Source organism: Pipistrellus hanaki, assembly GCF_964339955.1.
Source record: "Pipistrellus hanaki genome assembly, chromosome: X".
NCBI lineage: Eukaryota > Metazoa > Chordata > Mammalia > Chiroptera > Vespertilionidae > Pipistrellus > Pipistrellus hanaki.
The window spans coordinates 10637465-10749184 of record NC_140524.1 but is presented as its reverse complement, the minus strand read 5'-3'; the positions used below and the strand labels follow the sequence as shown (position 1 = coordinate 10749184).

The 111720-nt window shown below is 52.9% G+C and overlaps 6 protein-coding genes and 1 pseudogene across 15 annotated transcripts; 3 read left to right on the top strand and 4 right to left on the bottom strand.

The window, feature by feature from the left end:
- The first annotated feature begins 16025 nt into the window (after positions 1 to 16025).
- On the top strand, positions 16026 to 17092 carry LOC311615545 (mitotic spindle assembly checkpoint protein MAD2A-like; annotated as a pseudogene). Its single transcript has 3 exons — positions 16026 to 16247; positions 16492 to 16541; positions 16771 to 17092. The product of its transcript is annotated as a mitotic spindle assembly checkpoint protein MAD2A-like (transcript).
- Positions 17093 to 28264: 11172 nt separating this feature from the next.
- AVPR2 (arginine vasopressin receptor 2) lies at positions 28265 to 30772 on the top strand. Of its 2 annotated transcripts, none has more exons than XM_084869353.1 (4): positions 28265 to 28460; positions 28989 to 29032; positions 29234 to 30065; positions 30304 to 30772. In XM_084869353.1, the coding sequence occupies exons 1-4, from the start codon at positions 28369 to 28371 to the stop codon at positions 30692 to 30694; spliced, it is 1359 nt and encodes a 452-aa protein (XP_084725479.1). In that variant the 5' UTR covers positions 28265 to 28368; the 3' UTR covers positions 30695 to 30772. The 2 variants fall into 2 exon arrangements, with proteins under 2 accessions (XP_084725479.1, XP_084725480.1); XM_084869354.1 differs by having other exon boundaries at positions 29234 to 30139.
- A 280-nt stretch (positions 30773 to 31052) lies between these two features.
- ARHGAP4 (Rho GTPase activating protein 4) lies at positions 31053 to 59330 on the bottom strand. Of its 3 annotated transcripts, XM_084871049.1 has the most exons (23): positions 57749 to 57831; positions 57240 to 57687; positions 51671 to 51878; positions 51433 to 51595; positions 50687 to 50749; positions 50230 to 50415; positions 49459 to 49587; positions 49155 to 49376; positions 40193 to 40294; positions 39135 to 39326; positions 38959 to 39043; positions 38665 to 38692; positions 38323 to 38425; positions 36368 to 36428; positions 36209 to 36286; positions 35988 to 36122; positions 35334 to 35439; positions 35006 to 35239; positions 34838 to 34911; positions 34567 to 34750; positions 33592 to 33681; positions 33183 to 33276; positions 31053 to 31648 (listed from the first exon to the last, which is right to left on the bottom strand). In XM_084871049.1, exons 2-23 carry the CDS (start codon positions 57304 to 57306, stop codon positions 31415 to 31417), a joined length of 2838 nt encoding a protein of 945 aa, XP_084727175.1. In that variant the 5' UTR covers positions 57307 to 57687; positions 57749 to 57831; the 3' UTR covers positions 31053 to 31414. The 3 variants fall into 3 exon arrangements, with proteins under 3 accessions (XP_084727175.1, XP_084727176.1, XP_084727177.1); XM_084871050.1 differs by lacking the exons at positions 57240 to 57687; positions 57749 to 57831 and adding an exon at positions 58706 to 59330 and having other exon boundaries at positions 31054 to 31648; XM_084871051.1 differs by lacking the exons at positions 51433 to 51595; positions 51671 to 51878; positions 57749 to 57831 and having other exon boundaries at positions 31054 to 31648; positions 57240 to 57264.
- Positions 59331 to 60883: 1553 nt separating this feature from the next.
- NAA10 (N-alpha-acetyltransferase 10, NatA catalytic subunit) lies at positions 60884 to 67398 on the bottom strand. The gene is made up of 8 exons (XM_084871158.1): positions 67240 to 67398; positions 66676 to 66774; positions 66285 to 66343; positions 64657 to 64702; positions 64455 to 64570; positions 64210 to 64254; positions 61832 to 61916; positions 60884 to 61198 (listed from the first exon to the last, which is right to left on the bottom strand). The coding sequence occupies exons 1-8, from the start codon at positions 67258 to 67260 to the stop codon at positions 60962 to 60964; spliced, it is 708 nt and encodes a 235-aa protein (XP_084727284.1). The 5' UTR covers positions 67261 to 67398; the 3' UTR covers positions 60884 to 60961.
- A 239-nt stretch (positions 67399 to 67637) lies between these two features.
- Positions 67638 to 76122, bottom strand: RENBP (renin binding protein). The gene is made up of 11 exons (XM_084871109.1): positions 76015 to 76122; positions 75598 to 75707; positions 75381 to 75456; positions 75113 to 75188; positions 74776 to 74948; positions 73468 to 73692; positions 72363 to 72444; positions 71673 to 71848; positions 69959 to 70090; positions 67880 to 67967; positions 67638 to 67791 (listed from the first exon to the last, which is right to left on the bottom strand). Exons 2-11 carry the CDS (start codon positions 75702 to 75704, stop codon positions 67724 to 67726), a joined length of 1203 nt encoding a protein of 400 aa, XP_084727235.1. The 5' UTR covers positions 75705 to 75707; positions 76015 to 76122; the 3' UTR covers positions 67638 to 67723.
- Positions 76123 to 79021: 2899 nt separating this feature from the next.
- Positions 79022 to 105879, bottom strand: HCFC1 (host cell factor C1). 6 transcript variants are annotated; one of them, XM_084870990.1, is made up of 26 exons: positions 104386 to 105879; positions 96945 to 97093; positions 96610 to 96770; positions 95651 to 95859; positions 94403 to 94487; positions 93810 to 93916; positions 92562 to 92741; positions 92072 to 92431; positions 91623 to 91783; positions 90928 to 91125; positions 90397 to 90621; positions 90169 to 90273; positions 89729 to 89948; positions 88545 to 88687; positions 88278 to 88416; positions 87853 to 88073; positions 85753 to 87238; positions 85326 to 85489; positions 84260 to 84833; positions 83521 to 83847; positions 83212 to 83330; positions 82987 to 83124; positions 82353 to 82538; positions 81776 to 82076; positions 81231 to 81294; positions 79022 to 81083 (listed from the first exon to the last, which is right to left on the bottom strand). In XM_084870990.1, exons 1-26 carry the CDS (start codon positions 104576 to 104578, stop codon positions 81044 to 81046), a joined length of 6255 nt encoding a protein of 2084 aa, XP_084727116.1. In that variant the 5' UTR covers positions 104579 to 105879; the 3' UTR covers positions 79022 to 81043. The 6 variants fall into 6 exon arrangements, with proteins under 6 accessions (XP_084727116.1, XP_084727119.1, XP_084727117.1 ...); XM_084870993.1 differs by having other exon boundaries at positions 83521 to 83844; positions 84260 to 84704; XM_084870991.1 differs by having other exon boundaries at positions 83242 to 83330; positions 84260 to 84836; positions 104386 to 105878.
- A 578-nt stretch (positions 105880 to 106457) lies between these two features.
- On the top strand, positions 106458 to 110901 carry TMEM187 (transmembrane protein 187). The gene is made up of 2 exons (XM_084871151.1): positions 106458 to 106588; positions 109372 to 110901. The coding sequence occupies exon 2, from the start codon at positions 109628 to 109630 to the stop codon at positions 110426 to 110428; it is 801 nt and encodes a 266-aa protein (XP_084727277.1). The 5' UTR covers positions 106458 to 106588; positions 109372 to 109627; the 3' UTR covers positions 110429 to 110901.
- The last annotated feature ends 819 nt before the right edge of the window (positions 110902 to 111720 follow it).

Here is a 111720-nt window from a genome sequence, read left to right as displayed (position 1 = left end):
CCTAACTGGTTTGGCTTAGTGGATTGAGCATCAGCCTGTGGACTGAGGGATCCCAGGTTCAATTCTGGTCAAGGGCATGCACCTTGGTTGCGGGCACATCCCCAGCAGGGGGTTTGCAGAAGGCAGCTGATTGATGTTTCTCTCTCATCAATGTTTCTAACTCTCTATCCCTCTCCCTTCCTCACTGTAAAAATCAATAAAATATTTTTTTTTAAAAAAGGAGTGGGAGAAAGCCTGAACCCAAGCAACCATCCCATTCGTTCCCTCCATTCTTAGTCATCTTTTAGATGGGTCGAACTTGTTTTTCTTTCATTTTGCCTTCTATTTATTTAGAAGCACTATATGAATTTTTTAGTAGTTACCCTAGCTATTTTAACATGCATTCTTAACAAAGTCTAAAGTTAATCAATATCTCTGCTCTGGTGGTTTTAATCTATGGCCACAATTTTTTTTTAAATATTTTTTTATTGATTTCAGAGAGGAAGGGAGAGGGAGAGAGAGAGGAACATCAATGATGAGAGAGAATCACTGATTGGCTGCCTTCTGCATGCCCCACACTGGGGATTGAGACTACAACTCGGGTATGTGCCTTTGACCAGAATTGAGCCCGGGACTCTTCAGTCTGCGGGCTGATGCTCCATCCACTGAGCCAAACTGGCTAGAGCCACAATTTTTTTTTTTTTTAATGTTCCTTTAAGAGGTTGTAGCTACTTCCCTTCCTCTTGAGTGAGGGCTGGACTTGGTGACTCAATTTTAAATAAATTTTTATTGATTGATTTGAGAAAGAAGAAGGGGGAGAGAGAAAGAGAAACATTGATTTGTTGTTCCACTTAGTTGTGCATTCATTGGTTGCTTCTTGTATGTAGTCTGACCAGAGATCAAACCCGCAATCTTGGCATATTGAGATGATGCTCTAACCCAGTGGTCGGCAAACTCATTAGTCAACAGAGCCAAATATCAACAGTACAAAGATTGAAATTTCTTTTGAGAGCCAAATTTGTTAAACTTAAACTTCTTCTAATGCTGCTTCTTGAAAATAGATTCGCCCAGGCCGTGGTATTTTGTGGAAGAGCCACATTCAAGGGGACAAAGAGCTGCATGTGGCTCGAGAGCCGCAGTTTGCCGACCATGGCTCTAAGCAACTAAACTACCCTGGCAAGGTGGCAAATATTTTTTTAAGGTATTATATGTGTACATATCTTACCTTTGGCCCCTCCCTCACTCCCATACATGCTCTCCCCCCCCCCGAGTTTTTCGTCCATTGGTTATGCTTATATGCATGTATACAAGTCCTTTGGTTGACCTCTTATCTCCCCTGTATCTCCTTACCCTCCCTGCTGTAATTTGACAGTCTGTTTCTTTTACTGTCTCTGTATCGATCTTTTTGTTCATCAGTTTATAATGTTCCTTATTATCCATAAATGAGTGAGATCATGTGGTGTGTTTTTTTTCTCTGACTGGCTTATTTCACTCAGCATAATGCTCTCCAGTTCCATCCAGGTTGCTGCAAATGGTAATAATTCCTTCTTTTTTACTGCACCATTATGTAGATGCACCATAGTTTTTTAATCCATTCATCTATCTGCTGATGGGCATTTAGGCTGTTTTCAAATCTTAGCTATGGTGAATTGTGCTGCTATGAACATAGGGGTGCATATGTCCTTTCTGATTGGTGTTTCTGATTTCTTAAGTAAATATTTTTAATGAATAAAGTGAAGCATAAATGACAGCTGGCAACTTTGAGGAGCAGGTCATAAAAGGCACCTCTGCTTCCTCCTTCCTGGCTCGCTCCTTCTGGAAGAAGTCAGTCGCCATGTTGTGAGGGCACTCACAGTTCTATGAAGAGACTCCTTGAGGTTCTTCTCATTGGGCATGGCCAACTTCTGCACCTTCTTATGCTCTCACTCTGCATATTCACCAATGACTCCCAACCTTCCACTCGCCCACACAATATCCCAACCTCTCAGTATCTTTTAAAAAAAGATTTAAAAATTGATTTTAGAAACAGAGAAAGGGAGAGGCCAAGAGTGAGAGAAACATCGATATGAGAGCAGAACACGTATCAACTCTTCTGCACACCCTCTACTGGGGATCAAGCCTGAAACCCAGGCACGTGCTCTGACTGGGAATGGAACCAGCAACCTATCGATGCACGGGTCAGTGGCCAACCAACTGAGCCAACACTGGCCGGGGCCCAATCTCCCAGTTTCTTGACCTTACCTTCAAACACCTGGATCTCTCCTCAGCCCCCTCTTCTCACCGTTGTGCCTTCTAGACCTCTTCATCGTCCACAGAATTGCTCTGACATGTTCAGATCCAAATGCCAAGTCTCTGAGCATGCCCTTCAACCTGTTCCTTCTCCTATTCCAACTTCCTTCTTTCTACCACCTCTTCATTTTGAGCTCATAGAACTTTCCAGTCCCTACACCCTGCACCAAAGCTGTTAGGTCTCACTTAGCCTTTCTGTCTTCCGCAGCCCACGTAGGCCCTATAGCGTACCTATTCAACGTGCTCAAGTTTCCCCATTAGTGGAGGATTCGTGTAGGAATAAGGAAGACAGCTGCATTCGTCCGGGTTCTCCAAAGAAACAGAGCCAATAGGATGGGTGTATGTGGATGTGTGTGTAGAGATTTATTTATTTATTTATTTATTTCCTCCTCCCAGCTGCCGGCACCCGCTTCCCTCTGGCCCCTGGGACCCGGGCTTCCCTCCGGCCGCAGGCAGGCACCCGGGACCTGGACTTCCCTTACAGACCCGGCTTAGCTTCATCTGGAAGGTTGTCCGGAAGGATGTCTGGTCAAATTAGCATATTCCACTTTTATTATTATAGATTGGCTCATGTGACTATGGAGCCAAAGAAGTCCCAAGTTCTACTATCAGCAAGTAGGAAAAAAGCCAATGTCCCAGTTTAAGTAGTCAGGTAGGAGAGTTCTCTCTTACTCTGCCTCTTAAAAAAAAAAATCCTTATTGATTTCAGAGAGGAAGGAAGAGGGAGAGAGAGAAGCATCAACAATGAGAGAGAATCATTGATCGGCTGCCTACTGCAGGCCCTACACTGAGGATCAAGCCCGAAACCTGGGCATGTGCCCTTGACCGGAATTAAACCCTTCTGTCTTCAGGCCATGCTCTATCCACTGAGCCAAACCGGCTACGGCCTTACACTGCCTCTTTATTCTTTTCAGGTCTTCAATGGATTGAATGAACTTCACCCACACTAGGGAGGGCAATCTGCTTTACTCATTTTACTGATCCAAACATTAATCTTGTCTAAAACACCCTCGAAGACATACACAGACTGCTTCGTGGCCCAGTCAATTTGACACATAAAAATAATCTTCACAACAGTAACCTCAGACACATGGATAGCAACGCAGGCAGAATCAAACATTTGAGCTTTGGGGAGTTTGAAGCAGGTTTATCTGTTTGTTTTTTAAAGATATTTGTATTGATTTTTAGAAAGAGAGGAAGGGAGAGGAAGAGAGCGAAACATCAATTTGAGAGCATAATATCAATCAGCTGCCTCCTGCATGCCCTCTCTCAGGGAATCCAGCTGGCAACCTGGGCATGTGCCCTAACTGGGAATCAAATCAGCACTCAACCTTTCGGCGCACGGAACAACACCTGACCAACTGAGCCACACTGGCCAGGGCTAAACCATGTCTTTAAGAAGCTCTGGGGCCCTAACCAGTTTGGCTCAGTGGATAGAGCCTCAGCCTGTGGACTGAAAGGTCCCAGGTTCGATTCCGGTCAAGGGCATGTGCCTTGGTTTCGGGCACATCCCCAGTAGGAAGTGTGCAGGAGGCAGCTGATCGGTGTTTCTCTCTCATCAATGTTTCTAACTCTATCTCCCTCTCCCTTCCTCTCTGTAAAAAATGAACAAAATATATATATTTTTAAAAGAAGCTCCGGGGACCAGGTTTTCTTATTCACACCCTCAACCTCCCACCTCTGAACTATTATGATGAGACTCATTCCATGCTCCTGTTACCACCAACCAACTATATAATCCTCTCTTACTGTGTGTTTTCTTTTCCTTTTTCTAAAAATACATTTTTACTGGTTTCAGAGAGGAAGGGAGAGGAAGAGAGATATAGAAGCATCAATGATGAGAATCATTGATTGGCTGCCTCCTGCACACCCCCCACTGGGGATCGAGCCCACAACGCAGGCATGTGCTCTGACCGGGAATCGAACCGTGACCTCCTGGTTCATAGGTCAATGCTCAACCACTGAGCCACACCAGCCACGTGTGTCTGACTTTTCTCCATCTCTTTGCTTCTGCTTAATCTCCTTGGCCTTTAATCCTTAGTGATAATTGCATACTCGCCACACTTTTGGTTTCTAATCTCTCTGCAGTTTAAGTACCCGTGAGAAAGAAGCTTATTGGCCTAAATACTCACTATCTCTACCTGACAAGAGCTTTCGTGTCAGCTAACCTGGGTAGGGAACTGACCAGGATTTAGACTGGCTGTTCTCGTCCAGGTACTTGCTCCTGGTCCAGGCAGTTGAGGACAAGGTTGGATGGGCTCTGTGACGTACCAAGTAGCCATCTGTTGTGGACTGAATTTTGTGTGTCCCCCGCACCCCCAAAGAAAGCATATGTTGAAGCCCTAGATCCCCATGTGACTGTATTTGAAGCTGGGGCCTCTAACAAAGTAATTACGGTTAAATGAAGTCATAAGTGTGGGGCTCTGATTTGATAGGATTCGTGTGTTCTTCTAACAATGGTTCCCAAACTTCTCTCATGATGAGAATCACCTGGTGGAGTTGTTAAACTACAGATTCCTGAATCCCAACTAAGAAGTGCTAAACTAGAATTTTTGGGAACATATAGGTCAAAGTGTATACTTAACTAGTGCTCCAAGACAGATATTTGAACAGAATTGCCCATTTGACTTCTCTTTTGTTGTTTTTGTTTCTTAATCCTCTTCTGAGGATATTTTTTTCCATTAATTTTTAGAGAGAGTGGATGGGAAAAGTGGAGAGAGAGAGAGAGAGAGAGAGAGAGAGAGAGAGAGAGAGAGAGAGAGAGAGAGAGAGAGAGAGAGAGAGAGATGTGAGAGACACATCTATTGGTTGCCTCCCAACCAGCCATGACCCAGACCAGGGACTGAACCTGCAACCCAGGTATGTGCCCTTGATCCAAAATTGAACCTGTGACCCTTCGGTGCACAGGCCAAAGCTCTAACCACTGCGCCACACCCACCAGGGCCCATTTGACTTCTCTGCCCTCCCTTGCAGCTGCATAAAGTGCTGCCAGAGAAAACCACGTGAGTATGGAGACAGGTATCACTAGGCTCCAAGCAAGCTGGCTTGTGAGAACCACAGTCCTGCCACGTGACCCCAGCCTGCCTCCCTCTCTTTCCACTCAGTTGCTCTTCCGGACTTTCTCCACATACTGTTGACTTGGAAACCAAGAGGCCCGATTAAACCCATGAGTTTACTTTCTCTTCTTCCTGAAACCTCACGAAAATGACATTAAATGACTTTTTAAAAGCAAAAATTCCCAAGGGCAAAAATAACGAGATGAGATAACAGCAGCAAGATTGTGCTAGCTGAGCAGTAACCACTGTAGCAAATCCAAGGAAGCTGGGGGCAGTGGGGACAGCTGAGCAGCAGCTGAATTCTCATGGCAGAGCTCACGCATGGCTTACAAACCAGCAAAGGAAATGGGAGTGAGTGTAAAGCTGCAGCTGAAAATCTGCTTCAGACGCAGTTAGAGCCCGGCTAGCACAGCTCAGTGGTTGTGCGCCGACCTAGGAACCAGGAGGTTAGGGTTCGATTCCCAGTCAAGACACAAGCATAGGTTTCAGGTTTGATCCCCAGTGAGGGGTGTGCAGGAGGCAGTCAATCAATGATTCTCTCTCATTATTGATGTTTCTGTCTCTATCTCCCTTCCTCTCTGAAAGAGATTAGGGAACACAAAGAACAGCTTTAGGGGTTCCACACTGAAAACACGGAGACTAAATAAATATTTACTTACTGTATGCGGAGCATTCTTGCCCTACACAGCTCACTGAGTGCTGACTGCCAGCCTAGGAATTAGACTGAAGCTCTTTCTCTGGCCTGCTTGACCATTCCAAGAGGAAAGAATTAAAGACAGTAACATTGGGCCTGGCCAGGGTGGCTCAGTGACTGAGCGTTGACTCATGAACCGGGAGGTCACGGTTCAATTCCCGGTCAGGGCACATGCCCAGATTGCAGGCTTGATCCCAGATAGGAGGCAGCCAATCAATGATTCTCTCTCATCATTGATGTCTCTCTCTCTCTCTCTCTCTCTCTCTCTCTCTCTCTCTCTCTCTCTCTCCCTCCTTCCTCTCTGAAATCAATAAAAATATTTTTAAACAGGGTAACATTGGAATTCCCCACTAAAACAGCCTACTAGTAGGTACATCACCCTAAAATGAAACCCATAATTGACAAGCACACTCCCCCCAATAAGCTTTTTAGTGTCTCATTCTTAAATGTGAGACACCAACCAAAGATCACTAGACATCAGAGAAAGACTGTCACACCAAAACATAAAAGATAGCCCTGGCTGGTTTGGCTCAGTGGATAGAGTCAGCCTGAAGACTGAAGGGTCCCGGATTTGATTTGGGTCCAGGGCATATGCCTAAGGTGTGGGCTCAATCCCTTGTTGGGGGCGTGCAGGAGTCAGCTGATCAATGATTCTCTCTCATCATTGATGTTTCTGTCTCTCTCTCTCACTCTCCCTTCCTGCTCTAAAATCAGTAAAAAAAAAACCATTTTTTAAAAAACATAAAAGATAGAGATCAAACTGAAATCTGTTTGAAAATCTGTGGGAAACAATATTATGACGGAAAAGAAATATTTTCTTTTTTAAATATATGTTTTAATTATTTATTTATTTATTTATTTATTTATTTATTTATTTATTTCAGAGAGGAAAGGTGAGGGAGAGTTAGAAACATCAATGATGAGAGAATAACATCCATCAGCTTCCTCCTACATGCCCCTCACCAGGGATCAAGCCCACAAGCTGGGAATGTGCCCTGACCAGGAATTGAACCATGACCTTCCGGCTCATAGGTTGATGCTCAACCACTGAGCCACTCCAGCTGGGCACGAACTAGTTTTTTAAATATATTGTATTGATTTTTTACAGAAAGAAAGGGAGAGGGAGAGGGATAAAGAGTTAGAGACATCGATGATAGAGAAACATCAATCAGCTGCTTCCTACACACTCCCTACTGGGGATGTGCCCACAACTAAGGTACATGCCCTTGACCTGAATCAAACCTGGGACCCTTCAGTCCTCAGGCCGACCTCTATCCACTGAGCCAAACCAGCTAGGGCAAGAAATATTTTCTTTAAAACTCCTAAACTTCCAAACAGAGATAATAGAATGTGACTATCCATGAAAAAAGAACAGGGTGCTGTAAAAAGGAACATTTCAGAGAACAAACAACTTCTGTGGTGACATAAATTAAAAGGCAGTAGATTGACATTTTGTTTCTGCCTAGGATACAAGAACTGGCCAGATAGTGTCACTTCCACCCTAGCTACAAGAAGCTAGATAACCATCCAGGCCGGTTTGGTCAGTGGTTAGAGCACTGACCCACGGGCACTGTGGGTTCGATTCTGCATCCTCATCTGTTATGTGCAGGAGGCAACCAGTAGATGTGTCTCTCTCACATAGATGTTTCTCCCTTTGTCTTTCTATCACTCTATCTCACTCTCTTCCCCTCCTCCCTCCCTTCTACTCTCTCTCTAAAGATTAATGGAAAATATATCCATGGGCCCTGACTGGTTTGATGTGGGCGCTCCTGAGACCCATGTTCATAGATCTACTGAAGTCTAAGGGTGACGTAGAACTAAGATCCCCCAGGTACTCGGATCACAAGTTCTACTAAAGAGATGGCTCGAACCCTACCTTGAAATACTCTGAAATCTGCCGGGACCGGTTTGGCTCAGTGGATAGAGCGTTGGCCTGCGGACTGAAAGGTCCCGGGTTCGATTCTGGTCAAGGGCATGTACCTTGGTTGTGGGCGCATCCCCAGTGGGGGGTGTGCAAGAGGCAGCTGATCGATGATTCTCTCTCATCGATGTTTCTAACTCTCTATCCCTCTCTCTTCCTCTCTGTGAAAAATCAATAAAATATATATTTTTTAAAAAGAAATACTCTAAAATCTATAGGGAACTGAATCTATAATAGCTAAATCATTAAGAAATCTCAGACACAGCTTAATTGCATACCAAATTGACTCAAAAACACCCTCTCCTCCCCACACCGCCCCCCCAACACATACACACGTGTACACACACACACACACACACACACACACACACATACTAACAGCTTAACAAAAGAAGAAATATGTCCCTTTGGGGAGGCATACATGTTATGATACTCATGTAGTCATGCACTTTGTATTAATATATTAGAAATCAACAGATGTGTTTTGTACTTTTTATACTGTTGGATACTTACTTATACTCACACTTTTACTAGGTTATTGAATAAATTTAGTCTTATTAGAAAAATAAATAAAAAATAAATGTTATGGCCGAAACCAGTTTGGCTCAGTGGATAGAGCCTCAGCCTGCAGACTGAAAGGTCCCGGGTTCGATTCCAGTCAAGGGAATGTACCTTGGTTGCGGGCACATCCCCAGTGGGGGGTGTGCAGGAGGCAGCTGATCAATGTTTCTCTCTCATCGATGTTTCTGGCTCTCTATCCCTCTCTCTTCCTCTCTGTAAAAAATCAATAAATATATATTTTTAAAAACAAAATTAAAAAAAATGTTATGATACTCCGTATTGTTCTATTACATATAATGTCTGGCATTCAATTAAAAAAATTAAGACACATGTGAAAAATCAAGGAACTATGACCCATCATAAAGAGAAAAAATCATCACCCTGGCGGGTGTGGCTCTGTGGGTGGAATGCCGTCCCATACACTGAGAGGTTGCTGGTTTGATTCCCGATCAAGGCACATACCTGGGTTTTGAGTTTGATCCCTGGTCAGGGAGTGGACAGGAGGTGGCCCCTTGATATCTCTCTCTCACATTGATTTCTCTCTCTCTCTCTCTCTCTCTCTCTCTCTCTCTCTCTTTCTCTCTCTCTCTCTCTTTTTCCCTCCCTCCCTCTCTCCCTCCCTTCCTCTACTAGTATCTCTAAAACCAATAAACAGATCCTCAAGTGAGGATTTAAAAAAATTAAGAAAAAATAAAGTTGCATCCCCAGATGAGAATAAAGAATTCATTGTCAATTTTAAAAAGGCTAAATTATTTAGATATAAGAGGAATTATACCAGGCTGAAGAAAAGAGTGCAAAATATCACTAAGAATAAATATATATATATATGATTATTTACTGTTTTGGAGCAATTTGTTATTATAAAATAACAGTATAATGTGGATTACTTTTTGCATATTGGATATAAAAATAATTTTATGTCATATGTAAAAATATTGTATGACAACCAGAACACAAAGAGTGGGACCGTTGCAATTGCAATACTGTTATAACATTCTTTTTTTAAAAAAATATATTTTATTGATTTTCCACAGAGAAGAAGAGAGATGGATAGAGAGTTAGAAATGTCGATGAGAGAGAAACATCGACCAGCTGCCTCTTGCACACCCCCTACTGGGGATGTGCCCACAACCAGCGTACATGCCCCTGACCGGAATCGAACCTGGGACCTTTCAGTCCGCAGACCGACGCTCTATCCACTGAGCCAAACCGGTTTCGGCTGTTGTAACATTCTTATACTGTTCATCAAATTGTAGAATATTTCTTTGAAGCTAGAATGTGCTAAATTAAAGAAACGTAACCTCTAGAGAAACAATTTAAAAATAGCACAAAAAGATTTATATCTAATAAGTCAACAAAGAACACCAAGTACTACAGAATCCTATTTTCCCCCTCAAAAAAGGCAGAAAAGGAGAAATAGAAGAAAAAATTAATAGAACAAATAGAAGCCACACATGAGTTGGTAGACTTAAACCCAAAGATATCCATGATTATATTAAATATAAATGGACTAAAACTCTATCCTAGTTATTTTTGTTGCATAACAAATTGCTCCATGCTCAGCCTGCATGGCTCAGTGGTTGAGCATCGGCCTATGAACCGGGAGGTCACAGTTCGATTCCTGGTCAATGCACATGCCCAGGTTGCAGGCTATATCCCCAATATGGGGCATGCAGGAGGCAACCAATCAATGATTCTCTCTCATCATTGATGTTTCTATCTCTCTCTCCCTCTCCCTTTCTCTCCAAAATAAATTTAAAAATATATATTTAAAAAAATAACAAATTGCCGAAACCAGTTTGGCTCAGTGGTGTTGGCCTGCGGACTGAGAGGTCCCAAGTTCAATTCCGGTCAATGGCATGTACATTGGTTGCGGGCACATCCCCAGTAGGGGGTGTGCAGGATGCAGCTGGTCCATGTTTCTCTCTCATCGATGTTTCTGGCTCTCTATCCCTCTCCCTTCCTCTCTGTGAAAAATCAATAAAATATATTTTAAAATAATAATAAAATTAAAAATAACAAATTGCTCCAACATTTGGTGTTTTAAAATAAGTACAATAATGTTCTTACTGCTCATGTTTCTATAAGTATATATATACATGCGAAAGGCATTTCTCAAAAAGCTAAACAGGATTACCCTGTGATCCTGCAATTCTACTCTAGGTATATCTTCAAAAGAATTGAAAACAGGGATTCAAATAGATACTGTATGTATACCAATGTTCATCGAAGCATTAGTCACAATAGCCAAAAGGTGGAAACAACCCAAATGCCCATCAACTGATGAATAGATAAACGCAGTATAGCCATACAATAGAGTATTATTCACTAATAAAAGGGAATGAAGTCTGGATATATACCACAATATGGAGGAACCTTGGAAACATTGTGAAAAAGGCAGACATGAGAGGATAAATATCGTATGATTCTATATGAAATAGCTAGAATAGGCAAATTCATAGAGACAGAAAATAGATTAGAGATTACTAGAAGCTGAGGAGAATGGAAAGTTATTTCTTAGTAGGTACAAAAAATGTTTTGAAAAAATGAAACAGATCAAGGTGGTGATTGTATAACATTGGGAATATATTGTAGTTAGTGACACTGAATTATGCACTTGAAATTATATATACATGTACACACACACACACACACACACACAGGGAGGGACAAACTTAAGTTTTACAATTATTTTGTATGAAAAATAATACCAATCAGAAAGGACATATGCACCCCTATGTTCATAGCAGCACTATTTACCATAGCTAAAATTTAGAAACAGCCTAAGTGCCCATCAGCAGATGAGTGGGTTATAAAACCGTGGTACACTACGGTGGAATACTATGCTGCTGTGAAAAAGGAGTTCTTACAATTCACAACAGCATGGATGGAACTGGAGAGCATTATCCTAAGTGAAATAAGCCAGTCAGAAGAGATAAATACCACATGATCTCACTCATTTGTGGAATATAATGAACCACATAAACTGATGAACAAAAATAAATACAGAGCCGAAACCGGTTTGGCTCAGTGGATAGAGCGTCGGCCTGCAGACTGAAAGGTCCCAGGTTCGATTCCGGTCAAGGGCATGTACATTGGTTACAGGCACATCCCCAAGTAGAAGGTGTGCAAGAGGCAGTGGTCAATGTTTCTCTCTCATCGATGTTTCTAGCTCTCTATCTCTCTCCCTTCTCTCTGTAAAAAAATCAATAAAATATATTGTTTGAAAAATAATAAATAAATAAATAAATAAAATACAGAGACACAGAAGCTTGGAACAGACTGTCAAACCTCAGATGGAAGACAGGGGAGAGGAAGGGGTAAGAGAGAACCAAAGGACTTGTAGGCATGCATATAAGCATAACCAATGGACACAGACACTGGGGGATGGGGTGAGGACATTGCTGGGGGGTGGGAATGGCCAGGAAGAGGTCGATGGGAGGGGAAAAGGAGACTTATGTAATACTTTAAACAATAAAGAATTTACATTTAAAATAATAATAATAATAATAATAATAATAATAATACAATAGCCCTAGCTGGTTTGGCTCAGTGGATAGTGACGGCCTGTGGACTGAAAGACCCCGGTTTCGATTCCAGTCAAGGCCACATGCCCAGGTTGCAGGCTCGATCCTCAGTAGGGGGTGAGCAGGAGGCAGCCAATCAATGATTCTCTCTCATCATTGATGCTTCTGTCTCTCCCTCTCCCTCCCCTTCTCCCTCTCCTTTCCTCTCTGAATCAATAAAAAAAAATTAAATAATTTAATTAATAAAATTATTGTTTTTCAATAATAATATAAGAATAAGCTGTGTTTAGTGTGCTCAGATCTGTAAATCTACTTTGCCCCACCCTGTATATAAGAATGTGGGGGCCCTATCTGGTTTGGCTCAGTGGATAGAGCGTTGGCCTGCAGATTGAAGGGCCCCAGGTTCGATTCCAGTCAAGGGCATGTACCTTGGTTGTAGGCACGTTCCCAGTGGGGGGTGTGCAGGAGGCAGCTGATCGGTGTTTCTCTCTCATTGATGTTTCTAGCTCTCTATTCCTCTCCCTTCCTCTCTGTAAAAAAAAAAAAATCAATAAAATATGTATTTTTTTTAAAAAAAGAATTATCTTGCCGAAACCGGTTTGGCTCAGTGGATAGAGCGTCAGCCTGCAGACTGAAAGATCCCAGGTTCGATTCTGGTCAAGGGCATGTGCCTTGGTTGTGGGCACATCCCCAATAGGGGGTGTGCACGAGGCAGCTGATCGATGATTCTCTCTCATCGATGTTTCTCTCTATCCCTCTCTCTTCCTCTCTGCAGAAAATCAATAAAATATATTATTTTAAAAAGAAGAAAAAAGGTACATATCTATAAATAAATAAGAATTCTCTGAAAAAAATAAATCTGGGGAGGGCTCGGCTGGGCAGCTCTGGCTGATGGTCAGACAGGGGTTGAAGCGGTAGCAGTGGTCTGCCATCTCTCTCTGTGTGTCTCAGAGTCCTTCCCTGTTTTCTCCATGAGGGCTGGCTAGTTTGGGCTTCTTCCCAGCAGGGCAGCCTCAGGGAGACTGGACTTGCTGGTGGGGGTGGGGCTGCTCAAGGCTGGAAGAGGGAGAGCGAGTATCCCTGCTAACAGGGCAGAAAGCGCGTTGCCTGTTCTGACCCAGCCTCGGAAATCAAGCGGCGTCACTCTGACCGCATTATGTTGATTCAAAGCAAGTCACAAGCCTCCCCAGATCACAGGGGGCGGGCTCAGTTCCACCACTTGATGGGAACATGGCAAGCTTCCAGAGGAGCATGTGGGATGGGAGATATTGTTGGGGCTACCTTTGCAAAACACAATCTGCCGCACACGCCGGTGAAAAAGGCTAGAGACTGCCAGGCTCGATAAAATAGCTATATGTTATTTACAAGGAGCGCGCTTGAAGCATAAAGACACAGACAAGCTGAACATAAAACGGGGGTTAACGATATACGACGCAAACGCTGAGCAGGAGAAAGCTTGTATGGCTATATTCATATCGGAGTGGAATTCAAGACAAAGAGTATTAGCAGAAATAAAGAGGGACGCTTCACAATGGAAAAGGGACAACTAATCAGGAAGACATCATCATTTTACAATAAATCTGTAAGCAGCTAATAGCAAAGCCACCGAATACATGGCACAAAAGTGGACAGAGTTCTAGAAACAGACAAATCTTCAAACAGAGCCGCAGACTTTAACAACCCTTTTCAGTAATTGATAAAAACAAATAGGGAGCCCAGCCGGTGTTGCTCAGTGGTTGAGCACAGACCTATGAACCAGGAGGTCGCAGTTTGATTCCTGGTCAGGGCACATGCCCAGGTTAGGGGCTCAGTCTCCAGTGGAGAGCATGTAGAAGGCAGCCAATCCATGATTCTCTCTAATCGTGGATGTTTGTAGCTCTCTCTCCTCCCTTCCTCTCTAAAATCAGTAATAATATATATATATATATATATATATATATATATATATATATATATATATATATATATTTTTTTTTTTTTTTAATAATAGGGAAAACTATGCCATAACCAGTTTGGCTCAGTGGATAGAGTGTCAACCTGCAGACTGAAGGGTCCCAGGTTCGATTCCGGTCAAGGGCATATACCTTGGTTGGAGGCACATCCCCAGTGGGGGTGGGGGGGTGCAGGAGACAGCTGATAGATGTTTCTCTCTCATCAATGTTTCTAACTCTCTATCCCTCTCCCTTCATCTCTGTAAAAATTCAATAAAATAAAAAAATTATAATAGGGCCGAAACCGGTTTGGCTCAGTGGTAGAGCGGTCTGCGGACTGAAAGGTCCCGGGTTCGATTCTGGTCAAGGACATGTACCTTGGTTGCAGGCACATCCCCAGTAGGGAGTGTGCAGGAGGCAGCTGATCGATGACTCTCTGTCATTGATGTTTCTAACTCTCCCTTCCTCTCTGTAAAAAATCAATAAAATATATATTTTTTAAATTATAATAAGGAAAACTCAGTAAGATATATTTGACCATCAACTCTCAACAATATCAACCCAAGTGACCTACTTGATCTTTTTAGAATCCTACACCCAGCAACAAGAGAATACACATTCTTGTCAAGTACACTCACCAACATAGATAACATTCAGAGCAGAACAAGCCTCAATAAATTACGAAGGAGAGAAATCACACAACATAGAATTTCTGACCACAGTGCTATTGAATTTTAAATCAATAAAAAAATGATTTCTAGGAAATTTCTAAATATGTGGAATTGAAAAAAAATAGACTTCGAAATAACCCATGGATCAAAGAAAAAAATCCCAAGTTAAATTAGGAAATATATTTATTTTACTTTTTTTAAAAATTGTCTGTCTTTAAAACAAAACTAGAATGTTATTCCCCTTAAAATGTACAGCATTCGAAATGCTCTGTAATGATTAAAAAAAAACACACATGCAAAGTGCCACAATGTAAATTTTCACAATTTTCCAGTAAAATGACATTTCTGGATCAAAAATTACCATTACAGACCCCTTAATCCAGGGGTGGGAAAACTTTTTCCCCACCAAGGGCCATTTGTATATTTATAACATCATTCACGGGCCATATAAAATTATCCACTTAAAAATTAGGCTGCTATATTTGGTCAAACATTTCATTAACTCACCCCTAATGCCTTGGCAGGGCCGGACCAAATATTTCACGGGCCGTATACGGCCCTCCAGCCAGATGTTCCCCACCCCTGCTTTAATCAAATGCTTATTTTCTGTTTCTAACATTACAATTTGCTGTAATTCATATCTAAATAAGCTTTTAAAAAAATTTTGTTTGTTTAATCCTTACCTGAGGATATTTTCCCATTGATTTTTAGAGAGAGTGGCAGGGAGGGTGAGAGACAGAGAGACAGAAACAGCAAAGTGAGAGAGACACATTGTTTGGTTGCCTCCCACACGCATCCCTAGCAGAGCCTGGGATCAAGCCTGCAACTGAGGTATGTGCCCTTAACCAGATATGAACGCAGGACCCTTCAGTCCGAGGGCTGACTCTCTAACCATTGAGCCAAACCAACTAAGCCCAAGTAAGCTTTAGACGCTGACCTCATATAGGTAGTTAGGTCCTTATGTCAAAGAGATCATTCAGCCACCACACTTGAGTGAACAATGCTCAGTGTTACTTGAAAAATATCAAGTACATATGGGCCCTGCAAATTTGTCTCAGCTGGTAGAACATCGGCCCATGGACTGAAGGGTCCCAGGTTCGATTCCGGTCAAGGGCACGTACCTCGGTTGTAGGCTTTATCCCGAAAAAATCCATGGAAAAAATGTCTTTAGTGTGGCTGACAAAAATAAAATAAGATACAGGTGTGTTGGAGATTATTTTAGATTACAAGCGACTCAAAAATAAAACCAAATGCAATGTGTGGACTTCGTTGGACAATGGTTTGAACACACCAGCTGTAAAAAGACATTTTAAAAAATCAAATGCATATGAGTTAGCGGCGAGCCCTGCGGTCAGTCACCCTGTGTGGTGGACGCGGCTAAGGCTGTGGGCCTGGCATGGCTAGGCAGCTCTCCAGGCAGCAGGAGAGCACCAAAATCTTGGCTGAGTTCTTCTCATTTGGCATCAACAGCATTTTATATCGGCGTGGCATCTGGAACCTTTATCTCGTGCAGAAATATGGGCCCACCTTGCTTGTAATTACTGATTCTGAGCTCATGAAATAACTCAATAATTTGGTGGAACGACTAAAAGACTGGTTATACAAGTGTTCAGTTAATGTATTTATATCTTAAAATATATTTTTATAGATTTCAGAGAGAGGAAGGGGGAGGGAGAGATAGAAACATCAATGATGAGAGAGAATGATTGATTGATCGGCTGCCTCCTGCACACTCCCTCTTGGGGACTGAGCCCACAATCCAGACATGTGGCCTGACCGGGAATCGAACTGTGACCTCCTGGTTCATAGGTCGATGTTCAGCCACTGAGCCACGCTGGCCTGGTAACAACTATTCTGTTTAGAAACCAGTGGTAGTCATCACGAATATTGAAAGTGGGAAGGCCCTTGAAAGATGACAGTTTGGCCCTGGCCGGTTTGGCTCAGTGGATAGAGCATTGGCCTGAGGACTCAAGGGTCCCAGCCAAAGGCATGTACCATGGTTTCAGGCACATCCCCAGTAGGGGGTGTGCAGGAGGCAGCTGATTGATGTTTCTCTCTCATCGATGTTTCTAACTCTCTATTCCTCTACCTTTCTCTCTGTAAATAAAAATCAATAAAATATATTTTTTTAAATAAGAAAGATGGCAGTTTGATATTGAGTGTGACAAGGCTGTCACAGATGATAGTCTACCCATAGTCTACTCAGAAATCCCCTCATTGGCACAGATCACAGCTACAGTGCCATTTCTGCCACGGTTGGAAGTTTCTTATTCATTTGACCTGCTGATCTATACAGAAAAAGATTTGCTTGCATCTGAAGAATGGGAAGAGTTCATTACCAAATTCGTTACCAATTCTGAGCAAGTGCGACTGCGTTCCTTCACTACTACAACCCACAAAGCAAAAGGCGTGGTGGGCCAAAACCGGTTTGGCTCAGTGGTAGAGTGTCGGTCTGCGGACTGAAAGGTCCCAGGTTCAATTCCGGTCAAGGGCATGTACGTTGGTTGCGGGCACATCCCCGGTAGGGGGTGTGCAAGAGGCAGCTGGTCGATGTTTCTCTCTCATCGACGTTTCTAGCTCTCTAGCTCTCTCCCTTCCTCTCTGTAAAAAAATCAATAAAATATATATTTTTTAAAAACGTGATGGCCGACAAAACCCTGTCCGTGGAGATGATATGAGAGCAAGCATGGAATTCCGCAATGTGTGTTTCCCGAAACCAAGGCGACCATAGTTCATGCTTTATTTCATTGATTAATTTTTAGTTTTCCCCAATAATACACAATTTAATAGCATATGTACTACATAATCAGATTTTCCATCTTTCACAGCACATTGACAGAGTTACTAGGAAAACTGGACTGCCGCCACAAAGATGTCACAGATGCACAAAATTCTGACAGGGAGAGCCAAGATGAAGGACTGGTTTTCTTTAGGAACCAATTCTACCAAAAGCACGTGAACAGAAGTAATTTAAAATGTTCAGGACACGGCAAACGCACGACTGACTCCAAATTGCCATTTCGTATGCTTTGTATTCTAGGATATAAAAACTACCCCCACCTATGGAATGCTAAGCTGACACCCAAGACAATCAAAGTCTCCCATATTCAATGTCCCACTATTTTCTGGTTGTGCCAAAAAATAAACAGCCAGCAAATGATTTCACCTCTTAACAAAAAGCATTTATATATATATTTTTTAAAGTGGTAGGAAAGATTTTATTTTATTTTTTATTTTTATTTTTATTTTTAAAATATATTTTATTGATTTTTTACAGAGAGGAAGGGAGAGAGATAGAGAGCTAGAAATGTCGAGGAGAGAGAAACATCGACTAGCTGCCTCCTGCACATCCCCTACTGGGGATGTGCCCGCAATCAATGTACATGCCCTTGACCGGAATTGAACCTGGGACCCTTCAGTCCACAGATCAATGCTCTACCACAGAGCCAAACCGGTTTCGGCAGCATTTATATTTTTTTAAAAAAATATGATAAAGTGGAGTTCCCTTCTTCTTAAAAATGTTTCTAGAGCTACTAAAAAACTTGCATTTGCAAAATAGTTGATAAAACTATTCCTCTGGATTGTCCAAGAAGGAAGACAGGGACCACTGTGAGACAAAGGCAGGTGACATTCATCAGACTTGGCTGCTTTTTCTCCTGCTTTTTCTGAGGCTGGACTCTCCTCGTGTTCAGTTCTCCATTTTCCACAAGTAGATCTTCTTTTTTTTTTTCTTTCTTTTTAAAAAAATATATTTTATTGATTTTCTACAGAGAGGAAGGGAGAGAGATAGAGAGTTAGAAACATCGATGAGAGAGAGTCATCGATCAGCTGCCTCTTGCACACCCCCCACTGGGGATGTGCCCGCAACCAAGGTACATGCCCTTGACCGGAATCGAACCTGGGACCCTTCAGTCCCCAAGCCGACGCTCTATCCATTGAGCCAAACCGGTTTCAGCCTTAAAAAAAAAATTATATATATATAATTGATATTTTTACAAAGAGGAAGGGAGAGGGATAGTTAGAAATGTCGATGAGAGAGAAACATCCATCAGTTGCCTCCTGCACACACCCCACGGGATGTGCCCACAACCAAGGTACATGCCCTTGACCGGAATCGAACCCAGGACCCTTCAGACCGAAGGCTGATGCTCTATCCACTGAGCAAAACCGGCCAGGGCGTAGATCTTCTTTAGGTTCCTGGTCAGCCACGTCGGCCTGCTTTCCCTTCTCCCCTTCTCCCCTTCTCCCTTTCCTTTGCACTTTTTTGTCTGCAGATTTATCCTTTCCTGCTGCCATTTTGGGCTTCGTTTCCACTTTTGCAGGAGCAGGTTTGGCTGACAAGCTGGCCCACCTCCTCTTGGGCTCCTCCTTAGCCGCCCCCTCCACAGAGCTGACCTTGCTCTTGGGCACTGTGAACCTGGGCTGCCTGGCCGATGCCGAGTCTCCAGCTGCCCAAGCTCCATTTATTAATTCTTAGATGAGGAAAACTTCACATTATACTTTTCTCAACTGTATACACTGAGTGGCCAGATTATTATGATCTCTGAATACACAATAGTCTGGCCACTCAGTGTGTATACATATATATTTGAGGCCCAGAGCATGAATTCGTGCATGGGTGGGGCCTGGCCAGCCTGGCCAGGGGAGGGGACATAGGTGGTTGGCCAGCCTGCCTGCTGGTCGAACTCCTGGTCGAGGTGACAATTTGCATATTAGCCTTTTATTATATAGGATATACACTGAGTGGCCAGATTATTGTGTGTTCAGAGAGCATAATAATCTGGCCACTCAGTGTATATTGTTCCATTTTTTGGTATCTGACTTTCCCTAGAGTTGCCGTAATTTTTTGCACATGGTTCAAAGGGAACCAGCAGATTACATCAGCACTGTAAAGTCAATTCCTTTGAAGGTGGCACCTGGAGATAGAAAACTTTTGCTATAAAGCTAAACGCCTTCCTAAATCAGACCTTTTTGTCAAGTAGCTTGACTCAGAATATAGGTAAATATGAAACACAGCAAAAGAAGTCTAGCCTGGCTGGCATGGTTTAGTGGTTGAGCGTTGACCTATGAACCAGGAGGTCACGGTTTGATTCCTAGTCAGGGCACATGCCCAGGTTGTGGGCTCAATCCCCAGTGTGGGGCGTGCATGAGGCAGCTGATCAAACAATTCTCTCTCATCATTAATGTTTCTGTCTCTCTATCCCTCTCCCTTCGTCTCTGAAATCAATAATCTTTTTAAAAAATATTGCTGAGAGAAATGAAAGAAGCTTACATAAATGGAGACAAATAGCCTATTCATGGGTTGAAAGACTCATTATGGTTAAGATGTCAATTTTCCCCACACTTATCTATGGAGTTAATGTAATGGTAATTAAAATCCAGCTCTTTTTTTGTAGAAACTGACAAGCTGATGTTCAAATCTACATGGAAATGCAAATTACCTAGACTAACCAAAATGATTTTGAGAAAGAACAGAGTTGAAGAATTTATACTATCTGGGTTCAAGACTTACTATAAACCTGCAGTGATCAAGATAGGTATTGGCATAAGGATAGGATAGACAGTGGAACAGAATTGAGAGGCCAGAAATAGACCCACACACAGTTTGTGGCACAGGTAATAAGATAATTCAATGAGGAAAGGACAGTCTTTTGAACAAATGGTGCTGGAACAACTGGTTATTTGCATGCAAAGGAAAGAACCCAACCCTAGCCAGTTTGGCTCAGTGGATAGAGCGTCAGCCTGCAGACTGAAGGGTCTTGGGTTCCATTCTGGTCAAGGGCACATGCCTGGGTTGCAGGCTCAATCCCCAGTGTGGGGCATGCCCAAGGCAGCCAATCAATGATTCTCATCATTGTTTCTCTCTCCCTCTCTCTCTCTCTCTCTCTCTCTCTCTCTCTCTCTCTCTCTCTCTAGCTCTTGCTCTCCCTTCTGTCTGAAATCAATAAAAATGTATTAAAAAAAAAACTTTTAAAGAAGGAACCCAGACCTTTACCTCATACCATGCACAACATTTAACTCAAAATGAATCCCAGACCTAAATATAAGAGCTTGAAATATAAACCATCTGGAAGAAATCATGGCAGAATATCTGTGACATTGGATTAAGCAGAGACTTTTTAGATAGGACACAAATATACAAACTATGGAAAAACCCCAGATAAAATTAGACTTCATCAAAATTTAAAATGTTTCCTTTTTAAAAGACACTTTTAGTCAAATCAAAAGGCAAGCCACAGACTGGGAGAAAATATTTGCAAAACATATCTGTTAAAGAATTTGTAACCAAAGTATGTCAAAAGGGAAGGAACTCTTACAACTAATGACTGAGAAAACATGAACAAATTGACAAAAGATTTGATTACTTTACCAATGAATATATACAAATGGCAAATAAGTGTATGAAGATTCTCACCATCACCAGTCATAAGGAAAACGCAAAATAAAACCCCAAGAAAAATACCAATAAAGCTGAAACCGGTTTTGCTCAGTGGATAGAGCGTTGGCCTGCGGACTGAAAGGTCTCGGCTTCGATTCCTGTCAAGGGCATGTACCTTGGTTGCAGGCATATCCCCGATGGGGGTGTGCAAGAGGCAGCTGGTCGATGTCTCTCTCTCATCGATGTTTCTAATTCTCTGTCTCTCTCTCTTCCTCTCTGTAAAAAATCAATAAAATATATTTAAAAAAATATTTTATAAAATACCAATAAAATGGTTAAGATTACACAGGCTGAAAGCAAAATAACAGACTGGCATAGTAAGTGCAGAGTAAATAGAACTGTCATATTATATGATGAGTGTGGAAAGCAATTCTTTTTTTGCAGAGAGAGAGAGAGAGAAAGAGAGAGAGAGAGAGAGATCAATTGGTGCCAGCCTCCCACATGTGCTCCAACCAGGGGCCCACAACTTGGGTACATGCCCTGACCAGGAATCGAACCCACCAGTTTTTGCTGCGTGGGACTACACTTCAACCAACTGAGCCACACTGGCCAGGGCCAATTTGCCAGTTTCTTATATATATTTTAATTGATTTCAAAGGAGAAAGGAGCCAAAACCAGTTTGGCTCAGTGGATAGAGCGTTGGCCTGCGGACTGAAGGGTCCCAGGTTCAATTCCAGTTAAAGGCTGGTTGCGGGTGCATCCCCAGTTGGGAGTGTGCAGGAAGCAGCTGATCGATGTTTCTCTCTCATTGATGCTTCTAACTCTCTATCCCTCTCCCTTCCTCTCTGTAAAAAATTCAATAAATATATTTTTAATAAAAGAAGAAGAAAGGAGAGATAGAAACATCCATGGTTAGGGAGAATCATTAATCAGCTGCCCCTTGCACGCCCCCTACTGGGGATCAAGCCCACAACCCGGGCATGTGCCCTTGATCTGAATCAAACCTTGGACCCTTCAGTCCACAGGCCCGACGCTCTATCCACTGAACCAAACCCTCTAGGGCCAATTTGCCAGTTTCTTATCAACTGAAACATACACCTATCATATGACCCAGCAGCCCCACTTCTAAGGATTTCTCTGGGGAAATAAAAACATGTGCCTACAAAGGCTTGTACTCAAGAGTTCAGAGAAGCCTTCTTCATAACAGCCCCAAACTGGAAGCAACCCACATATCTGCCCATCAGCTGGCACTGGGCTAAATGAGCTGTGGTTCATGCACACAATGGAACCCTACTTAGCACTATTGGTAAGAGGAACCAACTCCTGACACACAGCAGAGAGACTCCGCTGAGTGAAAGGAGCCAGACACGAAACACTACATGCTCTATGGTTCTACTTAAATAAAATTCAAGAGAAAACAAATCTGTGGTGCTAGAAACATCCTGGTTGCTAGGCTCCAGGTGGGAGAAAAAGATTGCAAAGGGCCATGAGGGAACTTTCTGGAATGATGCCAACATCCTATGTCATGATAATGGTGGTGGTTACACGACTGTATCCGTGGCAAATCTCATCAAACAATTTGTGAATTTCATTTTATGCCAATCTTACCTCAATGAAGCTGATTTTTAAGCCATTCAAGCCCGGCCGGCATGGCTTAGTGGTTGAGGGTTGACCTGTGTGAACCAGGAGGTCACGGTTCAATTCCTGGTCAGGGCACATGCGCGGGTTGCAGGCTGGGTCCTCAGTGGGGGGCGTGCAGGAGGCAGCCGATAGATGATTGATTCTCTTTCATCATTGATGTTTCTCTCTCTCTCTCCCTTTCCCTTCTTCTCTGAAATCAATTAAAAATATATTTTTTAAAGTCATTCAGGACAAGGAGAGAAATCATTAGCTGAGCCACAAGAGTCAGAAGAGTGGAAGCATTGGGCACCGATGACGCGGCTCTAGATGCAGCTGTATGGAAGGCAGGCGGGGGGGCGGGGGCTGTGCGGTGGTGGCGATGGTGAACAAGAGCCGGAGGTTCATGTCTGAGTCACACAGAGGTAATTACTCAGAGAACCCCTGGAAGGAGCTAAAACCGGTTGGTTCTGCCCTGGGAAGGCGAAATGAGGAGCAGCTGCTGCTTTTTCTTACAAGCCTCAGCCTCGAACAATCTGCTACTTCAAGCCACATGCCTGTATAACTCTGACCAAAAAGGGACATCTTTGCCGAGACTGGTTTGGCTCAATGGATAGAGCGTCGGCTTGGGGACTGAAGGGTCCCGGGTTCGATTCCGGTCAAGGGCATGTACCTTGGTTGCGGGCATATCCCCAGTAGCGGGTGTGCAAGAGGCAGCTGATTGATGACTCTCTCTCATCGATGTTTCTAACTCCCTATCTCTCTCCCTTCCTCTCTGTACAAAATCAATAAAATATATTAAAAAAAAAAAAAAAAAAAAGGAACATCTTTTGCCCAGCCAGGGGTTGAGCATTGACCTATGATCCAGGAGGTCATTCCTTGTCAGAGTACATGCCCGGGTTATGGGCTCCATCCCCAGTGGCAGGCGTGCAGGAAGCAGCCGATCAATGATTCTCATCATTGATATTTCTCTCTCTCCCTCTTCCTCCCTTTCTGAAATCATATATTTTGAGATAGAGAGAGAGAGACGCCTCCTACAGGCTGCCTTCCTCTCAGATGGGGACCTCATGGCCATCTGGGGACACAGCCCTCAACTGCTCACCTGCCTTGTACACCCCAGTTCCTCAACCCAGGAGAGGGGAGCCCCAGAGCCTCCTAGGAGGACCCTGCCCTTCCCAGCCTGCAGGGCTCCTAACACACCAGCTATCACCCTCCTCCTTCTGCAACTTTGCAAACAGGCTCTATTGAACTTTACTTTGGACCTTCGATGAATGGTCACCCCATCTTCCTGTTGTCCTTGGCCCATGCATGACCCAGTGGACACTTGCATGCACGTTCCCTCACTCCCCTCTTCTATCCTGTCCTTTGATCCCGTCCTTTAACTCAAAGCTCTTTCTCCCATCCGGGCCTCTCCCAGGCACATGAATGACATCAGGCTCTCCTCGCTGTGCTCCTCGGGCATCATTTCAGTTGGTGTAAGCCCATTCATTCTTCCCACTGCCACGCAGGTCCGCCATATGCAATGTGCGCCCAGTCAGAAGAGATGTCCAGTAGGGGCGAGTCCTCCTTCTCTGGGCCTCTCAGCAGCTTTGCTGTGCCTTTCCTTCCCTCGGGGCTCCTGTCTGTCCTCCCAGTCTTGTGAACCCAAGCTCTCCTGGTGTGTTCTTATATTCTCAGTAATTTCAGAGAGGAAGGAGAGGGAGAGAGAGAAACTTCAATGATGAGAATCATTGATTGGCTGTCTCCTGCACGCCTCACGCTGGGGATCAAGCTCGCCATCCAGGCATGAGCCCTAACTAGGAATGGAACCGTGACCTCGTGGTTCATAGGTCGGTGCTCAGCCACGGAGCCACGCTGGCCCGGCGCTCTCCTGGTTTTCCATCACTCCTGCTCCGTGTCCTTGGCTGGCTCCTCTTACGCTTTCATCCCAAATGTCTTTCAAGAGTCTATCCAACCAAAACTGGTTTGACTCAGTGGATAGATCGTCAGCCTGCGGACTGAAAGGTCCCAGGTTCAATTCTGGTCAAGGGCATGTACCTTGGTTGCGGGCACATCCCCAGTAGGGGGTGTGCAAGAGGCAGCTGATCAATGATTCTCTCTCATTGATGTCTCTAACTCTCTATCCCTCTACCTTCCTCTTTGTGAAAAAATCAATACAATATAAGGGGGGGAAAAGGTCCTGATTAACAGCCTGGCTGTCCTGGCTCAGTGGTTGAGCGTTGACCTATGAACCAGGAGGTCATGGTTCAATTCCTTGTCAGGGCACATGCTGGAGTTGTGGGCTCAATTCTCAGTGGGGGAGGGGAGCTGGGGTGCAGGAGGCAGCCGATCAATGATTCTCTCTCATTATTGGTGTTTCTATCTCTCTCTCTCTCCCTGCCTCTCTGAAATCAATCAAAATGTAAATAAATAAAAGGTTCTGGTTACAGAGAGCCAGTGAGAAAGCAGGCCAGGCAGATCTGGGGTCCTGCCAGCTCTGACCTTCTGCCCTGGCGGCTGGCACCTGGGACAGCCCGTGTTCCCTGCTTCCCGGGGCCTCCTGGCTGCTGCTCAGACCGGAGGAGAGTGGAGACAGAGCCCCACACTTGGACCGCACACAGCGTGCTTTCTGCCAGTGGAATCTTAGAGGGAGGTGGCGGAAAGCAGGGCAGAGGGGCTGCCCCGGGGGTAGGGGGGTGGGGAGGATGTCCCCTCAGTCCTGCCCCAGGCCCCAGGCCCCAGGCCCACTGAGGGTAACTGGCCAGCCCATGGCCAACCACTTCTCCAGCCTTCCAGAACGAATTTCCCAGTGCTCCCCAGGGTGAGCGTGGGCCAGTTAGGCCACCCCCTCCAACATTTCTCAAGGATCCTGCCTTCTGTCTCCTCTCCAGGGCCCCCACTCGCCTGCCTGTCTCCAGGAATGTGCCCTGCTCTCAGTACGTGCTGCCCAGGGGCAGCCCAGTGGGCAGCCCAGTGCCATCTCTGCTGACGCACTGGCCCTGAGAGTGAGTAATCCAGTCAGCCTTTCTTCCCACGAACTGCTGCCAAGCTCCATCTTTCCTGTCCCCTGTGAGTGGCCTCTCCCCTCTGACTGGCTCCTTGCTGCAGGCAACGGGACTCAGCCGGGCCGGCCTCTCCCTAGCCCGGTGCCCACGCAGCGCCAGCACGTGCACCACGAGCTCCTGAGCCTCCGGGGCTCTCAGCTGGAGAGCCAGGCTCCCTCGGACACACCCTCCCGCCTTGGTGGCTCTCAGATCCTCGGAGGCCCCCCGGGACTGTTCTGGCGGGCCAGGGGCGAGTTCCAGAGCAGCTTCCCTTTCTGTCCTGGCCTCGTCGTGGACACAAACCCCTCCCCTTGCTTCTTGGAGCTCAGAGAAAGCGACAGGAAGGGGGCCTTCCCCAACACTTGTCCCTGGCTCAACAACAGGAAACAAGGAGTGCACAGAGCAGAGATGGTCACGGCCCGGCCTCATGGCCCGGGGCCCGCCCTGCGTCAGCTCTCCGCTGGGATCCAGCCCTGCGAATCCGAGAATCCAAGCGGAGAGACTCATAAGGAAGTGATTGCCCGGGAAGGCTGGCACCCCTTCCTGGCCAGTCCCAGGGGCTTCTCTCGCCAGCCTCTAGGCACTGCCCTATCGCGGTTAAAGCAGGCGCTTCTGGAGGCGCCTCACCTGCGGGTCAGGACATTGCCCATCCTATCTCTGTGTGTCCTCCTCTTTTTATTTTATTTTATTGTTTTTGTTTTCTTTTGTTGTTGTTGCTTTTTAAATATATTTTGATTTTTTTACCGAGAGGGAGAGAGAGGGAGAGTTAGAAACATCAATGAGAGAGAGTCATTGATCAGCTGCCTCCTGCACACCCCCCACTGGGATGTGCCTGCAACCAAGGTACATGCCCTTGACCGGAATCGAACCCAGGACCCTTCAGTCTGCAGGCCGACGCTCTAGCCACTGAGCCAAACCGGTTTCAGCTGTTGTTGTTTTTACAGAGAGGAAGGGAAAGGGAGAGAGTCAGAAACATCAGCTGCTTCCTGCACACCCCCCACTGGGGATGTGCCCGCAACCAAGGTACATGCCCTTGACTGGATTCAAACCTGGGACCTTTCAGTCCACAGGCCGATGCTCTACCCACTGAGCCACACCAATCAGGGCCTTTTTTTTTTTTTTAAGGGAGAGAGAGAAAGAGATAGAAGCATCAATGATGGGAATCATTGAACAGCTGCCACCTACACATCCCACAATGGGGATTGAGCAGCACCTGGACATGTGCCCTGACTGGGACTGGAATCATTACCTCCTGGTTCATAGGTCGACGCTCAACCACTGAGCCACACCAGCTGGGCCACCATAAGTCCACCTTCGATCATTAGATTCCCGGTGTACAGAGGGGGAAACTGAGGCGCAGCAAGCTGGGCATAGCCTGGGCAAGGTCACACAGCTGGGGATGGCAAAACAGGGACATGTACATTGGTTGCGGGCACATCCCCAGTAGGGGGTGTGCAGGAGGCAGCTGATCCATGTTTCTCTCTCATCGATGTTTCTAACTCTCGATCCCTCTCCCTTTCTCTCTGTAAAAAAAATCAATAAAGTATATTTTTTTTAAAAGACACCTGCCCCCACCTTCCTGCTGCCCAGTCAGAGGCTGGGAGGGGGGGGGTGGGGGACAGCCAGTCTGTCTGGGTAGGAAGAGACCTTGGCCTTGGCTGTACTTGGGCCCGGTTGGTGAGGGGCTGTTCTGGCCTCTGCAGGTCAACAGAGAAGACGGATAAACAGGAAAAAAGAGGCGAACTCTGGCCAGAGCCTGGCCCTTGGCCTGCGCAGGCTACCGCCTTGGGCTGGGCTGGGCCAGCCTGGGCTGAGCGAGGGCAGGGGAGGGGTGAATGGGGGCGCCTGGATGGGGGAGAAGGCTGGGCGAGAGGTTGAGGGAGTCCTAGAGCCTGAGGAGAGGGGAGGAGGCGGGGGAGGCCCAGCCTGAAGCCCCTGGCAGGGAAGCCCACACGTGTGTCTGTCTGTGACGTCAAGTGCGTATGTCTTTGTGGGCATGTGGCTGCTTCATATAAGTGAGGTGTGTGCGTGAGGGGGAGTGGAGCTGCATACGCACTAGTGTGGGAGCTCAGAAGCCCCCTCCTCCCGGGCCAGGTAGTTTCAGGTGGGGGAGGAGCGGGGCAGAGGAAACTGGATCTCACAGGGCACGGTAAGACCTTGATCCCACCCCACCTCCTCCCTTCCTGTCCTTCATCTCCGGCTGGCCCTAATTGAGGAGGAGGAGGGGCTTCGTGGGCCTGGGAGGGCCGGCCCTCTGTGTTAGCGGGGTCTCCTGGCGCTCTCGCCCTTTCCTCACACCGCCCCAAAGACAGAAGGCTTGGGAAGGGGGCGTCAAGCTTACCACAGCAAAGCTGGGGGGTCCTGAGCCCTGGTCTCAGTTTCCCCGGGTATAGGATGGAGACGCTGAACTAAGTGATCTCCCAGAGGCCTGCCAGACCCAGCATTTTAGTAAGCTGGGCCCCATGGGGGGAGGGGGCCGCAGGGGCAGAGTGGGAGGTGGGGAGCCGGCCTGGCAGTCACAGCCGGGCCGCGCTGGGGACCAGTCTCCCGGCCTCAGGAATGGAATCCTGGGGACAGACCTGGGAGGGGCTGGGGGCGGGAAGGGAAGCAGTCCTTCCCGGTGCCACAGGCAGGAGGCCAGGGAAGGCGGAGGGGGAGGAAAGAGGAAGTCCCCCCCTGGGCAGGTCACTCCCAGACGCTGGGCTGGGGCGGGGCGGGCGATGGAGAGCAGATCTGAGCTCCTGGGACACCTTCAAGCCCGCTGCTGCCCAGCTTCCCAGGAACCCTCCCAGGACCCCAGGAGCCCAGCCAGGTAAGGGGCTGCGAGGGTCCCCAAGGAAGGCACGCAGGCCCTTCCCAACCCCAGCCCGCCCCCTGCGCTCTGCGTCTCTGTTAGGACACGGGTTCTAGATGTTTGCCTCGGGGCTGTGGACTGCCTAGGTGCGTCCTAGGCTCCGTTTGTCCGTCTGTTTCATTGTCCCTCTTTCTGTCTTCCCCTGCCCAGTTCTAGGAGGAGCAGAGCAGGGCCCCAGGGTCCATGCCTGGCTCGGTGGGGCCAGACCTCACCAAGCTTGATCCAGCTAAGGGTGTCCCCGCAGCTGCTGATCGCTAGAAAACACACACACACACACACACACACACACACACACACACACCAGCGCCCAACCGCTGGAAAACACACATGTGCATACACACAGTTGCACGTACAGACTGGTACCCCCACCCCACCCCATCCCCACACACAGACACCGTGCCACCCTAAGGGCTTCTGGCCAAAGAGTCTGGGCAGTGGGGCCGGCCTTGGGGTGGGAGGTTGAGCTCGCCACCCTGTCTCCTCCAGGCGCTCAGGACACCCCACCATGCTCACGGCTCCCACCATCTCTGGTAAGGTTCCAGCCCCCGGGCCCCTCCCCTCCCTGGACGGGGCAAAGCCAAGCGGGCTGGCTGCAGTGGGGTTGGAGGAAGCCTAGAAGCCCGATTCGGGGACCTCTCTCACCCTCTCTCCAGGCGGCCCCCTGCAGAGCACACCCCCTAACTTAGCCCTTTCCCCTTCCCCCCACCCCATCCCATTCCCTCCTTGCCCAGCTGTGCCTCGACCCCTCTCTCAGCCTCTCCCACCCGGGAACAGCAGCCAGGAGGAGCGTGCGGACATCCGGGACCCGCTGCTGGCCCAGGCGGAGCTGGCCTTGCTCTCCATAGTCTTCGTGGCCGTGGCGTTGAGCAACAGCCTGGTGCTGGGCGCCCTGGCGCGGCGGGGCCGGCGGGGCCGCTGGGCACCGATGCACGTCTTCATCGGTCACCTGTGCCTGGCCGACCTGGTGGTGGCTCTGTTCCAAGTGCTGCCCCAGCTGGCCTGGGATGCCACCGACCGCTTCCAAGGGCCTGATGCCCTGTGCCGGGCCGTCAAGTACCTGCAGATGGTGGGCATGTACGCTTCCTCTTACATGATCCTGGCCATGACTCTGGACCGCCACCGCGCCATTTGCCGCCCCATGAGGGCCTACCGCCACGGAGGGGGCGCGCACTGGAACCAGCCAGTGCTGCTGGCCTGGGCCTTCTCGCTGCTCTTCAGCCTGCCCCAGCTCTTCATCTTTGCCCGGCGCAACGTGGGCGACGGCAGCGAGGTCTTTGACTGCTGGGCCATCTTTATCGAGCCCTGGGGCCTGCGCGCCTACGTCACCTGGATTGCCTTGATGGTGTTCGTGGCACCTGCTCTGGGCATCGCTGCCTGTCAGGTGCTCATCTTCCGGGAGATTCATGCCAGCCTGCTGCCCGGGCCAGCAGAGAGGGCCAGGGGGCGCCGAGGAGGGCGCCGGAGATCTAGTTCCAGCCGGACAGCCAGTTCCGGCGGCGAGGGAGCCCCTGTGTCGGCAGCCATGGCCAAGACCGTGAGGATGACGCTGGTGATCGTCATCGTGTATGTGCTGTGCTGGGCGCCCTTCTTCCTGGTGCAGCTGTGGGCGGCGTGGGACCCGGAGGCACCGAGGGAAGGTGGGTGTGGCTGTGGCAGTGCCACAGGGAACGCCGGGGCTTGGCTGCGTACGCACCTCTACCTGCACCCCCTCCCCCCCCACATCCAGCCCCTGGTAGGCACATGGGGTCGCCCCCCCTGCCTGGGTACCCTCAGCCCCAATCCTTCTCCTCCCCCCACACAGGGCCCCCCTTCGTGCTGCTGATGCTGCTGGGCAGCCTCAACAGCTGTACCAACCCCTGGATCTATGCCTCCTTCAGCAGCAGCGTCTCCTCCGAGCTGCGCAGCCTGCTCTGCTGCGCCCGGCGGCGCGCCCCGCCCAGCCTGGGGCCCCAGGAGGAGTCCTGCGCCACCGCCAGCTCCTTCCTGGCCAAGGACACTCCCTCCTGAGAAGCCAGGGGGCGCCCTCCTCCCAGAGGCCCGGGGTTCGCTGGGAGAGGAGGGCGCGCGGGGAATTGGCTGTGGATTGCGAGGGGCCGGGAGGTCAGCTCCTTGGCACGGGGTACGGGGAGGGCAGCAGCGTGGCTGCCTGGGAGATGGGGTCCACGGAGCCCAGGAGGAGGGAAAGGGGGTGAGGCCAGGAGACCTTCCTTTCTTCACCTCCTTAGTTCCCCTCTCACTGTCTTTCTAATAAAAGTGTCAGCTCCTTTTCCACCCAGTGAGTCTCCTTGGATCCGGCTAACAGACCCATGTCCGTCCCCCCCCCCCCACACACACACATGTATGACTCTGGAGCCCATGATGCAGGTGACAGCTTCAAATGGCCAAGCCCCCAACCCACACAGCCCTGTGCTGAGCCCCCCGACCCCCAGGAGAAGCTGGCCCAGCTGTCCACCCTGCCACCTTTGCTGGGTGCCCTGGCATCTGGCCTCGAGCAGTGAGGGTGCCAGGGGTTGGCCCTGTGCCCACATGCCCAGTCCCCCAAAACAAGACACCTGGCTCACACAGGGGAGTCAGTGGTCAAGTCTTTATGAATGGCTGCCAGGCCCACCAACCCCCGCCAGTCCTGTGCCCTCAGTTGAAGCAGAGAAGGGCCTGGGCACTGGCAGGCCTGCAAGGGCACCCACCACCCAACAGCCACTGATGAGCCCTCACAGGCAAAGGGGCCTAAGCCAGGGCTGGGGCAGGCAGGGGGTCCTTTGGGCAGCCACGTCCTTCTTTCCACAAAGGGTCAAGAGCAGGTGCTCCGTGCTTGCTGGCCAGGGCCAGGGAGAAGCAGAGGGCCTGGAGGGAGGAGGGTCTTGCAGGCGACCCCTTAGGGGGAGGGGAGGGTCTGCTGAGGAGCCAGCAGCACCTCAGTGTGGCTTAAGGGGTGAGTCCAGGCCCGGGGGCTGGGACGTTGAGGGTGAGGCCGGCGCCCCGGGGCTGCGGGAGAAGACTTTGTTCTTGCCCAGGCGGCCACCACCTAGAAGCTTCGGGCTGCGGGGCCCCGGGCTGGGAGAGCTGGCGGATGCTGGCCCCAGGCCCTGGCGGCCGGCCGTCTTTCCCAAGAGCTCCTTGAACACGGAGTCCATGGTCTGCGCCACAGCCTGGCAGAGAGGTGAGAGGGAGGGCATCTGGTAGGGGTGTCCCTCACTGCCCTGCCATTCCCCCACCCCTGGCTCAGCGTGTTGACAACGAATGCAGGAGCGAGGCCCTCCTACACTCTGCTGCCCAACCCTCCACCGAGCCCCCCACTCCAAAACCAAAACCATCTGCCACCAACCTGTCCCTCCTCCTCACGCAGTCTCCCTCCTGCCACCTTTGCTGTGGCTGTCACCACCTCCTCTGGGGACAGCAATCAGCCTCTGGCTGAGCCCTGACTGCCCCCTTCTCCTTCTTACACCCACCCTCTCCCTGGCTGAGATCTCCCACATGACCTTGGGGGCCGCCAGCATGCAGGAGTTCCCAGATCAGCAGCCATCTGCACCCCGCCGGGCCCACCTGCTGACGGCCTCCCCTGGAATCTCTCAGCCCCTGTCCCCCGGCTCCCAGCCTGGCCACTGGGCCACATCCAGACACAGCCTACTCGCAAGCTCTCTCCTCAGGCCTGGTCTGTCCTCAGGGCCTCTGTCTCAGCTGGGAGCAGGGAGCACCCATCGGGTGGGTGCCCGGGGTCCAAGGGACAGAGCAGGAAGCCAGGGCTCCCCAGGCTGCACCCCTTGCCAGGGCCATGCCCAGTACCCCCTCTTGCCCCCTGAGAGAACCGCTGTCCTGCCCAGCTCTGCAGCCAGCCACCCCCTCCGACCTCTTTGCCATCTGTCCCTCTTATCCTCCCTGGCCCACCAAGCTCCTGCCATGTCACCACCTGCCACCCAGCCTGGCTCTAGATTCCAGCTTTGAAGCCTGCCCGGTACCCCCTCACCCAACCCACTCACCACTTCCCACTCGAGAACCAACCACGTAAGAAAAGTGGAGTCAGCCCAGCCGGTGTGGCTCAGTGGTTGAGCATTGGCCTATGAACCAGGAGGTCACAGTTCGATTCCCAGTCAGGGCACATGCCCAGGTTGCAGGCTCGATCCCCAGGGGGAGGCGTGCAGGAGGCAGCTGATCAATGATTCGCTCTCATCATTGACGTTTCTCTCCTTCTCTCTCTCTCTCCCTTCCTCTCTGAAATCAATAAAAATATATTTTTTAGCCCTAACTAATTTGGCTCAGTGGTAGAGCATCGGCCTGCGGACTGAAGGGTCCCAGGTTCGATTCCGGTCAAGGGCATGTACCTTGGTTGCAGGCACATCCCCAGTAGGGGGCGTGCAAGAGGCAGCTGATTGATGTTTCTCTCTCATGGATGTTTCTAACTCTCTATCCTTCTCCCTTCCTCTCTATAAAAAAATCAATAAAATATATATTTTTAAAAAGAACCATGAAGCCCAAATGCATGAGCCTCCGGGTCACCCCTGTCTTGCCGCTGGGCACATCCTTTCCCTGGCTGGCCTGCCCCTCTCTGGGATGGGCTCAGCCAGCCTGTCTGGGGTCAGGAAGGGCAGACCCAACCTCAGGGGGGAAATTTGGTTCATGAAGGGGGCAGGGGACCCCCCCCAGGAGAGATATTCCCCTCTGCCACTCAGCCATATCCCCACTCACCTTATCCACCTCCACATGTCGGTCTGGGGAGGTTGGGACCAAGCAGTGCTGTCTGTGCCCAGATGAGCCCGCGGGTTGGGTACAGAGCTCTGGCCTGCAGGGCACAGACAGTGAGCCAGGCGGGGCCCTGGGAAGTCTGCACAACCTGGCAGGGACTCCTCCCGTGCCAGGGTGTGGCCAAGGGAAAGACAGAGAGCCTGGCTGGGCGGGTCCATTCTCTCCTCCTGTGGCATTCCTCACCCAGACAACTCTCCCCGCACTGTGCCCAAAACCTGGCCCCATCCCCCTCCAGCCCGGACCATGTCCTGCTGCCCGGGACAGGGCTGGCCCCCAGGGCAGTGCTCAGATGGGGGCGGGCAGTGAGGCCACCAGAAGGGACTTTCTGAGGAGCCCACCTCCCCTTGCTCACCGCTGGGTGGTCTCCGCAGCCGGGAGCCCCTCCGCACTGCTCAGCAGCTCCCCAGCCTGCAGCCCCGGGCCCACCGCGTGCTTCTCTGCTCTGGGGTCAGAAAGATGGCCTGTTTAGGGTGCTGGGGGCCAGCAGGTTCTGGGCCTCAGTGGCAGCAAGAAGTGCTCAGAAGGGCACACAGAAAGCCTACAGACTGCCCAGCTGGTGTTGCTCAGTGGTTGAGCGTCAACCTATGAAGCAGGAGGTCACAGGTTGTTTTCCGGTCAGGGCACATGCCCAGAATGTAGGCTTGATCCCCATTGTGGGGTGTGCAAGAGACAGCCAATCTGCCGGGACCGGTTTGGCTCAATAGATAGAGTGTCGGCTTGGGGACTAAAGGGTCCCGGGTTCGATTCCGGTCAAGGGCATGTACCTTGGTTGCGGGCATATCCCCAGTAGGGGGTGTGCAAGAGGCAGCTGATCGATGACTCTCTCATCGATGTTTCTAACTCTCTATCTCTCTCCCTTCCTCTCTGTATAAAATCAATAAAATATATTAAAAAAAAAAAAAAAAGAGACAGCCAATCTGATTCTCTCTCATTATTGTTTCTATCTCTTTCTCCCTCTTCCTTCCTCTCTGAAATCAATTTTTAAAAAATCTTTATGGCCCTGGCCGGTTTGGCTCAGTGGATAGAGCATCGGTCTGCGGACTGAAAGGTCCCAGGTTCGATTCCGGTCAAGGGCATGTACCTTGGTTGTGGGCACATCCCCAATAGGAGGTGTGCAGGAGGCAGCTGGTCGATGACTCTCTCTCAACGATGTTTCTAACTCCCTCTCCCTTCCTCTCTGTGAAAAAATCAATAAAATATTTAAATATATCTTTAAAAGAAAGCCTCCAGACCCTGAGACTTGGGACTTGGGGCAGGAAAGGGCCAGGCCCCGGGGAAGGGCCGCTGTGGGGGGGGGGGGGGGTCCTGGACAGCACGGGGCACTCACCCCTCGGGCAGTGTGATGTACTTGTGCGGAATGAGCCCCCAGGTGCCCGCGCACTCGCCCCGCCACCAGTCCTCCGAGGCCCGCTCGTGCAGCCGCAGCACGTCCCCGCGCTGGAAGCTCAGCTCTTGGGCTGTGCGGCCCGTGTAGGCGAAGCAGGCCACCGCCTCCACGATGCCCTCCAGGACTGAGGAGGAGAAGGGGTCTGAGCGGGGGGGTGCAGTGGGCACTCAGGGCAGGGCCAGGGTGGGGTCCTCCTTCCAGACACCCTCACCATCCTCCTGGGCCGGGGTCCCAGCTTCCAGTTCCGGCTCGTTCTCGCCTGCCAGACCCTCCACCTGAGTGTCCCTGAGGCCCAGAGTAAAGCGAAGACGATGAGTATTGAGGGGGCTCCGCCAGACACCCCCCCGAACCCCACCCCCCAGCAGCACAAAGAGCGTACCCCAGGCAGCTGGCGGAGGGCGGTGCCATGCACTTCTCGTAGACAGGGCCTGGCAGCTGGGCGAGGGGCGGGAAAACCCGTGCGGGCTGCACGATGAGCGTCTGCACCAGCTGGTTCACCTGGCCCTGCAAGGCCACGGGGTCCTGCCCAGGGGGCACGGGCAGCAGCGTCGGCCCAAAGCACACGGCCAGGTTGTAAGGGTCCATCATGTTCTCATCGCTATACTGGGCCAGGCTGGGGGCACACGCGGGTCACAAGCAGGGAACTCCCTGCCCCGTGTTCCCCGCACCCCCCTGGGCAGCCGCCCTGGCCCCCCAGAAGCACTCACTGGCTGAGGAAGGTGAAGAGGTAGCGCAGTACCACCAGCACCGGCCCGGGCAGCTGTGCCAGGAGGCGGCTCACCAGCTCCACCCGCTCCTCCAGGGCCTCCAGCTCTGTGACCGAGGCCACCACCCCAAGAGGAGAGAAGCCCGTGAGTGTGGCCAGAGGTAAGGTGACCAGACGTCCCGCTTTTGGCGGGACAGTCCCGATTTTTAACAATTTGTCCCGCGTCCTGAGGCATTTTTAAAAAGTCCCGATTTTTGGAAAGAATCATTTAAATCTTTTGGACTTTTTAAAAATATATATTTTATTGATTTTTTACAGAGAAGAAGGGAGATAGAGAGTCAGAAACATCGATGAGAGAGAGTCATCGACCAGCTGCCTCCTGCACACCCCCCACTGGGGATGTGCCCACAACCAAGGTACATGCCCTTGACCGGAATCGAACCTGGGACCTTTCAGTCCACAGGCCGACGCTCTATCCACTGAGCCAAACCGGTTTCGGCAGAATCTTTTGGACTTTTTGAAAACGCCGTGGGACACGGGACAAATTGTTAAAAATCGGGACTGTCCCGCCCAAAGCGGGACATCTGGCCACTTTAGCCATAGGCCACTGGGGACCCGCCCTGCCCACCCCGCCTGCCTCAGGCCCTGGCCTAACCCGCAGAAGCCAGAAGCTCCAGGAACAGGTCTGGGGGGAAGAGGGGGGGCTCCAGGCTCCGAAAGTAGAGCTTCAGGACCCCCGCCACCGAATCCAGGTCGCCGGCCGAGCAGCCCTCCACCAGGGGGTCCTCCCCTGCAGACAACACGGGGGCAGGAGGCTGAGCACGGCCAGGCTGGCCGGCCTCCCACCCCACCCCACCCCACGTCGCCTGGCCCCACCTCTCTCAAAAGCATCGCGGATCTCTGAGATGCGAAGCTGGGCTCCCGATACTCGGAAGATGCCCTCGTGCTGCAGGCCTGTGGGAGGACAAAGGGCTGGTGGGCACCGAGGCCTCCCCCGCCCCCAAGATGGGTGCCAGGTGCCGGTGCCAGGCTTACCGTTGAGGTTAATGAAGCGGACACAGCTCTCCACCACCAGCGGCACGGGCTGGCCTGAGCTCTGGGGACAGAGAGGGTACCCTGTTCACGTCTTGTCCTCTCTCTCATTTTTTTGTTTGTTGTTGATAATCCTCACCCGAGGATATTTTCCCATTGATTTTTTCCCCCCCAGTTCAAGGTTCTTTTTAGTTTTGCAATCTCTTTCCATACGAAAGCAATTAAAACTTAACAGCCTTCACAAGAAGTTAACAATGGAATGTTGGGACAGAAAATCTGTATACATTACCATTTACAGCAATTTTACATGGTAAATTAACTGTGTAAAAAAATGTTCTTTCGAAATCCCTCTGCTGCTGTAACTCTTGGAGTATTATTGGTAGAAGGCCTACCTGGCACTATTTACAAATACCCGATTTAGACTGCATAACTTACATAAGCTATTACTTTCGCACCTTTGACTAGTCAGTACGCTGTGGGCAGGAAAAAGTCCATTGATTTGCCGGGACCGGTTTGGCTCAATGGATAGAGCGTCGGCTTGGGGACTGAAGGGTCCCGGGTTCGATTCCGGTCAAGGGCATGTACCTTGGTTGCGGGCATATCCCCGGTGGGGGGTGTGCAAGAGGCAGCTGATCGATGACTCTCTCATCGATGTTTCTAACTCTCTATCTCTCTCCCTTCCTCTCTGTAGAAAATCAATAAAATATATTTAAAAAAAAAAAAAAAAGTCCATTGATTTTTAGGGAGAGTGGAAGAGAGAAGAAAAGACAGAGAGAAACGTCGATGTGGGAGAGACACATTGATTGGTTGCCTCCTGCACGTGCCCCAACCAGAGCCCGGGTTGGGGAGGAGCCTGCAACCAAGGTATGTGCCCTTGACCAGAATTGAACCAGGGACCCTTTGGTCCGCAGGCTGATACTCTATCCACTGAGCCAAATCGGCTAGGGCCAACTTGTCCTCCTCTCTCTCTCTCTCTCTCTCTCTCTCTCTCTCTCTCTCTCTCTCTCTTTAAAATATATTTCTTTATTGATTTTAGAGAGTAAGGGAGAGATAGAAACATCAATGATGAGAATCATTGACCGGCTGTCTCCTGCACATCCCCTATTGGGGATGGAGCCCACAACCCAGACATGTGCCCTTGGCCGGAATCGAACCTGTGACCCTCCAGTCCGCAGGCCGATGCTCTATCCACTGAGCCAAACCAGTTAGGGCCAACTTGTCCTCTCTTAACAATGCATTATGGTTGCTGGCAACGAGGCCCGGCAAGCTGCATGCAAGACTGGCTCCCCGGTGTCTAATGTCCCCGGTGCCATTTTGGGCAGAGCCCTACATTTTCCTTGCTGTTTATTGCTGGCATGTGAAAATGTAATCCGATTCTGTATGTTGACCTCCAATCAAGTAGCATTGCAAAACTCGAATTTGTTTGTTGAAATAGCCTGTCGACTCTATTTAGAATGTTTACATCCATAATCACAGCTTGAAAAATAATAGCTGCTGCCGCAGGCGCTCTGTGGATGCGTGTGACTAGATAAGGACAGTCCCGTCCATCAGTGGAGGCCCAGCAAAGACCCACCCAGGAAGGCGGGCTGACAAGTGCGTGGCAACAAAGGACACTGGGGTCATAGGCAGCGGGGCCACAGAGGTGGCACAGGGCCAGAGAGAGACCAGAATGCAGGCCTGCATTTATTTATTTTAGTTAGTTATTTTTACACATGTTTTTATTGATTTCAGAGAGGAAGGGAGAGGGAGAGAGAAACAGAAATACCAATGATGAGAGAGAATCGCTGATCAGCTGTCTTCTGCATGCCCCATACTGGGGATTGAGCCTGCAGCCGGGCATGTGCCCTGACCAGGAATCGAACCGTGACCTCCTGGTTCATAGGTCAACGCTCAACCACTGAGCTACGCTGACTGGGGAAGGGCCTGCATTTAGTTGGAGCGTGAGGCAAAGCAAGTACCTGGATAAACTTCTCCATGTCTCCCCCGAAGAGTTTATGGTGATACTGGGAGCTGGGGCGGGGGTGGCGGCTCTTCTGGAGTTTTCTCTGTGTGTACTGGGCGCTGTGATGGATGGGAGCTGGCTCTGAGGGTTTGGGGCGTGGAGAACAGGATGCTCCGCCCCCCAGCCCAACCAAGCAGGGCCCTGGAGCGTGGGAGTTATTCCAGAACCCACCGGGCAAAATGGGGAAATTGAGGCCACAGGGGAATGAGCAGCAGAGGGGGTGGAGCCATCACACCTTGCTTGACCCCTGCAGAACCCCAGCTCCTTGAAACCAACCAGCCCTTCATGAGGAACTCACCATGGCACTTCCTGCTCCTCCTTGTCACCTGGGGAATAGAAAGCATTGGTGTGACTCTCAGGCCAGCAGGTCCGCAAGGCCCTGCAGAGAGGAAGGTGTGGCCTGGAGGCCAAGGGCAGTAGCAGGGCCAATAGAGGCCAGGAACCTGGCTGAATTATTTCCCTCACGCCAAGCAACCTCTCTGGGCAGAGAGGAGCATGGGTGGGCGGGCTTCCAAGGTAGGAGAGCCAAGGGCAGGTGCCACTCCTGGCCCTGGGGGTGAAAGAGACTAAGGGGGCCGGGCATGGGGCCCACCTCGCTGAATGGCCTCCTGCAGTTTCTCGTGCTTGGCCTGCAGCTTGGCAAGGATGCTCCGTCCACTCAGGTACTCCTCAAGCTTCTGGAAAGCCCCCCAAAGAGCCCACAGGTTTAGTCCCAGCTCTGGGCCCTCCCTGTACCCCACCCCTGCCCCCCGGCCCGGCCCTCCCCACCGAGATGTAGAAGGATTCGGTCTCCTGCTGCTGGCCCCGCCTCCGGCCCGCCTGCCGAGCTCCTGGGTCGGAGCTGGTGGACTTGAGGGACTCAGTGGAGGGACTGGCCTGGAAGGAGTCAAGCATGTCCCCATCCTCCAATGCCACCACTTCCAGCAGGGCCTGGAGTGTGGCCTTCAGCGTCTTGTTCACCTGGGGAGGAGACCGGGCAGGAAGAAGTGGGGGACAGGCAAGGGACAAGAATCCAACTCTGACCCAGCCAGTGGGGCTCAGTGGTTGAACCTATGAACCGGGAGGTCACGATTCCATTCCTGGTCAGGCCACATGCCTGGATTGTGGGCTCGATCCCTAGTGTGGGGGGTGTAGGAGGCAGTCAATCAATGATTCTCACTCATCATTGATGTTTCCAACCCTCTCTCCCTCTCCCTTCCTCTCTCTGAAATCAATTAAAAATACATACGTATATGTTTTTTAATCCTCACCGAGGATATTTTTCCATTGATTTTTAGAGATAGAATGAAAGAGAGAGGGAGAGACAGAGAGAAACATCGATGTGAGAGAAACACATCGATCGGTTGCCTCCTGCATGAGCCCTGACCCAGGCCGGGGAGGAGCTGCAACCTAGGTACATGCCCTTGACCGGAATCAAACCTGAGACCCTTCGGTCCTCAGGCCGATGCTTTCCACTAAGCCAAACCAGCTAGGCCAATAAGGTATACATTTTTTTAAAAGAATCCAGCCGAAACCAGCTTGGCTCAGTGAATAGACTGCCGGCCTGCGGACTGAAGGGCTCCAGGTTCGATTCCGGTCAGGAGCATGTACCTTGGTTGCGGGCACATCCCCGGTAGGGGTGTGCAGGAGGCAGCTGATCGATGTTTCTCTCTTATCAATGTTTCTAGCTCTCTGTCCCTCTCCCTTACTCTCTGTAAAATATCAATAAAATATATATATATATTTTTTAAAGAATCCAACTCTGAAGGAAAAGGAAGGGAGGCTATGGCCATCTGGTTCCATGTTTCCAAGTCCCTATCCCCCACGCCGGGCCGGGCCTTTCATACCTCCTCTGTCTCTATGGTCTTTCCGTTCAGGCGGCTCTGGATATTCTGGGCTCTGGGTAGAATCTCGTCCCGCAGCTCCACCTCCACCCGGATCTCAGCCACCTGCAAGGGACAGCATCAGGGAACTGGGGCCGAGCCTGCAGACAGAGAGCTCAGACGTGGGGGTGGGGCAGGGGCTGGCACTGAGGTCTGCGGGGCACCAGGGAACTGAGCGCATTCCGCTGCCTCTGGTACAGGACCAGCAGGCCTTGACGCTTTGTACATCTGCCTCTGAACAATAGCAAGGGCGCCGCCCCCAGAGAAAGGAGCACACCCAGACTTGCGCACGGATGCTCATGGCTGCACACTCACAACAGCCCGAAGGCAGCAGCAGCCCAAGCACCCAGCAGCCGCTGAATGGATCAGCAAGTGCGGCGCATCCACGCTAAATAGAATGGTATTCAGGCATGAAAATGAATGAAGTCCTGGCTGATCCCGGCTACAAGGTGGGTGAACCCTGAAGACATTCTATTGAGTGAAAGAAGCCAGACACAAAGGCCGTGTATTCCAGGAGTCTATTTACATAAAATGTCCAGAAGAAGCAACTCCATAGAGACAGAAAGGAGATTAGTGGGTGCCAGGGGCTGGGGGAGGGGAAAGCAGGATTAAGTGGCTAACGGGAACAGAGTTTCAGTCTGGGAAGAGGAAAAAGGTGTGGAGGTGGATGGCAGTTGTGGTTCATGTGCTTAATGCCACTGAACTGTACACTTTAAAAATGGTAAATTTTATGTATATTTTACTATAATGATAAAAACATCTCCACAAAAAAAAAATTATTGGAAACAATAAACAAATACAGTCAAGTTACAGGATACAGAATCAATGTGCAAAAATCCATCGCCTTTCTTGCAATGGACACAGACAACAGGGGGCGAGGGCGAGGGCGAGGGCAGGACTGGGGGGATAAGGGGATATTGGGGCGATAAAAACACATTTGCAATAACTTAATCAATAAAAAATGCATAATTTAAAAAATCCACTGCCTTCCTGTATACTAACAACAAAACTTCAGAAAAACAAATGAAGAAAAAGAGAACAATTCCTGCCCTAGCCGGTTTGGCTCAGTGGATGAGCGTCAGCCTGTGGACTGAAGGGTCCCGGGTTCAATTCTGGTGAAAGGCACATGCCTGGGGTGAAGGCTCATGCAGCCGATCAATGGTTCTCTCTCATCATTGATATTTTTATTTCTCTATCCTTCTCCCTTCCTCTCTGAAATCAATAAAAATATATTTAGAGCCGAGGCCGGTTTGGCTCGGTGAATAGATCGTCGGCCTGCGAACTGAAGGGTCCCGGGTTCAATTCCAGTCAAGGGCATGTACCTTGGTTGCGGCCACATCCCTAGTGTGTGCAAGAGGCAGCTGGTCGATGATTCTCTCTCATCGATGTTTCTGACTCTCTATCCCTCTCTCTTCCTCTCTGTAAAAAATCAATAATATATATATATATTTTTTTTTAATTTAGAAAAAAAAAACACAAAAAAACACAAAAAGTAACCCCCCCCCCCAAACAATTTCTTTTACAATTGCAACCGAAAGAATAAAATACCTAGGAAGAAACTTAACAAAGAACATGAAGGATCTATATACTGAACGTTACAAAGCATTATTAAAATAGATAAAAAAGACACAATAAAATGGAAAAATATTCCATGCTCATGGATTGAAAGAATCATCATAGTTAAAATGGCCATATTACCCAAAGCGATATATTGATTTAATGCAATCCCCATCAAAATCCCAATGTCATTTTTTAAAGATTGGTATGGAACCACAAAGGATCCAAAATAGCCAAAGCAATCCTGAGAAAAAAGAATGAAGATAGAGCCGAAAACGGTTTGGCTCAGTGGATAGAGCATCGGCCTGCAGACTGAGGGATCCCAGGTTCAATTCCAGTCAAGGGCATGTACATTGGTCGTGGGCACATCCCCAGTAGGGGGTGTGCAAGAGGCAGCTGATCGATGTTTCTCTCTCATCGATATTTCTAACTCTCTATCCCTCTCCCTTCCTCTCTGTAAAAAATCAATAAAATATATATATTTTTAAAAAGAATGAAGCTAGAGATATCACACTACTTGGCTTCAAATTATACTACCGAGCTTTGATAATCAAAACAGCATGGTATTGTCAGAGAAAAAGACACACAGACCAATGGAACAGAATAGAGAGCCCAGCTATAAAACCACGTGTACGCCCTACTGGCATGGCTAAATGGTTGAACATCGACCTAAGAACCCAGAGGTCACCGTTTGATTCCCCATCAGGGCCCATGCCCAGGTTGTGGGCGTGGTCCCCAGTATGGGGCATGCAGGCAGCCAATCAATGATTCTCTCTCATCATTGGTGTTTTCTCTCTCCCTCTCCCTTCATCTCTGAAATCAATAAAATATATATATTTAAAACCACATGTATATAGCCCTAGCTGGTTTGGCTCGGTGGATGGAGCATCGGCCTGCGGACTGAATGGTCTTGGGTTCGATTCCAGTTAAGGGCACATGCCCAGGTGTGGGCTCAATTTCCAGTAGGGGACATGCAGGAGGCAGCCGATCAATGATTCACTCTCTTCATTGATGTTTCTATCTCTCTCTCTCTCCCTCTCCCTTCTTCTCTGAAATAAATAAAAATATTTTTTAAAAATCTACATGTATATGGACATAATTTTCAACAAAGAAGCCAGAAACACACAATGGAGTAAAGATAGTCTCTTCAATAAAATGGTGCTAGAAAAACTGGAAAGCCACATGCAACTGAATGAAACTGGATTACAGTTTGTCCCCGTGGTCAAAAATTAATTCAAAATGGACCAAAGACCTAACTATATGACCTGTAACAACAAGTCACATAAAAGAAAATATAGAGCCGAAACCGGTTTGGCTCAATGGATAGAGCGTCGGCTTGGGGACTGAAGGGACCCAGGTTCAATTCCGGTCAAGGGCATGTACCTTGGTTGCGGGCATATCCCCAGTAGGGGGTGTGCAAGAGGCAGCTGATCGATGACTCTCTCATCGATGCTTCTAACTCTCTATCTCTCTCCCTTCCTCTCTGTACAAAATCAATAAAATATATTTTTTAAAAAAAGAAAATATAGGTACCAAACTTATGGACCTTGGTAAAAGAGAACATTTTATGAACTTGACCCTAAAGGCAAGGGAGGCAAAGGCAAAAATAAATGAATGGGATTATATCAAACTAAAAAGCTTCTGCACAGCAAAAGAAATGGACAACAAAACAAGCAGGCAGCCAACCAGATGGGAAATGATAATTGAAACAGTAGCTCCAACCAAGGTTTAGTTTAGTTTCCAAAATATATAAAGGACTCATTAAACTCAACACCAACCAAACAAACAACCCAATCAAGAAGTGGGCAGAGGACCTGAAAATACACCTCTCCCAAGAAGACATACAAACAGCCGATAGATATATGAAAAGATGTTTAACCTCACTGGCAATCAGGGAAATGTAAATCAAAACTATAATGAGATACCACCTCACACCTGTTAGAGTGGCCATCATCAACAAGATAAGCAATAAGTGCTGGAGAGATTGTGGAAAAAGGGAACCCTCATTCACTGATAGTGGGAATGTACTACCGTGTTTCCCGAAAATAAGACATCCTATGAAAATAAGACCTAGCACATGGAAAGATAAGACATCCCCTGAAAATAAGACCTAGCGCAACTTTGGGAGAAAAAATTAATATAAGACACTGTCTTATTTTCGGGGAAACAGGGTAGTAGACTGGAATAACCACTATGAAAGCAGTCTGGTGATTCCTCAAAAATTTAAGAATAGATGCCCGATTTGGCTCAGTGGGTAGAGCGTCGACCTGCAAACTGAAGGGTCCCAGGTTAGATTCCGGTCAAGGGAACATACCTTGGTTGCGGGCACATCCCCAGTAGGGGGTGTGCAGGAGGCAGCTGATTGATATTTCTCTCTCATCGATGTTTCTAACTCTCTATCCCTCTCCCTTCCTCTCTCTAAAAAATCAATAAAATTTTGGGGGGGAAATTAAGAATAGAGCTACCATATGACCAGCAATCCCTCTGCTGGGTATAGATCCAAAAAAACTCAGAATCATGTATTTGCAAAGATATATATACCCCTGTGTTCATTACAGCATTATTCATGGTGGCCAAGACATGGAGACAACCAAAGTGTCCCTCGATAGAGGACTGGATAAAGAAAAGGTGGTCCATATACACAAATGAATACTACTCAGCCATAACAAGGATGAAATAGCGCCATTTGCAACAACATGGATGGACCTTGAGAACATTATGCTAAGTGAAATAAGTCAGTCAGAAAAAGCTACGAACCATATGATCAAAAAAGACTCAACAAAATGTAAAAATATTCCAACTCATATGTGGGATATAAAACTGAAACATATGCGCCCTGACCGGTTTGGCTCAGTGGATAGAGCATTGGCTTGCGGACTTAAAGGTCCCAGGTTCGATTCCAGTCAAGGGTATGTACATTGGTTGTGGGTACATACCCAGTAGGGGGTGTGCAGGAGGCAGCTGATCAATGTTTCTCTCTCATCGATGTTTCTAACTCCCCCTTCCTCTCTGTGAAAAATCAATAAAATACATTTTTTTAAATAAATTAAAAAAATAAAACCGAAACATTTGAACACAAACAGCAGTGTGGTGGTTGCCAGAGAGAAGAGGGTGGGGAGACAAGAGGGTCCTAATATAAGGTGACGGGAGATTTGAATTTGGGTCGTGGGCACACAGTGCAATATACAGATCTTGTAACATAGAACCCCACACATGAAACCTATATGTTTATGTTGACCAATGCCACCCCAATCAATTTAATAAATAATTTTTTTTAAAGACTATCCAGGCCATAGGGAGCACTGAGGTTAGAAGTCCCACCTTCTCAAAACCCACACGAATAGCGGCAAGCTAGAGATTGACTCTCGGGAAAGGATAAATCAGAGGAATGCTGGACTCGGGGACACTAGTCACAGCTGAAGGTGACGAAACTCCCTACTGATGAGAAAGAGCAGGCAGCCGCCGCCATCTGGAGCCGGCCGGCCACTCACAGCTGGGGCTTGGTGCTGTCCCACTGAACATAAGGAATGTCAGAGAGCATCAGCGTCAGACAAGGCCCCTCTGTGACCAGGGGGGGTGAAGACAAAAGCATGACCACCTTGTAATCATGTCTGAGCACAAACAGAAACAAAAACGCTGTCCAAGCCACAAATATCAGCAAACTGTCCTCTGTCCCAGGATAGATTTATATATATATATATATTTTTTTAGAGAGAGTGGAAGGGAGATGGAGAGACACACAGAGAGAAATATCGATGTGAGAGAGACACATCAATTGGTTGCTTCCCACATATGCCCCAACTGGAGCCTACAACTGAGGTACGTGCCCTTGACCGGAATCGAACCCACAACCCTTCAGTCCAGGGGCCAACGCTCTAGCCACTGAGCCAAACCGGCTAGGGCTAGATAAGACTTATTAACATACACACTCAGAGTTACCCCTGCTTCCTATCAGCATCCAAGTCAGAGTCAAGCCTCTCTCCCAACTCCCCTGCCCCCATTCTAGCTCAAGTCCTAGAGTTTTTCCTAGCACCCTCTTACTGAGATGCACCTCCTTGGTTCCCCAAGGTGTGGGTCTCCCTCGGAGCATCGATGTGAGTCCCCTTCCAGCCACCCTGTGGGGAAGGGCACTGTTGATCAGCTCTGCTCACACACATCACATTTTAAAAAATTGATTTCAGAGAGGAAGGGAGAGGGAGAGAGGGATAGAAACATTAAGAATCATAGATTGGCTGCCTCCTTCACAGCCCCCGCACTGGGGATGGAGCCTGCAACCCGGGCATGTGTCCTAACTGGGAATCGAACCGTGACCTTCTGGTTCATAGGTCGGTGCTCAACCACTGAGCCACAGAGGCTGGGCCACATCATTTATTTAATTCCCCTCTCTGTGCCTCCTCTTACATATGAACGATGGCCAAGTCAGCCATTTCGGGGAAACTCTAAAATAGAAGACAGATCAAAACAAATTTTTAAAAATACTGGAACAGCTGAAACCGGTTTGGCTCAGTGGATAGAGAGTCGGCCTGCAGACTGAGAGATCCCAGGTTCGATTCCAGTCAAGGGCATGTACCTTGGTTGTGGGCACATCCATGGTGGGGTGTGTGTAGGAGGCAGCTGATCGATGTTTCTCTCTCATCGATATTTTTAGCTCTCTATCCTTCTCCCTTTCTCTCTCTAATAAATCAATAAAATATATATTTTTTTAAAATACTGGAAGAAAATGCAAGAAACAGAGAAAATTGTCCAGCAAACAAAAATAAACATTGCAGAAAGATTTGAGAAGATATTGTATTCATGAAACAAGAACAGGGGATTATTGTAAACAGAAACTTGTAAAAGAAAACAGAACTCTTAGAAACAAAATATGAAAGTACACTTTAAAAAAAATTCAACAAGGGGTTGGAAGAGGTCGTTGAAGAAATCTCTCAGAAAGCAGAATTAAAAGGCTTAGTGATGTGGAAATAGAAAGCATAGATAAGGAAATTAGAGAATTAACCCATGAGGTCCAACATGTAACTACAGGAAGTCTCAGTCTGGTTTTCTTTTCTTTTTCAATGACAGTTGACAGTCAATATGATTTTTATGTTAGTTTCAGGCATGCAAGAGGCAGCCAATGATTCTCTATCATCACTAATGGTTCCGTCTCTCTCTCTCCTCCTCCCTTCCTCTCTCTGAAATCAATAAAAATATATTTTAAAAAGTGAAAATAAGCTAAAAATATATTTTAAAAAGTTAAAAATATATTTTAAAAAGTGAAAACCGGTTTGGCTCAGTGGATAGAGCGTCGGTCTGCGGACTGAAGGGTCCCAGGTTCGATTCCGGTCAGGGGCATGTACGTTGGTTGCGGGCACATCCCCAGTAGGGGGTGTGCAGGAGGCAGCTGGTCAATGATTCTCTCTCATTGACGTTTCTAGCTCTCTATCTCTCTCCTTTCCTCTCTGTAAAAAATCAATTATATATATATATACACCCCCTACTGGGGATGTGCCCGCAACCAACGTACATGCCCCTGACCGGAATTGAACCTGGGACCTTTCAGTCCGCAGACTGACGCTCTACCGCTGAGCCAAACCGGTTTCGGCGAAATATATATATATTTTTTTAAAAAGTGAAAATAAGAGGGAGCGCACAGATCGCCTGGCACAATGGACAGGTCGAGAGGACTATTACAGGGATATGGTGCGGCTGAACCCCGATCATCCATGGAAGGAAGTCAGCAGGGCCTGTGCAAAGTTGAAAAGCAACTAGCAGCCGCTGCATAATCTGAACACGCACACAGAAGGTCCAGAAGCAGCAGCTAGAAGACGGGGAAGTGGCTATTTTGGGGGAGCAGGAATCAAGAACAGAAAGGGTGAGGTCAAGAATGGCTGTATGCCACTGAGAGCCTGGAGTACCCTTTGACTTTTTCTTTTTTCTTTTTTTTAAAAATATATTTTATTGATTTTTTTACAAAGAGGAAGAGAGAGGGATAGAAAGTTAGAAACATCGATGAAAGAGAAACATCGATCAGCTGCCTCTTGCACACCCCCCACTGGGGATGTGCCCGCAACCAAGGTACATTCCCTTGAAGGGAATCGAACCCGGGACCCTTCAGTCCGCAGGCCAATGCTCTATCCACTGAGCCAAACCGGTCTTGGCCCCTTTAACTTTTTCAATCATTATTTTGGTCAAAAGACACATGAAATAACTGATAGCTCCATGTAATGCCAGTCCATGAGCAATGCCCATTAGGATAAACTGGTAAAGGAAAAAATACTGCAGAGACAAGTAAAAAAATAGTGCAGAGCCGGCTGGCATGGCTCAGTGGTTGAATGTTGGCCTATGAACCAGGAGGTCACGGTCTGATTCTTGGTCAGGGCACATGGCTGGGTTGTGGGCTCAATCCCCAGTGGGGGGTGTGCAGGAGACAGCTTATCAATGATTCGCTCTCATCATTGATGTTTCTCACTCTCTCTTCTTCTCCCTTCCTCTCTGAAATCAATTATATATATAAAGATGCCTAGCCTTAGCTAGTTTGGCTCAGTGGATAGACCATCCACCTGCAGACTGAAGGGTCCCAGGTTCAATTCCAGTCAGTACACATGCCTGGGTTTCGGACTCAATCCCCAGTGTGGAGGGTGTACTGGAGGCAGACGATCAAGAATCTCTCTCATCATTGATGTTTCTATTTTTCTCTCCCTCTCCCTTCCTCTCTGAAACCAATAAAAACATATTTAAAAAAAAAACAAAAAACCCACCAACAACTCCTAGTTATATTTTACTGCTTGTATGGTTTCTTTCCCTCCAAGTCTGTTACGGTATGTCTAAAACATACAGAACAATTGGAAGAAGACTATATGGACAGCCATAAGCCCACCTGGTGTCAACACTGATGATATATTTTTTAATATACTTTATTGATTTGTTACAGAGAGGAAAGGAGAAAGATAGAATTAAAAACATGAATGAGAAACATCGATTAGCTGCCTCCTGCACTCCCCCTACTGGGGATGTGCCTGCAACCAAGGTACATGCCCTTGACTGGAATGGAACCTGGGACTCTTGAGTCCACAGGCTGACGCTCTATCCACTGAGCTAAACCTGTTAGGTCAACACTGGTGATATTTTTACTGTGTTTGCCTTTGCGGTAGGTGGGTGTTCATGAGCTGGATGAACTGCCATGAGCCGCAGAAATTCGTTTGCTTCCAATGCAAGCGTGAAGACCTCATTTGCCTCAAGGCCATTGAATGAGGGTCCAAGAAATAAGCTACATTCAGGAGTTTCCACCCCTTAGCGAAGCGAAATTCATTGACTTACCTGAAGGGCAGAAAATGCAAAGACCTTGGTGTCCATGCCGGGGGCACTAAGGGGCAGGGGCGGTGACCCTCACCTCATCCCCCTCGTGGGGCTGGTAGTCAAAACGCTGCGGGGGGCAGAAGGCCACTGAGTGCACCTCCAGCACCTTGGCCTTGTCCCCTGGAGGATCTAGGGCCTCCACCGCCTCCTCCAGGCTGCCCAGGCCCTGCATCTGGGAGGCCTGGGTGCGGCTCTCGGCAGCCGTGTAACTCCGGAGCACCTGCCCCAGGGCCAAGTGAAACCCTGTGTCGCAGCACTGGGGAGAGAGCAAGGACACGGCTCGGGCGGGCCCCAGGGCACTGGGCACCAGCTCCCCCGCCTGTCCGCCTCGCACTCACGTCCATGAGGTCCAAGACATCATACAGGTAGTAGTTGCTGACTGCGGCGTTGACGCTGGCCAGGCTGAGCAGGTACTCGTTGCGCGCCTTTGTGCACTTCAGTCTGTGCTCCAAGAACTTGGCCTGACGCTGCTCAGGGTCAAGAACGCCAGGGTCATCTACCCAGCCGGCCCCTACACTCTTCCCCCTCCCTACCCCCTCCAGCTCCACCTAAAGCCCCACAGGCTCCTCCACAGCGAGGCCAGAAGCCCTGACGTGCTCACCCACCCCTCCCGACTGTGCACAAACCCTGCAATCTCGGGCTGGCAACCCCTCCACCTCAGCTGTTCCCAGCTTGGCGCCTCTCCATTCTGGTATCCCTGCCACCCTCAACCTCTCCAGCCTCTCTTCAAATGCTCCTTATCCCAGCCCATCACCCCAGCACCCTCTCTCAGTGTCTCCCCGCGCCTCTGAAACCTCACGGCACTGCAGGAGGCAGGGAGGGTGAGAGTTCTCTTTGCCTCTGATGGGCTGGGGGGCAGGCAGCTAAGAGCATGGGGCAGACAGCCACCATCCTCCTGACCTCTCTGTGCTCCACCCCAGCATGAGCCCTCCAGAGCCAGCAGGACTGACGAGGCTCAGCCCATCCCTCCTCTTACAGCCCTGCCACAGGTCTGTAGCTCTCCCCTCCGCAGCTCTGCCTTCCCCCTCTCTGCGCCACCTTCTAGCAGGCCCCGGTCAGGGCCACGGCTCGAAGGGACAAAGGCCAGGAGCCATGGCCTCCAGGCCCACCTTTTCTACCAGCCGTGATCCCTTCTTGACAGAGGTCTTGCGCAGGGGCCCTGCCTCGGTGGTGGCCGTGGCCGTGGCAGGAGCAGGACTACGGCCAGCCCGCTTCTCCTCCTGCCGCTCGGCTTCCCGGAGCTTGGCCTCAGCGTTCATGCTCTCCGTGTGGTACGACTGGTATGTCTTCTTGGCCTGGAGGGGGGCCCAAGGCCAGGCAGCCCCGCTGAAGGCCAAGGCCACAGCCAGCCCTCCCCGTCCTCCTCCCAACCCGACGGGGCCTCAGACTTACTCAGAGAGTAAGGCAATCCCATATGAGCCCCCAGCCCACCCAGCCTGAGCCCAGAGCAGGGAGAAGGGGCCATGCTTGCGGTCCTTGGGCCCCCATCCTCCTCCTCGGGCCTGGCGGGAGGTGGGGGGGGGGGCAGAGATGTAATGAGAGCCTCCCTCTCATTGGCAGCCTCACCGTCTGCAGCTCAGACACCACCTCCAGGAGGTCTTCCTGCAGCTTCTGCTCCAGATCCTTACTCTGGGGAGAAGGGGAAACGTGACAGGATCACTGACCCCGTGCGGGACCCACCGCTGCCCTGGGATGGTCACTGCACCTCAGCGTGGCACCCAGGCCTGACAGCCATTTGGTCCCTTCGCCCTCCCAGGCCTGATGCCTCTGGAGTGTGTCCCCACAGGCTGCCCTTGATAGATCCTGAGGCCATTCACCCCTCCTAGACCCAGGGTCAGGGCTTACCTTCTTTTTAAAAAAAATATATTTGTATTAATTCCAGAGAGGAAGGGAGAGGGAGAGAGCGATAGAAACATCAATGATGAGAGAGAATCATTGATTGGCTGCCCCCTGTACACCCTACACTGGGATGGAGCCTGCAACGCAGGCATGTGCCATGACCAGGAATCTATCTGTGACCTCCTGGTTCATAGGTTGATGTTCAACCACTGAGCCACACCGGCCAGGCAGGGCCTTACCTTCTTTTTAATTAATTAATTTATCTATTTATTTTTATATTTTTATTGATTTCAGAGAGAGAGGGAGAGATAGAAACATCCATGATGAAAGAGAATCATAGATCAGCTCCCTCCCACTGGGGATGGAGCCCACAACCTGGGCATGTGCCCTTGACTGGAATCAAACCCGGGACCCTTCATCCGAAGGCACATGCTCTATCCACTGAGCCAAACCAGCCAGGGCCTGGGCCTTACCTTCTTGACTATCCGCCCCACATCGTCCGCAATGTGACTCAGGCGCTGGACCAGCGGCCCGGCCAGCACCTCGCTGAGGGCCGCACTGTCCCGGCTCTGCTGCCGCGTCTGCTGCAGCAACACGGCCCAGCAGTGCAAGGACGACAGGAGGGTCGGCTCCTTCCTGGGGACAGAGGGGCACTCAGCCTGGGAGCGGGGCTTGAGCCCGGCCACGGCCATCCAGCCCACCAGGACCTACCGGAAGCTTTGGTGCTCGCGGCTGCTGCCCCCCAGGCGGCCTCCTCGGCCAGAGAAGCGCTCGGCCAGCTTGTCCAGGCCCCTGGAGTACTCCAGCTCCACCTCAGCCCTGCGCCGCATGAACTCCGACAGCTCCTGCAGCAGCTCCCGCCGCAGCTCCCCCTGCAGCTCCAGGCAGCGCAACTGCTCGCTCAGCTGTGAGCGCATCTCTGTGTGCAAACCGCGGCTCAGGCCTGGGCAGCGGGCTGTCCCGTCTGCCCCGAGGGTGACGGCTGGGGCAGGAGGGGAAGAAAGAGGCCCCCAGGGAGAAGTTCCAGGCTCAGACGTCCAGCTGGACTCAGATCAGTCCTGAAGAGAGGGACCTCTGGGCTGAGGCTGAAGGGAACCAGCAGGCCCCACCGGTTGGAGAGGAACAGAAAGGCTATTTTCGGGGAGAGGGGAGAGCCATGCGAAGGCCCAGGGGTGAAGAGGGAGCATGGCGGATCCAGGAGCCATGAACACAGAGCTGCACGAGCCCCATCTTGCCCCGTCCCAGCCAGACGCCATTCACTTAGGCTTCCCAGAACTCCCCGGTTTCTGGAAAGCCCCCGAGTTGCTTCCCATGCCACTTCCTGCCCTGTAGGTGCCCAGGACCCCAAGCAGAGCGGCCTCCCTACAAAAGCAGACGCACAGGGCTGCACGGCGGCATGGCGGCTGTGGCGCTCTGCCAAATCCGCAGTGAACTTGTGGCCACGGCGGCCTCATGGCCAAGGTCAGCGGGCGGGGGGTGCTGGTCAGAGCTGACAAGTGAAGGGAGGGAGGAAGCTGGCCTGTCTTCTGTCCCCAGTTCCCACTCCCGATCACCCACCCCAGGGCACCCCCAGTCCCACCTCCCAGCAGACAGAGCCACACCCAGGGCCCGCACTCCGCTGGCTTTTGACACCTTATCACAGGCCTGATTGAGCAACGCTGCTTTCCCCACACAGACCTACGGCCAAGAACCGCCTGACTGATGAGCTGAAGCAACGGCTGCAAACATCTGTGCCGCCCACTTGCGTGCCCAGGTGGGACCCGGGGCTCCTGGGTGAATAAGTCACAGTCCTGGCTTCTGGCAAGCAGGTCGCCCACTGACTGATCTCTGTCCACGTGCCCCGGGAGGGACATGAACTGCTTTTTGCATTTCGCAGAGAGTTGACTACACACCCAGTTTGCGCCAGGCGCATTCTGGATGCAGAGAGGGGTGACCGAGAGCGTCTGCCCTCATGGAGCCGGGATGGGAATGGGGGACAGACAGCTAGTGACCAGATCAGAGCAGAGGCCCCCGTAGGGTTCTTTTAGAGGAGGGTGGTCAGAGCTGTGGGGACAATTGGGGAAAGAAAGTTGGGGCAGAGGAAACGGTGAAGGTGGTTGGAGCCAGTGTGGCTAGTGAACGGTGCCAGGGGAAGTGAGGAGCCTGAGAGGCCAGTGGGGGCGGGGAGCCGAGGCCAGGGGACTCTCGGCTGAGGCCACGAAAGACGGCAGCCACAGCCCCCTTGGGCTGCCGTGGGGAGCCCATGAGGAGAACAAATGCCAGAGGGAAGCGCCCAGCCCAGTTGGCCACTACTGCACCAGTCCAGGCAAAAGACAATAAGGGGCCCTGACTGGTTTGGCTCAGTGGATAGAGTGTCGGCCTGCAGACTGAAGGGTTCCAGGTTCGATTCCAGTCATGGGTTGTGGGCTCGATCCCCAGTAAGGGGAACGCAGGAGGCAGCCGATCAATGATTCTCCCTCATCATTGCTGTTTCTCTCTCTCCCTCACCCTCTCCCTTCCTGTCTGAAATCAATAAAAAATATAATTAAAAATAAATAAAATTAGTGAAAAGGTGCTTTTATTCCACCGTGGGGTCAAGCTGGGTAAATGGAAGCCTGGGGAAGGTAGTGGTAAGGGGTAGGGGGTGAGGGGGAACTTCCTGACAGTGAAACCAATGCAGACCAGGGCAGAGGCAAGCAAGACAGAGTCTTTCTATCACCTGAGGCCAGGCTGCAGTGGCTGACTCTCAGCTCCGCAGGCCAGGTGGAGCCTCTTCATTGATTTGGGGTAACATTTTTTTAAAATATATTTTATTGATTTTTTTACAGAGAGGAAGGGAGAGGGATAGAGAGCTAGAAACGTCGATGAGAGAGAAACATCGACCAGCTGCCTCTTGCACACCCCCTACCAGGGATGTGCCCTCAACCAACGTACATGCCCTTGACCGGAATCGAACCTGGGACCTTTCAGTCTGCAGACTGATGCTCTATCCACTGAGCCAAACCGGTTTCGGCTGGGGTAACATTTTGTAAATAAAAGTAAATTCCATTTCATTGCAAGAAATGTCTGAGACCTCAAAGCTCACCTCACCTTCCTCCGGGAGCAACAGCTCCCTGGGGACAATGACAGTGCTGAATGGACCAGCCTGCCACACTGTTTCATTTATTCTTCAGGGCAGCCTTGCCTGGATCAGGATCCAGACATGTGCACTGGCTGCTGTCAAGTAGGAGGCTAGGGAATTAGCGCTCTCTAAGCACCAAGAGCTGGTGCCTGGCCCCAGCCTCTACCAGGGGTCCTCAAACTTTTTAAAGTGGGGGCCAGATCACGGTCCCTCAGAGAGCTGGAGGGCCGGACTATATGAACTACTAATTCCTACTGTAACACCTCGGCTGCGCTCACTGCCCAAAAAACCTGGTGGGCCGGATCAGACTCCTCTGCGGGCCGCATGTGGCCCGCGGGCCGTAGTTTGAAGACCCCTGCATCTAGGCTGTGTCTCTCTCCACCTCTCAGACCTCAGCTCAGATGCATGCATCAGAGAACCCTTCCCTGATCTCTCCCCAAACTAGGACCGTTCTCCCCACCCCCTTTCTAGACATCCCGACTTTCCCTTTATGGTGGTCAGCATCATAATTAAAACTATGTGATGTGCTGAAACGGGTTTGGCTCAGCGGTAGAGCGCCGGCCTGCGGAATGAAGGGTCCCGGGTTTGATTCCGGTCAGGGGCATGTGCCTTGGTTGCGGGCACATCCCCGATAGGGAGTGTGCAGGGGGCGGCTGGTCGATGTTTCTCTCTCATCGACGTTTCTGGCTCTCTATCCCTCTCCCTTCCTCTCTGTAAAAAATCAATAAAATATATTGGAAAACAACAACAACAAAAAAACTATGTGATGCCGCCCAACTGGTGTGGCTCAATGGCTGAGCATCAACCTATGAACCAGGAGGTCCCGTTTCCATTCCTGGTCAGGGCCCATGCCTGGTTTGCAGACTTGATCCCTAGTGTGGGGCATGCAGGAGGCAACTGATCGAATATTCTCTCTCCTCATTGATGTTTCTCTCTCTCTCTCCCTCTCTCTTCCTCTCTGAAATAACAATGTTATTTTAACATAAAAATAATTGTAGGCCCAAACCGGTTTGGCTCAGTGGATAGAGTGTCGGCCTGCGGACTGAAAGGTCCCAGGTTCAATTGCAGTCAAGGGCATGTACCTTGGTTGCTGGCACATCCCCAGTGAGAGATGTGCAGGAGGCAGCTCTCTCACCAATGTTTCTAACTCTCTATCCTTCTCCCTTCCTCTCTTTTAAAAAAAAAATCAATAAAACATATTTTTAAAAATAGTTGTGTGATGCCTTGTTTACTAGATGTCTCTGAGCTGTAAGGACGGAAGCGACTGGTTCTCTTTTGCTCAGCAAAAGAGTCAGAATAGATGCATAGAAAACATCTGTCATACGGAAGGATGGGATCCACTGAGCTTGGGCCCCACCAGCACTTCCTGTGAGCAAGGCCTAGGTCTCACTTCTGCTGACAAGCAAAGCAGAAGAGAAGATGGCCTCCCAACCACGACTCTGCTGACCTGTCAGAATTTGGGGCGTCAAGACAGTGATCCTGTTTTCTCGCCTGGTAGGAAGTTTCTTTTGTTGGTGGTGGGAGTGGGGGGCGGGGAACAGAAGCTAAAATAAGCCGAGGGCCAGAGCAGAGAAGGAACATCGGAAAGACAGCCTCACTCACACTCCCAATTTGTCCATGTGAATGAACGGACACATATGTGCTGACTGAAGACTTTCCAAAGTCCTGCAGCCCACCTCGTGGCATTTTGAGGAAGCAGGATGAGCAGCATTCTCTTCATCTTGGAAATGATGAAGGTGAGGCTTGGCGAGCTGGCTCATCCTCACCATTTTTTAAAAAAAACAAACATATTTCATTGATTTTTTTACAGAGAGGAAGGGAGAGAGATAGAGCGTTAGAAACATCGATGAGAGAGAAACATCGATCAGCTGCCTCCTGCACACCCCCCACTGGGGATGTGACTGCAACCAAGGTACATGCCCTTGACCGGAATCGAACCTGGGACCTTTCAGTCCGCAGGCCGATGCTCTGTCCACTGAGCCAAACAGGTTCCGGCACCCTCACCATTTAAAAATATATATATTTTATTGATTTTTTTTTTTTTAACAGAGAGAAAGGGAGAAGAAAAGAGAGTTAAAAACATCGATGAGAAACATCAATTATCTGCCTCCGGCACACCTCCCACAGGTGATATGCCCACAACCAAGGTACATGCCCTTGACCGGAACCGAACCCAGGACCTTTCAGTCTGCAGGCCGATGCTCTATCCACTGAGCCAAACCAGTTAGGGCTCACCCTCACCATTGCCTCATTCTGGCTCTCAGGCGGGCAGGACTCTGGCATTATTTTAGTATAAATTGCTTGCATTGATAATTATGTTGCAACATGCATCTCTGTGTTGCAAGAAACGTCAGGGGTCGTTTCATTTGACCTCCTGGGAGCTGCAGTGCTGTGTGACTGCGTGCCAGCCACTGCTCCTCTGAGCTTCAGTTTCTCCCATCGGTAAACAGAGCGACGGAGAACGCTCTATGGGGGCCGCGCAACGAAAGACACTGAGAAATTTTAGGACCCCAAACTGCTGGTGCTTTTGGATGCTACCTCTTCCCTTTGCCGGAGTCGCCACACCCTAAATTAAACCCCTAAATAAAACCACAGAAGTTGCCGACTAAGAATCTGCAAGGCTGATTTGCATGTGATTTGCACAGCGTGTTTATCAGCGCCCAAGGAGGTCTACTCTTCACAAGGCCAGGGCTCCCTGTGCCCGCTTGACCCAGAGAGAGTGGCCCTCGCTCTGAGCCACCTCCGTGCCCAAGAGAGGGCAAAGGGGCTGGGCGCCAGGGACTGAAGTGGTTTAAGGACAAAGCCATCGCTGATACATCCACCGAGGCACCTGGACTTCCTTCCTGGGCCCCCCTCGGTGAAGTCAAAGTGTTCGATTTCATCGTGGCTAGAATGCCACTTTCTGGGGGGTCATCCTGGTGCACCCAGGGCCCCATTCTCTCCTCGGGCTCCTTGGGCGAAGTGCAGGGAGAACTCAAGAGGGCAGAGACCAAAGAAAGGGAGTGATGTAGGAGGGAAGGGGGATAGAAGGGGGAAGGAAGGAGTGACGGTCAGGGGGCTCGGGTTCCCTCCTTCAACACCCCCTGAGGTCACTGGGCCAGCAGCGGGACTTTTGGGGGTCCCCCACAGCCTTGGGCCCCCCGCAGGGCACCGGACCGGAAGAGCCCAGCGCCCTCTCACCTTTTATTTGCGTCTCATATTCGGCCTGCAGCCCCCGCTCCCGGCGCAGCTTCCCGTGCGCGGCCATGGCAGCCGGGCAGCGGCGCCGTCGAGGCCTGCAGCTACTACACAGGGTTCCTGGGGCTCAGCAAGCGGCACCCCGCACCAGCCCCGCCCCGCCCCGCCCCCAGCGCGGCCCCGGGGGCGGGGCGACCCAGGCCTGGCAATGCCCTCGAAGGATGCCTGTGGGGGTCCCACTGAGCTGGGGCCCTGCCTCCCCTCCCGCTGGGCACTAGGCCCCACCTGGGCTGCCTGGTGCCCAGAGCTCTCCTGCCAAGCAGCCAGGGCCAGTGTGAGAGCCCCAAAGTGCCCAGCAAGCTGGCACCCTCTGGCTGCTGACCTGCCCACCTCTAGAAGGCTGCCTGGCTACCCCTGCCACACGGGACTCTTCACAGCACGGCCACTGGCTCTCAATGCCAGTAGTTGCTCCAGGCCCTGGACTTCCTGGAGTCACCAGCTTCCCCCAGAACCTCAGGATATCAGATGGAGCCCACCCCTCGCAAGCCCCAGCCCTGAGGGATGAGTGCAAAGAGCCTGGAGAACTGGGTGGAACATTCCCAGGGTGGGCTGGGAAGGAAGGTCAGCACCAGAGACTAGAACCTCAGCCTTGCCGAGACCGGTTCGGCTCAGTGGATAGAGCGTCGGCCTGCGGACTGAAAGGTCCTGGGTTCGATTCCGGTCAGGGGCATGTACCTTAGTTGTGGGCACATCCCCCGTGGGGGGCGGTGCAGTGGGCAGCTGATCGATTTTTCTCTCTCATCAATGTTTCTAACTCTCTATCCCTCTCCCTTCCTGTCTGTAAAAAATCAATAAAAAATATATTTTAAAAGAAAAGAACCTCAGCCTTTGTTCCCTCCAGCCCCCCTCTGAGGGGGACAGCAGTGCTCAGCTAAGGTTCCCCTTTTGCTCCACCCCGTAGGGAGGAACAAGCCCTGTTTCCCCATAGGTGGTTACCACTTCCTGCTGCCGGAAGAGACTCTGTCTCCTTTCCCCTGCAGCTTGCACCTGTCCTGTCCTAGGCCTGGGGGTGGGGGTACAGCCTTCCCCCTGCCCCTCAGAGCAAGCCTGGGGGGCCCCTGTCATCCAGGCATAGTTTCCCTGCACCCCTCTCTGCCAACTCAGAGCCACAAGGCGACAGCTCTCCTCCAGGAAACTGGGAAGGCAGGAGCAGGTGGCAGGTGACAAGCCAGACTTCAGTTGGGCGGGAGGGAAATCCCGGGGGTATAGATGGTGGGAGAGGAGTGAGGCTTGTGCTCAGGGAGGCTGGTCTGTAGGCTGGTGCTAGGGGTCCAGGCCTTTGTGTGCAGGGATATCAAAGTCAGGCTCTGTACACGTGTGAGCACATGTGACCTAGACCTGCAGCTCTTGGGAGGGCGGGCAGGGGTGCAGGTACTTCCTGCCTTTCAACTATAAGCCGGAAAACATACCTCGTCAGCTTGCTGCCCTCACCCAAGTAGCAAAGGCCTTCTCTAGGATGCTACGTGTCCATGGGACTTGGGGCTGGGAGGCCTGGGAGCTGGCCAGATCCCAGCAGGCCCAGGACCTGGGCCTCCAGCAGCTGGTCTCAGCTGTACTAACTGCTGGAATCCTTCAGCAAGACAGATGAGTGAGCCTCAGTCCTTTTCTGACGCCAGAAATGCTAACACGTGGTCCCATCCAGCCACTGCTTTAAAACCTCAAGTAATTAGCCCTGGCTTTTAGGACACTTGTTTGCCATTTAAGGCCTTCACTGGCCTCTGTTCCATTGTTCCCAGAGAATTCAAAATCCCATTATCCCGCATTAGGCAAGGCCCAGATCTGCGGAGGGGGGGGGGGGGGGGGCCTTGCTCAACCTGTTAATGAGCGGAGTGCACACTTAGTCCTGAGGGGCGACCACAGGGCAGACGTGATCAGATCTGCTGCGCGGCTGACAGACCAGAGGGGGAGAGGAGATAAAAGGGGAGGCTGTTACAAGCAGTCCACATCAGAACAATAATTGGGCCGTGAGGCCCCTCCTATTCCTCTACAGATCAGCCCTGCAGAAGTTTAACAATGAGGTGCTGCAATGTTATGCACCTTAGTATATAGGTTGGCGGGGGGGGGGGGGGGGGGGGGGGGGGGGCGGGTGAGCCACATGGCGAGAGGATAAGGGAGCCAGCTTTCCCTCCATCAGCCTTAAAGCCACAGCTCCAGTTCATTGGAATGGAAGCGGCCCCTCCCAGAGGAAGGTGCTGCAGAGGCGGGGGAAGTGCTGGGCCCCAAGGGCCATTCGGGCCTGTGGCTTCCCCCTCCTTCCCCCTCCCTCCCGCCCGCAGTTCCCACCTCCGCCCAGGAAACTCAACCGCCTGGGGGCGGCCGAGTGTCAAAGGCCCGCAAGGGAACCGGGCGCCGAGGGCAAAGGGTTTGCTAGGTCCCTGTGGGCTGGGCGAGGGAGGAAGGCGGGCGCCGCCTTGCGCCACCGGCTCCCTCCCACCAGCGTTTGGGCGCGGCCTCTGCAGCGCCGGCGGACGCTAGCCTCCGGTCGGACCAGTCAGAACCTGGGAACGAAGCCCGCGGCTCGCGAACCGGAAGGGACTGACGCCAGACGTGGAGGGCGGAGCGAGTAACGGAGCCAATCAGAACAAAGCGCCGCCCGAGCCGGCGAGCAAGCGGCGGCAGCGCGCAGGTGCAACCCCGCCCCCTAACTCCAGCTCCCTCCGCTGCCTGTTGACCACGTGCCAGGCGCCAGCCAATGAGAAGCGAGCTCCAGCCCAACGGCGAAATATTCAGCTGGGCGGGAGGAATAGCGTGCCATCTGCAGTAGCAGGGACATAAGGTAGTGACAGCTCAGGAGTGCTGAGCTTCCCTGGGAGGTGGGCAGCCCAGACAGCCTGCTCTGCGTCTAAGGGACGGCGCTGCAGCCAGCAGAAAGGACACAGGAACAAACCTGGGGATTATAGGGAAGCTGTGCAATGACATTATGCATTTGTCAAAAGCCATGTAATCCCTGGACTATAGTTAATCAATATCCGCTCATCAATTGTAACAAATGCAACACCATACTAAATGTTAACGGGGGAAACTGAGCGGGTAGATGGTGTGTGTGGAAACTCCACACTCTGCTCAGTTCTGTAAACCTAAAACTACTAAAAATAAAGCCTATGCATTATTTTCAAATTAAGGCTTAGGTTAGAAGTAGATTCAAGGGGCATTATGGTGGTCAAACACACAGGACCCACTGACCTTTTGGATGCAGGAGATGGAGGAATTAAAAACAGTTGCCAGAACTTCAGCCACTGGGTAGCTGCTTGGGCCATTATCCAGATAGGACATCAGTGGATAAGCCCAATGAGCATTTGGACTTAGGCATCTAAAGCCCAGCAAGGCAGTGAAAAGCAGGGCTCAGAAGGCAGAACATCTGTCCCCAAGGTGGGGGTGGCTCCCAGAACGCCAGGGTCTCCCTCCCTAGACCCCAAAGATGCTGAAAGCCATCAGACTTAGGAGCTCCACCTCCAAACCCACACGAAGCTTCTCGGGCTTTCCAGGATGCGCTGTGCCAAAGGCTCTTGAGGTCCAGCCCCGCAGGGACACAGAGGGGCCTGAGAGAGGCAACCCCCCCCCCACAAACGCGCACACTGGCACACACAAACCCCCCCCTGGGTGAAGTTTATTGTGAAACCTCAGGTGAGGGTGGCAGGGGCAGGCCAGGGCAGGGAGCCGAGGCTCTAGGAAGCGGAGTCGGAGGCCTCTGAGCTGTCCTTGACGTCGGTGCTCTCTGTGGTCTCGCTGACCTCGCTGAGGTCCTTGCTGTCACCACCGCTGTCCTCGGCAGCCAGGCCCTTCTCCTCGCGACCGGGCTCTCCCGAGCTGGGCACTGAGCTGCCCTTGCCCTCCGCCTTGTTCTCGATGGCGCCCAGCACTGTGTGCCTGCCCTTCTCCTTCAGCTCCAGGTGCCGCCTCAGCTGCCACCAGGGGCCCAGGGAGAAGCAGGAGGAAGATGACAGGGCCTAAGTCTCCAGACCATGTGGGCCCTCTCTGACTGCCCAAGGGAGCCTGTGCCTGTCACTTGCTGGGGGCAGAGGGTCAAATGAGAGGCAGCAGGGCCAGGGTAGGGAACACAGGACTGTATTGCGTTGAATCCTGGCTCTGCTCTCTCTGGGGCTGTCTCCCTTCCTGGAAGGGAAATACGCTCATGCCTCCCTCATTTCGGCCGCTGTTTTTGTCTTACCCCTGAGCCTGGGGCAGGCCATGGCTGTTCCCAGGCCCCCACTGCTATCCTGGGGCCTCCCTCCCTTGCCTCTCACATCACGCCTCAGAGTGGCACAAGCCACTGAGAATGGAATCTTGGGGCCTCCTTCAGAGCCCTGACAAGGCCCAGCTCCCCACCTGACATCTGGGGAAACTGAGGTGACGAGCGCCATGACTCCCAGCAATGTAGCCACAATGGCTAGCGCCTGATCTTGTCTCTAGCCCATCGCAGGCCTCCTACTGTCTCAGGGCCACTGGGAGCTTCACCTTCCCTCCAGCGGGGGCTCCCCTACTTACCTTGCTCTCCTTTATCTGTGGGGACTGTGGCCCTGCCCCCCTAGACTTACCTCCTCGGCCATCTGGGTGAGATCCCGCTTCATGGCGTAAGCATCTTCCCCATCCGCATAGTATTTGGGTTCCACTTCACTGATCCTGTGGGCAGGGGTTAGAGAGAAGGACAACCCGAGAATCAGGGGTCAAATTCTCCTCAGCCTGCCGAAACCGGTTTGGCTCAGTGGTAGAGCGTCGGTCTGCGGACTGAAAGGTCCCAGGTTCGATTCCGGTCAAGGGCATGTACGTTGGTTGCAGGCACATCCCCGGTGGGGGGTGTGCGGGAGGCGGCTGGTTGATGTTTCTCTCTCATCGATGTTTTTAGCTCTCTATCTCTCTCCCTTCCTCTCTGTAAAAAAAATCAATAATATATATATATTTTTTAAAAATTCTCTTCAGCCTTCTGGCGTCATAGGCCAGTGGGGTAAGATGTCATTTCCACCCAAAGGACCCTTTGGTAGGCAAGCCCCATCTCCAACGCAGCCTTCCCTCTGCTCTGTCAAGCGCCTCTATCCCTCTCCCCACTCCCCGGGTCCCGCCATGGTCCTGCCTATCCTAACCTGGCTACCAAGATCTTTTTTTTTTTTCTTAATATATTTTTATTGATTTTTTACAGAGGGGAAGGAAGAGGGATAGAGAGTAAGAAACATCAGCTGCCTCCTGCACACCTCCTACTGGGGTTGTGCCCACAACCACGGTACATGCCCTTGACCGGAATCGAACCCGGGACCCTTCAGTCCACAGGCTGACGCTCTATCCACTGAGCCAAACTGGTTAGGGCGTTCTGTGGTTTCTTGCGAGCTGAAGCCCTGAATTTGGCCATCCTCTTCCTGCTCTGCTCCCTGTCACTTACTGAGAACGCACTGTCGGTCCCTATGCCTAGCAATTGGAACGGGGAGGAGGGGCTGAGCTTTCACTGGAGGTGTGCCCGCAGGCTTGGGCATCTGCCACTGCAAGGGGGTCTGGACTCAATGGCCCAGAAAGTGCCTGCCATACCTAAGCCCCTGCAATGGTTGATCAGAGGTGCCAGCATCTGGGTCAAAGACTGCTCCTCAGATTGTATTACTGTGGGGAGGACAGGAGGCCCACACAGGTGCACCTCTGCCCTTCACATCTGTCACATCCACCCAGGCCCTGACACCCCCACCCAGAATTGTGCGTGCCTCCCTGCACAGCCTCACATGGGAACTCTAGACAGCGTGTTCCATAGGTGGCCACCAGACACGTGGCCCCCTGAGACATGCTGCCAGTGTAAAACACACCGGAATCTAAAGCCTTAGGGAAAAAAAGAATGTATGCCCGGCCGGTGTGGCTCAGTGGTTCAGCATCAAACCATGAACCAGGAGGTCAAGGTTCGATTTCCGGTCAGTGCACATGCCCGGGTTGCAGGCTCCATCCCCAGTAGGGGGCGTGCAGGAGGCAGCCGATCCATGATTCTCTCTCCTCATTGATATTTCTCTCCCTCTCTCTCTCTCTCTCTGTCTCTCTGCTTTCCTCTCTGAAATCAATAAAAATATATTTAAAAAGAGGATGTAAAGTAACTCAATAATTTCTTATATTGCTTAACTGTTCAAATGATAAGAATATGGATTTATTGGGCTAAAGTGATAAAAAAAAAAAAAAAAAAAAAGATTGTTCCTCAAATGCCCTTCACAACATTCCCTTCTCATCCCCCACCAAACTGAGGCCGAGTCCTGTCTCAGGGGGCTCCTCCATGGACTACCCACCGAGCTTCACTTTCAAGTAGCTTCTGCCATCATGTATAGGGAGCATCAATTCCCTGCCAGGCTCTCTCTGTCCTGTGCCGGGCACACAGAGACTCCAATGCACCTTATGGACCCACCCTCGTCCGCCAGGCTGCCAACCTTTCGGACCTCAGGGACTACCAGTGGTCCGCGGACCACCGATTGGCGCAGTCCCTCTGCTCCCCATGCTGACAGCGCATCCTACCTGGACGTGCTTAAGCTTCTGTGGCAGCAACATTCTCCTTCCTTCTGGTCCCACTTTAGGTGCCTGGCCACTTTGAGTTCTATTCCTTGGCTTCTGCTATATCCTGAGCCCTCATATATACTCCCGGGAAGCCCATGTGTTCTTCACCCCGCTGCCCATCATCTGCTCTCAGCCACCATCAAGCAATCCTTCCTCCACCCAGCAGGACACACCACACATCCTCTTGCATCACCCAATCCCTGAGCAGATGGCAGCAGGCAAGTGCCATCACTATTGAGAATGGAGGAGGCACCCTGGCAATGAGTGTGGAGTCCAGGACCCGCTCCCCATCTCAGCTGCCCCTGCCCCTCAGCCCGGAAGGCAGCTCAGTCCATCTCAACAATCTGGATGAGCCAGCCAGACCTGGGACCACCCCACTCCGTTAGAAAAATCTAGATGTACTTACTGGAAGTTGAGGGTGTTGGAATAGAGGTGCAGGGCCGCCCGGTTACTGCAGGAGAATAAGGCATTGCTGAGCTGCGCAAACTCGGCCAGGCAGGGACAGCACCTCCAGGTCCTGTCCCTTTTCCTAGTGCCCCCTCCCCATTGATCCCACTTCCCAGATCTTCTCCAAAAGCCAGGGTACCCCACGACCCACATCAACAGAGTGTCTTTTCCCCACTCCTCCCTTCCCTCGTCCCCGGCTTCCACCTCTTCCTGACGTGCAGGGAGACGTATTTGGCATTGAAGTTCTCGATCATGGCTCGGGAGGCCTGGTCCATCAGCTTCTGAGCCAGGCCAAGGCGCCGGTGGGAACGCTTCACGGCCTGGAGGGAGAAGGGGAGGAGCTTGAGGGCTGCCCCAACTAACCCCTACTTCCACCCCCATCAAAGCCTGCGTGGGCCTTACGCACCAGTGAGGTGATATGTCCGTGAGGCACATCATCCGGGTCCTCTTCCCTGTATCAAGAAGAAAGGAGAGAGGTTAGCAAGGAGCCCTGTGAAGGTGCAGCCATCCCCACCACCTGGCACATGCGCATGGCAGGAGCATGTGCCGGGAGGTGGCCCCACATCTGGGGTGGCGGGAGAGCTGGGACTCTCAAACCCCTCACAGCAGCCAAAAGACATATAGTGTCAATGGAGTACAATGGAATGTTGTTCAGTGATAAAAAGAAATGCGCTAGCTGAAACCGGTGTGGCTCAGTGGATAGAGCGTTGGCCTGCAGGCTGAAAGGTCCCAGGTTCGATTCCGGTCAAGGGTATATGTACCTTGGTTGCGGGCACATCCCCAGTAGGGGGTGTGCAAGAGGCAGCTGATTGATGATCCTCTCTCATCGATCTCATTGATGTTTCTCTCTATCCCTCTCTCTTCCTCTCTGTAAAAAAATCAATAAAATATATTTTTTTTAAAAAGAAAAAAGAAAAAATGTGCTAGCAAGCCATGAAAAGACACAGGGGAGCCTTAAATGCACATTGCTAAGTGAGAGAAGCCAATCTAAAAAGGCTACCTCATTTCTGATTGCAGCTAAATGACATTCTGGAGAAAGGCAAATCAAAACTATGAGATACCATCTCACACCTGTTAGTTAGAGTGGCCATTCTCAACAAGACAAGCAGTAACAAGTGTGGGAGAGGGTGTAGAAAAAAGGGAACCCTCATTCACCGTTAGTGGGAAGGCAGACTGGTACCATCAGTATGGAAAGCAGTCTGGCAATTCCTCAAAAATTTAAGAAGAGCCGAAACCGGTGTGGCTCAGTGGATAGAGCGTCAGCCTGGGGACTGAAGGGTCCTGGGTTCGATGCCGGTCAAGGGCATGCACCTTGGTTGTGGGCACATCCCCAGTAGGGGGTGTGCAAGAGGCAGCTGATCAATGATTCTCTCTCATCGATGTTTCTAACTCTCTATCCCTGTCTCTTCCTCTCTGTAAAAAAAAAACAATAAAATATATATATTTTTTTAAATTTAAGAATAGGGGACCCTTTTCCCCCTCCCTACGTGGGAGTCCATTCTGTAGAACTCTTTTCCTCTCCCCATGTGGGACTCTGTACTTGTTCTTCAATAAATCTCCACCTTTTCTATAAATAAAAATTAAGAATAGAACTACCATATGACCCAGCAATCCCACTCCTGGGTATATACCCGAAAAACTCTGGCCCTAACCCTAACCCGGCCAGTGTGGCTCAGTGGTTGAGCATGGACCTATAAACCAGGAGGTCACAGTTCGATTCCGGTCAAGGCACATACCCAGGTTGCAGGCTCCATCCCCAGTAGGGGGCGTGCAAGAGGCAGCCAATCAATGATTCTCTCTCATCACTGATGTTTCTATCTCTCTCCCTCTCCCTTCCTCTCTGGAATCAATAAAAATACATTGAAACATTTTAACTGAAAGTTGAACTTTAAAAAGTCTATAAATTAACTTGAAAGCACAACCAAGGCAGCACCCACCAGACACGTGCAATGCTGGTGCCCCCACCCCTGTGGCAGATCCATGCCCCACCCCCCAGCTCCCACACCAGGTTTCTCTCCCTCCTCGGAAACTCACATTTTGGCCAGGACATACCCCACAATCTTCCCATTCTCATCCTCAGCGATGTAAGAGAGCTGGGTGGCAGGGAGGAGAAAGAAGTCAGAAAACAACTTCCTGTCAGAGGTGAGGAGCCCTTAGCAGCCACCAGGTGCCACGGCCCGCTGTGCGCATGACAGGCAGAAGTCCCTCCAGTGGTGAGTTCAGTAATAGCTCCTGACCTCCAGGCCAAGTGAGTGCCTTGGTTTCCCCATACCACACTGTGCCCTGTCTCAGGCAGGGAGGACACACACAGGTGGGAATTCTGCCCCTCACTTGGCCCAGGCCTTAAGCTCCCCACCTCAGCTGAGGGCACCCACCCCTCCCACACGGACGCCTGGTGTCCCAGTCCCCACATCCGGCTGCCCACCTGGGGCCAGGAGAGGCCATGGTAGAAGTAGTACTTCATTTGGTAGTTCTCTGGCAGGCACAGCAGGTTGCAGTGCTGCATGTTCATCAGGTCCTCTGGCTGCGGGAGGAGGGCACGGGAATGCGGTCAGGCCAGGGGCTGCGGTGACTAAGCAGGCCTGGGTCCTGTCAAAACCCAATCGCTGTCTGTCTATTCACCGACACACATACGCACCCGACCCCTGACCCCGCAGGGCTGGGCGGGCCAGTCTGTACACATGTCCGGCTCACAGCCACTGTGCAAAAAATCGTCTGTTCCTGGAATGAACGTGGGTGCAAGGGGAGCTCCCAGACACCATCCAACGGAGCCCCGACATCCCGCAAAGACGGGGTTTGCAGCCCCGACCCCCTCTCCGGGTAGATCGGACCCCCACTCGGTGTAGGTCCAGCCCCACGGGCGCGATGGCCTTCCCCAGCCCCGCACAGGGCGGTCGGCCCTGGACTCTAGGCCCCTCGAGAGCATGCGCACGCGGCCACCCAGCCCGCACCCACGCGACACAGACAGTCTTCCGCCCCGGACCCTCACCCGTGCATTGCGGATGTTCATGACGGCGACGAGGATGGCGGCTCCCAGCGGATCGTGAAGGCGCAGTCAGCTGCTGCTGGCTGGACCCGGGCTGGGGCTGGGGCTGGAGCAGGGGCCAGGCTGGGGCTCGCGGGGGCGGCGGCGGAAGGGGCGGGGCGGACCGGGCGGACCACGGGCCGGAAGTGCTGCCGCTGCACCCGCCCTCGTGACCGCTCGGCCAATGCGCGAGGCGGGCAGGGGGCGGGGGCGGGACTTTGGGTGGGCGGGGCGGGGCAGGCAGATACTCTGGGCAGTGGGGACTGTGGGCTGGTGGGTCTCTGTCGGGGTGAGCAGGTGTCCTCCGGCCGTCGCGGCGGCTGCCCCTCCCTCGACCCCACAGACACACACACACACTCGCGGGAGTGGAACAGGCTCAGCTTTATTTTGCGGCTCCGCGGGACGGGTGGGCGTGTGGGGACCCGGCCCCTGGAAAGGCATCAGGGCCTCAGCGGCTCAGCAGAGTGTCCAGCATCTCTTCGCACATGGCTAGGCACCGCGGCACGTGGAAGCAGCCTGCGGGAAAGGCGAGATTGCAAGTTGGGAGGGCCGGGGTCAACCAAATCCCCAGAGTTCCAGACACCCCAGCCTGTCTCCCGCTCACCTTTGAAAGGACCTCCCTTGATGGTGAGGGCAACCGTCCCATCTCGGTTTAGGTAGCCAAACCACTCCCCATGCTCAGGATCGGGAAACTGGAATAACAATGGCAGAGTGACAGCCAGGAGCTGTCCCTAGGAGACAGGCCTGGGAAGGGCTTCTCACTGCCCCACTGCACCGCGACCAGGGTCAGAGCTCCGGTTCACCCCGGATAACGTGGCTCCAGGATCAGTGCTCAGCGTAGGGGTCAAAGATAAAATGGAGGGGCTTCCTTCCCTTTTTCCCTTCCTGAGAGGGGGTGGGGAGGATGAAAGTCTGCAGTTGGATAACCCACTGAGGGAAAGGGCCACAGGCCGTTAGATGAAGCACTGGGAGATGAACTAACAAGAACCCTGGCTTGGGATGACAGAAACACCCTCTGTCTTGTTCAAACGCCATCTCTATCTCTTAAAAATATATTCCTTAAATGTAACTTCAGACAGTTTATTTATTTATTTATTTATTTATTTATTTATTTATTTAATTTTATTTTTTTTTTTACTTCAGACAGTTTAAACTGGTGGCCTCTAACACAGGTTCTTTATGAATGCATTCAATATTAAGATATAGGGGGGCCGAGACCGGTTTGGCTCATTGGATAGAGCGTCGACCTGTGAACTGAAGGGTCCCGGGTTCGATTCCAGTCAAGGGCATGGACCTTGGTTGCGGGCATATCCCCAGTAGGGGGTGTGCAGGAGGCAGCTGGTCGATGACTCTCTCATTGATATTTCTAACTCTCTATCTCTCTCCCTTCCTCTCTGTAAAAAATCAAATATATATATATATATATATATATATATATATATATATATATATTTTTTTTTTTTTTTTTTAAAGATATAGCCTTGCCCTAGCCAGTGTACCTCAGTTGGTTGGGTGTTATACCTTGCATGGAAGGGGTGCCAATTCAATTCCCAGTCAGGAAACATGCCAGGGTTACAGGCTCCATCACAGTAGGGGCTGTGCAGGAGGCAGCAAATTGAAGTTTTGCTTACACATTGATGTTTCTCTCCCTCTGTCTTTAAAAAAAAAAAAAATCAATAAAAATATTTTTAAAATTTTTTAATATAGTTTATTGATTTTTTTTCAGAGAGGAAGGGGAAAGGATAGAGTTAGAAACATCAGTGAGATGTGCTCGTAACCAAGGTACATGCCCTTGACCAGAATCGAACCTGGGACCTTTCAATCTACAGGCCGACGTTCTATCCACTGAGCCAAACCGGTTTCGGCAATAAAAAATATTTTTTAAAGACATAGCCTTGAGTCTCATGACCCCCTGGTTTTGAAAAAGTGATGAGCTTGTGCTATACTTGAGATGCCTCTCTAAGTACAGTATAACATGAGCATATGTGGGGTTTCTATTGGTGACAAAGTCAGGCGCTGCTACTGTGGTTACTGCCTCCATTCATAATGGGAGTAAATGCTGGGTTTCAGTTAGTGCTTAGTAAAAATAACGATGGAATTTTCCCTTAGTTTTGAAGCCCACGAACCCCAGAATAAGACCCCCTGCTGATTCTTGTCTCCTTTGCTGGGCCCTCCTATTCCCTCCTCTCCTGTGCTTTTATTTATTTATTTTATTTTATTTTATTTTAAAATATATCTTATTGATTTTTTTACAGAGAGGAAGAGAGAGGGATAGAGAGTTAGAAACATCGATGAGAGAGAACCATCCATCAGCTGCCTCCTGCACACCCCCTCCTGGGGATGTGCTCGAACCAAGGTACATGCCCTTGACCGGAATCGAACCTGGGACCTTTCAGTCCGCAGGCTGACGCTGAAACGTGAACTCCAGGGGAGCAGGGACTGCTTCGTTGACTAAACAGAGCGCACTGGGGGACCTCCAGGAACTCTCATATCAGCTTTGAGAGACCACATTCAATGAAGGAGAGAGTAGGGGGTGGGGAGTGAGCCACCCTATCCCTGCCCAGCCTCCTCCCACTGCCCAGGAGAGCTGGCCCTGGCCTGCCCAGGGAAGAATGACTGCCCACTGTGTCTCCCACGCCCTCGCCAAGCCCATCGAGGACTGTGGACCGGAAGCAGCACGTACCTGGCGGAAGGTGTACTCGGCCACCTGGTAGAAGAGGTGCAGTAAGGCAGGGTCCCCGCTGTCCCTGTAGCCCATGAGGAAGGCAATCATGGCTTCACTGTGCGGCCACCAGAGCTTCATGGCCCACTCCAGCTGAGAGCAGAGCAGAGGCAGCATCTGAGAGCCCTGCGTCCCACCACCCACCACCTGTCTCAGCAGGAATGTCACCCCATCGTTCCGGTCCTGGCTCAGACTCCCTCTGGCCCAAGCACTTGGAGCTTGGTCACAGGATGGACATCTCTAGGGTTGGAAAGACTCCCAAGAATAGGACTAGTTTGTGTTTTTTTAATTTTTTTTTTATATTTTATTGATTTTTTACAGAGAGGAAGAGAGAGGCATAGACAGCCAGAAACATCAATGAGAGAGAATCATCGATCAGCTGCCTTCTGCACACCCCCCACTGGGGATGTGCCTGCAACCAAGGTACATGCCCTTGACCGGAACCAAACCTGGGACCCTTCAGTCCGTAGACTGATGCTCTATCCACTGAGCCACACCGGTTTCGGCAGGACTACTCTTTCACCTTGGAATTGAAACCATGTCTCTCTTGTCAGTTTGTCTAAATCCCCTCGGACACGCAGCCACCCTCTGTAGATCTCAGCAGGATCAAGACACAGAGGAAACAGACTAGGGAGCAAATCTGTTCCCCCTGCTGACACCTTAAAATCACCTAGACAGCCCCTCCAGTGTGGCTCAGTGATTGAGCGTTGACCTATGAACCGGGAAGTCTTAGTCACATGTCCGGGTTGTGGGCCCCAATCTCCAGTGGGGTGTGTGCAGGAGGCAGCTGATCCATGATTCTCTCTCATCATTGATGTTTCTATATCTCTCTCCCCCTCCTTCCTTTATGAAACCAATCCTATATAATAAAAGGCTAATATGCAAATCGACCAAATGGCAGAACAACTGGTTGCTATGATGCACACTGACCACCAGGGGGCAGATGCTCAATGCAGGAGCTGCCCCCTGGTGGTCAGTGCACTCCCACTGGGGAGCGCCGCTCAGCCAGAAACTGGGCTCAGGGCAGGAGCCTCTCCCACCTCCTTGGCAGCGCTAAGGATGTCCGACTGACGGCTTACCAGGGGTCTTCAAACTACGGCCCGCGGGCCACATGCGGCCCGCAGAGGAGTCTGATCCAGCCCGCCAGGTTTTTTGGGCAGTGAGCGCAGCCGAGGTGTTACAGTAGGAATTAGTAGTTCATATAGTCCGGCCCTCCAGCTCTCTGAGGGACCGTGATCTGGCCCCCACTTTAAAAAGTTTGAAGACCCCTGGTTAGACTAAGCCATCAGTCAGACATCCCCCTGAGGACTTCCGAACTGTGAGAGGACACAGGCTGGGCTGAGGGACCGCCCCCCCCCCCATGAGTGCATGAATTTCGTGCACTGGGCCTCTAGCACAAATATCTTTTTAAAAATTGAAAACTTTTTCTAAAACAAATCACCCAGCGAGCCTTTCAAAGATGAAGGGGACAAATGTCTCTGCATCAGCATTGTCTGTGCTCCCTCGTGGCCTTCCTCTGCACACAAGGTTGAGGACCACTGGGGTCACACTGGGCAAGTTCACTGCTGAGCCCTGAGTCCCCCTCTATGAAATAGGTGATGGCAGCAGTTATGAATCACCCAGGACAGAAAGCTTGGAACAGGTTAGCATCACGTGGCCCTGGGTGCACTCCCACCTGGGTAGGGCAGAGGCCATCCACATCCTGGAAGTACAAGAGGCCTCCGTGGTCAGGGTCCCAGCCAGAGCGGAAAGGTAATAACAGGAACTTGTCAATAACGTGGGCTCGAAGTTCAGGGTCACCTTTTCGGGTGGCGTGACGGAGCAGGAACCATCCAGCTTCTAGTGCGTGGCCTGGTGAAGGATCGGGGTAAGGTAGGCACTGGGTTCTCCCCTAGGCAGGGAGGCTCAAGCCCCTACACCACATGTGTCAAACACAAGGCCCGCGGGCCAAATCCAGCCCACCAGGCCTTGCAATGTGGCCCGCACCGCGCTGTCATCACTGCACTCCGCTGTCAGTTTATGACATTGTCAGTTTATGACTGTTCAGTAAACCATTCGGCCCGCGATTTAGGCTGGATTTTAGATTTTGGCCCCTTCTCTGATTGAGTTCGACACCCCTACATGGGAGCTGCTCTGAGCTCCCTGGCCCACCCAACAGCCTCTCCCATGCAGAAAACTCACCCCCTCTCCCCCCGTCAGCCCCAGACTACCTCTCCTGCTGATACCCCAGCCTGGGAGGCCTGTCACCCCTCTTTGCCTGGTCCTTGGTTGGCGGAGGGTGGACGGAGGAAGGCTGTCCCCATGCAGGAACCAAGGCTGGTCTCTTCCCTTCTCCTGGATGGCACCTGCCCACCCAGCTCCTCACCTGCGTTCTGGTGTCTCCCCAGGCAACCGGGGAGTTCCTTGCCATCCTCTGACACATTCTCCAGCACAGCCTGCCCATCCCTCTGCCAGGGGAAGAGAAGGGAATTCTGGCTTCAGCTCCTACCATCCAACCAGAAGGACCCTCCTTTCCTCCCGAATCTGCAAGCTTGGGCAAGCCTGGCTCAGAGGCGCATTTGAGGAGGGGCCAATTCACCGCCAGAAGCCCAGATACCTTGTAACCTGGCCTGCCCGCCCCCCTCCAAGAAGGAGAAGGTGAAACATTAAAGAGGACTGAGAGTGGACGGGCTGGGCTGCCCACGGAAGCGTGGAAGGACTTGGGTCTGGCTGGTTTCCTGCTGGTTGATGTGTCCCAGGCTCTGGCACCCTCCCTCCCTCTTTTTTTTTTTTTTAAATATATTTTTAATTGATTTTTTTACAAAGAGGAAGAGAGAGGGATAGAGTTTGAAACATCGATGAGAGAGAAACATCGATCAGCTGCCTCTTGCACACCCCCTACTGGGGATGTGCCCACAACCAAGGTACATGCCCTTGACCGGAATCGAACCCGGGACCTTTCAGTCCGCAGGCTATCCACTGAGCCAAACCGGTCTCGGCCCTTCCCTCCCTCGGGCCCTGGGCCCCACTCAGCTCCCTGGGCTCTCCACATTTCCAAGGGTCCTGGGCCAAGTCTCCCTCCCTATCATTTTTTTGTTTTGTTAATCCTCACCCAATGACACTTTTCCATTGATTTTTAGGGAGTGGAAGGGAGGGGGAGAGACAGAGAAGCATCGATAAGACACATCTCTATCTATTGGTTGCCTTCCACACAAGTCCTGACCTGACCAGGGCCGGGGATCGATGGAGCCTGCAACTGAGGTACTTGCCCTTGGCGGAATCAAACCCAGGACCCTTCAGTCCACGGACTGATGCTCTATCCACTGAGCCAAACCGGTCAGGGAAAACCTCCCTATCTTGAGGGGTCCATGAGGGCCAAGATTGGGGTGGGTGGGTGAGGAGGAAGAGCCCAGCCCAGAGGAGTGGGAAGTGCCCTGCCCCCCAGTGCCCAGGCCCCCATCTGGCAGTTGGCATCAGCCTCCTGCCCCCACCTGGACGTGCTGCAGAATCCTCTGTGCGCACCAGTCACCCAGCTCCGCGTACTTGCTCGTCATCTCCTTGTCCGCCTCCCCGAGCTGATCCACCAGGTTGAGCAGCACCATGGGCACCGCCATGGACTCCGAGGCCGGGGCACCTGGGAGCCAGGGCCGGCCCAGTCCTGCTGGGTCTTTCTGCACCCAGTGTACGATCTGATCCATCATCTCCACTGCTTCGCTCTGGGTGAGGGAAGGGGACGGGAGGCCCAGGCTGAGGCTGCATCCCATCCAGCCCACCAATCACAGGCCACCTTTCTCCACCAGGGCCCGCCCCGGGGCCTGGCCCCTCATTGTGTGGATCTGCCCCACCCCGACTCAGAGGTCCCAGTGGGGGGTATAGGCCAGTGGTCAGCAAACTCATTAGTCAACAGAGCCAAATCTCAACAGTACAATGACTGAGATTTTTTGAGAGCCAAATTTTTTAAACTTAACCTTCTTCTAATGCCACTTCCTCAAAATAGACTCGCCCCACCCATGGTATTTTGTGGAAGAGCCACACTCAGGGGGCCAAAGAGCCGAAGTTTGCCGAACATGGGTATCGGCTACTCCCAGGTGGTGAGGTTGGGTTTGAAAGCACAAGGAGCCCCAGGAGGGAAGCTGGGCAAGGATTGGCCCCTTTGTGCCCAGGGCCCCTGTGAAGGTGTGGAGGAGTTCAGAAGCGAACATTCAGAGGCAGCCCATCAATGGTTCTCTCTCATCACTGATGTTTCTATCTCTCTCAATCAATTAAAAAATATATTTTATTGATTTTTCACAGAGAGGAAGGGAAAGGGAGAGAGAGTTAGAAACATCGATGAGAGGGAAACACCGACCAGCTGCCTCCTGCACACCCCCCACTGGGGATGTGCCCACAACCAAGGCACATGCCCCCAACCGGGATCGAACCTGGGACCCCTGAGTCCACAGGCCGACATTCCATCCACTGAGCCAAACCAGCCAGGGCTGAAATAAATTTTTTTTAAAAAAACTTTTTTAAAGACTTCTGCGGGACACCCTTTGTGACAACACAGTGACAACATAGTGCAATAAGAGGGGCATTGCCAGCAGCCTTGGAGCCCTGGCGGCCCCTCGGAAGGATTAACATGGACAGATCAGCCTGCAGACAGGGCCCGGGGAAGGATTTATATTGAGAGCAGATCCAGCCCTCAGACAGGGTGGGAGGGGGAGGGGCGGAGGGGCGGGAGTGGGGGTGTTGCTCGCACGAGCTATGCCCGGCTCAGGCCAGAGCACAGAGACGCTCAGAACAGCCTTCTTCCCACACACCTGGTAGCGCGCTTCCCCTGTCACCCTCCACAGCTCGTTCATGGCCATGATGTAGAAACACTCGCTGAAGATGGTTCGTTGCACCTTGATGGGGCGGCCATCCCGCGTCAGGACAAAGGCACACTTCTTCCCGGGAGGCGCCACTCGGGCGCAGCGCAGCAAAAACTCGCCCCCTGGTGGTCGGGAAGTGGACATGCTACCACTCAGTTGAGGACACCACCTTCCCTTACTTCATTCACTGTTTCTAAACCCCCCGTCTCCGCAGGAAGTAGGAGCACAGGAACTATTGAGTAAACTTGGGAGTGACCTCTGGGGAGGTGGGGCAGGGTGGGGGCACCTGCTTTAGCCGATTCCAGAAGTTCAGGGCGGCGGAAGCGCTCAAATTTGCGGTACAGGTGACAGTACATCCACACCTGGAAGGGCAGAGGGAACACGGCTTAAACGGGGAGCAGAGGGACCCCAGGGCTGGGATGAGGGGGAGTCAGGAGAGGAATCGTGTTTTGAGATGCCAGGTCTTGTGGTGTGGGTGTTTGTGCATGCGTGGACCGTAAGCCTGACGTTGGCTTATGCCCCTGGGAGAGCTGCAAGCCTCAGCACATCCCTACCTGCCTCCCCTGCAGCCAGACATACTTGAGGTCGTCATACACCTTCCCATCTCGGCCGAGGCAGGTGAAGAAGCCCCTGTGGGACACAAAGTTAACAAAGGGAAGGGCCTGCACCCCCCACGGCCCACTGGGCCCAGCAGATCTGCGTCTGCTGGGGGGAGGGTCGGGGGGGGGGCGGCAAAGACCACGTTGAGGAGATGAGAATGAAGAAGCGAACCCGTGCTCCTGGTCGTGGGAGTGCTCCGTCCAGAAAGCCACCACGCGGTCCAGCTCCTGCTCCACGCGCTCCTTCCAGGCTTGCAGAGTCTCCCGCTCCTTCTCCATATCCTGGGCAAACTTGGAGGCTCATCTCCACGACAGACCCCTCCTCCCCATCACCCTGGTATCCAGCCTCCTCACCGGGCTCCTCTGTGCCCAAGACACCCCAGGCTTGAGTGGGCTGTCTGACCCCTCTCCCGGGCTTGGGGACCCAGCCCTTGGGGGTCCCCCACACCCCCGCCAGCAGTGTGCAGGGCTGTCCTCCGGCCCGGGATCAGCCCCAGGACTGATCCCACCAACCCCGGACATCTACCCCGCACGGGTCCCACCATGGGCCAACCACACTCCGAGACACCCCCCTCCACCTCATCCCTACCTCTCCTCCAGGAAGCCAAACGGAGCGGGTCAGGGTCCCGTGACTGTCACTCAGCTGATCCAGCTTGCCCCACCCATCCCCTCCTCCCGGGTTTTGTAGGGCCTGAGGGCGGGGACCCGCTGCGGGGCGGGGCTTGGTCACCGCTAGGCCCCGCCCCCGCGCTCGGGCTCCGCCTTCACGTTCGGGCTCGCTGTGGCCCTCTGGTGGCTGAACTTACCGATTGCCGCAGCCGGGGCCCTCAGCTCAATAAACTCTTGGTGGGAAATACTGCATAGCCGGGAGGAAGGTCTGGGGTTGTGGTGGGTGTTTTGGTGAACACGAGCCGGCTTTCCCTCCTTAACCACCTCCCAGGGCATATATGTACTAGTCTTTGATGTCACAATGCCTGGAGGCCCCTGGGCTCGTCAGGTCAGAGTTGGTGGAGTAGGGAAGCTGTGTCACAGTGAGTAGGACCCCACCCAACACGAGACACCATGAGTCCAGCAGAGTTAGCACCAGGGAAAGAAGAGCTGGCCCTGAGAGGCTCCCTGGGAGAGATGGAATTGGACTGGGCCTCCCTTGCAACTGTGTGCCTCCCGGCACCGCATGAGTTCCTGCCGAAGGCTGACCTTCCCATGCCCTTTGTGATGTTTGAGAATAAGACTGACCTCCCTTGGTGTGGTCCCATGCACCCCGAAAGATCATTGGTTCAATTCCCGGGCAGGGCATATACCCAGATTTCAGGTTCAATCCCCAGTAGGGGCGTCTAGGAGGCAGCTCATCGATATTTCTCTCTCATCAATGTATGTGTCTCTCTCTCTATATATATATATATTTTCCCAATAAAATTATATTTAGCCTTAGCTGGTGTGGTTCGGTGGATGGAGCATCGGCCTGTGGACTGAAGGGTCCCAGGTTTGATTCCAGTCAAGGGCACATGCCCGGGTTGTGGGCTCGATCCCCAGTGGTTGTCAATCAATAATTCTCTCTCATCATTGATGTTTCTCTTTCCCTCTCCCTTCCTCTCTGAAATTAATAATGACAAAGACAAAACATCTAAGAAGTGCAATAAAACAAGGTATGCCTGTACATTGTAGCTCTCTGTGCCACCTCCACCCTCTGCCTTAGCTCAGGCTCAGGGGCCTCCTTGCTTTGGGCCCAGCCAGGCTTGTGTTGACCTGCCCTGCTCACAAACACCTGTCCTTATTGATGGCATGTCCCTGTACATTCAGCCCCTCCCCTGTCTTCCTCTCACTCTGCCCCCATCATGCCTAGCCAAGGACAAGCTGTGGTATGTGGGGTGTTCTAAAGTTCCTATTGGTGGGTCCCCCCTCGCCTTGGATCCAGAAGCCTTGGCCAATCCCGAGGTGAAGAACTGACAACAGCCCTAGCTGGTTTGGCTCAGTGGATAGAGCATCGGCCTGTGGATAGAGCATCGGTCCCGGGTTCGATTTGGTCAAGGGCGCATGCCTGGGTTGCGGGCTCGATCCCCAGTAGGAGGCGTGCAGGAGGGCAGCTGATCAATGATTCCCTCTCATCGTTGATGTTTCTATATATCTCTCTCCCTCTTCCTTTCTCTCTGAAATCAATATAAATAAATAAATAAATTTTGACAACATTCCTTTCCCCTGGTGGGTCTCTGCCCAGGAGACTGATGAGTGGTGAGCCCATTAAAGACCTTCACCAACTAGTATAGCCCTGCCTTTTTTTTTTTTTTTAATATATTTTATTGATTTTTACACAGAGGAATTGAGGAGAGTTAGAAACGTCGATGGGAGAGAAACATCGACCAGCTGCCTCTTGTACACCCCCTACTGGGGATGTGCCCGCAACCAAGGTACATGCCCTTGACCGGAATCGAACCCGGGACCTTTCAGTCCGCAGGCTCTATCCACTGGGCCACACCGGTCTCGGCATGGCCATGCCTTCTGGAGTGCCGTACAGGCCACCCTGAGGCAGGTGAGTGAGTTGGGACAGCAGAGAGTGAGTGGGAAGAACCCTTACAGCCCTTCGAAGATTAAGCATCCAGCCATCTGTCACAGGCCTGACAGATCTGCACAGGCCCCGCCCCTTCTGGGGCCAGCCCCACAGACCATTGGCCACAGCTGGTCTGCATCAAACCCCCACCCCTACTCCAATCTGGACCTGTGCCTGTAGGCGCCTGGGCTCATTCAAGTCAGAGTTGGTGCAGCGGGGAAGACAGAGCTGTGGCTCCCAGTGTCACGATCAATAGGACCCCACACAATACGAGACACCAGGAGCCCAGGGAGTGAGCACAAAGGAAAGAGGAATTGGCTCCGAGGGGCTTCCTGGGAGAGGTGGAATTGGACTGGGCCTCCTCTGCGACCGACCCTGCGACCGACCGTGACCTGACACTGCATGGGCATGCGCACTTGCCAGGCAGAGATGGAGGCAGCTCTTGGTACCAGAGTTAAGGGGCCGGGCGGAGGCAGGTGGGCTGAAGAATTCTCCCCTTGTTTTGTCCTGAGCACCCTCTGACCCTGGCTATACCCTAGCAAAAGCACCCCACCCAACAGCAGGGCTATCACAGTTGGTTCTGCTGCTTCCTCTCTGGGGGTGCAGCACAGGGCACCTGGCAAGAGGATTCACTCTTGCAGTGCCAGACAGGGGAACCACCCATTGGGCGACAACAGCCAGGTAATTGATGTTCTGAGATCCTTTTGGGGGTCCTGGGCCCCTGGTGGAAGGACCTCCGGCTAAGCCCTCCCCAACTGGCAGCTAAGTGTCCTGCCCAGCCTTTGCCCCAGCCCCCTAGTTGGGAGAGGTGATCTGGTCCCAAGAGTTGGTAGTAACTACTATGGGACCTTCTGCTGAGACAATCTGGTCCTATCCAAGGTCAAGGGCCATGGTGGAACCTTGAAATGTGTGAGGCAATTGGGAAGCAGAATCCCACTCACACAAAGTCCCTGCAAAAGGGCTCCTTGGGGATTTGAACTTGGGAGTCCCACCTCCCCACCCCTGGTCCCCTCCCAATGGGAGTCCCAGACACACTGAAGACAGCAGGTGGTTATTTCAAAAAAGGTCTTTTAATTGTTCAAAATAGCACAAAACGACATTGCACTATGGTAATATTGAGTCACGGGGGTTACTCTACAATAGAACGGGCGTACTGTTCTTAGAAACGAGAAATCAAAGGGCGCTTGGGACGAGGGACAGGGAAACGATGAAACCAGGCGAATGGGCTCCAAGGTGACTAAACATGACATTTTCCACAGCGAAATATACTATAATACAACAACCAGAGGCCCCAGAAAGGAGCCAGGCGGTGGGGGCATGGGGGGGCAGTCATCAGCTACAGCTGGTCTCCACTGCAGACTGGGGTTGGGAGGAGGCGCCTGCAGTCGGGCAGCTCACCTAGTGTGACTGGCTTGCAAACCTTGCTCCTTACCAGAAAGCTGGCTCAGTAGCCACTCTGAGCAGCGGCCTAAGCCCGAGGCCCCATAGGACTGACTACACAGCCTTGGGACAGTGCTGCACATTCATAGACATGATAGCCAGTGCTGTCAACCCACACGCATGCCCTCTGACTGCCTGAAAGGTTCCCCTTCATGCCTACCCCACCCTTCCCCTTACTAAGTTGCTTGTGGAGTGGAAGTGGGTGGCTGCAGGAAGCGGTAATTTAATTGAGGGTGTCGGATACTCGAAGCCAGCTATGCCAAGGAGGGAGCCTGGGGGCGGGGGGCGGAGGGATGCTGTGAACCAGGATCAGGATGGTTGGCCCGGGCCTCTGGACTGTCCCCCTCAGAAACCTGACTCGAGGTTCCTGCACATTTTCAAGCTCAATCCTGTGGCGTGATGTGGAGCACTCGCCCGTGGAGAGTGACGTTTGACAGCTCACCCCTTCTTCATCCCGGAGGCTCGAGGACAGGCACGGGGGCAGAGGGCAGGGCCGGGAAGAGGAAATTGAGCTGCGCAGAAAACACCGGGTGCACGGGGGGAAGATTCCATGCCTCGTCTATCCTGGCTGCCCCCAGCTTTTCCTCCCGAAGGATGCCTGCGCCAAGGCTTAGCCAAGGAGAGAAGTTAACAACAACAACAAAAAAAATACACATTCTGTACACAACTAACAAAAAAGGGACAAAACCCCACACGCTAAGGCTAAAATTACAATAAAAATGTTGCCTTCAATTTAAACTTAAAAAAATACAACAAATGCAGCAGTTGGTGATGTGGCCCCTGGCTCCAACCCAGGGGGGCCGAAGCCAGGCTGGGGGGGGGTGGGGGTAGGGGGCTTCTGTAGGCCCCGCCGGGAGCCAGGTTTTCACAGAACACTGCTCAGCCCACCATGGGGCCCCTTCTCCCCCTTTCGGTTTCTTTCTTTCTTGTCCTCTCTTACATGGGAAGAGGGAAGGGAGGAGATGGGGGAGATAAAAAGGCCTCTGAGAAAAATGTGTAAGCTTCCCATGGGATCACGGGCAGAGATGGGCTGGGTTAAGTCAAGGGCGGGCTATTAGGTGGCGGGAAATGCAACGGGAACAAAATAAAATAAATCATACACACACACACACACCCAGCTCAGGCTGCCCCCACAAAGCCTCTCTTGCTCCTGGGAGCAGAAGTGGTGTAGGGGGGTTGAGGGGTGTCGTTCCCTGGCTTCAGTCCGCTGCCCCTCGGCCGCCTTCTCCAGCCAAGGGGAATCAATAGCAAGAGGCTCCCGGGTTGGCGGGGCGCGGGCCCCCACTGCTTTCGCATCTTTGCTTTAAAGTTTGTTTCCCTCCCTCGGGGTCTCTGGCCTTGGGGGCTCTCAGTCCCCACGGGAGGCCCGGAGAGGAGCAAGCGCACTGCTCTCACGGGCTCACGTTTCTTCCAGACCTGCCTCTGCTTCCTCCCAACAGCAACGGTTAAGATGTGCTTTCTTGAGATTATTTTCAAAACAGAGAAAAGGAGAGAGAATGGATGGTGGCCAGTAGCTTGGGAGGGTAAAGTGTAAGCGCTCAGGGGTGGGATGGCCCGGGAGGGCCCTGGTGGGTGGTGTTCCTGAAGCAGAGGTGGGGTCAGGAGAGGAATCGAGGTGCGAGCCAGCTGCCTCTCACTGGCCATCTGCCTTAGATTTCTTTGGAGCGGTTTTCCTGGGGAGATGGGAGGAAAAGGGAAAGAGAAAGTGGGCGTCAGCATGGCTCCTGACAACACTATAGGACTTGCAGTGGGGGTTCATACCCAGTTAAGCCCCCTCCATCATTTAAGAAGTGGAGCCCCCCACCCCGCAAAGGGCTTACATTTCGGGGGAGGACATGGGCCGCTTGCTGGCAGGCTTGGTGCCAGGGCTGTCTTTACTGGTTTCTGAAAGGAAAACGGAGCAGTGAGACACGGTAAGGTGGGTCCAGTAACTTCAGCCACACAACAGTCCGCAGGCGACCCACCCCTGACCCATCCCATCCCCTCCCTCAGCCTCTGGCCCTACAGGGGGACCAGCTGGCCTGCTGGATCGACGGCCCCTCCCTCTGGTGGGTACATTCCCCACGGTCCTGGCCACCTGTGTGCCACCCAAGATGGCCCTGGACTCAGGTTAGAGGCTCTCACTGTCCTCCCTGGTCAGCCTGGGGCCTCCACTCCCCACCCTTCTTGTCCTCTCCACACAGCTCACCTCAAACATCCCTGGGAAGCTTTCCCTGTACCTCCAGATGAGGCAAGGTGCCCCAGGGGACCCCCACAGCACCTTAGGCCCTCACCCACCCCGTCTGATGCTTGCCAGGGCTTCCACTCCCTAACCTGCCCCTCCGCAGAGCACGCCCAAGAAGCCTTAGAAATGAATGACACCCACCTTGCAACCACCTCACTTGGGTGGCCGGGCCATAGCCCTTCTCGTTGCGGGCGGCGATGCGGAAGATGATGGCAGGCTTGGTGGTGTAGTCAATGTGGGCGTTGGAGAGGCTGGATGATTGCACGAGGCAGGAGGGGCTGGGCCCGCAGTACACGCGCATGAAGGCCAGCTGGGCTGGGGTGGAGCTCTTGGTCTCACCGCCGGCCTGTGAGCTCTGGATAGCCAGGTACACCGAGTACTCAACGATCTTGCCGGAGGTCACAGAGGGCGGCTCCCAGGTGAGGTGAGCACCATCCGGACTCTAGAACCGAGGTAGCAGAGGTGAAGCGGTGCTGGGCTTCGGCCTTTGAGTTTATCCCGCACCCTGCCTGTGCTAGGCCACTGCACCACTCCCGGGGCTGACCACCCCCCGTCGCCACCACTCCTGTCACAGCAGGCTGCTGTCACAGGAGTTCAGGGAGCGCCAGAGATGGCTCATCTGCCTCCATCTAGAAGGAGCCTCATGTAATGGCTAAATGATCAGAGCCCGGCCAACACGGGCCAGTGGGTGAGCGTCGACCTACGAACCAGGACTCACTTTGCTGATTTTAATGGCACAGGGGGCCCCTGGGAAACCAGGCAGACACGTCTTAAAGGCCGAGATCTCACTGAAGGGCCCCCGGCCACAGGCGTTGATCCCAGCGACACGGAACTTGTAGGCTGTGCCAGGCTGCAGTTCATGCTTCTTCAGTTGGTTATAGTCCGGAAGAGTGCCCGAGTCATCCTGGGGAAGAGGCCGGGAAAACGGGAAGAGGGAGAGAGGAAAGTGGCGTCAACCCCACTATCAAGAGTAAGGTGACCAGATGTCCCGATTTTTAACAATTTGTCCCGCGGTATTTTAAAAAAAAGTCACGATTTTTTTGGGGGAAATTGTCAAAAATCGGGACTGTCCCGCTAAAAGCGGGATGTCTGGTCACCTTAGTCAAGAGGGCAGCTCTGGGGCCAGCAGACCAGTTTTTCCAACCTGGGGACCTGCAGGTCCATGTCGGGGAGAGGAAGCGAGAAAGAGGGCGAAAATGACAACCCCTTGCCAACAAGAAGGAACAGGGCAAAAGGACTGCTGCCCTCGGCTGGCTCCAGGCAGGGGGCTGTAGAAGGCCTCTCAGGGCCCTATACCAGCCTTATGGCCAGGACCCACCCACCTGAGGGCATCAACTCCCAGGGTCACTTACATCAGACGGGGCAGCATCATCTGGTGGCAGGAAATAGTGTGTCACCATGACATTAGTGCCCTTAATAACGCCCACATCAAACCACTGGTTCTCTTTCTTCACGGGGGCTTTGCTGGGCGGGGGTGGCAGGTCTGGCTTCTGGAATACAGAGAGGGAGGAGGTCAGGCCCTCGGCCTTTGGGGCCCAGAGGTAGTGACCCCCGAAGCCCCATCACTTGAGACTCACCACACCCAGGGACTCAATGCCATTGGCCACCTCAGTCAGGGTAGCGGCGGCCTGCAGCTTGGCGGGACTGGATCCCACGACTGGCTGGGGGGCCACAAACGTGTTGGAAGGAGCCAGGCCTGGGAGGAGAGAAGGTGTCAGTGGGAAAGAACCCAGAAACTCCGTTTCTGCATGGGGGCCCTTCCCTCAGACCAGGCCGCCCTCCCAGTCTGTGCAGGGGGGGGAGGGCACAGATAACCCCCAAAACCTCTCCCCAGTCCGCGGAGACCCTGGGGGACAGTGCACATGGCCACACGGGGATCTACTCACTCTCAGTGGCTGTGGAGGGCAGCAGGGCCACAGTGCTGGGCACGGCCCCGGCCAGCTCACTGAGGCAGTTGCCCTCGATGGTTGGGTCGTTGAGGCTATCGGCAGGGGCCAGGGCCTCCGTGGGCAGGTGGTGGTGCTGCTGCTGCTGGGCCTGTGCCTCCTGCAGCTGCTGCTGCTGCTGCACCAGGGCGGCCAGCTCTTGCTGCGTCAGCACGATGGGGATGGTGGTGGCCTGGCCCTCCTGGCCCTCAGCAGACAGGTGGCTCAGCTCCGCCTGGGTCACAGCTGCTGCCCCCTCGGACGTGTCCATGGCTTCCCCGGTGCCTGCTCCAGAGTGGAGAGAAATCCTCCTCAGCAGGGGCGCCAGCTAGGCGGAGCCCATCCCTGGCTTTCCAGTGTCGCCTCCTGAGCCCGCCTCCCGCCAAGCAACCGAAGCCCCGAAAGCCTGTCCCATCGGCCACGCTTCCTGGCCTACCTCTCCCCTGCCGTTCCACAAAGAACCTGCCCGCTTCCCGGGTGTCCAGCCGAGCCTAGCAGCTGCGCCCCCTCCTCCCCTTTATGTAGGCTCCGCTCCTCCCTAACAGGAAGCAGGCCTCCTCCTCTTCTCTTGGCTGCCCGTCAGCAGGGAGGTTCCAGAACCCTGTGTTCTCTCTCTTCCTGAGGGCTCATCCTCCTTTCGGGTCACTGGTGTGGACTTGACCTCACACGGAGGAGTGAACTCTCCGGCCCCAGCACCTACCCATGACAGCCTGCTGTGCGGCCTGCAACACCGCCTGGATGGCCAGGGCCTGGGCTTCCTCTGTGGCCGCAGCCTGGGCAGCCGCTTCGGCAGCGGCGGTCACTGCCAGCTCCTCGGGGGTGAGCCCCGTGACCATGAGGGTGGTAGTGCCCGCTTGGGCCTCAGCCATCAGCTCTTGGGGAAGTGACAACTGGTCTACTTCCGACTGGGTGGGCGCCGGTGGCTGGACCACCACAGTGGCCACCATGGCGGAGTTGGCAGACTCCTGGCCCGAAGCGGGGTCGCCTGTGCTGCTCAGATCCACAGCGGCCTGGAGCTCAGAGGTCTGTGAGGCTGACAGGACCTCGGCGGACTCCCCCATCATGGGGGTGGAGGCAGGCTGCAGGAGTTGCTGTGGCGGCAGCTGCTGGCGAGGCCCGGGGGAGGCCTGGAGCTCCTCTGGGGGCTGCAGGATGTCAACAGCAGAGAAGGGCATGTCAGAAGTTTCTGTGTTGGCTATGGTCACTGTTATCGTGGCCGGGATGGGGACTTCGGTGGTCAGAGCCCCTGGGGCAGTTTCGGTCACTGATGAGATCTTCTAGAAAGGGAGAGAAGCCCCTGTCAGAGGGGAGGAGAGGGAGGCCAGGACCAGGCACCCTTCATCTTTCTTTAGGGCCTGGATTCCCATTCGCCATGGACCGGCACAACCCCTCTAAACGGGCAGGGGTGGCAGGTCACTGAGCAGCAGGTGTCCAGCAATGGGAGAAGACACCTCTGAAACCTGCTGGCCAATGCTAACCCATCCTCAAGGAAGCCTCCCAGTCTAGTCAGAAAGGGGCACTCAAATGCCCCCCACCCTTGTTGCCCCTCTAGGCTATAGTGAACCGGCAAGCCATGGCACTGGGGGACCGGTGCCCTCTCGCCCTGTTGTGCCAGGAGGTTGCCCCTCTCATAATCTGGAGAAGGGGCCAGGAGCAGCATTGTGCGTGGTGCAAGAGTGACACCTGGTGTCCATCGCCGGAACAGCAAGGGCCGCAGATGCACTGGGCTGCAGGGAGGCAAAAGGGGACTTTCCTGGGGCTCTTACCGGCACCGAGGGGCCGGGGACTGGGGTGGACTGTGTCACGGTGGTCACAGCCCGCGTCAGCGTGGAGGACACAGTCGTCGTGATGGCACTGGAGCTGGTGATGTTCACACTGTCGCCCTGGGTGCTCTCCGCCTCTCCTTGGTCACTGGCAGCTGGTGGCGGATCTGAGGGGACAGGCACAGCTGGGTGACAGGCACTCAGCCAGCAGGGACGTAGAGATGAGGCTGGTTGCCAAGAGCCCAGGGGTCTCTACCCAGCTTTGCCACTAAAGGACAGTTGCCAGGACTCCGCCCCCCTCCCCCCAGGTAAACCGAGCCCCCCGGGATCTGGGGCTCTGGCTAGATAGATCTTTTACCCACCACGGCCCTCACTCTTCTAGCTTGGGCTCCAGGAGACCACTGACACCAGACTGGCCACCTGCACTCACCTTGGTTGGAGCTCATGTTGGAGGTGACAGTGGTGGCCGTGTGCGTGGTGCCTGTCTCGTGAGTCTCACAGGGGGGGTTGGAGCACACCCTCTGTGTTGGGAAAGGGGTCAGCAGCGAAGCGCTGGTCTGGGGAGCACTGGTGGGCGGTGCTGCCCCCTCCAACCCGGACTCCTGGGTCCTGAGGGGCGGGTTGCTGTCCGGGGCTGCGGCACCCACGCTGACTGACATGGTGGTGCCGGTGGAAGTGGTCTGGTGCGTCTCGCAGGGGCGGCTGGCGGGGGGCTGCTGCTGCTGCTGCTGTGCCCCCTCGGGCTGGCCTGCACCCACACCGGAGGTGGCGGTGGTGGGCGTATGGGTGGTGCCCGTCTCGTGGGTCTCGCACGGTGGGTTGGAGCAGACGCGCTGGGCGTTGCCTGCATTCGAGGTAGTGGCCGTGTTGGTGGTGCCCGTCTCGTGGGTCTCGCAGGGTGGGTTGGAGCAGACCTGGGTCACGGGGGCCGGGGAGCACAGCAGTGTCTCCAGGCCTGTCACAGTCACAGCGGCACTAGAAGAGCTCTCGCACGCAGGCGTGGGGGTCCCCCGCAGCTCACTGGACTCCCCAGCACCCATGCTGGAGCGGGCCGTGGTGGGGGTGTTGGTTGTGTGGGTGTGCTGTACCTCTGGCTGGCGCCCCATGGACACCAGCTGGCTTAGGTCGGTGACAGGGCTGTCCTTGCTGCTGGGGCCAAGCCTGACTTGGCCACTTGCAGGGGCCAGCTGCACGAAAGCAGGGCTGTCTGAGCGCGAGGCCCCGGTAGCCATCACAGTCATAGTGGTGTTGGTCGCGCTGGTCTGGCGAGTTTGGCATAAGGACTTGAAACTCACGGCTCCCTCCAGTTTCCCGGTGGGCACGGTGACCCGGATCACAGGGATGGTGGTGGTCGCGCAGGCGTGCCGGGTGCCTTGCTGCTGGCCGGCACCGATGCTCGACATGGCAGTGGTGGCGGTGCTGGTGGTACCCGTCTCGTGGGTCTCGCAGGGTGGGTTGGAGCAGCCGAGCTGCCCAGCCATGTTGGAGGTGGCAGTGGTGGCCGTGTTGGTGGTGCCCGTCTCGTGGGTCTCGCAGGGCGGGTTGGAGCAGACGCGAACCACACTGCCGTTCTGCTGCGCCACCGTGGAGGTCACGAGGGAAGCGGCTGCGTCGGGCCTGTCGCAGACGAACTGCACTTGGGTTGGCTGCGGGTGCCCTCCCATGTTAGCCACGACAGTGGTGGTGGCGGTGTTGGTGGTGCCCGTCTCGTGGGTCTCGCAGGGTGGGTTGGAGCACACCAGCGTCACGGTGCCTGGCTGCACGTCCCCCTGGCCAGAATCGGCGATGGTGACAGTGGCCGTGGGCTGCTCTGTGGTAGGCGAGGCCAGAATGGACACCGGAAGGTCGTGCACAGGCTGGGCCTCCACCCCGCTGGGTGCCGTGATCAGAGTCACCTGAGTAGGCTGAGAGACAGGCTAGAAAGACACCAGACGGGAAGAGTTAGTGCCCCACCTTCCCATGTTTGCCCCTCCCAGTGTCCTACAGTGTCCGCCACGCTAGCTGGGACCATAGACTCGTCTCCTGCTCACCCTCTCACCCCAAGACACCAACATGCTCAGGGACCAAGGAAGAGGCACTGAGGGCCTGGGAAGGTGCTGGGGGCAGCCGAGGAAGAGCCTGGGTGGGGCCAGCCCTGGTGGGGAAGGAACCCCATTGACCCCATAAATGCCAGCAACAGAGGCTTCACCAAGTCCAGGAATTAAGCTTAAGACACGAAGAGAAGGAAAATGCTATATGCGTGTGAACATATATGGTCCCATCTCCTATGCTATCATAAGAAAGAAAAATCTAGCATTCAAAACTATAAACCACTGAAATATGTCTCAACACAAAAGATTACTAGTGATGAAAAATTATGATTTGGCAACAGGGAACACATCCCATGGGTGCTACGTGCATGAGGAAGAAAGAGAACGTGGTGCACGCAAATGAGAGACTAGACACACTCAGGCTGGGCTCATGCACCCAACACTTATGGACAGGAACCCACAGCCCTCATGCACGTTCCCCCCGTCCCCACGTTCCCTACCTGCATCGTGATGGTGGGTGTGGTAAGACTTCCGGCCCCTGTCAACGTGGTCTGAGCAGCAGACACAGTGATGGCAGTGGGATTGATCACTTGGCTGGAGAGGGTGGCAATGGTGCCCAAGGTGGTGATGGGTGTGGCCAGGGAGGCACTGGTACTGTGGCCTCCAGCTCCCGCGAGGCTGGTAGAAACGGTGCCCGTCATAGTGCCTAAGGTTGTGACGCCTAAAGGCAGAGAGGCAGGAGGGAGATGAAGCCTGCTGCTGGTACTTCCTTTCCAGCAGTTTCTCAACCTGGACGGGGCTGGGGGCACTGGAAAATCTAGAGTGCCCCCACCAGGAACAGAAGGCTCCAGAGAGATCACCTGCACCCTCCCCCAAGCCTCCGATGGGAGGTGGACCCAGGAGAATATGCAAAGCAGCTACCCACCTGTGGTGCCCTTCACAACCAGGGTGGTGACGGCCGGCTTGACTGCAGAGACGGTGACAGGGTTGACCAGGCGGACGCCCCCCATGGGCACGGTGCGAAGAATGGTACCTGGCTGTCCGGGAGCCCCCTTCAGCACCACCTAGAATGCCAGGGAAACCACCCCAGTATACTCAGAGATTGGCTGGATCTCATGCTGCCCCCTTCCCGGACCTTCAGGCCTGCTCAGGTCCTAGACTGAACAGTGGGGGTCAGCCAGGCACGCCTCACCTGGGTCACTCCTTGCTGCCCATGGCCAGTGGCAATTTTGGGGACAGCAGTGATGATTTTCGCAGGTGTTCCAGTTCCTGAAGTCATAACCTTGGTGGTGATAATGGTGATGGGGGACTTGATGCCAGGACTGCTTGTCACACCTACACAGGAGAGGGGTTTCAGGCTGGGTTCCTGAGGCCCCACCAGTGCCAGCTCCCACGTCCCATTTCCAATAGTTACTCTTTTTTTTTTTTAACATTTCTTTATTGACTTCGAAGAGGAAGGGAGAAGGATAGAGAGCTAGAAACATCAATGATGAGAGAGAATCATTGATCGGCTGCCTTCTGCACGCCCCCTACTGGGGATCGAGCCTGCAACCCGGGCCTATGCCCTTGGCTGGAATCGAACCTGGGACCATTCAGTCTGCAGGCTGCCGCTCTATCCACTGAGCCAAACCAACTAGGGCTCCAGGAGTTACTCTTAATGCCCCTCACTTAAAATGATGGAGTGCCGCCCTAGCTCAATGGCTAGAGCGGACTGAAGGGTCCCAGGTTCAATTACGGTCAAGGGCATGTACCTCAGTTGCCGGCTCAATAATCCCCAAGCCTGGTGGGGTGCGGGAAGCAACCAATAAATTGAAGTGTCTCTCACATCAATGTTTCTTTCTGTCTCTCCCCCTCCCTTCCACTTGCTTTAAAAATCAATGGGAAGCAGGGACCGGTTTGGCTCAGTGGATAGAGCGTCGGCCTGCGGACTGAAGGGTCCCGGGTTCGGTTCTAGTCAAGGGCATGTACCTTGGTTGCGGGCACATCTCCAGTGGGGGGTGTGCAAGAGGCAGCTGATCGATGATTCTCTCTCATTGATGTTTCTAACTCTCTGTCCCTCTCAATTCCTCTCTGTGTAGTCAATAAAATATATTTAAAAAAATAAAAAATAAAAAAAATAAAAAATAAAAATCAATGGGAAAATGTCCTCAGGTGAGGATTAACAAAAAGACCACCAAAACAATGAAGTGCCAATTAAAGCCACACTCTGATACCTCCCTACAAACCTTAAACAAAAGGCCAGGAGAGGGTGGAGAAGAGGGGGGGGGGGACACGACGACAAACAGAAACCAAGAGCACGGCAGAGCCTGGCTTCTATGCCTATCTGACATTAGCCTCCCGCCAGTTCATTGCCCATAAGCTGGGGGAGACCCCTACCTGTGGCACCCGCCTGGGTGATAATGGCAGACATGGGGATCGTCTTGATGATAGTGGTCGTGCCAGGCTTGGTGGTGCTGGGCGACACGCTGCTGATGCCCAGGATGGTGGGCTTACTCCCAGCCCCGCTGGCCTGCGTGGTAGTGATGATGGTGGTGGGCTTGCCATCTGCTGAGGTCACCAGCTTCAGGATGGTCCCGGCTGGCAGGGGCCCTTTGGTCTGCAAGGGGAAACAGGTGGACCGGCGTTACTGCAAGGACAGAAAGTCTAGCCTGGCTCCTCTCCACCATGGCCAAGCAGCTATAGGACTGTTCTGAAGATAGTGGGTCACAGGCCAAGCAGTCGGACTTTCTGAGCAACACGTGCTCGAGGGACCTTCTCTAGGCAGGGACGCAAGTTCTACTTGCTGGAGTTGCAGGGACTCGGCCCCACGCGCTCACCTGGATGATCTGAGTCACGGGGCCCGTAGATGCCTGGCCTGTGACGGCGGAAGTCTGAACTGGTTTAGTCTGGACCACTGACATCACTTTGCCCAGATTGGAAATCTAAACAGCAAAGGAGGGAGCAGAGTGTTATCTGGAGACCAATCAAGGGCACTGCCTGGCCTGGGGCTCTCCAGGGCACTGCCACAGCCTGGCAGCTGCCACATGCAGTGGGCTGCCACTCACCAGAGCACTGCCTCCTGGGACAGAGATGGGGCTCTTCACCAGGGTGATGGTCTTGGTGACCCCGCCCACAACTGTAGTCACCACCTGGGCTTGCTGGGCCACGGTCACAGTCCCGGACTTGTGCACCGTGATGATGGGCCGAGTGGATGTGTTGGCAGCGGAGGAGACTGATGTCCCCACCTGGGCAGCTGCAGTCTTCAGCATCCGAGTGGCTGGGTTGCTCACCTGGGGGCGGGGAGGAGAAAGATGGGTGATGGGTGGGATGTCCTGGCAGGCCTGTAGCTCAGGCTCATCTCCCCCGACTCCTCTTTCCCCTCTCCCCGAGACTGAACCACAGATCTAGCCTAAGGCTTCACATCCCTAAAACTGAAAGCTTAGTCCAGAGCCCATGGCACGCACCAATTACAGACCATCAGCCTCTGTGGGTTGGTCTAAATCCCTGGAGAAGTGACAACTGTCAGATCACATCACTGCTTAGGAGTCTCCAGCCCTATGGTTGTTGGTTCAGAACCAGGCCTGGAAGATGCTCACCATGACCGGCGAGGAGGCCACCTTGACAGTGGCTGGGAGGGTGGTAGTACCAGGTGTCACAGCCACAGTCTTGACGATGGTGGTGCCTGCTGGGACACTCAGCACCGTGGGAGCCGAGGAAGGAGGGATCTTCTGGGTGGCGGCGGCTGCAGCGGCCAGCGCAGCCATGCCGCTCATCTGTGGGTTGCTGCCGATCACCTGTGGTGGACACGAGCGTGTGAACCGGAGCACTGGGACCTAGGCACTCTAGCTCTCAGCTCCAGACTTCACCAGGGAGCCTCCTTCCTGCCCAGGCTCCTCGCAAACCTGGGTTCCTACCGCCAAGCAGGCAACGTGACCCCAAGGCAGGAGTTTGTCAGCAGCTCTGGATCTTCTCCAAAGTTAAGAGTCAGAGATAGCTCCCTCTCTTCATGGGCCCGGGGCAACCAACCCGCTTCCCCTTAGATTCTCCCCTCAGGTTTCAGAACAAGCAAGTCCACATTCAAAAGGCCCCTGGGATCAGACGGCAGGAGGTCCTTCTGAGGCATCGACTTGGTAATTAATATTAACTTGGCAATGCAAGCTCTTCGGTGCTTCACAGGTGAGAAAGGCCCAGGATGGATGGTGCTGGAGCTGGTGGGATTCTAACCCAGTCATCCTGCTGTCAATCACTGGGAGGTCCCGCCCCACCCAGCCATCTCACAATCGCGCCTCACCGTCCCCTGAGCACTCTGGGATGGCACAACCATTCGCACGCCTGCAGGAAGGGAGGTCACGGTGACAGGGGCTTTCCCGGCCTGGCTGGCGGGTCGCATGGTGACTAAGGGGGTTCCCGTTGTAGCCTGAGGACCAGTCACTTTGAGAACAGCAGGGACACCTGACGACAGAAGAGGTGGCCATCAGCAGAGCCCCCCAGCCCCTCTGTTGGGTCTTTCAGCATTTAGACATGAACTGCTAGTGCTTCGTGTCTGCTCTTTCCAAGCACCCTCAAAGTGACAGTTCCCACAGGAGGAACCGAGTTTGCCCCCCAACCCTTAACCCCACCACTCAATTGCAAGCCGGTACCGACAACTGCCAGGCATGCTTACTTGGCAGCCCTTACCCAGGAGCGCACTCTCATCCTGGTGGCCAGTCCCAGCCCTCAAGTGCTTGGCGCCCAGCTCACCTTGTGTCCTGGCTGCAGCGGGCACGGAAATCGAGCTCCCAGGCACCGGTGGCAACACCTGGATGGTGGTGGTGGTAGGGGGCGCGGCGGCAGCTTGGGGCAGGAGTGTGATGCCTACTTGGGTGAGCGGCTGCACAGCAGGTGCGGCTGCTGCGGGGGCAGGACTCTTGGGGGGGTTAGCAGGCACGGACGGGACTGGATTGGGTGTGGGGGAGGTGGCAGTAGCAGCCGTGGCAGGAATGTCATATTTCTGGAGCTGCAGAAGGTAACTGTCGGCGGTTGCCACTGCCCCCCAGCTCACCTCCAGGGAGTTGGTGTTTGCGCGTACCAGCTGTACCCGGGCTGGAGGCGGTGGCTTTTCTGCAAAAGGGTACAGCCAGGGCAGGGGGGAGGGGAAGACAGAGGCTTCAGGAGTGAGCATGGCAGGCCATGCTCTCAGGCTGAGCTCCACTGTAGAGGCCCTCGGGCTGCCTCTCCCCGTTGGCCTTACCTGTTTCCAGATACCAAAGGTCCTTGCAGCAGACCTGGTTGTTCCAGGCCTTTCGGTAGCCGTCACGCCCGCTCCATATGTACAGGCGGGTGTTGATGGCCACGGCACAATGGCCAGCTCGGGCTCGGGGGATATTGTCCTCCAGTGTGTCCATCAGGATGGTCTCCCAGGCCATGGTATCTGGGGAGAACGGGAGAACCCATAATCCCTATTGGCCCTTTGGCCTTTTGCTGGCAGGGATGGGGAATTAAAGCCAAGAAGGCATCAAAGATTATTAAGTTAGAAAAAAACACACCCGCCCCCCAGAACAACTCTGCTCGGCAAAGAGACCCTAACGAAGAAAATGAGAAGCCACAAACTACCCACTGAGAAAACTACTTGAAATACACAGAGGTTTCACATCTAACTACACAGGAGCCTATAGCAAGATACAGGCGAAGAGAACGCAAGTCATGAAAAGGCAGCGGATCTAAGAAAAATGTAGTACAATGTTCAACAGAAGAGAGGTGTGGATTCGATCTCAGTGCCTGCCCCAGCTGGGGCTCAAGGTGAACCGGGGCATGGGGCTGGCACAGGGCGAGATGTAATCGCTTATCAGACCTGGTGAAGAGCAAATGGTTCCACGGTCGCTAGGCACGGCTAGAGGAGTCTATGTGGGTACAGAGCAGCTTGGCAGCATCCCTTTGGCAGCAAAGGGATGCTGAGGTTGTTTACCCTTCAGATACACTTGCACGTGGAGAGTTCTAGACACACGGTGCAAGGATACTCACGGAGCGGCGTCTGCGCAAGTCCCGACCCCAGGAGAGCAATTCAAAAGAATGAGGACGCTTGGCATATGGGGACGGGATGGTCCCCGAGACGGAGTGAATGGAGGACAGGTGCAGCTCTGAGGAGAGCAGGCTGCCGTTTGGTTTCTAGAGGAACCTATAAGCATGCTGGGATACACAGACGAGTCCCTGCAGGGTGGAGGAGAACCTACCAAAGCGTCTGCGTCTGAGAAGCAGAACAGGAAGCTCTGCACCCTGAGTCTTTTGGACTTCCGGGTGTCGGACCTCGTGTAGGAAGAGCCCATTCAACCAATTCGAAGAGCAGGGTCCCTCCAAGCGCTCTGACCAGTGGCTACTGCTCATGGATTCTAGAAGCCTGAGCCTTAGTTTTCTCCCTGCACACCCCACACAGCTCCAGGGCCAAGGAGGGCCGGCTCCCCGCAGCCCTCCACAGGCCGCTCCGAGCCCCAGGAGGCCATACCCAGGTTGAGACAAGCCAGAGTGTTGGTGCACTTCCACTCCTTCTCGTGTGTGGCCACTTTGACGTCATCCATGACGAGAGGCACCCAGCCACCAAACACGTACATTCTGCGACGAGGGAGGGAAGAATAGGAGATGATTGTAGAGGAGGTGGCAACCTAGAGGCCACCTCTTCCATCCAGAAAGTTCTCTAGACACGTGGTCCCCTAGCTCTCCCCAGGAGAGCCGCCTAGGACACATGAAGCTCTCGATGTGGTCCTCTTCTGCTTGGTGGCTCAGCCCCCCCAAGAACTGTCACCTCCACTACCAGGAACCACCGCTCAGCTCAGCTCGGTCCCCATCATTCTTACTTTCACTTTGGGACCTCAGTATTGACAAAGGCACCCAGCTGCTAATTAATATGTGGAGAATCTAGAACAGTGTGTGCCCCTCTGCTCTGTCCTCTCGCGGCCCTCCAGGGTGGGGTGGTAATGAAAACACAGAGTTACTGAATGCCAGCCCAGCCAGTAAGAGGCCTTCTCAGGACAAAACTGCGAGCCCTTTGGGGCCGGGTAAGGGCCAGCGTGAAGGGAAAAGCAATGGCTAGCTACTCACTTGTTGCCTATGGTTGTAGCCGAGTGGAGACTTCGAGGAAGAGGGGCCACTCCGCTGAGACTGGGCTTATTCCAGGTCAGAGTCTCTGCAGAGCGGCGGAGAAAGGAGGGTTACCCACACGGGGTCAGAAATATGCTCCCTGACCCAGAGGAAGTTCCCTGGCCACGGGGAAGGCTTTGGAAAGTGGTGCCAACCCTGTCCAAGAATCCCATGCCTGGTCCCCCCTAGAGCCCAAGGGAGGCCCTTGGATCAGCTTCTGGCATTTCTCAAGCTGTGTTCGCCCATCCTGGCAACTGGCGTCTCTCAGATCTGCTATGAGCAGGCACTGCTCTCAAGGTTGGGGCAGGAGTGGGGAGTGCGCAAGACATGCCACTGGGCGTCCGACTCTCCAAAAAACGTGTTCATAGCCACACCACCTCTACTGCCTACAGTCTGAGTGTTGGGAAGCAGAGTGCTGCTGGGAGTTTCACTCATGAAAAAAAAAAAAAAGTGTTTCTAGCCCGGCTGGTGTGGCTTAATTGTTGCATATCGACTTATGAACCAGGAGGTCACAGTTTGATTCCCATTCAGGGCACATGCCCGGGTTGCGGGCTTGATCCCCAGTGTGGGGCGTGCAGGAGGCAGCTGATCAGTGATTCTCTCATCATTGATGTTTCTCTCTCCCTCCCTCTCCCTTCCTCTCTGAAACCAATAAAAACACATTAAAAAAAACACCACCACCACACTACTGTTTCCTTTGGGTACCCACACTGATCGAAATCTATCCTCCAAAACTACGTTGCCTTCTTCAGGTCAAAAACCCATACTTCTTTCTACCACTCCGGACACCCTTCCTGCTTCCCAACCTAAGTAGCCCCCAGAGGTCTCCCGGGCTCTTGAGACCCCTCTTAACTCGGACAGACCAGTGTGCAATGCTCCTAGTGCAGGCTGAGCACTGAGGAATCGGCAGGGACTAACGCTATCTAATCTAGACAATTCCATTTTGGAAAGGCCCTCACTTCCCCTGTTGATCTCCTATAAGCAGACCAACTCAGCCTTGTTCTTTCTGGGGAAAAAAAAAAAAAAAGATAAAGAAAAACTGCCACAATCTTGGGGCAGATACAATAACTCTGAACAGGGTACTGCCTGCTCCCATGACAAAAACCCAAGCAGGACACTCCTCCTCCTCCTCCCTGTGGACCCCACGCTGGCTGCACAGCAGACCAGCTTTGCTCTCAGGCCATTGGAGAAGCCACACCCCCATCTTACCAATATCTAGGGTCCAGAGGTCCCCCAGGCGGCAGCCGCTCATCCCTCCGTAGATGACCAGCTTGGACTTCTTGTTGTCTTTCTCCGTGTAGACCACAGCAGTGTGTGACTCCCGCGGTGGGGGCAGGACGCCGTAAGTGATGGGGATGTCCCAGGCCACCACTCCGGAGCCTGGCCGTAATTCCAGGATGTATAAGTCATTCAGGTACCTGGAGAAGAAACGTCAGCTATGGCAAACTCACCAGCTTCTCTGGGTGAATGGAGGCTTCCTTGGGAGACAAAGGGAGCTATAGTCACATGACCAAGTTCTTCTACCCTCATCCCCATTGGGGGGGGGGGGGGGGTTGCCAGAATCTCCTAAGGATGAACTTGAGGCCAAAAGGAGCAGCAAGACAGGGCATGCTGGGCCTGGTATTGCCTCCAAACTTCAGAAAGGCCACCAGCCATGGAAAAAAAAAAAAAAATAACCATCACTAACCCTACAGGCAGAAGTCTGGGAAAAGTGCTGGCTTTAAACTGGGTCCTAGGTGCCCAGCCGGCATAGCTCAGTGGCTGAGCATTGACCTATGGACCAGGAGGTCATGGTTCGATTCCCAAGCAGGGCACATGCCTGGGTTTCGGGCTCAATCCCCAGTGTGGGGTGTGCAGGAGGCAGCCGATGAATGACTCTCAACATTGATGTTTCTCTCTCTCTCCCCCCCTTTCTTCTCAGAAATCAGTATGTGTTTTAAGAAATAATAAACTGGGTCCAACGAGTAGGAACCAGCCCAAGGCTAGGGAGGTGTCTACCTCCTGGCCAGGCCCTTCTTCCCCAATACCACCTCTTCCAGGCTGGAGACCTCAGTGCCCAAAAGCTCCTTACAGGGCATCTAGTGCCACCCTCTCCTGGCACAAAGGAAACTTGGCATGGTGGGGCTGGCTGGCAGGTGGGATTCCACATGAAGAGGACACAGCCTCACCTCGGAATGTTGTTCTTGGGGTCCTCGCTATCGTTGGCCAAGCCCCCAAACAGGTAGCATTTGTTGCCCACAAGAGAGAAGCTGTGCCCAAGCCGAGGACACGGAGGGGGCCCGTTTTTGGGTGTCTTGGCTTTGAGCCTCTTCCACTCCCACCGACTTGCCTGCAAAATCAAGACTCGGTGATTGAGTTGGGGATGAGCCCGCCTCCTGAGCCCAAGTTATTTGTCATGTCAGGAGGAGCTGGCCACCCCCCTTCCCCCATCATTCTTTCCTCACTGCCCCCATCCCACCCCCACCCCCGCCACAACTGTAAGGAGCACATCAGGGGCCATTACCTGGAGCTCGTAGAGGTCATTGCTGTACTTCCCATACTCTACCATTCCACCAAACACCAGCAGGCGAGTCCCGTCACACACAAAGCCATAGGCTGCACAGCCAGGGGGGATGTCCCCTCTCACAGCTGGGATGAACCACTGGTTGGTTGCTGGTGAACAAAAGGAAGCAGATGTCAGAATGACTCGGGAGCGCCCAGAACCAGAGTCCTCGCTCCTGTTACTCCCCGAATCCACCGGCCTCAGAATATAGGCCCGAGAAAGGAGGGGCTGGGACAGCGCCTCTATTTCCAAGGCCGTGGCCCTTTCTCCTTTCATGCCGGCCCTCTACCTCAGCTCTCTTCTAAGCCTCTTGACTTCAGAGGTCCCCTCAAAACAGCCTGCGAGCACGCTGCTTCGCAGCGAGTTTGCCTTAAGAAGCCGGAAGTCACTGACCAAGATAATTCATCAGCTTCTGGGAACGTGGCCACCGACTTCCTTCCCCTACCGCTCAGTGGGTCATCAGAAAGAAACTTCTGACACCAGAATCCTCTCTCGGTGGCCCCAGGCTCCTCCTCCTAGGGGCCCACCACTGCACCTTTAGTGGCTGAAAGAGCAACTGGTACTGGCTGGTGTCCCCTCGTCCTTGCAGGTGCGGGGCACCCAAAGGAAGCCAATCAAGGCAGCCTGGGCTGTGGGAGTGGGGCGCAAGGCCACACAAGAACAATCTCTGCTGGGGTCTCCTGGGCAGTGGTCCACATCCACCATCTTCCCGTGCCACGCCCACACCCCTCCAGAACACCCTCAAAAGCCAGAGGTGGCAGCGGTAGCATGAGCTGTGGCACCTAATGGTCTCTGCCAGCCACAGAAGCCTCCCCCAAACTCATCACCTCTAGCTGGGGGCTCAGGAGGCCACCAAGATAGAGGGTGACACAGAAGCCAGGCAGCAGGGAACTCATGGACATGGACAACAGTGTGGTGATTGGCAGGGTAGAGGGAGATGGGTGGAGGTGAAGAGGGGATAAATGGTGATGGGGGGAAAAAGTCTGGCCAGCGTGGCTCAGTGGTTGAGCGTCAACCTATGAACCTGGAGGTAAATCATCAAACTGGGGGTCAGTCTCAACCCTTGCTTCCATGTTCCTAAATCTGTTTTGGTCAACGTGAGCACGCAAAGGGATTGGGATTTGGGTGTGAACGTAGCACCAACTGGGATCTGACTAGTATGGGGAGGGCCTTGGGAAGCCCCAGCTGCTTGCCGCTTCTTGGCCTTTCCGCTCATCAATGCAATTGGTCATTGACATAGCGCCCCCTCAAGGCCCAACATGTATCTTGCCCGGAAGGCCTGCCCTCATCTAAAAGCACAATTGCAAAAAACCACGGCAGAGAAAACTCAGAAGTATGAAGATTGCTCCGGGGGCAGCTGTGTATACAGAAAGTGAAACCAGAGCGATGTGACTATAGGGCCTACGCAAGTGATCCACCCTAAGGCAAGATCATTGTGGAGGCCAGACTCAGTGATTGGTGAAGGTAACCTAGCAGAATAATAGGCGCTGATCACAAATGCTCACTCTGATAATATCACCCCTGACTCTGAAGAGCCAGAACTCAAACCTGTGAGCACTGGCACCAATGTGTCTGCAGTTGGCTGCTAATCCCACCCAAGTCTGTAGGCAGAAATGTAATACTGACAAGTGGTCGCATCATTTGGGGCTTGTTGTATCCTAAATAAATTGAAGTCACCCTTGGGAATACAGTGATCTATGGTGTAGACCGGCGGTAGCCAACCTTTTGGGTTGGCGACGGCCAGTGTACACTGCCTTTGTCAGGTGCAGACCGAGCAACCACAGCCCTAGACACTACAGCTGGATTTCCTGATTTAAAAAATCTTGCCAAACTACCACCGTTTAAAGAAGACTGTGAACCTAGCCGGCATGGCTCAGTGGCTGAGCATCGATCTATGAATCTGGAGGTCACAGTTCCGTTCCCGGAGGTTGTGGGCTCGATCCCCGGGGGGGGGGGGGGGGGGGCATGCGAGAGGCAGCCGATCAGTAATTCTCTCTCATCACTGATGTTTCTATCTCTCTCTCCCCCTTCCTCTGTGAAATCAGTAAAAATATATTTTTAAAAAGGCTACAAAAGAAAGGGTAACTTCAGTTAAGAGCTAAGAACAAGCTGTGACATCAAGATAACATTTTGTCCTTGACCGCTGTCTTCTGAAAGGGCCAGTGTTTATGTCCTCCTGGAAGGTCACCCAATATTACAAGTTGATTTTATTTTGTAAAAAAAACGGAGCTAGAAACAAAGGTGCCAGATCTTCATTGTAACTGTCCCCTACTATTTATTTAAAATGTATTATTTTCCTATTCCTTGTATTTTCCTATTCCTTGTTCCTTTTTCCAGTAACTTACCGATTCAGCTTTCTTTTGTTATATAAAACGTTGGCTACAGATTTTACTTGCACAAAAGACTGCCCATGATAAGAAAGGACATATTGTTATGCATTTATATTTTGCCGTGTACTGAACTAAATAAAAATGACAGGGGAAAAAATAAAATGATAAATAAAAGCAGAGCTGGACCTCCTGAGACAGATACAGCCCTACCGCTCACTCCCCACCACCCAACTCTACAGGTTGGTTTGGAAGAGGCTGCCTGGCCTCTCCGTGGTTTAGCTGAGTCATGGGGACTTTAGGATGCCTAGCACCAATCCTCCTCTCCCCTCCTCTGCCATGTTCCTAGCAGAGGTGCAATGCCGTACTGCCTGCCATGCGCATGCGCCCAGACCCAGGTCCCGGCTCACTGCCTCTCTCTCATTGCTCGTGCACATACACACCAAGAAAAGCCAGCAGCTCCCCATGCTGAGGCAGACGGCCCTGCATGAATGGTCCCCGAAAGGGATCTCGTCTGAGTTAGTGGGATTAAAGCTGACAGAAATCTCTGAGACCATCTCAGCCGAAGTCCCTTAATTGATAAAGAAAAAGAACCCAGGAGGGGAAGTGACTTACCTGAGGTCACAGAGCAAAATGGACACAGACAAGAACCTCATCACTTAAAGGGATCGCTAGATGCCCACCTCAGGGCCCCATCAGCCACCTTTGCTCTCCTGGAACATCCTTGTGGCTATGGGGCTGGGACAAAGCTACATGGCAAATGGCATCAGCCTACCAGTTTCCCAAGACACTCATTACCGACCGACCCAGCTTCCAGACTAGAAGTAACCTGGGATGTCACAATGATCAGCACATTCTATGATGCCCAAGAGGTCCCGATCTCGTTCTAGAACATTCCAGGCAGGGCAGTGGTTCAGATACGAAGTTGTGAACTGCCTCTCTTCATTTCAGCCCCAGCCCCAGGGCGGCCCCTGAGATGGCACAAGCAAATGCCTCTTAAATATGACAGCTGCTCCTAGTCACCCCTTAATATTATCTCTAGCTCATCGAGTGGGGAGGGTTGTGCAACCCAATCTCTGGGTCTCTCCTTGATATGCTCTGGTTTGGTCCCGGCTCTCAGCTGGGAGGGGGCTTTGAGGAAGGGAGGCCGCCTGCACCTGGGACCCTTCGTGGGATGGCCAGAAATACGACTCCACCTTCTCTCTCCTCAACAAGCCTGAAACCCCAGCTTCTGCGTTTTATCAGTCCCCCCACCCCTTCCCATGCTGTGCCAACTCTGTATATAGTAGCTGCTGCCCCGTCAGCCTCTACGCACCACCACCACCCAGAGACCCAAACCCACACAGCAGGTAGACGGTCCAGCCGCACCAACTGCCTTTTTGTTCGCTGTCACGCGGAGGCACTTCCTGTGTGGCAGCCTCAGTGCCGGGAGGCACAGGGGAGATGGCTCGAGGACTCAGACTCCCAATCTACCGTGTTTCCCCGAAAATAAGACATCCTCCGAAAATAAGACCTAGCGCAACTTTGGGAGAAAAAAATTAATATAAGACACTGTCTTATTTTCGGGGAAACAGGGTAGTAGGGAAGCTGACATGTCCTCCTCCCACCATAGGAAGAGCAGCCAAGAAAGAGGTCTGCACTGAGCAGGGGCGATGATGGGGGGGGGGGGGGGGGCCTTCTCAGAAGAGGGGACCGTTGGAGCTAGGCCTCGAAGGGTGAACGGGATTTCCAGACAAATGAAACTAACAGGGCCAATCAGGAAGTGACTGCAAGAGCCATGTGAGGAGAGGGCCCCGGATGGAGGGGGAACAGATTTGAGACAATCTTGGTTCGGTGACTAATTAGCTACAGGGACAGGGGAACAGGGAGGCCTCTCCAGGGTGGTGGTCTCCATCTGTGAAGGGAGAGACAGCCTAACGGTCTCTGGAGAGATCTGTACTCCTGCCAAACTCTGAAAGCAGCTGGCAGGGTGACCCCGGACCTGTCACTTCCCTTCTTGGACCCCAATTTCCTCATGTGCAAAAACAAGGAAGTTTTACTAGATATTTTCCAAGGCTCCTTCCAGCTGCACCAGTTGGCAGACCTTAAAGAACCATTGAGGCCAGCCAGCCTTGGGTGGCTCCTTTGGCAACTGGCCATGTCCTCCCCTCACCAGGTCGCACCCCACCCTGTCAGCACCAGGTCTTCTGATTAATCCGCTTTGCTGGGCTGAAATGAAATTCCCCGAGGTCAAGGACGGCTACCCTAAGACCTCCCAAAAGCCAGTCAAGTGTCCCACAGCTGCTGTAGTGACTGTCGAAGAGGAAGAACACACACTTTCTCACACACCTGCCACTCCTCATTCTCCCTTGTCACACACTCCCCCCACCTCCCCACGTTGAGCTAACCAAACCAGCCTCCCACCTCCTGAATGCACCCTCTGGAGTCTTTTATCTTAGCAACAGGGATCTCTCCCAGCTCAGTGAGTCTCTGAGCTCTCATCCTGAAGAAGAAAAAGAGCAAGAGAGACCTCAGGACAATATGCTGACCTCGTTTAAAACAAAGGAAAGGTGCCCGGCCGGTGTGGCTCAATGGTTAAGCATCGATCTATGAACCCGGAGGTCACAGTTCGATTCCTGGTCAGGTCACATGCCTGGGTTGTGGGCTTGATCCCCAGTGTGGGACGTGCAGGAGGCAGCTGATCGATGATTCTCATTGTTGATGATTCTATCTCTCTCTCCCTTTCTGAAATTAATAAAAATGTATTTTGAAACGACAAAGGTAAGCAGGAGGGCAGCTGTGGAGGCAGCAGCCAAGGATGAGAGGCATCTGGGCCACCACTGGTGGGGAGGCAACAAGCAGCCCCATCTCCCCAGAGAACACAGGAACCTTGCAGCTACAGGAAAGACCAGAGATCTCTGCACCGTTGTTTGACCGTATCTGTCGGAGCATATACACTCAGGAATAGGGAAGGGAGTAGGGTCGCTGGTCGCTCTCCTGGGAGTCACCCAAGGAGTGGGCTAGGGCAGTTTGCAAAGCGCTCCCCTGGAAGAATCTGGAAGAATCGAGGCTGCAGCCCTTCTGGAGGGCTGGCTATGGCCGACTACCCACCATATCCTTCTAGGCTGGGGATGAATCCAGGCAGAAGCCTTGTCATAAACTAACGAACACGCAGAGGCCCCAGGAAGAAGTGGACTTTGGAGTTGAGCTGATGCTAATTAGGCCCCTGCCCTACTTTCTAAAATGGTATTTCCCTGCCAAGGAGCCTGCTCCGGGCCTTGGGAGAATCAAGTTGGTCCAAGGAGCTGAGGTTCTGCTCGGGGCAGCGGCCTCTCTAAAAACAGCCCTGCCCCTCAGTCTTACCTTACCGGGCTAATTGCTGCCACCAGCAGCTGTCTGAGCTGGCACGGAGCACCACCAACCAGCCTGGCCTCGCTGCTGGAGGCAACAGGTGCCGAGACCCGGAATGCGAAGGGTCACTGCAACCCACCAGCCTTTGAAAGTCAAACTAGGTAGGTTGGGGGCATCCGCCTACAAGGTTCAGAGAAAACTGCACTCTGCCTGGGGGGGAGGGGGAAGCACCCAACCAAGAACCCAGCTCGAACCGTTGCCACTCCAATCAACTTCTCCCTCCGCCTGCCAGCTCTCCACCCCAGGGCAACCTCAAAGCTGGAAGGGGTGCCCCAACCCCAGGACCCCGGACTTCCAGAGCCTGGGGAAGGATGGATCTGGAGCACCAGATGTTCTGCTAGATATGCTAGCAAGACGGAAAGAGCTGGTACATGGCCCCTGGCCGTGTCCCACCAGAACCCCTGTGGCTGCAGAGGAGAGCTCCCTAAAAGATACTGTCTGATGCAGGGGACGGGGGCTTTCTCCTGCCCATCCAGGCCTTGGTCCCTCAGGCTCTCACCCAGAGCACAACAGACACAGGCCCAATGTTCCCAGTGCCTTAAGCCCCTCCTTACGAGCAAGGGGAGGTACTACGGGCCGGCAGCCATTCAACAGCCCACTCAGAATGAGGCAATAGGTGTGCAAACCGGGCCAAGTGGCCGCCGTGGGGAGGGGGCTGCAGGAGGATGCAGCCAGGCCTTAGAGCCCTAGCAAGGACAGCAGGCAAAAGGCTGATAGCCAGCCACAGGCCAGCATACCTACAGACAGAAGCCCAGTCCGCGTTCTTTCAACCACCCAATCCCGCTCTTTCTCCCCCCTACCCCCCCCCCCCCCCCCCGCGCCCAATAAAACTAGGCCTTGGGTTCGGGGGAGGCATGAACATGGACAGGTAACCTCTTCCAACCTCAGGCAGAGGAGAGTCAGGTGAGGGGCCACCTAAGCCCGCTGTGGGATCACTGGAATTCACCTCTTATCTCCGAGGATCAAGAAAACCGGTCATTTGAAGAGAAACATCGCAGAAGTGAATGCCAAGAGAGGGAGGCGGCAATGCTGCCTGATCTGTGCTTGCCCGAGGCTCCTGCACCATCTCTGGGAGGTTACCCGCCAAGCACACAAGCCCCCCGACCCCCACCCCCCGCCCCCGCCCAAATCGGGACTGGGCTGCTGGAGTCTGCCCCTTTTCTCGAGACAGAACTCATCTGTAATCTAGAAGTTGTCATCTCTCCCGAATGAGCACTAGCGATGAATAGCTGAGCAGGCGCAGGAGGAAGGAGGGAAGGAGGGAGGGAGGGAGGGAGGGAAGGAGGGGGTGGGAATCAGCCTGCACCAAGGGACGCATCCGCCAGCCCGCTCGCCCGGGTAACGGTGTATGTCTGAAGTCACCACCACTGGCGACGCCCCCGCACCAGCCGGACTAGACGGTTCCTCTTCAATAATGAAAGCGCCCCTCAAACACGAGTCAGGGGGTGTCAGGACGGAGGAAAAGGCAGAGCAACGAGGCAGAGCAAAGGGTTATGGAGGGAAGAAAGCAGGATCGGCGTGGAAGGAGGAGAGGAATGGGAGAAGGGGGAGAAAAAGGAGGGGAGGAGAGAGAAGAGAGGCGAGGGAAGTGATGGATGGAGGGAAGGAGAGGAGATGGAGGGAAAAAGGGAGGGAATAGATGGAAGGAGGGAAAGATCCCAGGACCCGGCGGGCTTTGCACTCACCCGTGTTGTACACGTGCAGTTCGTCCACTATCCCTTCGTTGCCACCGCCGAACACCACGATGAGCTCCTTGATGGCCACGGCGCGGTGGCCGTGACGGGGTCGGGGCACTGGACCCGACCAGCCTACCACTCTCTTCCAGCGGGGCTGCAGGAGCACCGCTGGAGAGTTGGCGGGCGACACGGCCGAAGCCATAATTCCGAGAAAGGGAGCGATGGGGGAAAGTCACAACGCGGGAAAGGAGCCCCCCAACACCTCCCACACACCCCCTTTAGTCTAAGGCAGCTCTCTCGGAGAAGCAGTTCCTCACACAGCGGTGGACGGCTCCATGGAGGCCGCCATCTTAACTACCCTCCTTCCCTTCGGCTCTTTTCCTTCTTCTCTTCCACCCGACTCTTCAAAAGCGTCCCGAAGCTGTAGAGCGGCTAGGCCCGAGAAGCTTGAGGCATACGAGTCCAGCCGCTCTGACTACTTGCCCGGGTGCTCCTGCTTATAAGCCCGGGCGGGAGGACCTGGGAGCCGCCATCTTGAGCCGCCTCTCTCTCCTCCCTTCCTCAGTCGTAGCCCACACCCGCCGGAAATGGCGGAGCCCCGGCCCGGTTCCCACACCCCCCAAGTCCCCCGCACTGGCCGGCTTCCGGGGCGGGTGGATAGGAGCCACCAGCGCCGCGGTTGTCCCAGCCCCGCCGGCGCTCAGACCACAATTGTGGGAGCCGCCATCTTGAGACCGTCCCGCTTCCCCGCCCAGCGCTTAGTGAAGCCGCCGCTCCCCACACAGTCTCGACACTCGTAAGGAAGAGAGGCGCGCCGGAGGCCAGTGGAATGAGCTGGAATTCTCAGGAAATGCTCAGACCCTAGCAGTTCGTACGGCTTGTGAGGTCTTGAACCTCTCCCGTCAGTTCGCCTCAGCTGCTCAGGCTGCGCCGGCCGCCCTGGGAGCCGCCATCTTGAGATTAGCTCCCCCTTCTCCCCTATTCTCTTCTTCCTGGGTCAGTTCTTCCACTGCAAACAAAACGCAAGGCAGCGTCGGATCCTCGATTCCCACCTTATGACTCCTTCCCACAGGAGCCGCTTCAAAGAGCCAGGTTAGGCCGTGAAGTGGCAACTGTACGGCACGCGGAGCGGTAACGGCAGGGTGCTCATGCCTCCTCCCTGGGAGCCGCCATCTTGTGTGAAGAAGTAACAACTAAACATGGCGGCTGCGACGGTCGGGCGAGGGGGCGGGGTCGGGTGACGTCACAACCCCCTCCCGCCTTCGCGCCGCTTCGCCTCTTAAAGGAGCCCCCGCTTTGCCCCGAGGCAAAGGCCTGGGGTCCCTGCGCGCTTATCTCGGGCTTAGGCCGCGCCCGAGTCAGGCGCGGGTGCGCCCATCCCCGCGGTACCCTTCGGCGCTCTTCCACGCCTCCGCCGTGGGAGCCGCCATCTTGCCACTTCCCCTCGCCCGGCTGTCCGCGGGCGTCAATAGCGACTTTCAGCACAAAACAAAGATGGCGGCTGCGGCATCTAGGGAATACCCGGATGAGAATGCTTCTGACGAGCTTGGCCCCGCCCCCCTTGGGAACCGTTCCCCGGGCCCTTGTGGCGACACACGCCCGAGGAACTGCCTTTATCTAACAGTGGGGACAGGGTATCGATCGCCGAGGGTAGCTACGGGAGTCGCTCAAGTCTCGCCTCGAGTCGGGCAGCGAACGTTTCGCCGCCCCGTAAACCCAGCGTCCGCCGAAAAGGCAGCTCGAGCCCCATGCCGGGGAGCTGGGGGCGGGGCGAGAGTGGGCGGTGACGCAGCCGGCTCCCAGGCTCCCAGGCCGCCAGCTCCGCCCCCGGGAGCCGCCGCCGCTCCTTCCCTCCCCATCGAGAGGGGCCGGGCCGCGCGCCAGGGCGCCGCTGCGCGCTGAGCGGCTCCCGGCCCAGCCGGCCGCGGGGCGGGCAGCCAGGCTGGCGGCGTCGGAGCGGGGCGGGCGCGCGGGCGGGCGCGCGCGGGAGATTTCAGCGCGGCCTCGCGTCACCTCGCGTCACCCCGCCCCGCCCGCTTCCCAGAGCCCCGCGCCCCGCCCCGCCCCGCGCGCATGCGCAAGCCCGCTTCTCGGGTCCGCCCTTTTTTGAGATTTGAATTTCCCCCAGCAAAGTGAGGGAGACAAAGTACCCGGATGGTGATCGCTGGCCTTTTCGCGCCAGTACTGTGAGTTCTCACAACAACCTTGAGAGGTGGGTACTGACGTCGCCCCCGGGTTCCAGATCCGTTACGAATCTTGCGAGAGGCCGCCTGGGTGCCGGCTGCACTGTCATGCTCACTGCTAAGACTCGGGCCGTAGTGCAGGGGTCCTGCACAGGTGTTTGGGGACTGGCAGTGACAATAGATGATTTTTTCCACTTTCATCTCTATTTCTTCTTTATTTTCACCAGCCTCTAGCCGAAATTTGGCCTTTCCCGCAATTACGAATATAGACCGCAGAGCACAGGGCCTTAGGAGGTGACTGTCACCAAGGAAAACGACAGAGCAGTCATTTCATAGCTCACAGCTTTTGTTGTAGATATCCTGAAATGAATTAAATGACAAGACATACTGGCAGGCAGGATAACTACTTTGAAATTACTGTAGTTATTCAACCTGCCTGGAGATCCTCGAATTTATAAGTAAAAAAGCACATATATAACCCTAGCTCACATTTTCAAAAATATTTTAGTGATTATCTTTTGACATTCATTTTTTTTTTTTGTCGTAATCCTGTTTTTCTTTATACATTTGGGAGCATTTGTTTGAGAAAGGCCAAAGAGGCCTCTACCTGTGTGGCGGTGCTACCGAGTGCCCTACATGACCTTGGCCATTCAGCTCCCCTCTCGGGCCCTGGGTCCCTCCCGTGTGAAATAAGGAAGCCGAGCTGCTGGTTCCCAGGGGCCTTGCCCACACTCAGCGATTCTCTCCTCAGAGTTCAGGAAGCCTTGTGGTTGCTCCAGGTTTCTTGGGCACTTGGGTGGTTCAGAGGGACCTCACCCTTTTTTGGGGGTGTCCCACATTGCAGCTCTCGGGCTGGCGTCACCTTATCTGCAGAAAGGCAGCAAGGGTGATTAGGGTAGTCTGGGGCACGAGCAGCAGTTGTCAAATGCTACAGGCCAAAGAAGCCACCACTGTGACAGGTGATAGTGGCTTCTGTTTACATACAGATCACCCCAGGAAGCTGGACAATGAATCGAAGGAACATGTGTTAGCCAGGAGACTGTCATGCTTTCCGGGACCCCCCCCCCCCCAGAAGACCCCACAACAGGGAGCCGATGCTCTGGACCCTTCGGGCTTTGTGTGCCAGGCCCTGGGGGAATCTATGAAGAACTGAGCGTCCTGTAACAAGGGTCATGGCGGTTCAAGGGTACAGAGAAGCTGGGCCATGAAGCACCCAGCAGTGGTCTTCCTGATGGACTTGGGAATTTGGTTTGATTACATGTCACTTTCAGCATGCACAAGGACTCAAGTGGACTCTGCCAGGTTGGCCGGAGAGAAGTCACTCTCCACCTTCCTGGATCTCTTTCTCTATCAAATTGACAGTGTTTGACTCCTGTCCCTGGCTCCATGCTGGCTAGCAGAGAGGAGGGTCAGGCTAGTTCGGGCTACATGGGGCCTTTAAGGCCTGGCACTTCACACCAGGGAGCCAGGAGCCAGGCCCCAGATGGGTGCAGGGAGGGACTTAGCTCCTGTCCCAGCCAGAATCAGAGGTGCTGAATGAAGAAGTGGCATGGCTCGGTGGTTGAGCATTGACCTATGAACCAGGAGATCACGGTTCCATTCCCAATAAGGGCACATGCCCGAGTTGTGGGCTTGATCCCCTGTGGTGGGCATGCAGGAGGCAGCCTATCAACGATTCTATCTCATCATTGATGTTTCTATCTCTCTCCCTCTTCCTTCCTCTCTGAAATCAATAAAAAATATATATATTTTAAAAAAGAATCAACCAATGAATGCATAAAGAAGTGGAACAACACATCAATGTCTCTCTCACCCCCTTCCTCTCTCTAAAATCAATAAAAATCAGTAAATAAATTAATTGCTTCTGTGATTGCAGGAAATGGGGAGTTGTATTGTGGGACAAGGAAAGAGGGTGATTGGGGGGTGGGGTGGATAGCAACTCTGGGGAGGGCAGAAGGTGAGCCAGGGTAGCAGGCCTGGAGGATAGCGCCCTGTGCTGCCTGCCTCACACCCAAGAAGCAGAGGAGACATGCTCATAGTCCCCCCCACCCCCTACCCCCACCCCGTCCCTCCTCCTCCAGCACCACACCATCTCTTGCCTGGGATTCCAGAGCTCAGACCACAGCTAATGGTCTCTGGTTCAACTGGGTATTTGGCTAAAAGGGTTTTGGGGCTAGTCTGGAAACTTCCACATTTATAACGTCATGGAAGTCTGAAAACCCGTTCTGGTTGTAAGAACAGACCTAGGGATGTTGGTGTCTCTAAATACAGTGGCTCTAAGGGAACTAGGGCAAGGAGCAGAGTTTTTTAAAATATACTTTTATTGGTTTCAGAGAGGAAGGAAGAGGGAGAGAGAGATAGAAACATTAAGGATGAGAGAATCATTGATCAGCTGCCTCCTGCACGCCCCCTACTGGGGATCAAGCCTGCAACCTGAGTATGTGCCCTTGACCAGAATCGAACCTGGGACCCTTCAGTCCGCAGGCTGACGCTCTATCCACTGAGCAAAACGAGCTAGGGCAAGAGCAGGATTTTTATAGTCCATGGATGAGAGAAGAACAGCATAGTTGTCAAGAGGCGCAAAATGCTTTGGCAAAAGAAGATTCTAGAAGCCATGTGTAAGAAGGTGAACATACTAGCGCTGTAGGCATCATTTCACTTTTACATGTTTTTGGTGTGTGTTTGTGTGTGTGTGTGTGTGTGTGTGTGTTTTCTGATGAAAACTGTGGATCCTGAGGCTGAGAGTCAGCAAGATGGAGGCTCTTCTTTGGATGGCTTTCTTTTTAACCACATTCTTTTTCTAACCACAAAGGAAAAAGGCAGAACAGCCCTCCACTTGTGCCAGCCAATCAGCGCGCCCTCCGCCTCCGCCCGGCCTCGCCACCTCCACTCCAGGGCAAGGTTGTAGCATCTGCGTCGGAAATCACGGGACATCTTCCTGCTGGCTCAGCTGGGAGGCCCAGGAGCGGTGTTTTTTTTTGCAAAAGCTGTTTGTCTGACTTCTGAAAGGACAGCGAAGGCTGCCACTCTCTGAAGCTCTCCGCCCCAAGTCACAACCGGGCTTCCTCATGAAGCCGGCGTCCAGGCAGGCCCTCTGCCACGTGGCCGTGGCCACCTGCCTCTGCGTGGCCACCGTCTACACGGGTGTTTTTGAAAGCGTCTTTGTGGAAGTAGGCTACGAGCACTATGCAGAAGCCCCGGTAGCCGGCCTCCCTGCCTTCCTAGCCATGCCCTTCAACTCGCTCATCAACGTGGCCTACGTGCTCCTGGGGGTGCACTGGCTGCAGAGAGATGTCAGTGCCCGGGGGCACCCCGGTGAGGCGCAGCGAGCTCGGTACCTGAAGGATGTCTTCGCGGGCATGGCTATGGTGTACGGCCCCGTGCAGTGGCTGCGGATCGGGCTGCAGACGCGCCCTGCTGCTGTGCTGGACCAGTGGTTCACCTTGCCCATCTTCGCGTGGCCCGTGGCCTGGTGCCTCTACCTGGACCGGGGCTGGGAGCCCGGCCTGCTCCTCGCCATCGAGTGCCTCTCGCTGTCCAGTTACTGCCTTTCCCTGCTGCATCCCCAGGGGTTTGAGGTCGCCCTGGGCGTGCACATCATTGCCGCCGTGAGCCAGGCCCTGCGTGTCCACAGGCACCACGGCAGCACGTGCTCGGGGGTGTACCTGCTCCTGGGGGTGCTCTCCTGCCTGGGCTTTGTGGTCCTCAAGCTGTGTGACCACCAGCTGGCCCGGTGGCATCTCTTCCAGCGGCTCACAGGCCATTTCTGGTCCAAAGTCTGTGATGTGCTTCAGTTCCACTTTGCATTCTTATTTCTGACAAATCTCGACACTTGCCAGCGACTCCCTCCTAAGGGAAAGATGCAGTAAAGCGTGGAAAGAGGCTACTGACAGCCGCTGGCCGCAATGGCAGAATGGATGATCAGATGAGATTTTGTCCTCAGTATTAAATTCCCTGGGCGTGCTAAGAGATGATTATTACATGGGCGATGTTCTTTTTCCTTCGAAGTGATGGGCTTCAATATTTAGGCGTGAAATGGTATTCCCTATCGCACTATCCTTTTCACTGCTCTGTATTATGAAATTGTTCAAAATAAAATGTTGGGTGCCAAAAAAAAAAAAAAAAAAAGTTGGATGCCTAGCCAGTGTTGCTCAGTGGTTCATTGTCAAATCAGGTGGTCACGGTTCGATTCCCGGTCAGGACACATGCCTGGGTTGCGGGCTCAATCCCCAGTGTGGGGCGTGCAGGAGGCAGCTGATCAGTGATTCTCTCATCGTTGATGTTTCTATCTCTTTCTCCCTCTCCCTTCCTCTCTGATATCAATAAAAATATATTTAAAAAATAAAATAGCCCTCGCTGCTTTGGCTCAGTGGATAGAGTGTCAGTCATCCTGTGGACTGAAGGGTCTCAGGTTGGATTCTGGTCAAGGGCATATGCCCGGGTTGTGGGCTCAGTCCCCAGTAGGGGACATGCAGGAGGTAGCTGATCAATGATTCTCTTTCATCACTGATGTTTCTATCTCTCCCTCTCCCTTCCTCTCTGATATCAATAAAAATATATTTAAAAATTTTTTTAAATAAAATAGATACATAAAATGTTGGGGATAATGACCCCAAGAAATTCCTGATGCTTGCAGTTGGAGAGAGAATGATTGTTTGCAAGAACTTCAGGATGTGGGTTACAGTGTGGGCTGGTGACAGTGGTAGCTTCTGGCCAGGCAGCGGGGTTACCCGAGCGTGTCCCCAAGAGGTGAGGGTCAGGGAGAGTGAGTCACATGAAATACATGCCCAGCAGATTGATAGGGAAATCAGAAGGCCAGAGCACTAGCTCCTGTGACATCTTAACTGCCAAGCTGACAGCAGGTCATATGGAAGCCACATCACTTCGTAGCTTTTGTGGAACAAGGCAGGGTGCGGTGCATTTAGATGAGGAAACACACAAATGTTGTTTTTAAAAATATTTTATTGCTTTTTTACAGAGAGCAAGGGAGAGGGATAGAGAGCTAGAAACATCAATGAGAGAGAAACATTGATCAACTGCCTCCTGCACACTCCCTACTGGGGATGTGTCTGCAACCAAGGTACATGCCCTTGGCCGGAATTGAACCTGGGACCCTTGAATCCACAGGCAGACGCTCTGTCCACTGAGCCAAACCGGTCAG

What these genes read in the sequence shown, in the direction of transcription:
- NAA10 (XM_084871158.1), bottom strand. Translation starts at nt 67,260, where the DNA reads ATGAACATCCGCAATGCACGG. An exon ending in GGGTATGTCCTGGCCAAAAT is followed by an intron (nt 64,703 to 66,284) that starts GTGAGTTTCCGA and finishes TTCTTGATACAG; the next exon opens with GGAAGAGGACCCGGATGATG. An exon ending in TCCCTGCACGTCAGGAAGAG is followed by an intron (nt 64,255 to 64,454) that starts GTGGAAGCCGGG and finishes ATTCTCCTGCAG; the next exon opens with TAACCGGGCGGCCCTGCACC.
- ARHGAP4 (XM_084871049.1), bottom strand. Translation starts at nt 57,306, where the DNA reads ATGGCCGCGCACGGGAAGCTGCGCCGGGAGCGGGGGCTGCAGGCCGAA. An exon ending in GATCACGGCTGGTAGAAAAG is followed by an intron (nt 49,588 to 50,229) that starts GTGGGCCTGGAG and finishes GACCCTGAGCAG; the next exon opens with CGTCAGGCCAAGTTCTTGGA. An exon ending in CCGAATCCTTCTACATCTCG is followed by an intron (nt 39,044 to 39,134) that starts GTGGGGAGGGCC and finishes GGGGCTTTCCAG; the next exon opens with AAGCTTGAGGAGTACCTGAG.
- AVPR2 (XM_084869353.1), top strand. Translation starts at nt 28,369, where the DNA reads ATGGAGAGCAGATCTGAGCTCCTGGGACACCTTCAAGCCCGCTGCTGC. An exon ending in GACCCCAGGAGCCCAGCCAG is followed by an intron (nt 28,461 to 28,988) that starts GTAAGGGGCTGC and finishes TGTCTCCTCCAG; the next exon opens with GCGCTCAGGACACCCCACCA. An exon ending in CACGGCTCCCACCATCTCTG is followed by an intron (nt 29,033 to 29,233) that starts GTAAGGTTCCAG and finishes CTCCTTGCCCAG; the next exon opens with CTGTGCCTCGACCCCTCTCT.
- RENBP (XM_084871109.1), bottom strand. Translation starts at nt 75,704, where the DNA reads ATGGAGAAGGAGCGGGAGACTCTGCAAGCCTGGAAGGAGCGCGTGGAG. An exon ending in GGGGAGACACCAGAACGCAG is followed by an intron (nt 71,849 to 72,362) that starts GTGAGGAGCTGG and finishes ATCCTTCACCAG; the next exon opens with GCCACGCACTAGAAGCTGGA. An exon ending in CAAGGGAGGTCCTTTCAAAG is followed by an intron (nt 67,792 to 67,879) that starts GTGAGCGGGAGA and finishes CCTTTCCCGCAG; the next exon opens with GCTGCTTCCACGTGCCGCGG.
- HCFC1 (XM_084870988.1), bottom strand. Translation starts at nt 104,578, where the DNA reads ATGGCTTCGGCCGTGTCGCCCGCCAACTCTCCAGCGGTGCTCCTGCAG. An exon ending in CGCTGCAGCCAGGACACAAG is followed by an intron (nt 91,784 to 92,071) that starts GTGAGCTGGGCG and finishes TTCTGTCGTCAG; the next exon opens with GTGTCCCTGCTGTTCTCAAA. An exon ending in CCGTGACTCAGATCATCCAG is followed by an intron (nt 89,949 to 90,168) that starts GTGAGCGCGTGG and finishes TTCCCCTTGCAG; the next exon opens with ACCAAAGGGCCCCTGCCAGC.
- TMEM187 (XM_084871151.1), top strand. Translation starts at nt 109,628, where the DNA reads ATGAAGCCGGCGTCCAGGCAGGCCCTCTGCCACGTGGCCGTGGCCACC.